Below are 144,179 nucleotides of genomic sequence, written 5' to 3' on the forward strand. Positions count from 1 at the left end.
TTTGATTAGAGCAGGCTTCCTTATGATTGCTGCAAAGTCTGGAGCTGAGACCTTATCTCCTGTATCTACTGGACAACAAGGGGGACTTGGTTCTGCTCACAAGGAGAGCTGTTGCCTGTTGATTGTGGCTGCATTGTGCTACCATTTTCTGTCTAGTCCTGTGATGCTGAAGTAATTAGATGAGCCTTATTCTAATTAAATGCATGTGGTTCTTTGTATCTATTAAGCAATGCAGTATATTTACTTGTCCTCAGTTGTCTTTTGTCGAATTTTCATCCAGATAATTAATTCAGATGTTGAGAATCCTGGATTACATCTCACTACTTAGATTTCTAGGGCATTTCCAGCCTCGTGCATTGAATTCTTGCTTGCTTTCTGCAATTTACAACAACCACTTCAGCAGTTAATAACCCTACCGGGGTTATTCCTGTTTCCTTATAGTCAACGCGGGAAGTTTTGTAATGAAGATAAAGCACTGGCTTCACGTGCGAACTGTTTTTTAATCAGAATCGCACAAAACAAATGAAAAATGGGAGGTGCCCTTTTTCTATGACTTGAGAGTTTTGTGGAAGGGATAAGCAGCTCTTCAACTTTCCAGCTATAAGAGCAACAAGGTTCAGATTTCTGTAGGGCTGTTCAGAGATTTCCTGACTTTGGAAGGCAGAAAGCAAGAATTATATCGAAGTCTATCAATTCGATACTAGAATAGTTTTAATTCTCAGTATGATGCTGAGAATTGCTTGAAGAGACCCTCCTGAAAGCCTGCATGTTGTTGTATTTCAAGCTCACCCATCAGTGTGTGTTCTTTGCATTGAACCTGTGTTTTGTTAGGAAAGACAGAGTGCCTTCACGTGTTGTGCCCCCAACAAAAGAGGTTCAAGCATGTTTTCGTTTCGAATGTTTTCTTCGAAGCAGAGGTGCATGTTATCGTTTAAACTGATTTATTAGGAGGTCACTACTTCGACAAGCTCTTAACAAGAACTCTTGGTGCTTAGCATCTTTGGAAAGCTGTAGTAATTCCTTCTTAGGTGCTTAAATATAGATTTGGGAGTTAATACAGGGCAACAGGATTTGAATAATCAGATCTAGCTACACATATGTATATATACTTCCTGGGGCTGCTCAATGTACATTAACAGCCTAAGTGGCAGGGATTTCATGTGTTTAGTTTGGGTGGGTCTTTTTTGCTGTTTTTGTTTTTTGAGGTGAGGGCATGTATTGGAGGGGGGTGCACACTTCTTATTCATCCCAGAAGAGTGGTCTTGGAGGAATTTAAAGTTTTGCTAATAGATTAGTCGCTTAGAAGCAAGCATGAACATTCTATTGTGGCCCAAAGGGCGAAAGCTGGCGGTTGATGGGTTCAGGATGGAGCTAGCACTGGAGCTATGGGTTCCTTCACTGGTCATTTGGGGGTTTCTTATGATGACACTTTTAACTGGCTGGGTGTTATGTGTAGCGTAATACATTCAGCATTGGGAGCTGTTCAAGGTGAAATTGTATCTCTTATATACTTAGGCTTAGATTTCCTTCTTTATGCCTGAAGCTGAGGACTTACTAATGTACCGCTAATGCCATTCTCCTGTGATATGCTATACATAGCTATAGCTGCAATGGTTGTGCAGTGGAACAAAAGCATCTCGTTGAATGGAGATGGCTGAGCTTTATCCAGACGTACAATAGTGTGGTTGGACTTTCTGGTAGGGTTTCAGAAAGGTTCTGGCCACCTCAGAGGAAATCAAGACTGGCTGTTATGGTTTGGTGTCACAAGAACTGAGACAGAGACAGGATGAGGTGCTCTGAGATGTGGTGCCTGGCTGAGCAGAGCAGATCAGTTAGTGCTGAGAACAGGACAGCTCGTTCCCCTCTGTGCCTGTTCCCAGCCCTGAACCAAACCCATGCCGAGGCTGGTGAACTGGCCTTTGGCCAGAAAACAAGGTGTGGTGTCAGAGTGGTGCAAGCGTTTTGGGTTGTGTGGTAGTTCCCTTCTGTATTTTGAGGTGGATACCACAAAGACAAAACAAACAAACAAAAAATACCCCCCAAACAAAACAAAAACAAACCCAAACGCCCCCTACCCTCCTCCAGAAACCACGGATTCAAGTTGGAATGAAAAGGTTGAATGCGTACATTTTCTTAACGCTCCCTTTCTGCCCTCGTAATTTCTTTATCTCTGCTTTCCAAATGCTGATCTTGCCCTGCCCCCCCCCCTCAGCGGTCTTATTGATTATCATAATGAGCTTAAATGCAAAGCACATGTTTGCAACTTAGGGTTAGCTGGGGTTTTTTTATTTCAAGTTGTACTTAGCTGAGTTTGCTGCTTTGGTTTTGGGGTAGCGTACCAAATGGATACTCTGTGGTGGTTTGTTTGCTTCATTTTTCCAGAAATATCAGTCAGTCCTTCTCCTGACAAGCCTTGCTTTGTTCAGAGCCTCAGACTGCCCGGGTTGCAGTGGCGCGGTGCTGACTTCATTGTACAGACTTGTGTTCCCTCTCATCAGGCATCTCTTCATCTGAGCACTTCTGGGTCTGACGGGCGGCCGGGCTCCCGGTGACATCCATCTGCTTACAGTACTTGGGAGCCTGCTGCTGGGTCTCTCCAACTTCACCTGATGTGTCAGAGGTTTGGCTGGGGGAAAGCAAAATCCTCAGGGATGGTTCCATGCCTGAAGGGAGGGGATGGAAGACCCATGACAGGCCAAATGACTGCGTTAACGCGGAAGGTGGCAGTAGGATGTTGATGCCACCTACTTTGTGCACCAACCCAATCCTGTCTTTGACATTTGATGGCATACTCTGCCTTTTTAAACCTATTTTATATGAATGATTTGCTATAAATTGGATTTCTATTATTTATTTTTTTATTTTTACCACCTACTAAACACTTTCTCCCCGGTGTGGTATTAAGAGGAAGCTGAAGGATTGATGCTTTGGTTGCCAGACTTCATCTGTGATGGAGTTTCAGCTCCTACTCTCCCAACCAGTCATACTGTGGCATTGGTGTGGTGTGCCTGATGGGAATTTGTACTCCTTGACTACAAACATTTCCCTGAGTATTTAAACCATATATTTTTAAGATGTAGAGGAGCATTAAAGGAGTCCTGGAGCGCTACTCAGGTCCATTTTCTTCCAGTGCTTACAGAGATAATAAAATTCCAGCATGAAAATAGCTCCTCCTCAGGAGCTTGTGCTTTGATGAGGAGCCTGAAGCATCGCGGCTCTTGTGAAAGAGGAGCCACACCATTGCTTTCAGTAACGATTTGAAAGTAAATAGTCTCATTGTAGCTGGAATTGTAAGGATCTCTTGGCTAAAGTCTTTTTCCTGATTGTTTACGGACAGAGAATAGTGACTGAGGTTGAGGGGACTGGTTTTCCCTGCAGACAGTCTGGAGGCCCTCGAGGCAGCCCATAAGGTGAGGTCTGAGTGCCCAAGGTGGCGGCCTGACAGACACGGGTTCCTCTTGGCCTCAGCTGCTGTGTCAGTCAATCTCTCTACTCTTGGTGGCTACACCCGTCCTGGTCTCGTGATCTCCACAAGATGTCAGTGTAGATTTATGAGATTAGACAGCAAATCCTTGTGCTGTTCACTCGACAGATTAAAGCCCAAACTTGTTTTAGAGCAACACAATCGGTTTGATTGTGCTTGGGAATGCATCGCCTGTGGAGGAGCGAGGCGGCACTGGGCTGCAGGGAGAGGTGTGAGTGGTACCCCAAAATGGGAGAAGGACTCCACAAAATGGATGATACATTGGTTAAATTAAGGTGCCGGTACCGCATTGGGCTAATGCTGAATGGGGATGAAGGATGTGTTTGAAGAAAAGCCATAAGAGGGAGCAAAAAAGCAGCAGGGCAGCCTGGGGGAAAGGAAGGCTCCAAGGGCGGTTGGATCAGGGCTCTTGGTGCAGGAATGTAGCTGCTTGTGCGTGGTTACCAGAGCTCATTGGGTTTGTTCCACACAGAAAGTGGCCTCACAGTGTGAGTGATGAGCGGAAACTCTGCCGGGAAACGTACCATCCCATGTATCCCTTGCAGTTTTAGAGCTGTCTTCTCAACCAGCCCCTGCCCCGTGTTGCTGCCTGGCTGTGGGTGGTGATGATTCATTTATGGCCCCGGTGCTGCACCCCATCACCCGCCAGGGAGAGAAGCAGTGAAAGGGGACAGTATTTGTCAGCAGGGTCAGAAATTAGCTGCCTTTTAGATTCCAGTGGGCAAGCGGAGAGGCAGGAGGAGGGAGAGCAGTGCTGTTCCCCAACGTCTCAGCAAGGTTGAAGAACCCACTGTAAAAGCAGCGCCCCGCTGTCCTTCCAGGGCCCAGCTCTAATGGCCAGCTAAGGGTTTGTCCATCAAAACCTACCTGTTGCTGTTGGTATGGTGCTGCTCAGCTAGAGACAGAGTGGAAGATGCCTGTACCCTCCATGCACGATGTATAAGTTCTCCTTGTGGGCTGCTGGGACTTTTTGGGGATCCAATGAGATGTGCTCCTGGGATAAAGAATGCTCTGCACATCAAAATACAAAACTGTAGAGATCTGACCATGCACACTTCCCACAAACCATCATACAAGAAGGAAACTAAAAGGCATGAGTGCTTCTAGTTTAGCTCAGTTTTAAGGTGTAAACTAATGTCGTGGCAGTGTTGCTTCCAACGCAATTTCTGGATGTTTCTCATGAGATAAAGCACTGATGAAATTATTGGAAGTTTTGCTTTTTCTTTTCCTGCTCCTGAAAGGAATTTGGTATTGCAACTTCTTCTTTGGGGTTGTTTTAGGACAGTCACAAGATACTCAGGCCAGAGTGTGGCAGTGCTAAATCAGATTGGCAATGATGCCGAGCAGCACTATCCAGATCCAGACTGTGCCAATATCTGCCTTGTTAGGGTGTAAATTAGGGTTTCAGATTGCCAGAGTGGTTGCCAGGCATGTGAAAGGTTGATTGTCTGAATCAACCATAGCTGCGATGGAGTTGTCTCTGCTGTTGTTACAAACTGTACGACTTAATAACCAGAGGGATGTGATTTGCAAACTTTAGATGCTGCTTTGGAGGCTGAACAGCTCGTGTCCTCACCCTATAGTGATTTTTAAAGACTTGGTATTGCAAGAATACCCAGGTGCTTGGTGTGCCTTTTCTGTTGTTACAAAGTCCAGCCCTATAGGTTGGAGAAGTCTTGGAGGTGGCATCTGAGGCCCAGCTCTGTGGGTTACTTCTAACAGGATCTTTGCCACTGATGATGTTGGTCCCAGCATCAGTCCCAAGATTAGAAATGACCAGCGTTGGTCATTTCAGGCTTGGGTATCCCAGCTATTGTGATCCTGCTGGAAGACGCTTCTCTTGAGTCTCACGTAGCATGAAGCTCACCGGGGCTGCAGGAAGTGTATGTGAGACTTGTGGCGTTTGTGGTGATCAGCTTGCCTGGGACAGCTCGTGGTTGTACATCCGACAAGAAGAAATGGAGGGGATGAGCCTCCTCCAGACAGGCATTGATTCTCTGCTATGTGTGTACCATATAATACAGAGGTTTGGTTTTAGGATAACTGCCACTTGAGGCAGTTTTTCTGCAGTGCGATGATAATAGGACTGACTAAAACTGTAGCTAAAATACCCAGCCCTGACATTTTGCTGTTACCAAATGAAGGGCTGCAGATGGCGGGCTTGCTGAAGCTGCCCAACTGTTCACTTTCTGCATGGAAAGCCGAGGAGAGGGGGGAAAACATGAGCTGAAGTCCCGAGCAGGCAGCAAGCCCTGAGCGCTGAACCAGGCTTCAATAAGAAGTGTGTAACCTGTTGAAGGAACACGTTTGAGCCTGGCACTGGGTGCAAGTGAGGTGGGTTTGGGTGAGCAGATGAAGCTCCTTGAGTCTCAGCCCTGGCTTTTCACAAGATTTTGAAAGGAAATTGGGTTTCTCTCTTGGCAGTAGCATCACTTGGAGTTTGAAGCGGGCTGTGTGAGGCTTGCTTTGATTCACCCCAGCTGTTGGCAATAACTTGTTCTTTTTCTCCTTCTGCAAGGCTTTCCCCAAATGGGCATTTAATTGGATGCACATGTAGCAAGCAGACAGCTTTCACCAGTGCTATCCTCTGCCCTGAAATATTTAAACCGTGCTAGGGTTTTAAAAGGGGTTCTGCATCCTTCCATGGCCCACCTCTGGGGATCATTCAGGTGCTCCTTTGGTGATGCGAGCAGGCTTGGGAATGGCCACATCTCTCTGTCCCTGGGATACTTTGGTTTACAATCCCTCCATGTTGAATGTTTCCATTCCCAAAGCTTGACCCCACAGCATTCTGCTCCTTCCAGCAGGCTGTGTTGGCAAATGTCATGACAGTGGAGGAGTCTGACATGAGGGAAATAATAGATGAGGAAGGGACAGCCAACTTGGAGATGGACTGGTAGCCACCCGGAGTCTCTTACAGCCCTGTTTTGTGTCCTTAAAATGCAGTTGCTGTGGCTGCAATTTAGGGTGTTTTGTCCTAAAGGTACATCATTTTGGGGGTGAGCATGGTGGGACGTGCTCTGTAGGTACCAGTGTTGGAGTAACGTTTGGTTAGAGGGTGATGAGGGTGTCCGTGGTCCTCACCAGGATCCAGTTGCATACCTGTAAGTGTGTGCCTTTGCTTTCCCTTTCACTCTGCCCTGGGAAAGTCCTATTCATCAGGTCTCACCACCACATGGAAGTGGAGAGGGGAAAGCCTGCTTCACTCCTCATGTATCTATGATGGGAAAGAGAAGCAGCATTTACTTTCCATTGCCATGTAACCAGGAGGAGGAGGAGAAAGGAGGATGTGGAAAGGGAGAAAGGAGAAGTTTAGGGTATGGGTGGTTCCCACTGATTAACACACTGGGGTCCACTGAAACCTGAAATTGGCATGCAAGGTTCAGCAATCTGCAGCACGGCACCTGTGCTTGTAGAAAACTTGGGTATTCAGTTGTGGGCTGGATGCCACTCTGGGGCTGGTGGTGGAGGAGGCAACCTGTGGCTTGTGGTGTTACTTGGCTCTGTTTTTTCCCTTTTTGTGCCAGTATCATATATACCCAGGAGGAATTGTTGCTGCTGGAAGAGGAGGCAAAACCAAGCATCAAATGTGAAACATGAGAAGAAATTCAAATCCAAAGGCAAATTTTCCCTCTTTCTTTTGCCCTTTTTATACTAAGAGAAGCTCAGAGGTCTGGGAGCTTTCAGCAAGGCTTTAGGTTGGTCTTTTGGCTGCAGACCTATCCTGTTATCAGCAAAACCTCCATAATTTGCTGGGGTCTGGTGTAATAGTGCGGTGTGGGATGGGTTGCACGAAGCCTGCTTCAGAATGGTGACACTGCCCAGGATGAAATGGCTCTGATAAAAAATTAAATCAGGCTCTTAACACGCCTCTCCTCACTCAGATTCTCGTAATTAGCCCATATAGAGCAGCTGCTAATTTGAATAGTTTCTGTGGCTTCCTTTATACCGTCTTTGCAGCAGTTATGTATTTTAATTGGGCTGCGGAAAGACATTACACCCTTCTGAACCATTTGAGAGACCTACTCACCCCCACAAATGGTGACATGATTTTTACTGCACAGAAGCCAAACATAACATATCAACAAATAACCCGTGGTATCTGATAATTCAGGTGACGCATGTGTATAATTGCTTAGAAACTTGCAGGAAGGCACTCAAATGTTGTTGGTTTTCTTTTTGGTTGGTTTGTTGGTTTTTTTTTTTTTTTGATGGTGACAAATGAACTGTGAGTATCGGGCTGCGTGCTTTGGCTTTCAGCAGAAGCGGAGATGAGGTGCTGAGTCCAGGCCGTCTCAGACCAATTCAGCTTAGTCCAAAGGTCCTTGCCAAGGGCTTTTCTACGAGAGGGATCTCCTTCACTGTATGTTAATATTGCTCTGAATGGACCTAGTGGTGCTATGAGATGGTGCCTTTGCTGAGGGGAAGGCTTTCACACCATGCTTTGCCACCATGAAGCTCCTGTACCGAGACCTTTCTTTTGTGGCTTGTGAAGTCAGAGTGTGGCAACACAGACCACTCATTTGATATCACGTACAACACAAGCCAGTTGGCTTATTAGTTCCAACTAAATCAATGTTTTTTAGCTTTTATTCTATTTTTTTTTCTCTAGAAAAACAAACAAGCAAGCCAGACATTTGGGACTTAATAATTTCCAGTGATGGAGAGTCCGTGGCATCTCTGGATAAGTTGTTCCAGTGGTTAATTATGCTGATGAAGTCAATGGAGTTACTGTAAACTGAATTTATACCACCAGTGTGACTGAATACAGAATTTGGCCTACTTACCAGAAGGGAGTAGCACTTTGAAGTCTCTGCATGTCTTCAAATAAAATCATTCTCCTGCAGAAGGCATGGAAATGCAAGACTCTTCTTCTAAAGCAGCTGTCAGTTGGCCTCCAGTATTCTACTGAAACATTACTACCAAATACAAATTGGGCACGTATTTAAGGCAGTTAATTGGGCTTCGTTCATACACAAGTCTGTGCCGTCGTTAGGGCTATGTTACTGCTGGCTGTGATAGCATTTTTATCTGTTAACTTCCAAGCTGCTACGACTGACACCAGCTACTTACGGAATGAGTCAGCTAACTTTCCTTTTAACCGTTTGCTCTGCTCCCCGGAGGTGTTATGAATGTTGTGTTACGACAAGCCGGTCGCCACTCATTCCTTTAGAGCCTCTGCAGCAATTCTTTTGACCCAGCAGCCTGTTTAAAAATGGGGCCAGAGTTTCTTAGCAGCTGGGCTGTAAGTTACCTTTTCAGTGCAAGGATCTGCGTGCAAACAATTGGTTTTGATTTGTTTAAAATCACCTTACAATGGAAATTAGCGTTATAGTATCCAGTTTGTTGCTCCCACAGGAACAATTCTTACAGGATGTCTGCTTTATCCAGAAACTGTCAAGGCAGATTTGTACTTGAACTGAATTATAAGGAAACATGCCACAAACCACTGCAACAGATCGTTACTAATCATGATCGACCTGCGTGATTAAAGGCCTGAAATCTATCTTGAAGTTGCATTAATGGATTAGGGATTGTATTAAAATTACGTTGTGGTTCTCAGTTCCAGCCCCTCACCCAGTGTGTTTGGAGGCTTTACCTCAAGCTGATGTCCCAAGAAATGACTTTTCCTTCCCAGGGGAAGTCTCCTCAGAAGGACTGGAGATGCTTATATGGGGAAAGAACGGACAGAGAAGCCTGTTGTTAAGCACTGGAATAGGCTCCCCAAGGAGGTGGTTAAGTCACCATACCTGGATGTGTTTAAGAGCCATATTGATGTGGTGCTCAGGGATATGATTTAGCAGAGGGTTGTTAGAGTTAGGGTACTATGGTTAGGTCATGGTTGGACTTGGTCATCTTTAAGGTCTTTTCCAACTTGAGCAATTTGATGATTCTAGGAGCTGTCCCTTGTATACTGGTCACACTCTGACTCAGGTAAAATGCTTTCAGAGCAGCTAACTTATCTCTTCACATGTACTATGTCTGTGGTATTCTTCTTAACTTCCTGTATCTAACTGCTGGTGTTGTTATTGCCGTGCACAGACAAGGAGCTATTCCTTCCCACCCGAGTTGTGAATAAAGTGATCCAGTGTATACTTAACTTTTCTTGAGTACTGCACTGAAGTATTTCAAGGCTCTTAAAGACCCTCTGAAGGCATCTGTTTGGTATTTCAGTAACCTCCTGTAATCCTTTGCAAGCAAAGGATTGTTCTTCTTTCCTGTCTGTGATGATTTACTTGTTCCTCCACCTCAGTGTTTATTTCATATGGAGTACAGGAGCCATAAACCATGGCTCTCCCATACATCATTTCCTGAGGCGTCTTTCTTGTTGCTGGAAGAAGGTGAGAACCAAACTCCAGAGGAAGTTTCCGGGGAAGTTTACCTCTGAGCTGCCTGTTGCCCAGTGCCCTTCTGAGACCATCCCTTCCAGCTGCTGTGTCATGGTAAACTGTATGGAGAGCAGCAAGCAGCAGCAGCAGCTCACAGGGGTTTCAAGGCTGCACAGCCAGGAAGATCTACCAATGCCTTTGTTAAGGTGCACCCATATCCCAGTACAGCACAAGCATCTATCTGAGTCTAAGAACTCGTTGAGGACCTCAGCCTTCTCCATGTCTGTTGTTGTCGACTCTCCCTTCTCATTTATCAGAGGGGATATACTCTCCTTGGACTTTGTTTTCTGACTAATATACCTATGGAATCCCTTCCTGTTGTTTTTCATGTTCTCTGCCAGTTTCAGTTCCATCTGTCACCAGAAGCCCTCCTGCTGGTGATGCTGCTGGTGGTGCTGCTGCTGGTGTAGAAGTTGATAAGCTGAACTGATAATTACATCTATATATATATAAAACAATAAATGAGCAAACACTTGAGGAGGAAGAAACTAGTGAGGGGAGAACTACCTGTATTTGTCGCTGTGTCGATGCCGGACTAGCGGGATTATGTGTGCTGGAGCTGTTTCAAGCCACAGTGTCTCAATGTGGCAAAAGACTTTCTGCAAATGTGGAATAGCCATACAGGTTTCCTCAGATTTAATATGCACCTGAATGGAATCACCTCCACCCGCACCTGATGCTTTTGTGAGTCCACGGCACATCCCTACAAGCATGCACACTGCACATGCCACAGTTTCAGTTCATGTGTTGTCACCAAACAGTTTTTGCTTCATTTTTCATCGTGTTTGTAGGACTTCCATGTTTTTACAGTCAGGAGGTATTTGTTACCCAGCTGGAGGGATGGGCTCACAGAAGTTATTCATCTCTTCATGCCAGAGATATTCATCCTGACTTCATGACAGAGACTTACTGACTTGCTTGTTCCTACCACTGTGAGCCCTTGTCCCATGGCATAGGTTCTCTATGGGAATCATGATGTCTGACCCTCACATCACTCCTCCATTCCCTCAGACAGTATAACTGCATATTTGGGGCCGTGTTCTCCCTTTGTATTTAAGCTTATGAATATTCTCTACCAGAATGATCCTCTCTGAGCTGATCATGAGATGCTGTGTTCAGCAAAACTGAGGTTGCACTTCAAAATATTTCCTGCTGCCTCTTGGTGAATCAGCTTCTAAAGAAGAAGCAGCTCTAGTCAAGGTGGTGCTTCAGGCACTAAGCATAGTCATCTTCTGAATAGTCTCCCTTTCTCCTATTGAATCTTTCCCCTTTTGACTGTGCAACTTCTGCGTGCTCTAGTTCTCAGTTTGAAGATTCTTGCAAAAAGGCTTAGCTTCTTTCAAGTTAAATAGCTCTTTGAAGAGGCAGACTCCGCTAGCGTGTTTGCTTCTTTCCATCCTTCTGCTCATCTCTCACAGTTTCCTTAAGTTCATTTTCAATACTTCTTGCAGGTGTCTCCCCAAATCCTCAGTCTGCTTCCCCTTTCTGTGCACAGTACTTCAAAGCAGATCTTCCTGTCTTCATGAGAGGACAAAAGCAATCCTCTCACAGCCATCAGTACCTCCCTGGGATAGTTTGGCTCTGTTTGCTGCTGGGTGACATTCCCTCTCAGCCTGTTACCCTCACTCCTCACCACTGGCTTCATGGCCTTTTTTCCCCCTGTATCTGGAAGAAATCACCCTTCTCAACTGGTAGCTATGGGGAACCCTGTGACAGAGCTTAATCATCGTTATAACAACAGGTTAAAGGAGCAATCTGAAAGGGAGAGAAACCTGCTTTACTCTGTATAGGTGGTGGCACCAATTGGCTGCATCCTTAGCTCTTCCAGGCAAGAGCAGTCCAGTCTCCTAAGGCCACTAGTGGCTCAAACTATAACCTATGTAGGAAGATCACACTTTAAAGTCAATCTGTCTTCTCTCCCTTTCCACTGACACCAATCCACTTTCAGGTCAGCTCCTTTATTTTTAGGTTGCTGTTAGGCTTACCACACCGACACGGCATTTCAAAGTAAATTTAGTAGCAGGGGTTGAACGAATAATAATTTATTACTGATGACTAAATTACTACAATCTTCTCACTCTTTCCAGGAACACCAGACGAATCAAGGTTCGTGCTTCTGTTTTTAAGTCACTATTAAGGCTGTTACAGTGGTAGGTATTTTGAAGTAGATTTAATAGCAGAGGTTGAACAATATTCACAGGTTTCTAATTAGCATAGCTTTTGCCACAACAACATGCACAGGTGCTTTTAAGTAATAGTGTCTTTTATTAATACCATCTATGCTACTATTACATAGTACTACCAAACGTACAATTTTAAGTTTAGCTGTGAATTTATTTTACAGAAAAGAAGATAATTTGTAGTTGAAGCTAAAGATCTACTTGGTTAAGGAATGGTGTTGTATTTGGCCTGGTTTTGATTTCACAGAACTGTAGAATGGCTTGGGTTGGAAGGGGCCTTAAAGACCATCCAGTTCCAAGTCCCCTACAATTGGCTGAGACACTTCCCACTGTACCTGGTTGCTCATGGCCCCATCTATTCTGGCCTTTAATTCCTGTGGGAATGAGGCACCCATAGCTTCTCTGGGCAGCCTGTGCTAGCGCTTCATTACCCTCATGGTGAAGAATTTCTTCCCATTACCCTCATGGTGAAGAATTTCTTCCCAATGTCCGAATCTATCCTCTTTTAGTTTAAAGACTTGTCCTATCAGTGCATTCCCTATTAAAGAGTCTCTCCACAGCATTCTTGTAGGCCCCCTTTAGTTACTGAAAGGGCCATCTCTTCTCTTGAATCACGTGATTCACCTCCGTACAAAGCAAATGCCCTCTCTGTCTTCCTTGCCTACTGGGTGTCAGCAAATCATCTGAAACTTAGCAATACGTGAAGGCTTTCCATCTGGAACAGAGGCAATGGCACTACCCAACATGTTACCTTCAAGCACAGCAGTTGCCTCAAAACTATCGATTGATATTTGACTTAGACCAGATTCAGCATTCAGCAGGCCTTCAAGGAAATGCCAGTTGACTGATAACTGTGAAGGCAGTTAATTTTTATTAATAATGCTTTGAGGAAGAGCTTTCTTGGTCACTGACCTGATGGTTGCATGGCTGTCAAGTCTGAACCAGAGCCAAGTCTTACCAGCACACTCCTTGGCATGCTACTCTGTCTGATTTTACAAAGGCGGAGAGAACTGGAATTACCCTTGGAGGACAATCATTGGCTATTAAAGCAGTTGCACATATTTCTAGTCACGTAATATTTTGGTTATTTTTGCACCCAGCAGTGGAGGTTTGAAGGCAATTCATGTCCAGGTCAGAGCCAGCTTTTCTTTGTGTTCCCTTAAAATCAAAACAGAGAGAGGCACCATCAGGGTATCCCTTGGGTCACCTGGATTTGGATAAGTTAATTTTCTCCACTGGCTTTTCTTCCTTAAGTACAAATGGAGTTGAAGGTGATTGGTAGAAACCTAAACACTAAGTTTCAGATCACAGCTGGTGAACCTTGCTAACACTGAACAGCTGAATGGAGCAGCTTGCAGGGTCCTCAGTGCCCATCTCCCCTGAAGACTCAACCAGCACAAAAATGACTTGAAAGCCACTATACCACTTCATGACCATGAAGATTGCAAGTACTTTCCTCTCTGCCAGGAGATGTTGTTAGAAGGCAGCAAAGGCCCATTTTACTGCCATGGAGAGTTAATTAACTCAATTTTCCCTCAGTGAATGTGAGCAAAGATTCTGTGTGAACCACATGTGTTATGTTGAGAAATAGGGTTTTTCTCCCATGTTCTTGCTGTGCCTACAGTGATAGGGCTAAGAAAAGCAGTTGTCTTCTCAGAAGGGAAATTGTACTCCTGAATTGTTTCCAATGGCCTGGATTGCTCTTTTGGTTTCTAACTAAACTTGCTGCATTAGAAGAAGTTCCTGTTGTGAATCGCCTGTTTCCCTCACCAAGCCTTCGTGAATCATCTACGAGGCAGCAATACGGTGCCGCTACCGTGCTGAGCGCTGCAGCTGCCAGGCTGCTCGTGGCGCCTGCTAGGAGACGATACCCAATGTGAGCATTCTGCAGCTTTCTTTGGTCATTTCTGTCCCTTCAGTGAGTCTGCCTTCTATCTTCCCTGCCCCCGGATTGATTCAGAGAGACGACACTCAAGTCCTGCAAGTTTTCCATGTACTTTTTCATAGCAGGGTCGCCTGTGACAAGATGTGTAAAAGCTTCTGCAAATGAGGAAGCTGTCGTTCTGTGATGCAGTCTGCAGAGGAAGAAGTTCACTCACTACTTTTGGTGCTTGGCTCTGCCAACTGAGGATTCAACATCTCGCAGCTTCGATTCCTGTGAAGCACTCTCAAAATATTTGTCACAGACTGCCATTGCTTGAAATCTACAGGAGCGTCACAAGCTGTGTGAGACAGCGTGCCAGCATGCTTGTGAAAAACCCCTTCTGGATGCTTGTCACTTCTCTGCTTAACATTTACCTTTGGCACGTCCTTGACCTTGCATTTGCCCCCATGGCACTTACCACTTCCTTGCTCAGCTGCAGACCTTGTTGGCTGGCTCCGAGGCTGCTGCACAAGACGCAATCTGGCAGCAAGACAGTAACCCCACTGAGGAAGAGATGTGCTGATTTCATCTGACATTGGCACATGAATTCACTTAAAATATCAAAGACAGAATCCATTGACGTAGATGTTTTTGAAGACCCGTTTGCACGACTTCAGAGAAGTTTGCCAGATAGATGTTTTTCTCTGACCACTGTAGGAAAATTCTATTTGATCATGAAGGAGTCACTGCTACCCATGCTGCAACATCGGGGTTTGGGATTAAGGGTTGTGAAATCAGTGTGCCAGTGCTCCACAGCCAATGTTTTGCAAGCCACCCATCTGGCTGCTGAGCTGCTCTGGCCACTGCTTTAACAGCACCAGTGACTGCTGAGTCTCCTTTCTTACCTGCAGCCAGCTCATGCTGAAAGCCAAAGTGAGGATGAGGTGATGTGGGCAGCTCATCCTGAAGAGACTTTTGGGACCTTCCTTCCTCTAGGCTGTGTCAGGCTGCAGAGTACTTTCCTGTACCTGGAGAAACAAGGTTCGAGAGGATAGATTCTAATGCAAATCCCTTGGTGCCGCCAAACTGGAATAGGATGGAGGTACATTCCTGAAGATCCGTCAGAAGAATGAATGAACAAAAATAAGAAGTGTTTCAGTTGGCAGTCACTGGAAACTACAATCTGTGATGATCGGTCAGCTGCTACAAAATTCAGTGTGCTCCTGGTAAGTTGCATGATCTCTTCTTGCAGACCTCAGTCATTTTTTGAGGTATGGGATGGTGTATTTTTGGTCTTCTTTGTCCTTCTCCTTTTCTTATTTCAGCAGTTATCCCCACAGCCACCTTTCCATCCTTCACAGAGACCTCCATAGGATGACCGAACATCACCTTCGCTCTTTCTTCAGCTTCCAAGTGATCAGCCCTGGTTAAAATCAGTGCATTGGAGGGATCTGATTGAAGTAGGAGCCAACAGTGTAAGATAACATGGGCGACATTTGAGGAACATGGTTTAATAGATGTGAGTGGTGGACTGATGACTGGAATAAATTATCTCAGTGGTCTTAACCCAACCTGAATGATTCTATGATAAGAAGTATAAAGAGGTATATTGCCCATCGTTCAGTCTCCAAGGAGATAAACCCAGACGAACTCAGTCATCTCTCAGCCTGGGGCTGCTGCCTCTGGAGAGGATGAGCCCCTTCCTTGCTTTTTGGTGGGCTGAGGCACGAAAACATGCCTGGTATGGGGAACATATACTGAGAGAGTTGCCTGCTGCTGTGCTGTGCTGTGCTGTGTTTCAGGTCTCAAGGAGGCTTCATACCATGGGTGCTCCACTGCTTATGGGGACATTGAAGAGGAAGGGTCTATGTAAGGTCAGACTGTTGTCTGTTTTTGCACTCCTGATTTAGTCTGAATATGAAGAAACCCAAACTCATTAGATTCACATGATGGAGCAGCAAAGAAAGTGCCTATTTATGGAGGTTAAGGAGAATCCAGAGATATGTAGATTGCTGTTATCTGTCTGAATAGTGCCTCCTGATATCACGAGGGGCTGAAAAGACTTGTTCAGGAGCAGTGGTGACGGCAGCTCCTACTGGCTTCACACAGCATTTCCAGCACCCAGAGTTGCCTTTCTTGTCTTCTGTTACAGGAGTCTGCTATCTTAATTTGCAGTAAGTTTCATGCACAGGAAGAAGACTGCTGCTGGGTTTTGTGAGAAAAGTGTGTTTCTTGCTAGTTTTCAGAGTGGATTTTCATCATATAGTGGAAGTTTTACGAAGAGTCAGATTATGAGTGTAAACAAGAGAGAAACACAGAGTTGTGAGAAAGGTTTCACTGGAAAAAAAATATATAGGAAGATATCGACTGAAAGGAAAAAGCATTTGGCAGATGTAGAAAAACAACAATCTGTCCTGCTTTTCTGCACCAGATTTCAGATGTATGTTGCCATTTTGCAACCAAACTGTACAAGGCTCAAGTTGTTAACAAACCCACGTACGTTAAGGAATTATGTATAATTTGTTTTTCTTTTGACTCCAAAGTCCATGTTTGAATGTGTATCTAAGCCCTTGGTAGTCATCGTCTCTCCCGAGTGCTCCTAGGTAAAGTACTAGCAATGGGTGCTATGGGGCCTTGGCATTTCATTCTGTGGGCCATGGAAAAGCAGCTGTCTGCCAAACCCCTCACCTTGCCCGGAGTCCCTGCCTTCCTTCTTGTATCTCCTTCTTCTCTCAGAAGGAGAGAGGCTGATCGTTGGCTTTTGTGAGAGCACGGTGGGTAAGCTCAGATGCTATGGAAATGCAGTTACTTCCATCTGATCCTAGAGGAGGTTCAGTCTTCAGGGTCTGGCAAATGCAAAATTGAAGCTGCTGGTGGCTCTTCTTACCTGCTTCCGTGCTTCTACAAAGCATGCTTCTGTGCTTAGGAACATCCTAGGCTGGCACCTAGCTGGTTTGAAACCAGCTTCTTCACAGAGCAAGGCTGAGCAAGGTTTGCATGTTCAGCACCAGATCTCAAAGTGCTCGAACCTGTTAATGAACACAGTCCCAGCAGACAGCCATTATTTATACCCATTTTACAGAGAGGTAAACAGAAGCACAAAGCTACCAGGTTTGCCAGCAGGAAAGTACAGCTGAGTTGTCTTCCTTCTGGTGCAGACCCTTGGCCTCGCTGCATTTCTGATATGGCCCTACCATAAGCATATCCATGTGTGGGATGTTCCTTACCTACTGAGCATCCTGTCCCAACACCGCCTTCTTTAATGCCTTACTTACCAGCAGTGTAGGAATATATACATATATGTCAAAACACCGCCTTACTATTATTGCCTAACCACGTCTCCATCTATATAAATCTAGAGTAGAATGTATATAACGATACCATGCATATGTGTAGCGTATGCATAATGCGCTCATTTGTATGCAAATGCATTTTTATGCAGATATAAATACGCTTTTCGAGCACGAATTCAAACAACAGAAAAATATGTTTGTTTTTGAAAGTGAGCCTTTCTTGTGCCACCTCCTCTGTGCCCATTTTGGGTGTTCATGGTTCTGCTCGGTGATGACAGGTAGCTATCACTGTTCTGGGGGAAATAAAAGGGAAGGAGATGAAGCAGTTCTATGATTCTGGTTGTCAGGCACTGCGTTGTGCTGCGCCATGAATTTTCCCTCACTCAAGTTCAAGAGAAACCACTGAATTACACCGTAACTGTCAAACATCCTGTTTTTAGTTTGTTGCTCAAACACAATCCAAATTATTTAATATACAAAAGCTATCAGACGGAGCCAGTCAGTTTTTCCTCAAGCGATACAGAAAGGAAAACAAGCACCGAGAAAAGGCACCTGAAAGCGCTGAGCCGCTGACTGGAGGATGTGGGAGAATATTGTAATGGATCGTATTTACGACAAAACAGAAACCCAACACCCTGGAAAACATACGTGCTGCTCGAACTGTGTTTACTTCCAGGCACATTGGCCTTTGCATAGGGGTGGGTCGGGTGATTCAGCTGAATCTGAAACCCGATAAACTCTTGCCTTCTGTTTTTACATCACGCTCGGTGCTTGCACATGACACAGTGGGAGCAGATAGAGCTGCTCAGGAGCTACCTTTGGTATTTATTGTATTGATCCCAGTGAGGATCACTTCTTGGGCACACTGCACTTCAGTCTTTCACCTCGGTGTGTGTGCATGTGGGTGTGAGCTGGGGCATGGTGAAATGCTGGGGCTCAGCCTGGGCAGATTACTTAAGATAAGGGGCTGTGCTGTGGATTTCCTTTGGCTCACCTTCCTCTTCTGCTTGGGGAGTGTGGTGGCAGCTTGTGGGTCCCAATGATTATCCCTCTCTACTATGCCTTTGTGAGTCCCCATCTGGAGTACTGAGTCAAAGGTGGGGTCTCCAGTACAAGAAAGACAGAGACCCTGTTGGAGAGGGTCAGGAGGACCACAAAGATCAAAGGGCTGGAGCATCTCCCCTATAAAGATAGGTTGAGGGAGCTGGGCTTGTTCAGCCTGGAGAAAAGAAGGCTTGTTACAGCCTTCCACTATCCAAAGGGAAACTACAAACACGAGGGGAGTCAGCTCTTTAAAAGGTAGATAACAGCAGGACAAGGGAAAATGGTTTTAAGTTGAAGAATGAAAGATTTAAGTTGGATATCAGGGGAAGATCTTTACTATGAGAGTGGTGAGGTGCTGGCACAGGTTGCCCAGAGAGGCTGCGGATGCCCCATCCCTGGAGGTGTTCAAGGCCAGGTTGGATGGGCAACCTGGTTTAGTACTAAATGGGGAGGTTGGTGGCCCTGCCTGTGGTGAGGGGGTTGGAGCTTGATGGTCCTTGAGGTCCCTTCCAACCCAAAGCATTCTGTGGTTCTATAATTCTATGTATGTCTCTCTGGGAATATGATTTTGTCCAACTCCTATTAACCATGCCTGGTGCGAATCTGAGCCACATTAAACACACCAGCCAGTAACGGCATATTATAATATCTCATCAGGAAAAACATCCAAGTATATGTATATATAAAATTCCAATTCTTTCAAATAGCACAGTTCAGAAGTATAGGTAACTAGTGATAGGATGAGAGGTAATGGCCTCAGTTTGTGCCAAGGGTGGTTCACACTGGATGTTAGGAAATATTTCTTCTCAGAAGGAGCAGTGAGGCAGTGGCACAGGCTGCCCAGGGAGGTGGTGGAGTCACCATCCCTGGAGGTGTTCAAGAACCATGTGGATGTGGGTATGTGGTGAGGGGCATGGTAGGGATGGGCTGGTGGTTGGACAAGATGATCTTAGAGGTCTTTTCCAACCTTAATGATTCTATGATTCTATTGTTTTCATGAAATTTTGCTCTCAAATGGTAGTTGTTTACATCTTTACAGAAAATGGGGCTATGAACCTGCCACCAAGAGTGGTACCACAACGGGATGATGGGGCAGGAGGGTGGAGGGTGGCCATGGGCAGCTCCTGCTGAACAGCTCTTCCAGCTGCAAGAGGTGAGCAGAGACCAGGTAGCTTCAAGCCCCAGCCAGCAGGTACTCTGGAAGCTCTGTAGGTTGTTCTGAAAGTAATGCCTCTTATTTATTTCCATGGAAACCACAACAGATACAAAGAGCACAATAACACAGTTTAATAGAGCAAATTCTCATCTACAAAACTGTTTTTTTTTGTGTTTTTTTGGTTTTTTTTTTGGTTTTTTTTTTTTTTTTTTTCAACATAGTCACCACTGTTAGCTATGCATTTTTACCAGTGATGAATAAAAGCTTCTGAGGCACCTCTGTTGTTGAGTTGAGGAGTGCTGCAGCCCTTCTGTGCCATATAGGGCAGAGCTGTCTTGTCCCACACATTGCCCATAGAGATCAGTATGCTCCTGCTTGTTGTTTCTGACTGGCACTGGGCTACCAGACACTGATGGAGCACTGAAGATCCTGGGGATGGCATGGCAGGGGAGTTGGTGGCTAAACATGCTGACAAATGTGCTTTAAAGTCAGACCCCGCTGAGAGAGGAGGGAAGAAAACGGGGATGCTGAGCTCCCCCAGCCTTCCTCCGCAGTCACCTTCCTCCCAGCACAACAGCTCCTGTCACACCTGGCACAAAACTGATCCTTCATCACGGCTTACTGCTGTGTTACACGTGTGCTCACTCACCGTGCACACACACAGCCAAAGGAGCCCTGCACAGAATGGGGTTGCCTGCAACTTGTAATGTAATGTAATCCCCTGCTGAATGTGATCAAAAACCTCCGAAAGTGATTTAGACATACAGTAGTAAAAATGCAGCACGGAACCTTTATTTTGGCTGTCTCAAACCCAGCATATGAATAAGAGGCTCTGCTTTTTTTCCACCGATGATAAAAGACAATCTCCAAGTCTTTCATTTGGCAAAACACACGTGGATGCAAACGATGAGGGGAGAAACTGCATTGTAGAGGAGTAGAAAATGGGAGCAGGAGTAGGAGGAGAGAAATGGAAAGGTGGAGTGTGGGAGGAGGGCTGTGGGAGTAGAGAATGAATTGCGGAGCATCCATCAGCATTTAGGCATTGTGGGAGATGAGATAAACTTAACGCTGTCATTCGTAGATGGGGTAACATGTCTTGCACGGAGCCAGCAGCGTGCTGAGCTGATTGGGAAGGAGTAACTCTGCTCCAGCAGCTGAATGGAGCGTTTTGTTTGCGGCAGCATCTCCTGAGGGTTCTAGGTGGTGTTTGGGCACACGGAACTCCAGAGATGCCCACCTGCAAAATGTGGCCGTGAGCTGCACAACCACACGGGCTGGGCTGGGGATGTGCTGGTGCTGACCGGGGAGTCCTCTGCAGCCTTCGTTCTGGTTGGCACAGCTCGTACGGAAGGAAAGATGTGTGTAACAACAGAGGTCTGGTGAGAACAGAAATGTTATGGAAAAAACTAAAAGCAGCAAAAGCTGGAAATAAATGCATTTCCTCCAGCACGATGGGTGCCGGCCTGGCTCTTTGGCTTTTATTTCAGACACCGGGAAAGTAAAAGGAAAGGGTTAGTTTATCCCCTTTTGCTTTAGCTCCCTCCAATGCACCCATTCGCATCCCACCCCGCGCAGCCCCGCTGTCCTGAGCTGCGCTGGGGAGCGCGGGCACACATCGCTCCCCGGGGCTGGGACGTGGCACAGAGAGTGTGAGCAGCTACTATTCCGCTTTTCTTCTCCATTAAACAGACATAAAAATATATGAACTTTTAAAAGACCTGTGGGCGAAACGGTACCGAGCTTCTGGCTGAGTCCTCAGCAGGCTTTGGAAAACGCAGAAGGGACTTAAAGCAAAAGGGATTCCGAAGTGCGACAGGCTGCAGCCAACAGCGGTCGCCTTTAGAGTGCTGGAGAACGTTCAGTGCCAGCAGGTCCTGCCCGCTTACACGCACGTAGAGGTACAATCTGTGGGCCTAAATCCAGTCTCCTACTGTACTCTTCTCCTTAATATTGTAGAGTATGTTTTTCGAGGAGCGACGAGCTATATTTAAGTAACCCCGACACTCTCAGGGGAGCGGGGACAGCCCACGGCCCGACGGGACGGGACAACCGCGGGACGGGCAGCGCCCGGCTCTGGGCTCGCTGAGGGTTTCGAGGCTGAGGCTGCAGTGGGTTGTTTAAAGCGTTACGGAAAATGAGGCAGATCTCGTTAAAAAATCGGCTGTGTTGTAAGGGATCTCATCCCTGCGATCGCCTCTCCCGGCAAAGCCGACGGCATCCGCTCGGTTTCAAACACGGGCAAAACTTTGCGGCTGCCTCCGCCACACGCGGGGGGCCGCTCCGCTCCGCTGCCGTCGGGGCCGGGGGCAGCTCCCATACGGGGACGTTCCCGCACAGTCCCGGCCCCGCTCGGCGACAGAGTTCGTTCCCAACGGGACTCGGCGGCTTCGCGCTGGAAAAAAAAAAACACAACAACAAACCCCCCCCTTAAAAAACAGAACACTACACCCAAACCCCAAACACACACAAACCGCCCACTAACAGCACGGGGGCACCGGCACCCTCCCGCAGCAGTGGCCCCGCGGCGGGAGGCGGGCGGGCGGTGCGGCGCTGCCATTGGCGAGGCTCGGGCCGGCCCTCCCCGCCGGGAGGAGGAGGAGGAGGAGGAGGAAGGCTGGAGGCGGGGCGGGCTCTGCAGTCGGTGCGCGCCGGGCGGCCGGGTCGCTGCTGCCGCCGCCGCCGAGGGCGAGGAGCCGGGCAGGGCGGCGGGGCCGGAGCCCGCGAGGTCGAGAACCGCGAGTGGAGTCGTCGGCCGCGCCGCGCCGTCGGGGTCGCGCAGATCCGCGCTCGGAGCTCGCATGGGGCGGCGGTGCTGAGCCCGCTCCGCTGCCCCCCCGCCGTCCCGCTGCCCCCCGCCGACGCCGCCGCAGCCATGGCCGAGGCCCCGCAGCTGGTGGACATCGACCCCGACTTCGAGCCGCTGCCGCGGCCCCGCTCGTGCACCTGGCCCCTGCCGCGGCCGGAGTTCAACCCTCCCAGCTCGGCCACCTCCAGCCCCGCGCCGTCCTGCGGAGGGCAGCCCGACGGGGCGGCCGCGGCCGGAGCGGCCGTCGCCGTCGCCGCCTCCGGAGCGCTGAGCGCCGACTTCATCAGCAACCTCTGCTTGGTGGAGGAGAACGAGGACTATGCGCTGCCCCCCGCCGCCGCCGCCCCCCCGGAGCCGGCCGCCTGCCGCTGCGGGGACTTCCCGGCGCCCGAGGCCGGCTGCCGCCTGCACCCGCCGGGACCGCCGCCGGTACCGCCGGTACCTCCGGCCGTGGCCGCTCTGTCTCCGGGCCCCGTGGCCGGGCAGCCCCGCAAGAGCAGCTCGTCGCGCCGCAACGCGTGGGGCAACCTCTCGTACGCGGACCTCATCACCAAGGCCATCGAGAGCTCCCCCGAGAAGCGGCTCACCCTGTCCCAGATCTACGAGTGGATGGTGCGGTGCGTGCCCTACTTCAAGGATAAGGGCGACAGTAACAGTTCAGCCGGTTGGAAGGTGAGGGCCGGACGGGACTCCTTTCGCATTTTCTTTTTTTTTTTTTTTTTTCCTCCCTAAAAGCAAAGAAAAAAAAGACAAAAACTACAGAAAAAAAAGACGCGGTTCTGCCCTCCCCCCGCAAGGCTCGGCTCTCTCTGGGAGGAGGGCCCCCCCCTCGCCCTGCCCCGCCGAAAGCAAAAGTTCACGCCGTGTCACGGCGCCGGCCCCGGGCGAGGAGGAGGGATCGCGGCTCCTCCCGGCCCCCCCCGCCGCTGCGGGCGCTGAGCGGCTCCGGGAGATCCGGGGGGAGCCGTCGGGAGACGGGGATGGGGCAGAGGCAAACAGCGATGGGGAAAGAGCAGGGGCAGGACAAGGGTTGCAGAAGTACCGTGTGTTTAATGAGTAAGCGCTCTGTTTGTCCCGGTGGCTGCGCTCAGCCCGCTTTGCAGGAGCGTGCGTCCTTTTAAACGTTGGTACTGAGCTTCCTGCGATCTCGGTGCGGGCCAGCAGCGGGGCTACCGGTGTAGAACCTGTTGATTTGGGGTCTTTCTGTTCAGCCCCTCCGCTTCCCGGCTTCACCCACGCGTGCGGTGCGCACCGCGGTGCCGACGAACGGGGTTTGCGGCAGCGCTGCGTGTGAGCGGCCAGAACCTCGCACCAAATCTTCCTCCTCCTCTTCCCTGCAGGGATGGCACAGGGCTGCCCTACTCCTGGCTCCGCACCGGTTCTGCCCGTTCTCGAGTTTTGCTCCCTTTACCTCCCAGTATCTCTTAATATTTACTTTATTTATTTATTTGTAAGCTCAAATCCGATATTTATATATTGTAACGTATTAACTGCACACCTCGAAATGGTTATTCCATCTGATTTTTGTAGACGTCATTATTTTGTGCAGGTAAGAGGTGCCCTACTAAAGAATCGTAGGTGAGGACCTCAAACTCCTTTTTGGTTTTAAGGCTCTTAAAGCTCTTAGAAGTAATGTGTTAGTTCCTATCGACATGTTTGGCTATAAAAGGTAAAGAATAATTGTCTCAAGGCGTCCCTAGGAGAGGAGTGATTGATGGGTGACAACTTTGAGACAAGGGAACTCAGCACTCACAGAATCACAGAAGATTCTCAAAGACGCTGGGTTCTTTTTCAGTTGTATTTTGGTCGGCTGGAAATAAAGCAAACTGCATTTGCACCATGAGCAGAAGAGACTTAAAACAGAGCAAATTTAATCAAAGAGCTCCCAAATTCAAGCAAGCAAATGTGAGCTCTTCTTGCTGCCCGATGGATGATGTGCTTCTTCTTGTGTTGCTTCAACAACTAATAGGGCTCACACACCTCTTCCTATGCCCACACACCTATGCTGTGCCGTACTGTACAGAAGTGAGCTGCTGGGTGATGTACTCTGTGGCAGGGCACAGAAGATACGCTGACAGTAGATATGTCCTGCATGTGCCTTGCTGTGTATGCTCTCCTTTTGACAGGCTGATTGGCACGATGCGGGATTGCACTGGTGCTATGTTTCGCTGAGTACCTTTTGGGGAGGGATTAGGGGCAGCCCCCATTCCCAGCCCCTGAGGAGTGCAGCCCAGCAGCACTGGGAGTGTGGCTCAGCCCAGAGCTGGGCTTGGTGGGGTCAGGAGCTGCAGGTGCCAGCAGAGCAGAGCATCACCCTCAGCATGGAGCCAGCAGGAGGGGTGCGGGTCTGACCTAAGAAGTGGTGTGCTGCTGTTTGGCAGCCTGAGAAAGAAAGCGTTATCTTGTTTCCTCCTCCTAAATAAGGCTTCGTCGTGTTGCAGCCTGCTGATTTGTGAGGGTAAACAAGTCACCTTTGAAATCATACACAAACCCTATGAAATACACAGCAGAACGAGCACCTTGTGCCCAGTGGCACGGTTGTGTTTGTCACCCGGAAGAGGAGAGCAGTGCTGCTTGTGAATGCGTGTGGCCCCTGCTTAATGTTCACAACTCAATTGCTTTTATTTTTCCACTGTGTGAAGAAGTTCAGAGGTGTTGATATAATCTACTGGGAGCTCAAAATAGCATTGAATTTCTGCTGAGCGAAAATGTCATTTTTAATAAGGGTAGAAGCCAAACACGGTAACATGAATTTATCACTATTAGCACAAAAAGTAGGTAAAATTATTCTGAGCCCTAAGAAGAAAGCGGCTCATTTCAGATTATCTTAGCACAAACTACTCTAAAAACCCAAATCCCCATTGAGTACTGAGGGAACAAAATGGGGAACCCATGGCTGGAGTGCCCACATTGTACCCTGCCTGTCCCACTGCAGTGCAGGACATGGGCATAGTCTGAGTGCACGCAGCCCTGCTCAGAGAAGGCTGAAGCAAGAACAAGATCTGCTTCTGAAATAGCTGAGAGATCATTGTGAAAGTTGCGTGGAAGAGTGAAACTTTGATCGCAGCAGTCAAGTGAAAGCGTTGTTTTCTTCTATCTGTGCTGGTGGGAGACTGCGTGTGGGACTTAAGGCACTTTGTAGGCCTCGAGGAGCTTCATCACAGCCATGGACTGGTTTCTTTTTACTCAAATCTGTGATAACTTCCTGGCTAATCACCATTTGCAAAGAGTGAAACTCCTTTGTGATGGCGTATTTCATAATGTTCTTGCTCTGTGTCAGAATCATTGTGATCTATTGTAAGGGGAGCTATCAGAGCTAAGTTTCGTTAGATGGTCTCAGTCTCTTAGCCAGGTACTGAAAACAGGTCCAGATCACAATGTCATGACGTGTGGTATTACTGTGGTTTTATTTGGTGATTGTTTGGATAGAGATTATTAGGTTATAAGGCAGAAAACACCGATTTTTGGCATACCCATCTCAAGGTGGCCATGGTGGTTGTTTTTCCCTATGGGACGTGTTAAGGTGGCACATGTATTTATACCTTCTTGACTTCTAGACCTAAGGAAACTTGATCACCACAATTTATTTGTAGCTGTTGCTGAAGGAGTGAGGCTAGATGGTATCCAGCTGCAGAAAGATGAATGGACATCAGCCTGAAGGCCTGAGAACTGATCCGGACTGTGGGGGGGCTTTGGGTGACCTCCTCATAGACATGCTTGGTGGTCACAACTCTTTTGCAGTGAATTGGTCCCCGTACAAAATCAGTGCTGGGGTGTGGTATGTTTGAGTTGAAAGCTACACGTGTGTTATCGAGTGCTGGAAAGCTCTAGGAAATCAAGAACCATCTTCATGGTCATCAAAAGCTTTTGATTCTAGATCAGGGAATAATTCTGCAGAGCTCAAGTGTTTAAAGTGGAACAGGGAGATCTTGGTGAGGTTTTTATTGTGCATTTCTGTTTCGATGAGGAAATGTCACTTTAACTGAAGACTGTCTGGAGGAATTGCTCTGTGTTCTCTCAGTGCTGGTTGTGTACCTGCAAGTGTTTGACTGTCCCTTTGTGGTAAGGCTACTCAGGTAAATGCTTACCTGGGAGACTTGCAGACCCCCTGGCATCATGCACTGCATTATGCATATGTGCAACACACACGTGCATGTACATTTGCATATGTCTATTTATGTATCTCCTGAGATAAGTCTTATCACGGCCGTGCTTTTGTACATGTGACGCTAGCAATAGCCTCAGCATTGGGATGTTGCCTTCACTGCCTGAGTCACCAGCTCCAACGCTGCTTACTAAGGGAGAAGCTCCATTTTTGCAGGTGCAGGGTGCCTGTGCATTGGTAACTAATGGTGAATCTCCTCAAAAGCTTGTTCTTTTCAAGCTTTGTTCTCCTCACCATCTATATTTACCTTTCAGACTTAGGATGTGCAGAAAGGATAAGCCCTGTTCAGGGCTTAGGCCTACCTGCTCCTGCCCTGTGTTCCAGGCTGGTTCGGCCAGCTGCTCCTGGGCCTTGCTGGCCTCCCAGCTTCAATTCTGTGCTGGCAATATTTTAGCTTTGTATTTTATTTTTATTCTAACAAGACTGCAGAAATGACGTACTCCTGAGATAGATGTCTGTTCAGATTCTCTCCAATCTCCACGACGTACCGCTGCCTAAATATATGCAGCTCTGTCGACACGACTGGTGAATACTTTGCAAAATGAGCTCTTTCCTTTTGGAACAAATATGCTGATATAGTTTGCAGCCACAGATTTGTGAAATACGGAATGCTGTGGCCACGGCCTACAGGGGGTCGATCTTTAGCTTTTACTGCTTTGGGAGAAAGTTAGTATTTGAAGCAGGGATTTCACCTGGAAACGGTTTTTGTAACCTTGAGTGATGAACAGTGAAAAAAGACGTACCAAAGATACCTCATAAGTAACTTCTTTTCCTCTTTCAGAATTATGCAAAATGTGGATAAATTTACTTTATCGTTAAGTCCTATGAAGAAGGAACTTAAAATTCACCGATCCTGACAGCAGCTAACTATAGTTAAGCATATGGCAGTGCATACTAATATTGCGGTGAATTTTGTAGCATTCTGTGTGTAAGTTTGGTGTGCCAATGTGAGTTTTAAATGGGGGGAAACACTGCTTTTTGTGATGACAGTCTGCACGTCAGAAATGGATGAAGTTTGCTGGGAAGAGTCGTGTTTAGAACAGCGTCTGCTGCTGCGCAGAGAGCTTCGGCATGAACTGCATTCATCTCCGAGGGCAAGTGCTGTTCACATTCAAACATTGCTTCTAAATATATTTGGTGAATGTTATTCACGTGTGTTCATCAAACAAAGCTGCTTCGTTCCTGCGCTTTAGTTTGTAATATGCAAACATCTTCAGTTGCTGTAGCAGCTGCAGGTCTCCATTCCTAGTGTAGGAGGTGGAGGAGTAACGAGAATGAAGTCAACTGCTTTACTGTATTGATGATTATCTCAAACGAAGCACTTCATTAGACCTTGTGCTAGATTTTTGTAGTGGCTAATGATCTCTACAAAATAATATCTAAGGAGGCAAATGTATTCGGAAACATTTCTGTAGTAGCTGGTAAAGGTTTGGGAGCGCTTTCCCATGTGATACGTGGGGTGGGAGGTGGCTGGGTTTGAAAACACAGTCACTGAAAGTCTGCTGTGACTCCAGCAGCTGCTGCATCAAGCAGAAAGTTGCTGGAGAAAAGAAGGGCAGCACTCAGTTTGCTCAGCTTGCTCACGGCATCGTGCATCACTGCGTGATATCAATGATTTTACAGTTCTGCTTGCAAGCACTTTTTATTCTAGAGTTAATTCAACCTCAAGCTACAAGTCTTCTCTTGTTCTAGCCTTAGAAACTTAATTTTTGGGAATGCTTGGAATCCGCACAGCTGGAAATGTGCTTGGTCCTGTTGCTGCTCCAAGTCAGTGGCCTGGGGATGGCTATGGCAGCGTTAGAACAGCCCGCCTGTCCCTGGCACATTAACTGCATGCTGGTGTGAGTCTGTCAGGGCTGTTTCTGTGGTTCCTACCAGTGCTTTGCAAGATGTAAGAGCTCTTATTAATTAGCATCTTTAGCATCTGAGAATCTGTTGTTCAGAGCTCATTTCATGCTGGGAGTTCCAGCGAATGGGCAGCGGAGAGCCTTTGCTTTTTCTTTCCCTTTAGGAAGGAGAACTCTGGAGCATTGGAGCACAGACAGACGTTCATTTTCTAGGGAAAAAAAGTCAAAGCGCAGGCTTTTATATTTTTAATCTTCCCAAATATGGACTATCTGCGTAGTCCAGAGTATGGACTTTAATTATCCAAATACCGTTTGCAGTCTTGCTTGCAAAGAAGTAGCAACTTCTTCAGTTTTCTTATGCTCAGCTCCAGAAACTGTGACGTGGGTGGAGTTTCAATTACCCATCACTGACTTTTCAAACTACACAGTTAGATAAGGCTGAAGCAACTCGCTATAAATGCGGTGACTTGTTAGACCACATTCATTGTGCAAAGGAGCTTACATCCTGCAAGGTCAGCAGAAATGCTTAATGTTTGCCTGGCTGGAAATTAATTAAATTTGGCGACTGAAATTAAAGGAATGGATTTGTTGCCCGTTGTGTGTTATACTGTGCTGCCTTTCAGTTCCCAGACTGTGAATTAGCACGGTTGCAAATGGTTTTTTGGCATGCGTGAATTTTGGGTCCAAGTTGGTGCTGTCTTTTGGCATCTGTAGTGTTTTTAGATGCAGACAACTCGTTTCACTTTGGCTGCTGTCCTTTAATGTGTGTTTGAATGTATCTGAAGCAGCTAATGGGGTTAAGGATATCAGCAATCCAAAAATATGATCTTGAGGTGCTGGGGGGTGCTGATTTGCCTATATTTGCTTAAAACTGATTCTACTTAATCTACTAATTGGAATGTAATTGTTGGAATAAAAAGAAAACAAAAACCAGCTACCTGAGCTGTACATATATCCAGATTTCAATTTTGATTGCCAAAAATCTACTTACAGAGTGAGAGATCTTTAGTGTTTGCCAACTAAATTATATCTTATAGTGGGGCTTTGCAATATGTAGAAACTCTTAATTAGGTATTCATAAAATGAAGACGTTGTTATTCAGAGATGCTTCATAGCAGGCCTCCGCACTTCTCTGCTGTCAGGATGTGAAAGGATTATCTGCTGCGTGCTCCCATTTGTCGTTAATGTGTTGATTTCTCTTTCCAAAAATACTCTGATTAAATGCGAACTTTCAAATTAAACAAAATTGTTTGCAGCCCCCACAACCCTTTCTTCCCAGAAAACCCAGCTCCGCAGGCATCCTGGTGGTGGGCCAAAGGAAGAGGGATAGCTCTTGTCAGATGGCGTGAGGAGGTGTGGGGGCTCAAGATGGGGTATCCTTGGGGAGGTCTAAGGCCTGGCTGCTGCCCTGGTGCTGGCTGTGTGCCTGGTTAAAAGGTTAAAACATTTCAAACAGGTAAGGTTTTCATCCCTTGGCCTCTTGGGAGGTTGTCTGGAAGCTGCGTCTGTTTTTCAGGAAGATGCTTCAGCTCTTGAGCTTCAGGATGAGAAGAGTAGCTGTGCTGAATGGAATAATCCATGCAAGTGTCATTACTGCTTTAAACTATAAGAAGGTAGATTTAGAGTAGACATTAGAAGGAAGAAATTCTTCACCATGAGGGTGAAGAACTGGCACAGACAGCACAGAGAAGCTGTGGGTGCCCCATCTCTGGAGGTGTTCAAGGCCAGGTTGGATGGGGCCCTGGGCAGCTCAGTCTAGTGGCAGGTTGTCCCAGAGGGACTGGAACTGGATGACCTTTTAGGACTCTTCCATCCCAAACCATTCTATGAGTCTATTCTGTTTTTATTCTTTATTATTATTTTATAATAATAATCAGCTTTGTGATGATGTTAATGAAGGTTAAGATGCAGGAGCCAGATCCAGCTCAGCCATTTGCAGATAGTGGCAAGATAAATTTAGGTCTTGATTAATATCTAGGAGCTTATAGAGAAAGAAGTAACACCAAAACCCTCACATAACACACACACACACAATAGCATGTACATATACATACGCACATATGCATTCAGATGTGAAAACCTGGAACATCGTGCCGTGCTCAAATCAGAGCAACTTCCTTCTTTCCATAGTTACGATATGCCCTGCTCTCCTTGGGGCAGCACTGAGGTGAAAGGCACTTCTGCATTTAAATGCATGTGGCATAACACTTGAAAAACTCGGAGAGTGCCAGAGAAGGCTGAGCTCTCTTTCATTTCAAACTGGATGTGAGTAAGTTTTTTTCCCATCTTGTTTTCTCTTCTTCCTTGGTGACTATGCTGTCACTTTAACTGGATCTTTCCTCAGGTGAAACAAGTGCATATTCTAGCAAGCAGAATAGTAATGCAGGGCTAAGCTCTGCTGTTGCTCGTGTGTTGTACCCCTATTCACAGATGCAGTAAATCCAGTTCATACGCCCTTGAAATAAAAGTGAGGACAAGAGGTTCAAGCAGTGTTTTAAAATGCAGCCTGTTGCAATTGATTTTTCGGGAAATAAGTAGATGCTGTCTTAATGCAGGTTGTTCCATGCTTGTTAGGAAACTTGAGTCGCTCTTGAATAATCCAGTTCGTTTAGTCTATGAAAACCTGATACTGCACTCTTGCCTACTTCTTCTTTACAGTTCTATGGCAATTACATAGCAATAAGTATTAAAAGGAGAAAGCATAATCTCCTCTGCTTGCAGTCTGAGCCGGCACCAGTCATCTCCTGATGCTATGAAGTCATCCTTTGCTTTGAGGTTGCTAACTAAAGCCTTGCTCCAGACATCTGCTCCAGGTGAGCAGTCACGTTTCACTCTCACTGTGTCCAGGCTCACTGCAGAGCATCCTCAAGGGGCTGACCCACAGTGTAGGAGAGGAATAATGCGGAGTTCATCCTGTCATTCAATGGTCTTCGTCGTTTCCCCATTTTGGAGCACTGGAACAAAAATGAAGATGTAAATGAATCTGCAATTATTGCACAACCTGGTTATGCAACTAGGCTGACGTGGTAGGGTATATACATGTAGAAAACACCTCTTTGAAGAGGTGGCATTAAGGACAGTTTCAATGCTTTCTCCCCAAAGATGAGGGCAACTGTGTTACTGATTTCACCCCCTCCTTGGTTAACATGGGCATTAAAGCACACAAAATATTCTGCTTCTGTTGACCAAGGCTTATTGCTGATAAAACAAAAAGTAAATTAGTTCTTGTGGACTGTTTATTTTGGAAGGAGATTTTTTAGCTTAGGGCCCAGAGTTCAGGCAATTAATGTTGCAGTCAGTATAGGGACGTGTCTTGCACTGTAGTGAATTCTTGTACTGTCAGCACAGTCTAGAGCATCTTTTAAGTGTGTTTAGATTTTTTTTCTTTTAAGTGAGGGATGGAGTTTCAGTTGAAGTCATTGAATCCAACAGGTCTGTGGGTGAGCTCTCAGCCTTCTTTGCAGCTGGGATCTAGATTTGTTATTTCATATGTTTTAGTATTTTTTCTGGAAGAAAATGCCTTGCATGGCTGGCTCCAGCCCTTTGTGTGAAGTGGGGGACTGATGACAGAGTGCTGTAACTGCATTTCTTTTTGGAAGGCTGGTTGGTAAGGCTTTCTTGACACCAAATGTGATGTGTGTGTCCCATCCCTGGCAAAGGCAGCGTGGTACCACAAAGCTTTATTGCATGTCTTCAGCTGAGCAGATTCACGTTCAGCCCCTGGGTTGGTGGGAAATTCTTCTCCCAGCTAAGCTGTACAGAGTCTAAAAATGGAAGTATCCTGTCCTGCCATACACACTGTTATTAGTGTGATGTGTGGCCTGAGTTTTGTTGGACATCTTTACTGATCTTCTTTGCCGTAGGAAAATACTTCCACATCCAGCCCAGTTGCTTCCCTTCTTGCTTCCGTCTGTATTAACTCCTGGTAGGCGCAACAAATAAATGGCATCTCTGTGCATAATGTGAACTGCTGATTGAAAGAAAAATTCTGCAGAATAAGCAAGTAGACTGACCTGAGAGCTTCTCATGACAACTGCCTGGTTGAAGTTAACATGCAGGGTGTTTTTGTCCTAGTTTACTCCTTAGAGGCTAATAGAGGGAATGCTGCTAGAGTAATTTTAAGATGAATCATGCCATCTGCCATGTATGGTTTGCTGTTTCAGCAGTAGAGTAGAAGAGAGAATACATGCATACAGTGGTCTGAAACAGTGTGTTTGTATTCACTCTGACACTAATTTAAGTTTCAGAGCTTTCATTTTTTCCTTGCTGGCATTTTATATCCCTTGCTTCAGCTTGGGGTTCCAGCACTGATACTGCTCTGTTGGATAGGCACTGTCAAACCCTGCAGCCTCTTCATTCTGCTAGGATTTGGAAGGTACAGGACATACCCAATCTGGCTTGCCAGAGTATTGAAGTGAACCACTGCAAAGTCCTTTTTGGAAAATGCAGTCCTAATGTTGACCTATAGCCCTAAGAAACTGAGCCAGATGTAATTTAAATGGCATGGAAAAATATTAATAGTAGTAGTAATAAAGTTGTAGGCATATGGTAGCCTGGAAGCGTAGTGTTGAAGATCACTCATGGATTGAGTTATGTACGTCTGATGCTAAAGGCTTGTTTCTCCAGGAGCCTTCTTGATCCAGAGGAGGAGCATCCCCATCACGTGGCTGTTTTCCCTGTGGGAAAAAGCAAGCTGGCATTTGAAACTGAAAAGTCGTAACCACAGCGTAGCATCAAACGTGTCGTGTCTCATCTCGTGTTTTGTCCAGGAGCAATTATTTTGGACACTGGCCAGTCCGTTAGTAAGGTTCATGGGTTTGGACTTAGGAATCGAAAGGGGTGGAATTGTAGTCTCACAGGGTTTGTACTTCAGCTCTATCACATCTTTGAGTACTGGCTGCGATTTTAGATAATGATTTAATTATTACCAGCCTGAGTAAATTCTTCTGTTCCAATATATTAAAAGCCGTCCCTTGCTGTCAGTCCTAAAGATCTAATTTTCTCATAAACTGGTTTGGCTGGTGAACTGTTGCACTGAACAATACTGATAGATTTTGTGCTTTGTTCGTGTCTTAAGCTTTTTATGAGAACTTTATCTCATGCCCCTGTTTCGAGTGCCTTGACAAGCCGTATTTAAAGAAACCGAGAGTGGAATATTGAAGCGTGTAGCAATTAAACTATTTTCCTCTCTTTCATGCATTTCACCCCTGCCCCTCGAGGGAATTATATATCTGGTAAACTCCAGAATTAATTATGTGAGGTCAGTTGAAGGCCTGAACAATAGCATGCTCTCTTTTTCAGGCAAGGCAGACAGCTTTTAAATACCAGGAATTAAGAGCAAAGATTGCTCGCCTATGGAGAGGAGTTGTTGCACCAGATACGGAGCTGACATGCAGGCAGATCTCTGCTACCCTTAGATGAGGATTAATTTATGCCCTGAGGCAAATGGGTTATTAACTCTTGTAATTTTATTTTAGCATGTTTAACAACAGATACTGTTGTTTATAAAATCCATTTAATCCTTTTTTAATCACTGCAAGTTATTTTCCAGTAGCTATCCTGCAGCCACGGGTTCCAATAGTTAGTTATTTACTGAGCAAAACATAGCATTTCTCTGTGTGTTTTTAAGTTGCTCTTTAATTCCTTGAATTAGAGTTCATTGATGTGTTTGTCTAAGTAAGTTGGGCCTCTGATTCTCTTGCCTTCTCCCTCTTCACTACACATTGAGTACCTGTAACAGCACCTTCCTTTTGTTTTGCGGTCTCTCTCTGCAGCATCCTTGTTTCACTTTTCCCTGGCTGTTGCTGCTAGTGGTGTGAAACACCAGCAGATAATCCAAGCAGATTTTATTTGCTTGGGCTTTGCTCTGCACCTTCAGGCATTTATTGATAAATAGCGGCCTTGTATTATGGGATGTGTGAACCAGAGCTTGTGACTGCACTCTTGTGTTGAGCATGAGAATGTGTGAAATGGCCGCAGTGGAGGTGTTGTCATTGTACTCTTCAGTGCTGTTGAGAGCCCATGGTATGGTGTGAAGGAGGTTGCATGTGTATGAAATCAAAGCAGTCATCTTCAAAACGACCTGTAGCTGAGAAGAAATATTTTCGATTTAGATGGACCAGATGGTCTTAGAAGTCCTTTTCAAGGTCAATGATTCTATGGCTTTCAAATGAAAGTAGGCAAGAGAATAGCAGGGAGAAGGGACATGAGGTGAGGAGGAGAGCTGTGCAGCAATTCCAGGGGAGCTGCTGTAGCTTGTAGAGAAGGAAGAGAACAACCGTTGTAGTTATTGGTATCACTGCTTGATGTTTTCCTCATTTTTCCCCATGCACTCCTGAGGTGAGAGCTGGTTTTTGCTCAGATACCTGGCAGCCCAGCAGGTGCTGCAGCCTGTCCTTGGAACCTGGGCTGAAGTTCATGCACACCAATTATCTTGATGATGAAGGTAGAGCTGGTGCCGTGTGCTCACGCAGTGACTGAAGATAAAGAACTGCAGCTTTTGGAGTAAGTGATGTGATTCCTATCTCCGTTCTTCATTGGAGGTCAAGGAAATGGGAAGGGAGAATTTTGCTATTCTGTGTTTGGCCACCTACTCTGAAAAGAAGGATATCATACATGATTGGGGAGTCTCAAGCCTTCTCGAGTTTTTCACAAAGTCCTGGTTACCATGGGATAGTGTAGGACTATTAGCACACAGCAAGAATTTGCCCTTTCTGTGCCAGTCACTGGGATGCAACACAGCAACGCTGCCTTGCACCTAGAGTAAGTTTTCTGGTCTCTGTCAAACGTATGAGCTGAAATGCGCCTTTTCACCCTCCGAGCTACTTTCCAATGCAGTGTGAAAGATTATGAACGAGGAGACAGGGATAACATTTATGTCTTTCTGGCTGTGGGAGCTTTGCCTCCTGGCTGTGATTATGCTCGTGTTTAGTCCATGAATATTTTTTTCCTGAATGTTAGGAGATCTGCTATTATGAGAGATTTTACCACTGGGGCTGGCTGGCATAAAGCAAATGCCTGACTGACTTGAAATGATTTGATTAGTCTGTCTTGCGCTGGGAGAATCACTTGCTCAGGTCTATCCTAAGGATAAATGAATCATGCCAGAGGAGAAGTCAAAACTGCCAATGAAGACTTCACGTTTGTTGCTATTAAGTGGCAGCAAAAAGAGCTTTGCTGTGGGAAACGTGCCTTTTTTTTTTTCCAGAAGTGTATTTATCTTGGTCTGAGCTATGCTGAAATGTGAAAACTCCTTCCAAATTTAAGAGAAAAAAAAATCAGGAGACAAAATGTGTTTTTATTATCAGAGACTTCTAACCAGGTTTATTGCTTGTACTGTTGATCTGCTGAAGTACCTCTTGGTAGCAGAAAAAAGAAAGAGAAGACAACTGGAAAAGAAGAGGGTTATGTAGTCTCCTTTTAGCTTGGGAATCTTGTCTGTTTGGAGTTCTTCCATAGTCCGTGAAGGATGATAGGTTCCTGTTCTGTTAACAAGGAGAAAATTCATCAAGTGCAGTGAATGATATGGCACTGAAAGACTGGGAAGAAGGTTCTCTAGGAAGGATTAAAACAGCAAAAGCCTCCTGGTCTGAAGTGAAGTCATAATGTTATGTGCTGCAGCAACAGCCTGCTCCTCCAAGAAGGTAGAAGAGTGACAGGTTTTACATGGGTTCAACCAGTGACTGGCTCCAGCCAGCTCAAGTCTCTTATGAGACAAACTGCAGCCATGGCATCTATACATATAATAGGCATGTTTTTCAGATAAACAGCGTAACTTCTGTGTCTGTACACTCTTCAAGGGTTCTCCCCCTTCTCCATCTGGAGGGAAGATATGGGATACTTAGCAGCATGCTGTGCATCCTTATTACACGTGATGAAGCGTGCTCTGTGAGCCAGAGATGGCTGTGATGTCTGTCAGTCAGAGTGCTGCATGCCTCCAGGACAGACATGAGAAATATCTGAGCTGCACATTGTTCCGTGCTTTCTAGAAAGTCTGCAGACTGAATAGTTTCAGTACGTGAAAAGGCTATAAGCGTACCCGTAACCTCAGTGGGTTGCAGGGAAATTTCCTCATGTTTGGAAGCAGTGGGGTTTTGCGAATCAAAGCAAACAAATATGTTTTGGTTGTGGTATTCATAAGAAAAGGCGACAGAGGAAATGAGAAAACTTTGAGAAGTGAGTGAAGTAGTGATTGGCATGAGATGTGTTTTTTTTTTTTTTCTCATTTCTTTTTGCTTTGTAAATTCCTGCTTTCTCTTGCCGAGGCTTAGCAAGGAAAGTTTTACTTTCTAAAGAGAAGACAACATGTGTCATAAGGAAAAAGAACATCTTAAAGATATGCAGTCTGTTATGTAATGGAAGGTTTTGTTATGGAGAATGTTTGCAACAGTAAGACTGTATAGGATTTCCTATTCAGAAAAAAATACAAGCTACCTGTAAACATGAACTCTTCAAGAGTGTTGTCAATGCTCTTTACAGCACAGAAAGAAATAGAAGGAAAAGATCTAGAACTAAATGAAGATTGCAGACAAACTGAAAGCAAAGGGGAATGTAACGTGCTATGAAGTGTAATTAAGAAAATGGCTATTCCAATGCTGATAAGTCATATAACAGTCAGTGAGGAGCTTGTGAATGTGGCAAGATGGGAGTTGTTGGCCTCTTCTTCCACTTAACTCGTGATAGGATGAAAGACAATGGCCCCAAGTTGTGTCAGGAGAGGTTCAGGTTTGATATTGGGAAAAGTTTCTTCTCCAAGGGAGTGATCAGGTGCTGGAATGGGCTGCTTGGGGGGGGGGGGGGGTTACTGACCCTGGAGGTGTTCAAGGAACTTTTAGATGCTGTTTGTCCTGAGGGACATAGTTTGGTGGGGAAATATGGATGGTAGGTGGGTGGTTGGACTGGATGATCTTGGAGGTCTTTTCCAACCTTGGTGGTTCTATTATTCTGTGATTTTATGTATTTCAGAGCTAGTTGCCCAATGCAAGGTCTGCCTGCGAATCTTGTCTTTAGACATACGTAGTTTTTTCCATTATATTTAGGTGAGAAGGAAGAGGCTTTTTGCTCTTGTTGGTATACAGTACAAAAGAGCAGAACTGTGCCTTCCTAAGTAGTGCTGTGTAATGTCATTGAATGATCTGCTCATACCACTAACCAAAATTGAAAAAAGGTAAGTAAATTCCAGAGCTTAAAACGAATCAGTCTTCTGTATTTCTAAGGACTTATATCCAAAGTGCAAAAGGGATTAGAAAATTGTTTGGTGGCCCTGCCAGGCAGGGGGGTTGGAGCTTCATGATCCTTGAGGTCCCTTCCAACCCGGGTCATTCTGTGAATTGTGAGAGGAGGTTAACTGTTATATATTTGTGGACTGTTTGTAAATCCTCATTTCTTACCCTTCCAAATGCCAAGTGCTTGTGTATCCTTGTGTTGTTAATGAAACAGTTTTTATTTGTAGCACTGTGTGAAGCACAGCTCTGGTGTGAAAGGTGGCCTTCAAATTGTGGAAACTTCACCTGGGTTAGATATAATCTTTAACAAGTCACATGGCAATAACTAATTCAGCTTTTGTGCTCATCACTTTAAAATCATTATGATGGCTGTCCTAAACTACAGACACACACAAACAAAAAGGTTCAGTTCAAGAGTGAAGTGGCCTTGCCTGGACTGTCTTTTGGCCAGCGTGAGCTCTGCTGGGGCTCTTTGTCCTCACTGAAAGCTGCTGGGAAGGAGGGCTGAAGGATGTTGGGTGCTTGCAGTGTTTGTGAGCTGCAAAAGGTGAGAGAGAGGAAGTAAGTGTTGTGGTGAAAGAATGCAGAGCCTGGGCTTGAGGTCATGTACCTGGGAAGCTGTGTTGGGCACAGGTGTAAATCTGTAGGAAGCCATGGCTTGTGTAGCTCAACCTTCCACATGCTAATGTTTCCACTCATTATGACCTGTGTTTTGAGTGAGGACAGCTGAGAGGAGCCATTTGCAAGCAAAGGCAGCTCTGAACATGTAAGAAGGCACTGAACACCTTATAAAAAGCCAGCGTGAAGCCTAGGGAGACCCAAGAGGAGTGAGTTATTGGTGTTCTATATGCAGTGATGGAGCAGCTGAGAGGGACTGAGAGGAGTAGAGCTGAGCCCACTCTGGGCCCTGCAGTAGAACGCAGTGCTGGTGCTGGGGCTGTGAGTCAAAGCCCCATGACTCAATCGCAAGACCATTAGTCCTTTTAAGTAGCTGCCTTAAGGGCTGCCAAGAATTAGGGCTGATGGGCAGCACCAGAACAGGACATGAATTATTAGGTGTTCCTTTCCAGCTGGAAAGCAGCAGGGGGTAGAAAGGACTGCTGCAGTGTGTCTCGCAGGCAGACTGGCACAGTGATAGGTGCGTGGGGAGAACTTGCCTGCTGCAGCTCTGAGCCCTGACAGTGGCTACCCAAAGGATCCTGTGGTTTTAAAGGTCATGATAGATTTGAGTTACTGAAGCATGAGTAAGAAGCTGCAGAAAACATGGGCAAGGCACAGAAATTGTTCAGTTGTACATTTGAACTGGATGCTTAAAAATCTTGCAGCCCAGAAATAACACTTTAAAAGCAAGTTTGTACTTTTATCTGCCCTTTTCTAGCCCAGTGTTAGATGTTTGGTCTTAGTAGCTACTGATCAGCAGTTTATTAGCAGTACTGCTCTGGGGATTAGCATATGCTTTTCCTACTGTGCTCTAAAGCATCAGTTTACAGTTATTCTGTATGTAATGCAGAACAGTAAGTCCCTTTTTTTCTGCTTTAATGAAATATTGGAGAAATGATATATTCTTAAGACACATTATTTTCATAAAAATAATTCTGCATTTTTAAATGTCTAATTCTACTTACTGTGGATTTCAAATATGCAGTAATAGAGCTTGCAGTTCTTTGAGACTATTTCCAGGGGAAATATACATTAGGGTTGTCTTTGTGATATGCAGATTTTTTTCCTTTTATAGGTAGAATGGCTTCTACTTTTTCTTCCCTCCCTTCCCGTCCCCTCTCTTCATAGAATCATACAATGACCTGGGTTGGAAGGGACCTCAAGGATCATGTAGTTCCAACCCCCCTGCCTGGCAGGGCCACCAAACATACACATTTACTAGATCAGGTTGCCCAGGGCCCCGTCCAACCTGGCCTAGAACACCTCCAAGGACGGGGCATCCACAACCTCCCTGGGCAGCCTGTTCCAGGACCTAACCACTCACCTAGTAAAGAACTTCCCCCTAACATCCAACCTAAATCTTCCCTCTTTCAACTTAAATCCATTCCCCCTTGCCCTGCTATTATCAGCCTCTTATTCATGCTACTTAAGGTATTTATAAATACATTTCTAATTTATTTTTTTATATTGTTTTCATTTTTTCCCCCTATATTATTCTCTTGTTTTAAAGTTTATATATATCTGTGTGTGTGCATAAAATACACACTCTGAATTTGAACTTGAAATAGCCATCATAATTTGTCTGTGCCTTTGGCCCATGTAGAAGCATGATGCTTATTATCTCCTGCTAGTTACAGTTTTTTAGTTTGTGAGTGGTGTGAAGACTGATGGCACCTTGCTTGCAGTACTCCTGCTGTCACATATGTTAGGCAAGGAATGAGTGTTTTGAGGGATGCTGGTGTTTCATCTCTTCATACTCTTCAGTGGGCTTGTATGTAGTGTGTGGGCAGACCTACTAGATGCGAGGCACTGTTTGCTTGCTAGCAATGCACAAAACAAGAGGTGGCACCTTCCCTTAGAGTTTACAACCAGAGGACCCAGCTCTGTGGAAGTGCAGCTGCATGGGAGCATGATGAAAGACAACCTCTTGGGAGCAAAAGTGCAGGCAAGGTTAGAGCCTTGATCCTTACCTCCACTGTTTACAGGAGCAAAGTGGTGGAATTGCTTTGGCAAAGTGGCTGTTTGTCCCAGATTCCATATTATTTGGCTGTTTGTGCTGTATTTTTTTCTTCTGTATTTTTTCCTAAGGTATTGTTTTTGCAGACCATATTGAAAACATACTTCTTTTTCTTTCCTAATTTGATTGTAATGAGGGCTTTGTTAATCAAAAATAAGTGCAATAAGGCAGAATGACTTGGTTATTTTTACATTTTCCTGTTTAAAAGAGAGAGAGAGAGAAAAAAAAAAAAAGCTCAGTAAGTGAGCCACAATGAGCCGTGATGTATTTCCTCCATCAGGATGGAAAATAAGCCATTTATTATTTCAGCTCTGACTCACAGTGAACCTGCTGACACTGAGACATTTTATAATCATAAGGAACAGGTTAGGGCAGTAACTTGGACGCCAGGATGGGGATTACCTACTTATTACAGTGTTTTACAACCTGGATGCTTTAGGTTTTCTGGCAGAAAGTCCTAAACCTCACACTAAACACCACGCTGTTATTGTACAATTACTGCTTGCAGGTCTTGCTGTAGGTGGTGCCAGCTAGACAGATGCTTTCATTATAATTATCCTTTTTACTATATATAAAGATTTCATCCCTTTAATCCATGTAAATTTTACTGCTCTTGAAAGTGACACTAATAGTTATACTTTGAGCCTTTCCTCCTTGTCCTGTGTTTCCAAACTGACTTGGGGATGGGCTTGGTCAGTGCAGAAATGGGAGATGTCCAAGGAGAGCTCCTGCAGGAAGCGGTGCTGATGACTCAGTAGACAGCTCTGGTGGTCATTACACGGTCCCCTGACACTGGCTGCAAGAATAGCAGCACTAACTCCAGCATTGTGGCCAAGCTCCAGCTGAATAATTACTTTCTGCCTGCCTCAAATTCTTCCACAGCTTCAGCTGGAGATGCTGAGCTTCGTTTCCCTTCTTATAAACAGTCTCAGTGCTTGTGCAGAGAAGCTGCCTCTTTGCACCTTGGAATTAACAGTATTTCAATGCTGGTTGAGTGACTTTATTCTTGTAGTTGTGTATAGCTTGGGAAATACCAGCTCCTAACATGCTCCTGTTACTGAGATATATGTGACAAATCATCTTGTACTCTGCTTTTCTTTCTCTTTTTTTTTTTTTTTTTCTTTTTCCCTTCAGTAATAGCCTCTGAATACCATTGCATTTGCTGATAAATTAGGGCATCTGTGAAATTCATGATCACTTGACAGCTAGATGTTGAAAAATGACTGGGAAAGGGATAGTGAAGTCCTCATTACAGTGCAGTGAACCAGGAAAACTCTTCCCACATAATCAATTAAGACCACCTACTTGGTGTGGTCTCTTGCTCTTTGACTGGAAACCTGTAACTGAACGTTTCTGATCTACTGGAACCTACAGCTCCAGATGGGCAAATATATGGTGAACCAGAGAAATAGAGCTACATCAGGAAGTGATACTTCCTTTGAGAACGTCTTCACAAATATGGGCACAGCCAGTTCTCTGCTCTGATCACTGGTGTTCAGAGGCCCATCACACCATGCTGGCAGGAAAGCTGTTACTCACTGGGAAGGACCAGCCCTGCCTGGAGGTAGATGTTGTGGCCCTTCCGTGTATGGTGGCTCTGCCAATATTTCATTGCTCTTCCTGTAACAGCAGTGACCTGAGGCAATCCAGTAGATTGGCTTTTACTGTTCGGTTGTGTAGTCTGGTACCCACCTAATATGCTCCTCCAAGTTGCAAGGCTGACAGACCCTTATGTATCTTGGTTTTGTCAGCAAGTGGCAAATGGAGGGTGCTTTAGATGTTCCTTTACACATATGAGCAAAAGTTATTTGTGAGAAACAAACTGCAGGTAGAACAACTGGTTGACTGAAGGCTTTGGGCCCCTGACTTTATAGTGGAACTCATGTACAAGAGCCTGATTTGTTTTCCTGTGAGGGAGGTGGAACAGCTGACCTCGGAGAGACCCTCAAACTGAGACTTTGTGTGGAGCTCATCTGCTGGAGGTTGGATGATCTTCCATTTGTCAGGTATTGAGTATGTTTGAGTACAAGGACTGGGTCAAGACCCTGTGAAACTTCCACATCATGTAAGAGCTACCTTTCTGCCATTTATTCTTCTGAAGAAGTTATGCTTTACATGATCCACTCTTAACTGCCTTTTGATTGCTCCATCCTGTCTCCTCTTGACCAGGAGACTACATGACTTCTTGAAGCCTGCTACTTAATAGCATTCTGCAGTTAAGCACCAGATCATCTACTCTTCATGCAACAGTATTTTCTGTCTCTATCCCCAAGAGCTCAGAGAACACCTCAGAGTTACAGCATTTGTATCTTGCAATATTGAAAATATGCAACATCAGGTGTTTGATCAGAGTCAATATAACTGGTTGCTTAATCAATGAAAGTTACCTACTTCTCTGTGCAGGGTAATTTGAACAAGCTATCAGGAAGACTACTTAGTAGTCTGCGTAGATCTTCTGAGGTGAAGGGGCATCACTGGAGTCTAGTGACTCTAAAATACACACTGGTGAATCTATTCTGACAAACCTGAGGATGGGAAGAGCCTATACAAAGTAAAGGAGGTGAAGAAAGTATGGGACTGAAGGGGGAATTTTTATTATAATGTTTTATTTACCATAGGAAGCATGCAGGTAATCTGTTAGTGACTTTAATGAGCAGTTATTATTATTATTATTACTTATTTATTTGGCCTGGAGCTCATATTGAAAGGAGAACTGGAATACAGAAGTTATGGGAATGGAAGCATAAGCAGAGCACTTCCCCCAATGGGAGATTACCATCTGAGTGCCACCGGTATTCCCATGGGATGGAAAGGTGGCAGTCTGGAAACCAGGCTGTAGCCATTAGGTGCTTCCTTTGGAGTCACGTGCATGTGTGAGCAGGAGATCTAAAAGGAGATATTTAGAGTAAGAAATTATGTTTGTATGTGTATCAACAGAGAATGTATTAGTAGGTATTTGGGAGTTACAGGGTGGGTTGTATTTTTTTTTTCCTCCTGAAACTGAGATTGCTGTGTTTGTTGTCAAAATACTTTGTATTTTCTCTCCTGTTGTTACTTAGTGTGGCTGTAGCACTAACTTGCGTATTTGTTACCACACCTCCTTTTCTTCTCTGGGGAGGAGAGGAGAGGTAATGACTTAAGTGTTCTCCAAAGAGTGTGGGTTATAGACTGTAATATGTACAGGTCTTTGGCTCTGATGCTGTTAGAAATTAATCTATTAATGTAGTTAAAGGTCTTTTTTTTGCTTGATAATTTCCTTTAAGCTTTAGAAGAGATGCAAATAATTGTGTTCTATGAAATGAAAAAGGAAGGATTGCACAAGTTTTGCATGGAAAAGTATTGAGATTAAAATAGAGACAACTCTGAGTTGCAAAGACTAAATAAACTCTAGGTACTTCAATGCAGGTTAGTAAAGGAAAAGTCAAGGGTAACATCTTCCCTTAGCATCACAGTGCCGGGGAATGAGTAGCTTGAGTAGCATCATAAAGCAAGAATGTAATGATGATTAATGCCGCTTAGTATGTGCCAAGTATCTTTCTAATACAGTTATTTGACATGATTAGCTTCATGCTTACTAAGAAAGACTGATTTAAGGCTGAGAATGAATGAAATTCCACAACCTCATCTTCTCATCAACTTCAAATCTGGATTTGTATTAAGCTTGAGCATGTGGACCTCTCTGAAGACTTTATGGTACGGATTTTTGTTGAGAAACTGTAGCTGAATATATACATATACATTTTGCCCTGTATTTCTGGAGAAACTTGAGAGTGTGAAAATTTGATTTTACTTCTAAGAGCAAATGTTTATAACTTGACCTATTCTGAGTTTGCCCTATGCAAAGAGACTGAAAAAAGCCTTCTCTGAGCTGTATTTTGCCATATCCTATTTGTGGCAGTAATCCTAAATATTTAATAGGAAGTATATTTCTAGGAAAAATATTATTTCTTGAGAAAGACTACAATGAGAGCACTGAGCTCCCAGTCAAACTCTGACTTTGTCTGAAGCCAAGGCGTGATCCTTGTCTCCAGTCACCTTCCTTCTTTGAAGCATTGTTTGCACATGGTTCATAGTTTGACCATGAAGTCCTTGCCCCCATGAGGTGATATCCAAGGAAAATCGAAGAAGACAGAATAAAGTTGAGCAGTTGCAGTGTAGAAAATAATTTGTTTTGGACTTAAGTCTTCTTTCTTCGTATGAAATGGAAATGATCCTTTTCTGACTGTAGGGCCTGCTCATTGGGAAGGAGAACTCCACTGCTTTGTGCAGTGCTGCTCAAAGCAAAGATGCTAGTCAAAGCATCTATCAACCTCATGTTTCCATCCCTACTGCTGTGGCCCCAAAAGCTCCTGGCTGTGATTAGGGCCTGCATCAGGACGAGGAGGATGATGATCTGCTGAAGGCATGAGGCTCTGGCAGATGTGGTTAGTTGAGTCTGGGTTTGAGAAGATGAGATGGGCACACTATGGTGGGAGTATGATTAAGGTGGATGGAAGTTGTCGTGCTGCAGGGAGTGGAAAGCACCTTTGGGGGCTGCCCTCAGCCTCTTGTTTGCCAGTCTGCTGTTGCCACCAGATTCAGTTTTGCCTACAATGTTGGGAAACACTGAGCTGGTCCTAGGCAAGTATCAGTCATCTGTATTTTGTCTGGGTCAGGATCTGGTGCCAGAATTGCTAATCGGATCAGGAAGTCTGGGTATGCTTTTTTCTGTAGAATGTGTGGGCAGAATGCCGTGCCTTCTGTTCCCTCGGGTGATTGAACTTGCCGGGTTTTACAGCTTTGAGACTTTGGCCTCTATCACATGTATCAGCATGAAAGTGGTGCCAGGCTAGAGCTTCTGAAAGAGGCGTTTATGTGGGGAGGCAGAGATCAAAACCACCCTTGCAGTCACTGGCTGGGACTGCACGCTAGAGGGGCTGTAAAGTGCAAGGGAAGCTGTTACTGAAGTATTAGAATATGCCCAGCTAAATCCCAGTGTTTCTGCTGTCTGGTCTTGGCAAATGGGAGTTTTGACTGAAATGAGGTAGAGAAACATAAGTTGTAGCTGTCATTTTTTATTCCGGAGTACATGGACAAACAGATCAGAGACTCTTCTATTGTCAGGATGGGCAGCTCACAGTGGATTTTAAACTCATGTTTATACTGGAATTTCAAAAAACTATAAATAAATGCATGGAGTTAGAAGTGTGGAAAACAGGATAGACACATGACTGAGTGTTTATGACCATCTTTACCAAGCCAGACCTGCAGTGTAGCATGTGATGTTGTTATTTCTCCTCCAGCAGAAGGTAAAGGGACAACATGGTCACTGGAGCAGTGCTTTGGTGTGGCCTCAAATCCTTGCACAAGGACTGTGTTAACTTAAATCACACAGCATCTCAAATCATCTAAAATAAGTTTATATTTCTCAGATACCCTTTATAGAACATCCCTTGTTGCATGCTCTGTTGTGTTGTGCCCAATGTTTAACAGGGTTGGGGACTGCAGCCACACACAGCTGCATCCCTTAGAAGCCAGAAGCCTGTGTTTTGGCTTGATGGATGCTTTTCTGCAAAGGACTGACTTGTGGCTACTGCTGGAAGACTGTGGAGGAATCAGAGAAGTCCTTCCTCTGTGGAAAGCTGTGCTGAAATATTTCCCAGCTGGAGTGGGAGAGATGCTCAAATTCTTGGTGTGGTGCTAAAACACTGAAAAGCTGAGCCTGGGCTGAGCTCTGCCGCAGAACAGAACTAGGCAAAGTTGACTTCACAACCACAAAGTGCAAAATACGTTTCCTCCTCCTCTCTCCTCTCTGCCCCCTGAAACCTGTAGCTGTGGAGAGGCCCCACGCTGGCCAGGGCAGCGTCCTGGTCCTGCTATCATTTCCTGTATGAACCTCTGCCCTCCTGTCCCCGGGCATAGTAAATCCAGGGCCAGGCTGTCACAAGCCTTCTTCCTGTGATTGTTATCCCCACATCAGCCCTGGCGTTTGTTTAAGAGCACAATGATAGCTAGTAAAGGAGGAAGGAGTGGGGAGGAGCTCTGGCCCCAATTGGGTGTCCTTCCCCCGCTTCTGCTGTCTGTCCAGGCAGTGCTGTGCCTGGTTACCTCCCAGGCTGCCAGAAGGAGTGATGGACAGGAGGGAGCAGCTTGCACTCGTGGAATCAGGAGATGCTTGATCCACTGTGCTTAATATCTGGATCAAAACCAGTCCATCTGAGTGCACTGAACACTGTCTTGGTTTGCAGGATCATAGAATGGCTTGGATTGGAAAGGATCTCAAAGCCCATCCATGGGCAGTGCCATGCAGCAGCTCAGGCTGCCCAGGGCCCCATTTAACCTGGCCTTGAGTGCCTCCAGGGATGGGGCACCCACAGCTTCTCTTTGCAGCTGTGCCAGGGCCTCACCATTTTCAGAATAAGGAACTTCCTCCTGATATCTGACTGAAATTTCCCTTCTTTTAGTTTAAAACCTTTCCCCCTTGTCCTGTCACTGCCAGATTTGGTTCCTGGCAGTAGCCAAATGCTGTTTTAAAGTGCATTTCAGAACAGACATATGGCTTTTACTGAGTTAGGCCTGAACTCCCTCTACCCCAGTATTTCCTCTGGGACCTGCTGCACTTACAAGTTCAGTGTCAAGGCATGCCTGTGTCTAGGGGTCAGCCCTTACATTCAAGAAACAATTTGAATTTATTTTGTGGAAAGAAACAATTACAACTTCCAGTAGATGGTTAGCTGGAATGCTTTGCATTTTCAAGTTACCTGTGCATACTCCTAAACAGTGTATTTAGGGTTTCATTTGTCATGTTAGTATATGTGAGTACCAAATAATGTTAATGGTGTCACGTTGGGTTTCTTAATTGTGATATAGCCTTACTGTCATTTGTGTGCATAACATGCTTGTTAAATTTTACAAGCTGAGAATCTTCATTGAGAAGGTTCTGCTGTTGATGAAGCTTTCTGTCACATTTCTTGTGAAGAGGAAGAATCATGATGGTATTAAATAATAATTAAAGGAAAAGTAAATTCTCATGGCTATTTTGGAAAAAAACACACCAAACTCTATAGGAATCTATGGTGCTCTAGAATAACTTTCAATAAAACTATTGCTGCCTTCCTAGGGAAGGTGTGTGCAATTAGCTCCAGTCCTAGAAGCAAAAAGGCAGGACAAGGAAGACCTGCGTGTGTAGACATGCTGCAAATAGCATTGAGGACAGAGCGTGCTTGTCAGCTGCTAATGCGACTTGTGAAGGCAAACTAAAATACTATGGGTTACTTAATTTAAACCCTTGGTTAAATATGAAGTCAGAGCAAATGTGGAACATAAAAAGCAATTGAAAACACGTGACAGGCAAAAAATGTTCCAGAATTTGTGTTGGTATGAGATATAAATGAAAGTCAGTGATCTGAGCTTATCTCTGCTGATCCCTTTTGGGGTGCAAGGGAGAAAAGGAGGTGTTCCCAGCTGTTGTGTGCTGGGTGGCTGCAGGCTGCCTCACTGGAACATCTGAAGAGATATATAGATTTAAAATCTAACATTAGCATCTGTGTGCTAAAATCCTGTTTCTGCAGCAGTTATTCTCACGTTGTGGATGTAGAATTGAAGCCAGAGCACTGTGTTGTTATCTAATGATTAAGGTGAATCAGGCTTGAGACATTTCTTCTGGTGATGAAGTCTTTTGTTTTTGTAGCCTCACTGCTAAGTTTCCATGCAGATACTTTCTTTTTGAATAGAATTTTTGCTTGCTCTCAACTTGTATCTGTACTGTGGGCTGTAGTTATTTTCAGTCAGCTTGCACATTGTTTAATAACGTGCATTTTCATAGGAAATGAGTGAGTAGAAAGTACTGTTTGAAGGATGGTGCTTAAGCAGCCCTTACATAGAGGGTTGTTTTCTGTTCTTATGGGTTTGCCACTAGACTTAATGCACAGCTGAGGAGAGCTATTTTCAGTAATGTCTACATAAATAACTTGGCTTTAGCGGCATGAATGGAACGAAGGTATCCCAAGACCCAATTTCATGCTTAATCCATTTCCTCTATTCACTTTTCACTTGGTCATTATGGATAAGAGATATTCTGGAAACAGAAAGTCATAATCATGGAACTGGTGGGAGGAAGAGGGTTTTTCACAGGATCATGTGCCATAAATAAGAGTAACCTATAAATTTTGCTGGCAGGATGAATTGCTATGCCAGAGCAGTGTTCTAATGCAGCCTTTTAAAGGAATCTTTGCAGACAACAGAGCTTCAGTGCATGGTGCTCCTAATGAAGCTATCGGCTGATACATCCGGAAGACAAATACACACTTGGATTTTGTTCATGAAGTATAGTTTTCTGATGCATAAAGAACCAAATGTCTTGGAAGAGAAACAGTTTTCTCAGTCATACTGTCTTGGTCTTGCAGGATGGTGCATTAAGGGATGCTTTCAGTTTCTGTCTGCAGATCAGTTTTGACTTGTAGAAGTCTTAGTGGGTAGGTGTAGATGAATCTGGGAGGAAGGTTTAGTGGGTTGGTGTAGATGTATCTGGGAGGAAGGCTTGTTTCCAGCTTAGTATGTGTCGTATATACCATCCTCAAGCTCTTTTTGTAGTAGCCTTTTGGGTGACTGACTCCATAAACCTCCGTGCCTGGCACAATGAAGCCTCTTTCTGAGTGAGGTCTCTGGGTGCTACTGCAGTACAAATATTTAATGATAAAACATGCTTATCTCCCGCCAAAAATCTGGCAACATCCTTATCAAGATATTATTAAATTGTCAGTTCAACCATATGCCGAGCGTTTTAGGCGAACAAATGTTCATGCTGGCTCTTGCATGATACGTGAAGCTCTAAGGGAGACAGGTGGCTGTGTTTGCACCATCAAATACTGCCCAGTTCCTTACAGACAGAAAGTTGCATTAAGGGACTCTTGGTTTATAGAAGCTTAAAGGTTTATGGACTTGATATGCTTGAGACGATGGTAATTTGATTACAGTGAAAACATTAAGCATGGATTGGTGGAATCTTTTTGGTTTGCATATTAAAGGTATCTTGGCATTGCCTGTGAAAAATAAATGGGAAAAGGAAATTCATCAGACACTCCTCATAACAAAACATTGACAAGGAAAGCGTGTTTTAAAGTTCATTGGTGTCATAGTAATTAATAGAAATATGCTGTCATCCATAAACTTAATTCCATCTAGTATTTGCCATTGATAAATGTTAAGGAAGATCCCGGTGCCTTTTTAGGCCTTGCATTCCACCTTTTCATCTGCTTTCTCTAGATAACATCACTGTTTCACATAGGTCCTTGGAATACATGAGTATACACAAAATAATTGTCAGCTCTTTCGTTTTATCTTCAATTTGTCTCTTTTTTAGGAGTGAGAAGTGGAAATGTTGTTCTGCCACTGCACCAGCATTTTTTCCCACACTTTTATTCTTGGAAGGTAGCCTGTCTGGCAAAATATCAAAATAGTCTGATTTTCTGAACATGCCTGGAATTTTCTTTCAGACATCTGTAGTAATACTGCACAGTCTTAGCTCTGGTTAATCAAAATGATATTTTGATTCATTTCACTGCTGAATAATTTTTTTTTACCCTTCTCCTATGGCCATGTTTTAGAAATAAATTAATAAATTAGCTCATTGTGACAATTATGTGCTATGAGAGCTGTTTGCATTTATTTCGTTCAGAGCTGTATTCTGTCCTCGGGGTTCACTACAGACTGTGACATTTACTTCCTCTTCCTTTTTTCCTTCATAATCACCTCTTTTATTTACTTCTTATTTTAAGGATAGAATTTGTCCCAAACTTCTGTAATGACAAACTGGAAAAGAGAGGTGTATTAATTCTTCTTTCTAGTCTTCATCTGATGATGGCATTTTAATGCGACATGAAGTAATGAGCTGAAAAATGAATTGGAATTTATTCCAATCATTTTCTTCAGGAAAATGAATACTTTTAGAAGGTGTAATTCAAAGGAATTTCAATGAAGTTGCTAATCTGTCTTTATTGATGGACATCACTTCATAAGAATTCTGCTTTTTCTGCCTGTAGTTTAGGAAAAAGGAGGTCCTATAATAAAAAGGGATTATAATAGTGAACATCAAGAATGTAAATACTTGAAATCTTTGACACAGTTTTGGGGGAGCTTCCCTAACCCAAAGCGCCAGTTACTTCATTATTTTTCTGACCTGTGTATTACTTTCTCTGCAGACCATTTTGCTTGGATGACAGCAAAAACTGTCATGACTGTAAAGCTGTTTAACAGCTTGAATGTAACAGGAATAATGTCATGAATAATATCACCTAGCAAACAGTGGCCTTCTTTCCAGTTGAAAGCAAGACCTTCCCATTGAAATTATACCCTGGATACCCTCAGAAAAGCCTGGCTGCTACTGTACATCCTTAGGGCACAGAGGGAGCAAGGATGGGCTCTCTGCAGTTTTGAGCAGACCTGCTTTAATGCACGCTCATAGCTGTCTAGGCTTGTAGGGTGATTGCATCTATATCCACATGTTACCTGAAACACAGCTTGCAGCATCTGGACCCTGGTTTCCTAAGTGGAGCAATGGTAACACAGCCCATCTGTTCTTCAGTCCATCCTGTGCTCTATGGAGTTGTTGCTCTGTGACTATTATATTGTGCAGAGAAAATCCCTTGTCTCACTGTAATGTGCTCAGAGCAGTGTAAATCAAAGCTGTGCTAGGCCAGCTCTGTTTAAAGGGGTAGATAAAATTTGGTGGAGCTGTAGTGACACCGCTTTAGAGAGCTTGGACAGTGCTGAGTTGGTGTCCAAAATGAAATGGGAAAGAGCACAGATCACAGGGTAGTTGGTGCAGAAAGGTGACTCTGGTCTCTCTGCTGCTATTTTCCCTTCCACTTTTACTCACTTTTGTGCCATTTACACCCACCTCTGGTTCACCTGTGGCATTGGTCTTCTTCACTTACTTCTGTACAAAACCTCTTTTCACGATCTCTCTCCAGCAGCTGATGTTCAGCAAAACTGTTTCAGTATCTTCGTTCAGAAAACCATTACACACTTCAGTAATGTTTCAGAGATCTTGATTGCAGGTTGCTGGGGAGCTCCTACTATTCCCTTACAGATGTGTTCTCTTGTTGATTCCTCCTGCTGCTGCTCCCATGTCCCTGAGATACCACCAATTTTCTCCTTCCGCAAAAAGTCTATAGGAGTGGGATGCAATGCCTGTGTTCACAAGGTAACCAATATGAGAGGAAATAATGGTAGATATGTGACCTAGAGTCCTCATTTTTTTTGCCTAGGTGAATTTGGACAACTGGCTCCCTTATGTAGAAGGCCTTGTGGTCCAAAGGGTACAGTCAGGCTTAAGGATTTAATGAAAACTTGTAAAGTGGAACAAAAGAAAAACTGTGATTGATTTTGTATGGTGACCTCTCTCAGATGAAAAAGCCAGAGCTCTTAAAAACGCAGCCGCAACCCTGGGTTTGGTTTGGCTTGGGTTGGAGGGGAACAGTTGCGATGTGATTTGATCTCCACAAAGCTGTTGTGAGTCAGTTTGGGTAGAGTTACTGGGGAAGATCGTTCAGATGAAACCCACAGAAAATAAAACAGAACAAGGTTGTTTATTGGAGATTTTGGCATAACTCCATGTGTCCCCCCCATCCATGCCTTTTGGGCAGCATTGCCCGCATCACCCTTGTGCTTGTGGCTGTACGAAGCTAGCTGCTTGTGGTTGGGTTGGAGGCAGAGGAAAGCAATGGTGCTGCTGATCAGTTGATCTGTTGCCCTTGGTGTCATGAGCGGCTGGATTTGGGGATTGTTGGTGTAACCCCATCTTGTCTGTGGTCACGTTTGTAAAGTGCTTGCCAGTTGGCTGGGTTAGTTGGCTGAAAGCCCAGCGATGACTTTGCAAAAGATTCTAGGAGGTGGTTTTTTCCCCCTCTTTTAAGAGAAATAATATAGGTAACATCACTATGTATAGAACTTGAGTGGTCTTGTGGCAGTAACATAGAAACTGAATGTTTCTTTTTTTCTTCTTAATATGTATCATCTCTGTATCTGTGGCCTAAAGGAGAAGTATGCTCTTGCCACAACTGAGATACAACAGAAGTAAACAATAGAGAAGTGTGTGAATGAGTCCATTGAAGAGCAAAGTCACCTCTTCGCTTGGAAGCAGAAAGGTGTCTTATCACAGCTGTGCTCAGGGGTTTTTCTAGCAGTAAATCAGACTCTGGGATACATTTGTAGTCACACACATCAACAGTCTGTATCTGAGTTATTTGTAAGAGTTCTCCATTACGAAATGACTTCTGACTGCAGTGGTTTATCATTATGATTGCTGTTACACTGATGGCTCAAAAATGCTACTTTTAATATACTCAGTATTTTTAAAGGCTGAAATTTCCAAGAAATATGTTCATGATTTTTGATCTTACTGCAATGTATGGAGTCAAAATTAAAGGTTTTAAAAGGTGGTTCTGCTGTTAAGTGCAGAGCAGATCACTTGCTTGCCTTCAGTATCTGCTCTCTGGGTGGTTTTCAAGATGAGTGTAGAGCTGCCGTGTGCTCTGACAGCTGTCTGCATGCACGTGTGTGCTTCAGGAGCCTGTCTTCTGCTTTTCCTGGAACCAAAGGAAGTTGTCTTCAGCTCAGCAGTTTTTCAGCCCATCTAGTTTTGCTGAACTTTGTCCCCAGGTCAGATAGGAAGGGAGAAGTATGTCATGAGATCTTACTTCATCACATTCCCATCTCTCCTATTTATCAGAGAACCTTCTTCTCACTTCCCTTGAAATCCAGAGCTTCTGAAGCAGAATTTGCCCTTCTGTGGGGTTTAGAAGGACTGCAGACGTGGCATTTTATTCTGCTTTGTCACTAAATCACTCTTTCCTTACTTCTTTTTGTAAGGGCATGTACTGGCTGGACAAGGGGAAATGGCTTTAAACTGGAAGAGGATAGATTTAGACTAGGTATTAAGAAGAAGTTCTTTACTGTGAGGGTGGTGAGACACTGGCACAGGTTGCCCAGAGAGGCTGTGGATGTCCCCTCTCTGGAAGCATTCAAGGCCAGGCTGGATGGGGCTTTGAGCAACATGATCTGTAGGGAGGTGTCCCTGCCTATAGCAGAGAGTTGGAACTAGGTGATCTTAAAGCTCCCTTCCACCCAAACCAGTCTATGATTCTATTCCACAAAGAAAAAAAAAAAAATCAAGTGGATTTTGGGATGCTTACTTATCAGTGGCTTTTGAGTCCCTGCAGTTTTGCTAAGCTGCATATCTTGTAGCATGATTTTTGGATTTCTGTTGCATGGCTGTGTAGCAATCTGAGATGGAAGTGCTCATATACTTTGGCTGAACTACTGCTCTGCAGCTGGCTGTATTCCTCTTCCCTTTCTGTGGATTACCAAATGGGTGAGCATGAAGGGAAATAAATAAATATTCTTTGTGCTTTGAGAACTCAGATTTGTATTTCATAGATTATAAGAGCGGCGTAAAGCATCTATTTTCAGTTTTCTGTTGACTTGTTACATTTATTGAGGGTTTTTTGTTTTTGTTTTTTTTTAATATATATTTAGCCTATTTTTTCCACACAAAAAAGGGAAAATCTTTAAAGAAAATATATTTTTTATTGTGTTTGAAAATTATGACTGTTTTTGTTTGTCTAAACTCTGAAATTGTATATAATACTTCTTGTACCAAGCAGGCAAGTTGCTTAACAGAACCAATAAACACATATTTAGAACACTGTCATAGTGAATATTTGTGGCAGAGAGGTTTGCCTGTGAATTCAGGCATGTATCTTGGCAGGAGAAGGCAGTGCAGATATCTGGACAGAAGTTCAGTGATCTGACCTGCTCACAGTTATATCGGATGGGCCCTTTCATGTGTGTGTATGTGTTTTTTCAAGAGGAGTTTACAGTGCAGTGTGAATAGGCCTTAAGTGTGTTGGAACAACAAAAAGTGTATGTGAGTATCCAGGGTGAACAAATGTATTTGGTCAACATGCACTGAATACGATGGAGAAGCACTAAAATGGTGGAAAGAGTTTTTTTTCTTGTTTCTTTTCTGTCATTATTGCTACTGTCGTTGTGCTATTGTTGACTTTTTAGGGGACAGAAGTTTTGGTCTAGTTGTGATTGGATCTAATTGAATGTTGAGAATAGCATACACAGCGGGGTTTTTGTGATGATACTAATAGTGGTTATTTTTCTTGATAATGCAAGACTGTAAATTGAAAGCTTACAGTGAGTAAAATAGTGAGTAAATCTCTATGCATTACTTTGAAATTATAACCAGAACTATAGTTGTGTACTATTTCTTCTGTGGCTATTGGGTATTGAGTTGGTTTTCTGTTGTCTTATCATTTCTCTTTTGGCTCCATTGCGTATGACCAAGCTTTTAGTTTAAGACTGGATTTTTATGACATCTCCTAAGCTTAAAGAAGACATTTTATTAACTTCCTAAGTAGAAGAAAACCTGAAAGGGAAGAAAGGAAAGGACACTGTCTGCTTTTATGCACCGGGCTGTAATCCTCTCTTTTATCATGAAATCTCATTAGCCCATTCTTGTTTCACTTCTCCTTCCCCCAGATCCATGCCACATTTTTAAGCCTTTTATGCAAAATATGATGAGCCAGTTATTTAATCATCTAACGGAAAAGTTTGGTCTTGGTTGAGTGCCAGATTTAAAAAATGTTATGCTAATGTTTTCTTCTTAGGCTAGAACTGTGTTAATATACATCTGTCTCCTACCGAACATCACTAGCTTTGCATAGCCTTTTTGAACAGTACGTGATGTTGGCCATGGCTAAGGAAGATGAGCCAATGGTGAAAAACCTAATGAAGGCTACAGAGACCGATGATGTGAGTTATACTGACTGTGTCCTTTAAAACAAGCATACATTTTTTAATATTTGTTTCAAAATACCTTGGAATCCTCTATCAGGTCAGTAGCTGTTGACAGTGAAACTTAGTTGCCTGGTTAAGTAAGATTTTTCAGAACCAAGGAGAGGCATGAAAACGATGTATCTCAAAGCCCAGGAGTAGAGGGAAGAAAAGTTGGTACATCCAATGGAGAAAGAGAGAAAGAACACTAATTTTTGAAACCTCCCCATCTTTGTTTATAATAGCAGTCTCAGACATCTATTTCTGCCACAGGGTAGTCATGCTTCAGTGCCCTCAGCCCAAAGCATAACATCTCTCAGTGTCTCGGTTCACAAGGTACCTGCCCCAGTGTTTTGGGGAGTGCAAGCGTTTTGGGGTGGTGGCCCCAGCTGCACCCTGACAAGCTGCAGGGCAACCCGGGTCCCCATGTTCCCTGAGGGCAGGTTCAGTGAGCTGCTGTCTTTTCAGCTGCAGCTCTGAGCTGCTGTAGACCTTCCCCAAGCAATTTTGGAGCTGCCCCAGTGCTCAGGCTCAAATCTGTTGACAGCAAAATAGCTGGCCCACGTAGCGTGCCGTTTTCTGGGTTATGCAGCCAGGATGTTGGACTTGGTTGTGTTCCCCCAGTCCCATGTATTTAGCTATAATTCAGACTTCAGAGGCTTGTGGTTAGCAAGTACCTCCTGTGTGTGTCGAGGGTGGGACCCTGGGGAAGAACTGCAGTGCTCTGCTAAATGAACATCTAGTTTTTGTTTGAATTGAACTTGTATTTTTGGAACCACGGGTGACTTATTCTTGGAACCCCATTTTTCAGAAACCCATCTGCACGCAACGCTGCCAGAATTTCTGGTACAAATATTTTGTCATTTGCTCTTGAGACAATCTGTTGTTTCAGTCCTGGATGAAGTTTTGTAATATGCTGCTTGAGATCTCATGGAAAAATATCTAAGTGATGGTGTAATCTTGTAGGTGAAAACACAGTTACACGGTTCTAGTAGATAATTGATTATTTGCTTTTATCAATAAATAAAACCTGTTAAATTTCAGTACTCATATTCTTTCCATATCTAATCACAGCAGCGAGGTTAGAGAAATGTGAGCCACCTTTTCTTTTCCAACTAATGTTTGAAGTTCTCATGTTTGGTGCTCTTTTTGTTCCATCTTTTCTCACTAATTTCACTTGCTCAGAGTGTTGTGCCTGGAAACTCAATTTTTTAATAGGATTTATTTCCTCTATTGACAGAACTTGTTCCCATCGCCATTAGCTCATTTAGTGTGTATACAAACACAATCAACATATGTATAAAGTTCTACTTTTGCTCAACACTGACACAGTAGAAGATTTGATGAGAAATTTTAGAAGGTGGAGGTTAAATATGAGGCAAAATCTTTACTTTTGAATGGCAATTTTTATTCTTTATTGTGCTTGTGTGATACAAGACTGATTTCTTTGTTTCCCTCTTATATATTCAGAGATGATAGATTGTGCTGTTTTAATGAAGTTACACTATACTACAAATAACTGTCATAGGGAACGTGGTCTGAGTACTCTGAGACAACCAGCATTGTTAGGTTATCATTCACCCTCCTGTTGCTGGCAATGATGTGATCTCCCCATGAATGACTGTGTAGGGAACACAGCAGGGTACTGTAGGCTGGTTGCTCATGGTAACCCCATCACTGCTACATTAAGTGGCAACCAGTGAAATTCTGCTTTTGGAGATTACTGAGTTTTTACTATTCAATCTTCAGGTGTTTGTTTATTGTCCTTTTTTTTTTTTGTTGTTTTGTTTTCCAACCCAAAAGAATGAAATAAAAAGGCCCTCCAGTAAGTGAGATGTCAAAAGAACTGTGTTTTTTCATGGCATGGTTAAGAAATGGAAATCAGTGCACTTGCCATGGTTGATTCTGGAGCCCTCGTGTTTCTCCTGTTTAACTGCCAGGTGCTGAGAAGTTAAATCCCCAACCTCACAGGTGGCTCAAGATTTCAATCGAATGGAAAAAAGACTCTTAGTCATCCAATGTAAGCTTCTGGAGATGAATCTCATTGAACCTGCAGGCAGGCAGCTTCAGTACCTCTGGAAGCAGATCCAAGAAGTTAAGGGTGAAAACTCTTAATAGGGAGTTTGATCAGCTTCATACATCTGGGAAAGCTGCGGCCGATTGTGTTGTTAACCATAAGAAGAAAATACTCTCTTCCTGCTCCAAGGCTGGAGCGTGAGTAGAATGTTTGCTTGCTTGCCAGGTTTACTTTGGCATAAGAAGTGCTGGTGGTGGTGGCTGCTGCTAAAGGTATGCTAAGGAAAGCTCCTTTCTGCTGCGGCAGCTTTGACAAAACTTCATATACTCTCAAAATCTGTGCACAGCACTTGCAAATACCATCCCTTTAGGTTTTCAACCCCTCTTCCCGTTCCCATAGCTGGGCCTGGGAGCCTGCAAGCAGTACTTCTTGTTTGGCCATCACCAGGCAATTCTTTCTGCTGGTGCTTTGCTTGCTGTTGTTTTGCTCTCTGGAGATACCACATGCCTGGCAAACTTTCAAGCTTGAGTGAGTCCGTGCTGGAGAGGTAGGCAGGGCTGACAGCACGTAGCTGTGCTGCTGTCCTTAACTTTCACTTGTCTCTTGTGTGGAAAATAAATAAATAAATGATGTGTGAAGGGGAAAAGCGTGGGAGGAAAAATGTCAGGAAATTCAAAGGTGAAGCTATTTCCTTTCGAAGTAATATATATTTTTTTTCTTTCCGCGTGTTATTTCTTCCCTTCAAACAATGGGGTGAGTTTGAATCCATTCTTAACTATCAGCCTTGCCATTGTTTATTCATAAATCCTTTCATGTGTGTGATGGACGTTAAGAAAAACACAGACCTGACTTGGGAGTTCTCTGGGCAGGCTCTGAGTGATACGGAGCCCATCCCTATTTGGGATCCCTGGGTGCCATTGCATTCATACAACCATTTATGTGGTTTAAAGGTGTACACTGTGAAATTGCACAAGAGTGTCAAAGCTTCATTCTCTAAAAAAGCAAATAAATAGCCCAGATACTTGGAATGGGGCTTCCTGATGTTCATTGCTTAAGTGTAATGGTGTTTGCTAACTTGGTGTGTGTGTGTGTGTACTTGCATTTGGGGGAAGGGGTGTTTTGCTGAAACAGGTGAAAGTTAGCTCTGTAGTATAAAACAGGAAGCAGATGGGTACTAATTAAAGCGCTGTTGATGATAAAAGGGTGACTGAGCTTTTGAAGCAGCTGCTTTCCTAATTTTATACATAGTCGGTACGTACTTTATATAAGAGCCGGCCTCCCCACACTTCATTGTTTTCTTGAAGCCAGAGGAAATGCGTGTGCATGTACGTGTGTTGGGCTGTGGCCGAGGGATGGGGCTTATAGAGCTTGTTTGCTTCCTCCTCTGCGCTGGAGAGAATAGTGTTTTCTGAATGTCTGACAAAGGGGCCAAGCACAGTTTCATCTCCCTTCTCTTCTGCCTTTACACAGGCAAGTAGGACTGCCTGCTAGCAGTGGCGTTGTAGGTAGGGCAGGACACCTCATATTGCAGTGTCTCAACTCACCTGGGAGAGATGTACGTTGGAGTGAAAGTTATTTTTCCTTGCTGTTTGTTACTGGGCTGCTAGGCTTGTTCAGAGTTGGTTAGAAGGTCAACAGCCAAAACACAAGCGAAGGTTTCAGCCTCCTGCGTGCACAACCCACAATCCTCGTTACTGCTTTCAGTCTTAATGACTTTTTATACCCCTTTTGCTGCTTTTTACTGTGGGGTTTCTAGGATGAATAACAAACTTACCTTCAAATAAATAAAGATTCAAGGATGTCGTACTGAAATTTAGATGATAGAAAAAACACACCAAAGCAGTGCAGGTCTTCGTAGATCATAATTACAGTATCTGTCCTTAGCAGAAAAATGAGTATCGGAATGAGAGAAATTAACGATAAAGTTTGCTTTGAATAGTTGAAATTTTGTCCATGATGGATGTGGTAAATCACTGAAACCTGCTTGCTGGCAGCTATTGCTACTGGGAATCAGTGTAGGAGAATTAGTTTCTTTGTTGGACAAAATGCCTGTGTTCAGTCTGGGTGTTGGAGATGTCGTCATCCCAGCGGAAATAAAGTAAACTTGAGGTGGGACAGCAGGAGGAAGAGGAAAATTTTGACCAGACACATGTTTGAGTCTGGAATTTGGCAGATTCAGTGGACGGCAGCTGAGGTGTGGAGGAGTACCTCCCGCACAGGGTATCTGCTGTCACACTGGCCATGTTTCTTCACAGGCAATGCTTGGGAATGGAGATTCTGTCCAGGTGGAGCACTCACAGTGATGCTATCTGATTCCCCATTTGAAGGAGCCACTTTTCTGTTTTGAAGCTGCTGAAGTTCAGCCCACAGGTTCCTGATTTAATGTGAATTAGCAAAAGCTTATCTTCTGAGTAGCTCCTACCAGTCCATAAGCTGGAGTACTCCTGCCTGTTGTGTTACTAACCTGGAGGAAACCAAGTGTTCTGGGAAGCGTGTCCTGGTTCAGCAGCTGATGCTTGTCCCTCAGCATCACTGTTTGAATGTCAGGCAGAGGTGGTCTTCTGGTGTCATGAGACAAGCCTTCAGAGCTGCAAAACTTGTTCAAGATCAGAGATGTTGACTCCAGTACTACAGTTGAGTTTCCAGTTTAAGCTTTTGTAACTCAGTTTACCTGGGATTTTCCTCACAGGCTTCTTGGATAATCTTTGCCTCCTGCCCTAGCCTGCTTGTTACAGCTTTGTGCAATCAAACCCTGCAGTGATGTCATGCTGAATGCTGCAAAGTGCTGCTGTCTGCTGTGTCTCGTAGAGCAGCTGTGATGAAACTGTTGTACAACATGAGTCACGTTCTTTAAATCCTTTTCTGCTAGTGCTGCTAGTGTGAGTTATTCCTCCAATGCCTTTTCACTCCTGTTTAATTACTTCCTTGCTGCTGTCTTGTTTTAAATTGAGGAGGGCAAGAGCAGTTGTGTTCCCTGCCTTCCTCTGCTTCTCTTTCCTGCTGCCAATCTCCTCTGCCATGGTGGCATTCAGGACAGTGGGTTTGGTGTTCAGGCCAACATACGGACATAAAACGTGCCCAATTTTGATTGCACCCCAGGCAACTACTGCCGTAACTGCCATTAGTTACCTGCCAGAGTGCTTTTATAGTGGAGTGGAGTATGGAAAGTCTCCTCAAGATGTGTTGGTGGTGGTATATTTGTGAAATGGTGAATGCATCGGTGGTGCTTGGGGAATGGTAGGCAAAGGTGGCATAAGGTTATGTTTGTCAGTGGCTGTCATATGCAATGTTTATATAAACAACAGAGCATGTGGAGTGGGGAGGATGACCACAAGCCAGCAGAGCTTTCTAACCAGGGGCTCGCTCTTGTTTGTCCCTTGCATATGAAGACCTGGGAATCCTTCCATAGGATCAATTCCAGAAGCTTCTTGCTCTCTGTGGCAGAAATGAAAGGAGGCAGCTGATGCTGTTTGTTCCTGTTCCTTGAAGAATGGAAGAATGATAATGCTGCCTTCATCCTTGGACAATGCGGCTCTCTTCTCAGCGGGTCAGCTTATCCTGACGTTAGCTGGGTTGGCCACCATTCTGGCTTGGAGCTCAGTGAGGTGAACTTACCAGGTGCCAGAATGTGGTCTGGGAGGGCTTTCCTTCAAGCACATGCTGCACAATTAGGAGTTGTTCTCTGCGGAGCTGGTTTCTTACATGTCCTGTTTTTTTATTGCCCTTCACTGTTTGTCAAGAAGCGGTTGCTGTTTGAGTGTACTTTGACATTTTACTCGTGTTAATCTGCTTTGGGCTTATCCTCTAAATCAGCCTTTTTGACAAAGTCTGGGGGCTGGATTTAATCTGGGGTGGTTCTTGTTCTGTTTCTAGGACCAGCAGCTTAAAATTGTCTCATTTTCTTCTGGTGATACTGGATTACAGGAACGCCAGTGTATTCGTAGAGAGGACATACTTTTCACATTTCAGTATTTAACAGGAAAAAAACCAACAACACTGGAATAGGTGAGACTTGCTAAAGGTTTAAAATAGCACTTAATTATCGTTTTAAAGATACAGAGTAAGGAGATTAATATTTTTGTTGCCAAAATTATTCAGCTGCTCCTCTCTTTGGAAAAATCAATCAGATGTGTTGAATGTATGTGCAGGAAAAGGGGTGGGGATTGGCTGTTGTTTTTTAAGCAAATTTTAGGCAAGATAGCTCTAAGCTTCCTTATCAGATGCCCCAAAGATGCCTCTCTTTGAAGGAAGTAGGCAGCAGTGGAGGAGCGAAGGAAGGGTCCTTGCATAATTGATGGAGGAGGAAAAAAGAGGATTGAACCCACATCCCTTTTGCCAGTTTCCATTATTTGAGTCTGACACTTACTTTGAATTTTTAGGAAATAGCTCCTGAAATCTGCTGATCCCTTGACAATTCCATTAAAAGAGTATATAAGGGGGTACTAATCTGTCTTAGCATAGTAATTGGTGCATAGATATCTTCAAGGTCGAGATCCTTCACTCGCTGCTCTAAAGCTCAGTTTTGGAAGTACCTTTTTTTTTTTACAGAGCTCATCTTGGAAGTGATGTTCTTTCCTTCAGCTCTTTCCCCTGACTGGATAAATGAGGAACGCTGAGTTAAATCAAAACAGTTGTTAACTGTAGTCATTTTAAGGCATACAAACTTGAGCTTGCAGCAAACAATGACTAGCTTGTAAATGCTGAGGTCAGGACTCTTCTTCAGTTGTTATCTTCACCAATTTTATTTTTATTTCAATGGGGGAGTAGTGAATGGGGGAAGAGGAAAGGAAGGAGAAGGAGCAGCATAGATAAGCATTCCTATTGTTACTTGAAGCCTGGCGGTTATACCTTCAGTATTGCTCAAGTGTAAAAGCAGATAAACTGCAATTATTTATTCTTACTCTCAGCTTCTACCACTACCATTTTAATGCTTCAGACACCAACTTTGTCAGGCAGAGACTCACTTACAGTATTGCTTTATTGGTGTGGCTCCTTTGATGAAGCTTTGTCAAGCTAGCCCAATTAAATTTAATTTAACACAAAAGAGGAGGATGGTGATGGCTGATGTCAAGCCTGGTGTATGCACAGCTGATGGCAGGAGATGAGAAAAAGAACAATTAGTGGTTTGATGCTCATGGTCCCATTTTTAAGGAAGCCATATTAGCCTTAATTATTTTTGTCCAGGTGGTAATGATTTGGCTCAGCCCAATCTCCAGTCACTGCGCTTCAAGGGCTGACATAGCAACTTCTTTGGTTTACAGCTAGGAAACGTCCGCAAACTTTGGATTTACAGACATGTACGTGTACTCTTTCTTGCAGATGTATTTGCACTTTCACTTACTTTTCTGCCCATTGAGAACAGAAAGCGCTAGTTATCTGAGCCTGTATTTTTGGAGGACTTCAAGCATTAAAATGTTATATCAAGACTCAAGCTCTTACATTTTGAAGATACATGTTTCCAAGATGGCCAAAGGGAATACATAGTGAAATAGTCACATTTCTTTCTAGGGGGACAGACAGAAATCCTGCTTCATGGGAACTCAAAGCTTGAAAAATAGCATCCAACTTAACCCTATTAAAAATTCCTGAGAAATACCTGAAAAGCAGTTCTGAAGATTCTGCTTTGCAGCTGAGATAGTTTGTTCCTGGATTGATGTGACTTCTAGAATGTTCCTCATTTTGGGAATCCTGAGGGATGCGCCTAGGAGTTGCAATGGGGTAGCAGCAAGGATGAGAACAGCGGAGATGGCATGGAGTCCAAAATCTCTTTTCTAACTTTCTGCCTCTGTGTTAGGATGAACATGGGCAAACAGTGCTGTGCCTGGTCTCTGCTTCTTCCAGCTCCCTGTGCTACTGGCACTGCCTGTATTTAGGAGCTGCCTCTAGAAAAGTTTTGTTGATTTTTTTTTTTTTTTTCCCCCCCCTTTAATTTTATAAATCAACCTCCAGCAAATACAGTTAGTTTAGATTCTTCTCCATTTATACATCCTGTTTCTTAACTCATTTTTCTTTGTGTTGTCTTCTGGCCAGGTTCGCGAGCCAATCCATAGCTGTGTTTACAGGTTGAGAAGCTGCGTAAAATCATGGATTATCTTCATGCTGTTGTAGGTTAGCTATGAACAGGAAGAAAACTGGAAATACTGAACAGGCTGTGTATTGCTGCATCGGCATTTAACGCTGATAGAACGTGATATAAGTAAGAATACTGCTTATTTCCTCTTCACTGTTCAAAACAACCTAAAGCATGTTATGACCGACGTCTAAACAATAACTGCAAAAGTAAAAACAAACTTTTTAACAGAGAAGAGAGTGACCTGCCAAATGCTGTGCGTAATTTATGCCTATCTGAATAATCAACAAACAAAATACTTGAAAGTGCCTGATCTTCCACGGGGATGAAGTTAATTTCTTTTTAAAACAAAATGAAAATGTGGAAGCATTCCCTGTAAAATCTTAAAACTGAAAGTAATCCAAAAATAAAAGAGCAGTAAGGGCTGCAGTGCCTGCTGGAATTTGTCAGTGGTTTGATGAATCTGGACATAAATCCATAGATGTATCAATGACAAATTACTATAAAACTTCATGAACAAACTTGGCTTGAAACATAATATTGGAAAACAAGCTTCGATAAACATGCATGAGTTTCTTTTTTCTTTCCTGTTTCATCCTTGTTTTTAAAGAGACCCTTCTGTGATCCACAGAATAACTTAACTTCCTGTGTCTTGGTAGGTATTGCAAATGACAGCTCTGACTGCTGACATTCCTGCTATTTTTAATCTGATTTAAGTTCGTGTCTCGTGAGGTTTTTTCTCTCTTTTATTTGGGATGAGTGCCCCATTCTCACTTATCAAGCAAATGCTCTCAGAAAAATGATTGTGCATCTCTGGAGTCTATATTGCCTCTATCTCTGGGCGTCTCCAAGAGGGAAAACTAAACATAAAAAACTAGGACACTTCTGGTCGCTTGTTGCCATTGTATTCTTACCACAGTGCTGGGGAAATCCAGAGGACTGCTCCTCCACCCTGTCTTGAGGCAAGGCATGGAAGGGATGGGTAGCCCAAGGCAGCCTTATGCGATTAAGAAGCTGGATGTTGCAGTCCTTAAATACGAATATGGAGCCAGGCAGGCTCTATCTGCACAGCTGCCCACATTGTGGAAGGATGGAAGCAGTGGTGGTGAAATTTGCACCAAGCCAAGACTGTGACCTCTAGGAGGAGGGAGCCTAATCAGAAAACTGATAGAGGTTTTAGAGAGTTGGAGAATTAGCGAAGGGGAATGGGAGTGGGTTGTATAGTTGGTTTTTTTTTTTTTTTCTTTTTTTTTTTTTCCTAGACTGAGTGTGCTTGTGGATGTCCTACCTTCACAGCTCAAACCTTCAATTGACTTCCTAGCATTTCCTTGGGACCAGAAGGACTGAACAGTCTTTCTTTTTTAATTCTTTTTAAATGAAATGAGGGCTGTGTTGTGCAGAAAGCACCATCAGGCTTTTGCAGAAACTCTCATACACTCAGTCTTTGTTTTGCGTGCCGTCCTGAAGAATCACTGGTTTCTCCCTGATTTGGCCTGGCATGAACACGATGGTAGTGTCCTTCCCAGGACTCCTTGTTTTGCCCCTGGGTGTCCCCAGTGTGCCCAGAGCCTCCTTGTACTAGGTTTTGTTCTGTTGGGAGCAATGGAAGAATGAGTGAAATCTTCTCTGAGCAGTCATGATAAGGCCGGTCTCCTTTCATATATCAAATGGGATAGGAGAGGGGGATTGGCTAAGAGTTGTTACTAGGAAAAAAAAAATAGGAATAACAGCACCCAAAACACTTAAGAAAGCTCATTTCTGTGTAACAGTGTCCCATTCTGCTGTCTTAGTTGATGTTCAGTGTGATTCTGCATCTCTCTCATAGGCGTGTAGTTAAAAGAAATCTAAGCTTTCTTGTGTCTTATCTTCCTATTTATTGCCCTCGTTGTAATATATCTGGGTAGTATGATGAATGCTAATATACTCCTGAACTTACTCTATTAGTTCCATTCTTGTCTATAAAGACTTGCTATTCTCTTGTCCATTTTATTCTTCTGAGAGCTGGGGAGAGAGGGAAGCAAGTAAATACAGAGCTGATGGTTTAAGTCACTGCTGCCAGATGACATTCTATGGGAATGTGGACTTGCCAGTATGTAGATTGTAAATAGTCCTTTGATTTAATAAGGGTCTGTTAAGTACAGAGCACAGCCTACAGTAGTGAGGGAATAGGAACGCTTCCAAAACTGGTGTGAGGAAAGAAATTCTCCTTTAGATTTCCTTCCCCTGTGCCCAGCTTGCTCTGAGAACCAGAGCTCTGCTTCCCACAGCCTGCTGAAATGTGGGTTGTGAGCGCATCCATGGGTAACTTTGTTCATTGTTGGTCCTGCTCATTTTGCAAAATTGGGCGATCATGGCTTTATAACACTGAGCAGATGTCGTGAAAGCCAATGATAAGCGCCAGTGCTTCTTGAAGCTGCAGTCTGGAGAACATCACAGAGCGCGGTATTCAAGAAGAGGATGTTGGCATGAACATTACAACCACCCGCCATGAGTCTGCTGTGCTCTGAGACCCCCGTGAGAGAATACAAACTGAAAAGCCTTTAAGTTTAGACCACACCTTATTTGAAAAAGGGGTGGCTGCAACTGGCTAGACAGTGGAGAGGGGCAACGTACACATGGAATATAGCTCAAGGCTACAATGAAATTGGGTTAATGCTTTCTGTGGGCACTGCAGTAGTAAATCATGTTATATAAAATCTGCTGTGCTGGGACCAGGCTTGAACTGGAAACAGCTCTCCAGAAGAGACTGTGCTGGTGGTCTGGCATGCTTCTCTAGTGAGGAAAAACTGTACCAAGGCAAACTCTGTTCAAAGAAGCTGTGTAGAAACGTAATATGTAGTGTATACCTTGTGTTGGTGCAGCCTTTTGGGGATGCATGGAAAGGAGTAATTGTGAATCAGTGTTTGCTTCTTGTCACTTTGGAAAAAAGAACAAGTATTAAAAATAGAACACAAAGAGAAATGAATGAGTATTGATGGCATAAAGCAATATCTACGTATTTGGAGACGATGCAGTAGGTCAAAGAGAACTTCAATTTAATGCTGTTTCAGCTGTTTTAAGAAAAACTTACAAATACATTTTTTTTCTATTAGTATTTTGTTAACAAGAAAATAATGCTTTATTTATTTATTTATTTTATGAGCAAGATGGATACAGGGAGAATTGACGAGAGGAAAAATAAATAGACAAAATGATGACTTCATTCACTGGACTGCGCTCATGTACAAAAGAAACCAAAGGGAAGAGAAATGTCCCTGTCTTCTTCCCTCCATTTCTCCTGGTTGCTACAGCAACATCAGCAACACGAGGTGAAATCCAAAGGGTTGTTTTCTTAAGTTGACACTGTCCCCTTCAAATGTAAAACATTCAGCACTTTTTCCACTAGGTGAGGTAAAGAATCTCTGAAGATGCACTGAAAACAAAAAAAAAAACACAAACAACTGACTCCATTTTATTTTCCTTTTAGCAGTTTTGGGGGCTACACTTGAATTTTGATGGCCAATCATTGCAATTCATTTAGCCAAAATAAAGAACAAATGCAAAGTGAGATGCAGTGTAAGATATTATTCAGCCTGTAAATGGAAGGCTTTGCCCTTCTTTTTACAAGACTTGCAGTTTCCTTCAGCCAGGGATTTCCTGTGGGGCACAGCTAACCCTGCTGCAAAGGAAGCTTGCTGCTTTCATTGATTCTTTGTTTCTCAAAAACTAGTATTCAGTGACACCCATGTCCGGAGAATTTTGCTCCTTTGCTTGCTTGATGAAGAGAAGAAAACACTCTCTCTGCTAAACTGGTGTGAGTATGTAAAGTATGTATCTCTTTTATCCATCTTTACGAAGTCAATCCAGATTTTACCTTATTGCAACTGTACATCCCCTTTGGTGTTTTGCTTCTGAAGGTAAGAAATACATACAGGCTTGGTGGCTTTATTGGAAAAAACAAACAAACAAACAAACCCCAAACCAAAAACCAGACACTTTTCTGTTGCCCTTGCCAGATGAGTTTGTGCTCTGTGGGTGTCGTGGGTGCAGAGCTGCAGGTGCACAGGGCTCCATCCATGCATCCACAGCTAGAAACTGGTGGCTGCCCCTTCTCTGTCTCCTTAAGGAGAGATCTGTGATCAGGCAGCGGAAGTGTTGCATGTTAAGTGAGTCCTCAAGCCTTTCCATTCCTTGTAAATCCATCAGTTAATGGCAGTCATTCAAGCACTCTAGGTTACAAATGATTTTGTGAAAGCAAAATGTCTTAATCCACAAAGATGAAGAGAAGAGGATGTGTGGTTCCAAGATAAAGCATCCTATTGAAACCAAACCTTTGGGTTAGATCTGCTTGTGCCTTTACATAGGCAAGTGACAAATGACCCCATTTGGTCATTATCCAGGACTTCCAGCACTTAACGTTGATGCTAACTTTCAGACAGAGGCTTGGATATTTCCAGTTTTTTAACTTAGCCTCTTATAGCTTTTTAAGCAATAATATCCCTTTTTGTTGTTGTTTCCTGGACTTCTCTCAATATCTACAAAGGGCAGTGCAAAATTTGAGCCCTATTTTCAGACCGTGTTGTTTCTCACCTCAGTGGCTTCACCAAGACTTTGACTTATTTCTCTCCTCAGTGCTACTTCTTTATGACTGCATTTCTGTAGTGCTCCTCTTAAGATTATCTGCTGGCCTAATATACTGATAATATTGATATATTTAGCACGTATGCACCTCATCATTAGAGCTAGCAAATGTCAATAAAAGGCAGCTTGGATTTAAAAAGGAGAAAGGGGCAAGCCTTCTATAAACAGTGCAGTAGTCTTTGTGATGAATTGGGTGTAACCGTGGAGAGTGGCAGAGGTGAAGCAGGCTGTCTGTTAAACAGGAAATGAGAGATTAACATTTTTTTGTCCTACTGATCATAATTATTCCCACTGGCTGAAAAAAATAAACACCTCTCAGTCTCTCTTTACTGCAGTTGCAGAATAAAAATTTAAGCTATTAGTCATTATGGCATTGTATAGATGAACTGCTACTTCATTACTCCAAATGGTTTTATTTATTTTAATAAACTCTGCTTATAATTGGGATTCTTGTTTACCTTGTAATAATCTCTTTGTGCACTTCACTCAGCAACAGCTTTGCCTCAGACTGTTATCCCTACTGTAGTGCTTGCATCCCGGGGTTGCTGCATTAGAGCCTGCAGTGACTAACTGTAACGGGGAGACCATCTGCCACGGATCACAATGGCTTTCCTCATGGCTCATTGCACTGCAGATAATGCTAATCACTGTAATCCCTTTGGGTGTGCATTAGAGGTGCTGAGTAGCGTTAATCTTGGCCGTGATGTCACTCAACAGGTTATCTGCAGGTCTTCTCTGTCTTACCTTTCTTGATCAAATTAGTGAACTCCTCAAAATGTACTTTGTTTTTTGGAAGGAACTGACCATATTCCTGACATCAGCATGTTGACCGATTGAATCCTTTATCTGTTTTTCTCTTTTATCACCTGGACTTGATGTCAAGGCACACAGGTTGTGCATACAATCCTGACTTGCTACTTCACATTACAGATGTGATTGCAGCAGAGGCTGGTTCTGAGGGGAGAGGTATGAGAAGGCTATAAGACAGGGGCAAGGAGCCCAGCTATTGTGGCATGCTTACTTCAAAATGTTCCTCTCCACTGAGGCTTCAGTCTTGGCCTCCCTCATCACTAATGAAGTAAGGAATCGTAGAGCCATAAAATGACTTGGGTTGGAAGGGACCTTAAAGCCCATCCAGTCCCAACCCCCTGCCATGGGCAGGGTTGCCACCCACTTCATCAGGCTGTCCAGGGCTCCATCCAACCTGGCCTTGGCTGCTTCTTCATCAGAAGCATATATGCACATACATACATTTACATTCTGTATTTGTGGAAAACTTGTATTATCTATCTACAAACTGTAATCTTTTCATTTGTCAAGCATTTGTCTTTTTCTGCCTGTTGTAACAGCAGTCTTTGTTTGGATCGTTCTTGGGTTTGATGCTCACGTTTTCTAAATGACCCTGTAGAGAAAGTAGGAAGGTATTAACATTTTGTTACGAATGTCCAAATTGCTAGCATGGAAAACTGCTTTAAAGGAGTCTTCAGTTTTGCAGTGGCAATGCTAAGATTTGTCCAGATCATCAAATACACAGTGACCCCTGCTAACTTTGTGTATACATTTTTTTCCATCTGATATTTATCTTTCCTTATTTTCCTTACTTTGCAACTTTTGTTTTTATCCTGATACTGATCTGCCTTCATACTATTGCCTTTCTTTCACAACTTTCACCCCTGAAATGGACAACCTTTAGACAAACCTGTTGTCTCTCTTGGCTTCCTACAGGATATTGCGATAGACAGAAGTTCCACTTGACAAATTGCTTTTAAATATCTCACAGTTTTCCCTTGCATCTTCGTCTGTTGTTTTTCCTAATCAATGTCACTTAGTTTCCTTGGCTTTGAAATGCTAACAAATGTTTACATATTTGGTGTGTGCTGTGTTGCTACTGCATCATGCCTGCATTTGTGGTTATAGATTGAAAGTAGTTATAGAACAGAGGGTACAGGATAGAGAAAAGTGGTCATGAGAGGCTCTGATTGAGTGTCATCGCATGTGGAACAGTCTTAAAATGTGTGCTTGCCTTGTATATATATTGCTTATTTTATGTCCTATATTGTTCTTGAGTTTTATGCTCATCTTTTCTAAATGCCCCTGGATAGAAAGTAGGAAGGTGTTAAGGTTTTATTAGAAATGTCCCAATTGCTAGCATGGAAAAGTACTTTAAAGGAGTCTGCCTAGAATGAAGATTAATTGCGAATCTTTTTTATAGTGGTTGGGAATTCTTCAAATACATGTCAGCAGAGTTGTGTCCTGACATGTGAGTATGCCAAGTCCTTAAACACCAAAGTCTAGTGCTGTGTGTGTATTTTACTGTTTCAGAGGAGAAAGCTCCAGTGGTTGTGAAATCCCCTCCAGTCCAGGGTGCATTATGGGACAAGAGGATGCAACTTGGAGGGTGGCCAACCCTTTGACAGCTGTGGAGAGGAAGTGCAGTAGGGTATAATTCTCTGGACTTAACTGCAGAAGGAGCAGGACTTAGATTACTGCCAGTGAACTGTGGGCACAATGGACTTCTTGTGTCCAGGAGAGGCATGTGTATTGGTTGGATAGTGACAACATACAGTCTGCCACATTCTTGTACATTCACTCTGGGAACAAAGGATTGCTTAAATCTCATCAAATGGAACAATCTGAGAAGGTATCTCCATGTTTGGAGATGATGTTTTGTGGGTGGTATTCTCACTATGCTACCATCTGTGATGAAAAACACAGAGATGCAGTACAAGGTCCCTTGCAGTGTTTCTGTGCTTTTTCCAGCTGAAACTTCTTAGCCGTGTAACAGTGTAGGACAAAAATGGAGCCAAACAAAAGCACCCTCTGAAGAACAAAGGACCCAAAAAAGCATGACCTGTTTGGGAGGAAATCCTGCCTTTCCACCTTCATGCAGCTGCAGGTGGCAAATTGCCAGCCTCTTCTAAATACAACTCTTTGACCTGAGGCTAAGTGACATGCTTTCTGTCCCTGCTCTTATCAGACAGTGGAGAGGGCTACTGAGCTGTAATGTAAGAGTGCTGCAATTGGGTGGCAAAGATAGCTGTTTCATTAGCAGCTGAAGCCTGTTACACTGCAGTCAGCTGTGTGGTTCTGATGGTGAACTTTGTGGAGTGAGGAGCCCTGCTGAGTGAGAAATATGGTTTAAGGCTGTTTTATGAACAAGTGGGGAAGTTGGGAAGGAGTCCCAGCGGGGGACCCATGTAGGCTTTTACAACATTTGCGTCTTGCAGCTCTCAGAATACTCTCAGTTCCACGGTCTGATCCTGGAGAAGGCTGCAATGAGCCTGGACTGTTGGAGAGGTCTGCAGTAAGGTTGTACGGGAGCTCTACTTTCCTCTCCCATACCTGCTCCAAAGAATGGGATGGAAGAAAGATGGCCAGTGTACCTGTATGGCCTCTCTTCAACTACAGGCTTACACTGTTGTTAAGTTCAATAAAGCAACAATGTTTTCAGGTGTTTTTCTTTAGTAAAACACTAAAACTATTCACTAGGAAAAGAAATATAATTAAGTAACTCTACTTCAATGGTAAGACTTCTTTTTTTTTAGTAGTTATTCGGATTAACCTTCAGTTGCGTGTTTAAAGAGTATTTGATGGTCTTAAATACAGTATTAAAGATCAGCAGGCATCCAGGAATTAAATGTCTCACACTTATTGTTAGTAAATGTAAATCAGTTTGAATTTATTTGTTGTTTTAAAGAAGAGCGAGCTGGGTGTTCTTGTTGCAATGTGGTTCAGTTTCAAGAAATGTCAGAAAAGTAGATGAATAATGTAAGTGTGTAGATTCAAATGAATCATTTTCTTGGCTTCATTAGTTTTATTAGCTGGTAGTTGCTCATTACGTAGCATTCAGCAAATATTGGTATTGCATATTTTGGCCCTTCATCAGCAAGGACCACCAATATGTATATCCATAGCACCTGGTCTTTTTGCTCAAGTATGGCTGAAATGTGAAGTACATGCTGAAGTTTGACCAAATCAGAGCAGGCTCCCTGAGCTCCATCGCAAACATGCAGACTCAGTCCCAGGAAACACCCCACAGGTGGCAGCAGTCTGGATGGAGTTGCAATGTGGGCTTGATAAAATTCCAATGTAGATGCTTTCAGGCTGACCTGGCACTCATTGCTGTGCTTGGGAGTTCAGCTGGAGATTCAGCCAATTGCTTTGTGTATCCTTCAGGTGGGCTTTGGGAGGCTTTGCTTCAATGTCCTGCCAAAAGTCACCATTCGAAGCATCTTACAGCACACTGAGGTGGCGGGGCTGTGGCTCGCGGTGCCACTCCTATGGCTGCCAAGTTCCACTGCTGAAACTATACTTTTTTATCAGGTCATGTTTGTGTCTGGCAAAGATCTGTAGACACAACATCATTAACAGCAGTGCATATTTTCACAAGATTTACCTCTTCAACACTTTTTCCAAGTTAGTAAATCATAGCTTCTTTAATGTCCTGCTGGCTGAGTGAAAAACAGGAATTTATGTAACAAGCTCTGGGCCGCAAACCTTTTCCTGTTAGGAAAATTTTTTTTTTCATTGTTGGCAGTGTTAGGAGACAGCTCTGTTACTCAAAGAGTGACCTCAGATGTCCTCAGTGCAATAATACCAGATTATAATATTTTTGATGACTAAGGAATAGCAGTAATTTCTTAAATATTTAACGCTTCTCTTGCAGAGCAAGAGCACGGGCAGAAGGTTTTCACTGCCTGATGTTTTACATGCCTTATATGCTTATTTTCATAGTAAACACTCAGCCTAAGCCAACTGGGTATGTTTACAAAATACAGTAAAAAAAAAAAAAATGAACTGGCGCAGGAGGTTTTTTAATCAACAGACGTGCAGAACAACTTTCTTGCGACATTGCTAACTCTGGAATTGTGTCAGCCTTTAATTCCGCTTTGGCCCTACAGTGAAAACAAAGGGCTGGCGGGGCCAGCTCCCAGCACTCCTTGGCCCTTTCAACCACAGCCACGGGCAGGTCCAGAGGCAGATCTTTGGGCTTACCCTCCTGACGGCGATGCTAGCACTGCATTACTATGATGTCAGGTCATGGGGAAGGCAGATGCTTGCCTTGAGCCCCACAAGGCACTGAGCACCACAGGCTTAAAGCTATACAGAGGGGAACTCCAGGTGATGATATTTTTATGGGGCTGCATGTGGTGAAAATAATATTTCAAGGCTCTGTCACTGGATAGGAGATGAGATTTTGATTGCAAAGTTACTGCAGTGAAGAGATATAGCCCTGTTGTAATTAAGTAATATCAGAAAAATTGGCTTCCTTTCAAAATTGAATAAGGACATGCTGATTTTTTTGCTGGTGTTGATCTAACTGGGATAATTTGTTAAATATGGTTCTCTGGAGTGGAAGGAGAGGTTGGAAAGGCTTCTGAAGTTAGTCAGACGTTATGACTTGCTGTTGGGCTGGCTGAACCACGAGCTACCAAGATGATGTCTTCTGCTGTCCGGGAGCACTTAGTGACCCACCTGGTGTGAGGCTCTGCTCCTGTAAGGACATCTTCAGGTGCTGCAGTCTTTAAGGTGCTAACAGTGTTGTCCAGGACTGCTTGCTGCCTTCATCTGCTGAAGTTCTCATTAGCCCCAAGTAACCATTCCTGCTGGGCTCTGCAGGTGGCCAGGCCTGCTTTGGTTGATTGGCCTTCCACAATCCACACTGTGCCATGGCTGTGGCAGAAAATTTGAGCCTTTGATCTCTGATTTCAGGCAGGCCCCACGAGAGGACTTTTTTCACCCTGACATGGCTCCTTATGACTGCTGGTGATTTTCTTCTATCAGCTGGATATATTGGAAATGAGGCAAGACGTGCATATTGGCTTTGAGAAACTAGATGAGTGTGGGAGGACATTTAGGATAGCAGAGGTGAAGGAAGATCAACTTGGTATTACGAAGGATAGTCACTTGTTAAGAAGTCAAACTGTAGGATTAGATTCTTCTTATCTATTTATTTATTTATTTATTTATTTATTTTTTCTGATGAAGCATAGCTGGTGACTGAGGAGATAATGAAAAGCTTCAGTATCCCCTGGTTGGTCTTGGCACAAGATGTCTTGTGCTCTCAGGTATTGCATGAGTCAATGCTGCATATTAACATGTTGATATGGAAAGAGAAAGATGGTTTTAAGACTAAATGCAAGGTTGTGCTATTTGCATTCTTTTCTCCCTTGTGATTTCTTAAGCATTTAGTTATGTTTATATAGAAAAACTTAATCCTTGATTATTTATTTATTTATTTATTTATTTATTTATTTATTTTCATTTGATGTGAGTCATTTAAACTTCACCAATGATCAATGACAGTATACACGTGCTGGCATGTTTAGGGTTTAGAGAAATGCGTGATGATATCCCATTACAAGGACCATAAAGCAGGATCTAATATTTCTGAACTTTGCATAAAAGAAATCCCAAAAAGCTGTCAGGTTCAACTCATTAGAGTGAAGCTGATAATGAGATCTTCAGTGGGCTTTTTGGTCTTCTGATATATTTTGCCTCCTAAATCTTTAACATGCTGAGCCACTCTTTTTATGTAGCTGAATGTTATGCTGGGAACCACAGGTATGAATATAGCATTTGGAAACTAAGCTGTATGTAAGGATTCTGATTTTTATTCATTTTTTTCCTGAAAAGACTTTTGCAAATGTAGCATCAGAAGAAGTCTCTCTTTCAGTGCCATCAGAAATTCATTCTGTGTTCTTACACCTTATTTTGTTTTTCAGAATTCAATCCGTCACAACTTGTCCCTGCACAGCAAATTCATCAGAGTGCAGAATGAGGGCACAGGGAAGAGTTCCTGGTGGATGCTCAATCCTGAAGGAGGAAAGAGTGGCAAGTCTCCTAGGAGGCGAGCAGCATCCATGGATAACAACAGCAAGTTTGCAAAAAGCAGAGGCAGAGCAGCCAAGAAAAAAGCATCTCTTCAATCTGGCCAGGAGGGAAATGGTGACAGCCCTGGATCTCAGTTCTCGAAGTGGCCTGCAAGCCCCAGCTCTCACAGTAATGATGACTTTGATAACTGGAGTACATTTCGGCCTAGAACTAGCTCTAACGCTAGTACAATTAGTGGAAGACTTTCTCCTATTTTACCAGAGCAAGATGATCTTGGAGATGGGGATGTGCACTCCATGGTATACCCATCATCAGCCACCAAAATGACTTCTACTCTTCCCAGCCTTTCAGAGATGAGTAGTTCAGAGAACATGGAAAATCTTTTGGATAACCTTAATCTTTTGTCACCTAATACGTCAATGACTGTATCAACCCAGTCATCATCTGCTACTCTGATGCAGCAAACACCAGGTTACTCATTTGCATCTTCGACCACAAGCATATGTTCACCAAATCCAGACTACAGGAAATTTACATATGCTCAAGCTAGCATGAACTCTTTGCCCCAAATTCCTATGCAGACTCTTCAAGACAGTAAATCAAGCTATGGATCGATGAGCCAATTTAACTGTCCTGCAGGACTTCTGAAGGAGTTACTGACTTCTGATTCTCCCCCGCACAATGATATCTTGGCATCAGTAGACACTGGTGTTTCCCAGGCTGGTGGCAGGGCGCTGGGCCAAGGTGTACTGATGGTCACAAATTCAGTGATGCCAACTTATGGCAATCAGCCACCTCACAACAAAATGATGAACCCTAATGCCCGCCCTCACCAAGGACATAACCAGCCAACACCTGCAGTTAATGGCCGTGCCTTGTCACACACAGTGAACCCCATGTCACATACTTCAGGTCTAAATCGCTTGTCAACAGTGAAGACTTCGTTACAAGTGCCTATGAGTCACCAGATGCAGATGAATGCTATGAACCCGTATGCCCCTGTTAACAGTTGCAACGGCTATGGAAGGGTGGGAATAGTTTCCCTCCACCAGGAGAAGCTTCCCAGTGACTTAGATGACATGTTAATTGAACGGTTGGACTGTGACATGGAGTCGATTATTCGTAATGACCTTATGGATGGAGAAACATTAGATTTTAACTTTGACAGTGTATTGCCTAACCAAAGTTTTCAGCACAGCGTAAAGACAACCACACACAGTTGGGTGTCAGGCTAGGATGTAGTAGGAGGTAAGCTGTGATTTTATAATAAATCTGAAAAACAGCTTAAGGGGAAGAGAGATGTCAAATGCTTAAAAACTGGGTGATCGCCTTTGTTGGCATGTGAAGTGCCTCTGCTCCAGTCAGTGAGTTTCCCAGTCCTTTAGTTTATAAATCAGGTTTGCACTGAGACCGCCATGTACCGCCTTCTCCTACTTCATTTGGAGCGCTAATATTTTGCCATTAATATTTTAAACAAAAAACTTTCTGGTAACTAATAATTAATGAAAACATTTTCCCTGTTTAATTTATCTTAAAGCTAGCTTGAATGTATTTTAATAGACTTCATCTTTTGGTGTGAATGTTAATTTGTTGTTATTGTTGTTGTTTTTTTTCCTAGGCTACGGTTAAATTCTCCAGACTTGTCTGTCAGCAGGAACTGAGAAAAGCAGTACAAAGATGTCCTTCACCTTCCTTTTTAATTTTCTTGACAAAGCTGTGCGCATACACTAGCTTTTTTGGGGGTCTTCTTTTTTTTTTTTTTTTTTTTTTCCCTTTTTTTTCTTCCTTTCGTCAGAGTTGGCAGCAGACTGATTATTTTCCTGTACAGGATGTTTGCCCTAGGTTTGCAGGTTATGTGCTGCTGTAGATAAGAACTGTGCCATTGGAAATTTCATTACTCTGAAGTGCCAAATTCACTACACCGTATAATCGCAGCAAAGACTCTTACTTACATCATGTTGTGCTTTCGGTTTTGTACAGTATGATCTGTAGAAGAATTGTTTTTTAAGACTATCTGTTTTGGTCCAAGAAAAGTTTATAAACTTTTGTAAGAATACTGTGATGATCTCATGCCCTACGTAAGTTTAACCTTCACTGATGTTACCTGTGTTCTGATGATTTGAAATAACTGTGGACTTGCCTTGCAGCAGTACGAACTGCTTCATTCTACTTAAAATTGTCACACATTTCATATGGGAACAGAGTAGCCGGTTAATATGACCCTACTAAAACCTCTCACTATTCGAAGCCAACAGTAGGTTAAATGCCATTTGATAAGTTACCTGTATTCATGTAAATTTATGCAAGAATATATCTGGATTTCATTGTCAGACTAATGACTTTGTTGTTGGACTTAAGATAATTTTTGGAATACTTTCCAAGCTATTTTTCTTATAATTAAAATCTACTTTTGTTACATAGGCAACTGAAAAAATAATTCTGAGATCTGGCAGCATTCATAACCTCTTCATTTTGTACAGTATTTTAACTGGATTAAGTACTTGTTTTTATAAATTTCCGTAGCACTTGGGAGTGCTAATAAAGGAAAAGCTTAATAAGTATATTGAATACAAAACATTTCTGTCCCTTTTTTGTTGTGTGATGTATAAAAATAGACTTTATGTTTAGGAAATATTTAATCAGTTTTATATATGCATTTTTAGAAACGTCATCTGCTTCTGCTATCATTTTAACTCTGACTACCACAAAGTGTTAAGTATTCATTGTTAGATGCTTGTACAATGCTTCTTCACACTTATATTTATTTCGTGGAGGTCTCATAATGTTTGTACACCTGAGAGCAGGACCATTTGGAGAAAAAATCATGATTTTGATAAAATTAAGGACAAATTTGGTCTTCTTCTTACTTGGCACTGGTTTTAGAGTCTGCCCATGTTTCTGTCAGCGTGCAGTATAACTGAGGTGGCAAAAGCGCTACAGTTTAATGGCAGGCTAAAACCTGTGTGACAGGGGAAAAAAAATTACTTTTTTTTTAGTAAGAAAGAAAAAGTAAGTGGGAAAGTTATACAAACACAAGAACCTTGGGGTAAGGGTGAGTATTAGTGATAGAGGCATTGTTCCTGTGAAAACACTTGGTCTTGTTTGAGAGGCACATCGACAGCTTCCTGAGGATTTTTAGGGTTGGGTCATCAGTAAGAGATTTCTAATCATATTTTGCAATTAACAAGGCAGTTTTCATGGGTGTGTGGAGCCTGGGCCTCACCTGTCTTTCCATTGGTCTACACACCATTTGTGTTACAGAAATCTTTGTAGCTGATGGGACAAACAGTTTTTGTGCAAGCAGAAGAAAGAGGGAAAAACATATTTTCACTGATTATTGTTTTGTCTATGATGCTCACAACTGGCAAATGTTCTAATTGAAATTCTGCTTCCCAGTAATGATGCTGTATGGTGGAGAAAGAAATGGGATGTGCCAAGAAAACAAAATTCAGTAACAAGCTGTATATTTAATGATCCTGTCAGGACTTTCCTAAGACTCTGCAATGCATCCACTGATGTGCTAGCATTTAACACCCTGTTGGGCTTAAATCACTACTAACTGCAGCTGCTTTTTAGATATCTAATTACAGTTGTCAGCAGTTCCAGGGGTTGATATTAAGCTGTCCTGTGATACGGGATGTCCCCCAGTGTGACAGTGGTCTTTGAACTGTTGAGCAATGAATGTTTGTGATGCCAGAGCCTCAGCGAAGCAGCCTGCTTTTACAGCCAAAAACTTCAACTAGCATCATCATCATCAACTTCACACTCTCTGAGTCTTTATGGTAAATCCTGGCAATGGGCTCACACGTGAGTTTCTGAGGATCTGTCTTTCCACTGCGTGCGCAAAAACATTTGTTCCCAAATGTGGATTGATAGCACAGTCCAAGCTAGGCACAAAATCCACCTCTGAGTGCAAAGAAAGCATTACTTGACTGTAAACTCCATGGGGTTGCAGCTAAACATGCTACATTTAACAATATACCTCCTGTTTAATATTTACTGCGTCTGTACAAATTCCTAGATACAGGTATTTTCTTCCTTTCCTTTTATATCTCTGAATGTCATGAATGTAGCTGTCCCTGAGTTACAGCCCTCTGTAGGAAGCCCCTTTTAATTACTAAGACAAAACAGTTGTAGATAATCAGAGGTTTCGGGTCATGCGGTCAAATTTACTTTCTTTTGCATGGTGCCATTCAAATATTTTATGACTGTAATTGTGGAATACTGTGAAGTCTGATGAAGGGCGTGTTGTCTGCCTTGAGAGCAAACATTATGTGACCTCTGGTTATAAATCCTTCTTCAGTAAAAAGTACAGAGTTTCTGGAGTAACTTAGTTTGTCGGAATTGTTGTAAATGATTGGTTTGTGAATTGTGCGGATGATCTTACCTATGCAGCCTTGTTTTTGACTTTTCTCTGGTTTGTACTGTTATTAAAAGTTTATTGTATTATAGAGCTGTTCAGATATTTTAAATATAAAGATGTATTGTTTCCATAATATAGCTATACGATATATGTTTAGGTAGTAGATGCATTAATTGGAAAGCTCTGCTTTGATAAACCAACCATTTGCCTACACTTATAAGCAAAAGTCACATTGCTTATTATTGGCTTAAGTCAACAGAGCGTCCCTAAGAAGAGAAGGTAAAATTGGACCAATTATAAAACAGTATAAAATTTGCACTTGTTAAACCACTGGATGTATGTTAGTACTTTTTTTTTATTTTTTTACTGATTTGAAATTCCTATTTTCATGATGAAATTGCTAGGATCCTTAATTTATGACTGATTTTAAATAAGGTATTCTCATTATTATTATTATTATTATTATTATTATTATTTTGGTAATCATAACGTAAGATGCAGCATGGTTTATGCAAACAGAAAGCAAAATACTTGGCATTAAAACTGGCCTCCTTTTCGAGGGTGTTCCACAAACCAGCAATATCTGGAGAGATTGGCATGTACAAAACGCTAGCTCTACTCGCGAGTGGCGTGACAGCTCTTCAACGCTTCACTGCTCTGACTTAGTCACACTGCATTACTAAAATTCATACGTGGATATTTTCAGAAAAGTGCCTGATGTACTTTTACAGACACATGAGAACAATCCCTGGCAGTTTGTTGTATAAAGCCATAAATGTATATAAATTATGTTCAAAAGGTTTTGTGTCCTTTCTTGTATACGGAGAATGGGATTTGTACCAGGATTCTACTTGTGATTTAGTAATCCTTCTGCTCAGACGTTGTAATCACTTTCCGTACCGCGTAATCTTTTTAATGATGATGATCCCATTCAGACAATCTCGACGGCATTAGCAATTTCATATGGAAAAATACCTCATGGTATACCCAGTCTTGTCTGACAAGATGATACCATATTAGCAAGCAAACACTAACTGCAGAATAGTTAGACAAAATTTCCATTGCTTGGTGTAAAGGAATTTGTCTCAGAATTGCTCCTGGAATTGGAAGTGTGGCAGGTACAGGAACCTACTAGGGCTGTGTTACAAGTGTTTTATCTCATAGTGTGCTAAACAAAACTTGTTTGCAAGTCTTTGAGACTAAACGCAAGAAGAATCCATGCCTGTCTCTTAGAGCTTGTGAGAGATTTTGTGCAGAGGCACTTTGTTACTAGAAGCTGAGTTGTGCAGCACAGACCTGGTTGCCAGTGCTTCGGCAAGCATAGTTCAGAGAAAATGGCAAACAAGTCCTGAAATCCTTTTGGAATGGGTATTTGTAAGTATAAGCTCTTAATAAAATTGCTATGATATGAGATGGTAATTAGTGTATCAGAATGTTATGTAAAGCATTGTTAAAGAAGAAAAAAACTGGGGATACGAGCATCCATCAAACTGCAGGAAAAAATTACTCTTTTAGTCCAAATTACCTTACATCCTTATGCAAATAAAGTGGGAGGGAGCCGGCTCTGGAGTCCCATTTTTCTCTTTTCTCTGCCCCTTCCATTAAAGCAAGACACTTCCAAAAGGCCTCTTGGCCCATCTCCTTTCATTTTTGTCTCTGTCTTCCCCTTCCTTCCCAAAGTTCCTGCTTTCCCTAGAAGTAAGAGTTTCTTTGCCGAAAGTTTATACCATGTAGGCCAGCCTGCACGCTGCTTAACGCTGTGGGAGCGCTGACGTGAGTGGAGAGTGCAGGAATATCCAATTTTTAATTAATTTATTTTTTTTGTTGTTTTTAAATTTAGATTGTGTTTCAAAACAGAGCTGGAAGAAAGGAGGAGAGGCTGCCAAAACAGGCAGCCAACAACACCCACGCCACCATAGTCTTGTGAGGCCCAGATCCTGGCTTGCCTGCAGGTGGGGAGGGAGAGGGCTCTGTGGAGAGCTGCTTCCAATGAATTGCTGGCAAAAAATGCCAGTTTGATCTTAAAGTGAGCAGAGGTAGGCCTAAGGAGGGTGAAAGAGCACCAGAGTGCCACTGCAAATAAAACCAGATGACCTGAAGATATTTTAAAACGAATTTTCCCTTGTACTTTACAATGTTATTTTAGCTTTCCATCTTCATATTTTGTGTACGGCAGGGGAAAGGCATGGAGTGGAAGGTGTTTTCACTGGCGTTTCCAAAAGCCTCACTTCAGGAATGAGAAGACAGTTAAGATCCAAAGATACACTGTCTGAGTGTTTGCAAAGCCGCTGTTGGAAAGGATGTGCATCCAATTGGTACATGAGTAGTTACTGCTGTCGGGAGAGATAGTCAAAGCTTGTCTCTTGGGAAGGGACTGGCTAGCAATTTGTGCCAAGCTGGCAACAAGGGATTTGAATCTGCTGATCAAGCATACAAACCTCAAAGCATCCTTGTGCTCTGAGTCAGTTCTTCATCAATGTAATAAACATGTTTTTGTGCAGAAACATTGACCTTTCTGTCATGTCAATTGATAATCCAATTAAAAGTACAAATAGCCTTAGATGTTGCAGCTGGCTGTTGTGCAGCTGGTGTGCAAAGAAGGGTTTTATGAAGACCCTGAGAAGGAGAAACTTGCACGGAGCAGTGCCTGTGGTCATGACCACGACTGGAATTGCATGCAAATCCCTGTTCGTTACCTGCTTATGTTTTGCCCGGGGCAACGTTCTGGCATATGCCAAAATGATAGTTAAAATGAGGAGGCAGGAACAGCGCCCCATCTTATTTTATGTTTTTCTACTTGCTGTTGGACCCCGAGGCATTCAGAAATTTTTGCATGTGTTTTATTCTTGCAAGTAAACTTCTTGCGGGAGTGTTTATCACTGTGATGGTGGGAAAACGGATGAGGGCTTTGAGTACATCAAGAGGAGTTCTGCAGGAAACAACTTCTGATGGGTACAGGGCTATGGAGTGAAGAAAGAGGCAAAGAGCTGGTTCGTAAATTGGAGCCTCAACATTTTACCTCCTTATGTAAAACTACTTTTGCCATCCATCAACACAGAGGTCTTTCCAAACAGTTGTAGTTCCTTCTCAGTGCCCTAGAGTGACATTACCTGCAACTGCACAGAGCATGCACAACAGCTTTGCTGCATTTCCAGGGAAATGTGGAGTTTGGCATTGATTTGTAAATTGCCTATGAAATATTCAGTCCCTTCAGTTTTGTTGAAGCCAGGGCATTGTATCTCAGCGTGACCATGAGAGAAGTGCATGTATGTGAACTGCACAGGAGGGGGGGGAATAAGAATTTTGGCAGGTATTCTAAGCACTTTCCTGGCTGATGGAGCAGGGTAAGGGAGTGTTTCAGAGGGCAGAGGATTGCTCTAGGGTGAAGGGCTCAGCTTAGCAGGAAAAGAGCTTCCTTTTGGTTGGAGTTTGAAGTTGTGTTCAGTAGCAGCCACAGTCTGCACAATCTCCTGGGTCGATTTGTTGCTTGGGTGTTTCTCACCAATTGAAAACAAAAGAAGTTCTGTGAAACCAAGTGCTGGAGTCTCATTTCAGGAGTCTAAATAAGTTACCACTTCCTGCTCCTCCCTTTCTTCCCCCTTTACTCCATCAAGTTAGAACAGCTGACAGAAGTGTTTCTTTCTTTCTTTTCTTTTATATTTTTCTTTTTTCTTTTTCCCTCCTGCCCCTTCTCAGAGCAGTTGGGCTTCATAAGGCCTTGTGTCCCTTCAACCCCAACCGTGATGGCTGATCTGCAATAAAGATATTCTCTGCCTCCTCCTTCAGCCCCCTCAACAGATCAGATTAATAGCCAAATGAACCCCCAAGCCAAAGTCAGTTCATTCCATGGCTGACTCCAGGAGCCTTTTGAGGTGGAACATCTCCTCTGTCTATACTTCTTTTGCTAAAGGGTTCCTAAATTGGCAACAGGTAGTGAGGGTAGTGCTGGGGAAGGATCTGGTATTGGGGTTGGGTGGCCACTTCACTATGGTCCTCTCCCACACTACTTCAGTGTTCAGACCTTGCACTGGGCCTTGGTGAGCATGCAGGGCTCCCACTGGATTACTTCCTGAGCAGGGTTTCTGCAGCCACGATGTTTTGTTCAGCCACAGGTAGGCTGCTCATGTAGATCCATGTGTCTGGAAATAGTGTAAAGCAAGTGTGACCCTCCTGACTATGAATTTCTTGAGTGGTTGTCTTCATCACGCTAGTCCCGGTGTGGTAGGTACAGCAAGCTGAGTGCCTGCTGGTGACCAAGCACAATGACATGTGAATGGGGCTTATGTTCACTGCAAAAATAATACTGAGTGATGATATTGAATATAATAATATTAAATATGTTGGACTCTAGTATAGCTGCGGTGAATGTCATTCCTTAGATAGGAATGACAGCCAGATAAACAGAATCATAGAATGGCATAGGTTGGGTGGGACTTTAAAGATCATCCAGTTCCAAAACCCCTGCAATGGTCAGGGCTGCCAACCAGGTTGTAAATTAATAAAAATGAGGATTCTTGCCCTAGCATAATCAGAGGAGCTGGGTTTGACTTCCTCTCAGAGTTACTTCACAGAGCACGTGACAGTCAGCAACGTTTTGAAGTGATGGTGCGAAGAGCAGCCATGTCTCATCTGGAGGGAGCTTTGCTTCACAAATGTGGCTGTCGGCAAGCATGAAGACAAGGGTGGTCTGTGTAACCTGAATAGTTTTCCCGTGGGTTTGGAAATTTTCCTCAGTCAAGTTCCTGTGATAAATGGGATGTAATGGAGGTCCTCTCAGTGCCTACAACTGCTTTGCAGAGTTGGCCATCTGAGTACAAATAATACTTGGCTTTTACACAATGGGGAAACTATAGCTGCCTTCCCTCAAGGACCTGAAGGAGCTGTGCTGTTCAACGAGTTTGAAAAGTGATCAGCTGGCATGTTTGATGACCTCAATTACTGAGTACACCACTATCCAGGACGGTGAAATGTGAGGCTGTGCCAAGAATTGTAGGAGGATATTCTATGACTAGGTGAGAACAGCAGATATGATTGAGTGTCAGTAAATGTAAAATAATGCTCAAGGGAAAAGGAGAAAGGGAGCCTGATACATTAAGATGCTTAATGAACACTGAATGAGCTGCTACTACTATGAGAAAAACCTTGGTGTCATTGGAAGGATTTCTTGAAAGTCTTGGCTCATTGTTAAGCTGTGGACAAAAAGAAACAGTAGAAATGAGCAGGGGAAAGCATTGAAAACCTGTGCTGTGCTACTCCACATGTAAATTGCACCTGCATCATAAATACTGCATGCTGTTTGACTTTCAAAGAGCATACTGTGGGGCTACTCAGAAGCGGAGACTAAATAGAAAAAAAGATGAGTGAAGGCGGGTATAGGTGCATGAGATGGCAGAGATGTGTACAATTATGGAGGTTATGGAGATGAAAATAATTCGTCAGTATTTCTCAGGACAGGGGTACCCAATGAAATGATCGGGCAACTGGTTTGGAATAAAGGGAAGTACTTTTTCACCCAGTACATAATTATGTTTTGTAACTCATTGCCATGGGATGTTGCAGAGGCCAAAAGTTTAAATGGATTCAGAAAAGGATTATATGAATTAATAGAACCTAGGTCCATCAGTGGCTATTAAACACAATGCTCCGGATACGGCCTCTAGCTCAGGAAGTCTCTAAATGACCAGTTGCTGGAAGCATGTATCACGGAAAGGATTACTCAGTCCATGGATGGCTGCTGTGCTCCTTTCGCCTACACATCCACTGTTGGCTACTATCAGGGACAGGGTATTGGTGTATGTGGACCTCTGATCTGACCTGGCAAGGCTGTCTTCACCTTTTTAATTGTGGAGGGAATAGCTACAGCCAGAAACAGCTACCCAACATCTTTCTGTAAGGGGGTTTCAAGCATCCACAAAGACTTTCTCAGGTATCTGGCAGTGGACATGGACTGCCTCTCTCTCTGTTGGAAGACTTATCTGATACCTTTCAGGGCAAGGCATCAACTGAGAGTATGTTCTCACTCTTACAAGCTGTGATGTAACAAATGCAAATTACCTGAATAGATTTATAAGACTTTAGGGGAGGAAAAAAGCACAAGGAAGAGAGAGGATCAGGAATAAAACAAAAATTGCATTCTTTGCATTCAGCTCTATAGAGGTTACTCTCAGGACAAGGGTAATAGAATCATTAAGAATGGATAATGCCACTGAGATCAGCTAGTTCAATCATCAACCTATCCCCACCGTGCCCACTAATCAATGGATAAAATGGATAAAATGGATAAAATGGTATGTTGCACGTCTCAGCCTCTCTCCCACGCTGATGACTAAAGCTCTAGTTTTTTGCTTTTATAGGCAGCCAAGCGGTTAAAGTCACTCATTCATACACCTGAAAATCTTTCAGAGATAGTAAATGGAAGCACTGGACAGTAAGCCCAGAAGAACAGGTCTAGAAGTAATGGTGAGTCAGTGGTAGCAACTTCTCCAGTGATTAAGTCAGCCAGGAGAGAAATAATGTAGAATAGAGTTCTCTTGAACAACAACAAAAAGAAACACCCAACATTTTCTTGCTGGATTCATTGTCTGAGCTCTTTCCTTTGCATGCTAACAGAATGACACCAAGGTTGTTAACTCACTGCAACTAATTCAGAAATGCTGACCTAAAGATGCAAGGAGAGAATAAGGCTTGTTATTTTGCTTGTAGCTCAGACAGCCCATTATAAGACTTACTTAATGTGAAGAGATCCTGAGTAGACGTTGTGAGTCTTGAATGCCAGCAGCTATAAATACTAGTGAGAGTGAATTTATGCTTTAGCTCATCAGCCAATATGCGGGAAATCACAGACTTCACTCAAGTGTTGAAAATATAATGCTAATGGACTGCCATATGCATTGCAAACTTCACTTTCTTTCCTTAGATCTGTGTCCAAAGCTCCTTCCTCTGTGAAGCTTTGAAATGTGAAGTCTGATCAATGCCGACTTTTCTCAAAACATTCAAAAAGAATTTTTAAGAAGCCTGTCACCTCTACATGTTCCCCTTCAAAAGCAAGTGGTTATTTTCTCTAAATTTCCACCATTAAAAGAAAATGTTGATATTTTAAACTCCATAATTACAACCTGTAGGTTGCTTAAATTGGCTTAATGTTTGGCACCTCAACTGACTGGAACTTGGCCTTTTTGATTTATTTCAAGTGGAATTACAGAGAACCATGCAATTTATAAAGCGTTAGACTGTGTTATCAAGCAGATCTCCTCCCTCTTCCATCTTTTTTTTTCAACCACATTCTTGGTGCTGGGCTTAGCAATGCGTTTGTGACTCCCATAACGTGTAATGTTACAAGCCGCATCCAGACATACCTCCCATTTATACCGCTATCTATCTACTATCAATTGTTACTCACTTTTATTAACAGCATCCAAACATAATAACAATATTCCTATTCTCACAAAGCTTGTAACTGGCAGTTTCTGGAAAGTAATGGGATTTATATGGCTGTTTTGGAAGCTTACTCCTCAATTTTTCCTGGTTGTCCTGTTTCAGCTACATTAGCCATTTGAAACTAGATGTGTTGAGGTCACTGTGAGGGCTCCAGGAAGCTCCTTGCCACCCACTCAAGAAGCTGTGAAGATATTCTGAGGCTACCACAAATGCAAGATAAAAGGTTTAAGCCTAATCCATCCAAATAAACTTAATTTGGAGATGGTTTATATCAATTCATAGGGTTGTAGAATCATTAAGGTTAGAGAGACGACTAAGATCATCTAGTCCAACCATATGACCATTTCCACCATGCCCACTATCCATGTCTCTCAGTGCCACATCTACACATTTCTTGAACACCTCCAGGCATAGTGACTCCCACCTCCCTGGACAGCATGTTCCAATGCTTGACTGCTCTTTCTGAGAAGAAATTTTTCCTAACATCCCACCTGACAAAACAGCATAGAAATTGAGCAGCAACCTCACCAGGGCTGAGTACAGAGGGACAATCACTTCCCTCATACATATCTACATATCTATATATATTTTCCCATAGAAAATGGTGTAGTGGTATTCTGATAGACAATTGCAGTGGCTCTGAGGAGAAATGGTAACTTCTATCAGGCAGAATTATGACTTCTTGCAAGTACCTCTGGCCTTGTAAAGGGAACTGGTAACATTAGGTGGCCATGACCACCAAGTTCCCTTGTTCATTTCCGTGCATCCTCACAATCTGACTGAGGAAGGCCTTATAATTCTCCAGTTTAAGAGACATTCACATATCGACCTTACAGTTGCTTTTTGTGCATTTATTAACCGAGTGACAATGCAAAGCTGTTTCTGTCTGCCAAGGGGATGGAATCCAGCTGGCAGATCTGCTGCTGTGGGGTCTCAGTTGGGCAGCTCCGATGCTACCATGCTAATTGCTGGAATGTGACTCCTATCCACACCATGAGGAGAGAGAATGAGCTCTGGCAAATGAAGACTCATGCAGCCCACTGTCAAAGCCTTGGCTGCCCTGAGCTCCAAGGGCTGTTCTGCTGCAGTAAGCTGCTTCTCAGCTGCAAGCACTCTGGAGCTGCCCTGTGAGAGTCCCAGTCTCTCCTGCTGCACAAAGGGAGCACTCTGTACAGGGCATGATGGTTTTCAATTTCTTTTCTTTTTAGCTTACCCAGTTGGAAAGCACACATCGAAGGCTCCATCTCCAGTTCCCTGTGTTTGGTTTCTGGTGGTGAGGATAGAATAAATCATGCTGTGAGAGCAGCCTGTAACTTCAGCTTCCAGTGCCCCCGAAGTCACAGGCTGCTCTGACAGTTGTGGGAATATAGCAGCTGTATTTACCTGGGGTGCTGTCTGTCTGTTGGAAGAATGTCTCCCTTCTCCAGGGGAGTTGTAAAGCTGTTGTCCTTAAGCTCAAGGTGCATTATCATGAGTTAGAATATCTGCCGATTGCTCAGATGATTATGGATTCTGCTGTATTGAACATGAGTAACTTTAATGAGAAGGCAGGAGATTTTGGAGTTATTTTTTCTCAAGATGAGACCAAAGTATGGATATCTGATCAGTAAATTTAAACAAACAAACAAAAATATCTATCGTTCATCTTGCTGTTTTGAGTTACTGTCAATTCAGAAATACACTTTTACTATGTATTTCAACAAGTTACATCTTAGATATATGGAGAAAAATAGTCAACTTGCTTTTAGTATGACGCAGTCAGAAAGAAATTCATCAATAATACAGACTGCAGATACGAACACAGTCCTTGACAGGTGATGGAAGTCATGAGGTGCTAGGCTTCTGGACACCTGGTTTCATCCAGGTTCCAAAAGGTCCTTCCCTTTTTGGAGTGTTTTCTGCCATCAGTTTTAAATTTGTAGATGGCAGAATGGGGCCCTGCTGGGGTGGGTGTTGGAAAAAGCCACTCCAGGAAATCATCTCTGATTTGCAGCCTTTATGGTCTTTGTTGTAAAAAGGGAAACAGGGTGGGAAAAGGGAAAACAAATGCACTGAGTAGCATGCTGGCAAGCAGCATTATGGCCCACCTCTTTTTAATTGTATTTCATATGTGTAGAAACAGAGAAGCCAAGGGGAAGCTTCAGCTTTTCAGCTGAAGCCAGGAGCTTCAGCTATTAAGTGGCTGCAGAGAATAAGCGACTCCAGTGACCGGTCTTGGTCCTTGTGTTGACTGCGGAGAGCAGCTGCTTGGGAACAAACATTGGGAACTGATTCAGCCAAAAAAGAATGCATCAGAGAAAAAGTCCCGGGCATTACAACATTAGAGAAGAGTATCTATGACTCTGAGGTGGAACTGTGCTAAGTCAGCACTTCCTCCAAAACAAGGCACAGGGGAACCCAGGAATTACTACTGGGCCCAAAAGGCGGGTGCTGAAACATAAACTAGTGACTGTGCTTTTGCACATAAGTGATGAAGAGCACTGGCTAAACAAGGAAGCTTTCACTCTTCTGCAAGCCCCTAAGTACCATGGTTTAAACATTACTTTACTCATACCCTCCACTTGTTCCCCTCTGCAAAGTCAGATTCATCTGAGTATGAACACTCCAACCAGCGCTTCTGGTGTAGAACCTCTGGGATCGTTTATCTTCTTTTTTCCTTTTAATTTCCCATTTAGCTGAGAGCGAGCTGGTTAGAAGCTTAACAAATGTTGATTCTGAGCCCTTGAAACTGCAATACGTTTGTGGATTTAGTGGCTTAAATTTTCCAAGAAATTTCATTCTGTCTTGGGGTCAAAACTTACTCTTGGCATGGGAACTCTCCAGTGCTTGTTATTCCAATGCTGGTTTGAAAAGTTCAGCCCCATTTATGGTGCTGGCTATTACATTCCCTTTTGTCTGAGAGAATTTGTGACAATTGACATGCCCTCACCACCCACACACCCACCCTATGAGGCCTTTGGTCCATAGTTTAACCCCCCAGAGAAATTAATAGGAACAAAGACATGCATACTTTGCAGTGTAGAAAAATTTCTAGGAGGCACTTTACTTTCAGACATGGATGGATCTGTGCAAAATAAAACTGGCTATAAGTGGTCTGATGCCCAGATCTACCCCCAGCTCCTTGTAATTCTTTTAGAGAGTTTGTGTGGAAGAGAAGACCAAGGCTTTTTCCTCTTCCTATTTCTTCTCCAGCTCATCTTTAGACTGTGAAGTGTTGTTACCTTTTAGAGCCTGTGGTCAGTGTGCTATGGATTTCACTTTTAGAGTGTCCAGCTTCTCAGCACTCCACAACCAGGTGTAGCAAGCTGCTGTTTCCAGTCTAATGACCTGTTCAAACATGACTTTGTGATAAGGCATGAAGCATGCCCATAACACATGATACTCAGAATAGGTCACCGCTGGGATATTTTGCTGTGCTTTTATTAAACTGGCTGATGGCCTCAGCTTGAACTGTCTGGTTCTAGCAATAAAACTCAGCAGCTGTGAAGTCTATCAGGTGCAGAGGGACCTTTGGGCATAGGTTAAGCCCAGTGTCTTTAGGTCTGAGATGTTCAGCTTTGGAGACTTTAGGCTATAAAACTGCATTTGTTGGAAAATTTAAGCTGCTAAATCCACAAATGTGTTCCAGTTGTAGGGGCTCAGATTCAGCATCTATTTAGCTTTTAGCCAGCTCATGCTCAACTAAAATGGGAAGTTAAAAGGAAAAAAGAATAAATTGCTCCAGAGGTTCTACACTCTGTCCCCAGAACTATTCCTGTTTCACAGCAGTTTTTAGGAGCTCAGTTAAGAAGAGTCTACTTTTTATTTCCTAAGGTGAAAGAACACATCTAAGCTCCTATGAAAGCTGCTTCCTTAGTCTAGAGCTTCCCGCTCTTCTCTGTGCACAGCAGAGAGGAGGCTGGTATCATACAAGAGCCTTGCAAAGGAGGACCGAAGACCTTTGGCCAGTTTCTGCTATTTCACAGAATCATAGAATCATTAAGGTTGGAAAAGACCTCCAAGATCATGTGAGTGCAACTGTCAACCCATCCCCACCATGCCCACCAACCGCGTTCCTCAGTGCTGCGTCCATACAGTTCTTGAAATGCTTGCTGTCCATAAGCAGCTTCAGTTGTAGATTTCTGATGAATCTTGAAACAGAAGAGGATTTTGAATAGCTGGAATAGTTGGACATTCTATATCAATGCTGCAAATGAGCGATAATTAGTGATGAGAATAAAAGATCTACTACAAAACCAATTATTTGTCCCTATAGAGGGTAAGAGCAAGTGAAGAGATAGTCTGGATCTCTTATTTCTTTAACAGAAATTCTTCCATGATGATAAGAAAGAATAAAAGAGTTTTTTTCCTCTTCCACTCCTCAGATGAAGGTGAGAAGGAACTGAGCTGATAAATGCAACAGGTGTCTGAGCTGATTTGTAACAATTTTGAGCCAACATGGGAAAAAAGGGCCTGAAAACTCCTCGGCTTGCAGTAAAATAAATTTGTCACCTGGCAATGTAGACCAGACGTCCACTGTTCTGAGCAACTTTTCTTAGTAACACTATCCCTCCCTGAGGTGCTTCAGCCATTTGTTAGCGGATTTGAGTTTTGGTAAGCAGCTGTTCTTCTTTGGTGACCCAATGAATCTGTGTGACGTGCTGCTGTGAAGAACAGATCTCAATTGGGAGTTTAAAAAGGTCACATCACTTGCTGATTTTTTTTCTTTCTTTTTCTTTTTTTTTTCTTTCTTTCTTTTCTTTTGCTTTCTTCCTGTTGCTGCTGAGACAGTGAGAGGCCCAGGCGCAAGCTCACTCGGACAGGTTGCACTGACTGCTTGCCAATTAGGTCACATATAGAGCTGTAACAACCCTTGGCTGGGTTTCAGGAAGCAAAGGTGTGCAATTCTGTGGCAACTCCACCCCAGCCAAAGATGAGGGAATTATTCTCCCTAATTTACAGCAACAAGAGCCAGCGTCCCCTCCCACAAAGCTGCAATGCAGGAACTTAACTGGCCCAACTGACTCCTGCTTTCCATTGGCCTTTGCCTCATGCCTAGGTGGAAACTGGAGAGCAGAAACACAAGCTACAACTGTGAATGTTGTTGTAGATGCTGGTCTGATCTTTGTAGGTATCTTCTTCAAAGACCTCAGTTCTTACTGGGAATGTGCTAAGAAGAAATGGTGGAAAGACCTTAAGTCTAGTTGCTAAGCCTAAATTGACAGTGCTTGCAAAACGACTGAGATAGCTTTTTGTTTTTTCATGTGTTTCTGTGTTACTCCTTCCTCCCTGGGTTGAAGGAAATGATTGCCGTTTCACAGGGTAGGCCGATAAACACTGTTCACAAACTTCACCTTTTTTCTTGTACTGTATCTTAGAACATAGGTGACTCCTCAACACTGGAAGTGGTAGAAAAATGGGTGTAGATGAACAGTGTCCTGTATGACTCTGCTTTGTCCATTGACCACAAAGGAATTTTGAAGTGACCGACCCTGATGGAGTTGCTAGACAAATTCCCTAACCTCTGCCTTCAGCCTTTGATTCTTGTCCGAAAAATGTTCTGATAGAGTGGATAAATTTTCATTCTCTGGCAAAATACTGTGGTTTTCTCATCTCACCTTCTGTGAGAAACGATTTGGAGTGATTGGCAGGGTTCTTAATCAGGCACTTTTAAAAAACTCTTCAGTCATCCTATGAGTTCCTGACATCAGAGCTGAGTACACTGAATCAGCGGGAGTCACATGGTTGCCAGCATGGATGTCATACAGGTCTATTTTACATCCAAATCGTGCATTTATTTTTTGGCCAAAATGTAGTGCTGCAAGCTAGCTGTGAGTTGATTGTCAGTCGTGAATGCCTGAAGGGTTTCCTTGCCTACCGGACCATCACTTAAGACATTCCCTTGATGGTTATTGCCTTTGCCATTTTGACATTAACAGTTTTAATTAAACTTATCAAGCATTTTATTGATTTATTTATCTTCTGCTACCATGGCCCAAGTGTTGGTGCCCAGCAAAATGCTTCATATTATTGAAACAGACCTGCAACACTGATAGCTTTTATGAAAAATTGTGTGCTTGGCTATTTTGCTGGAGTCAGTATCAGACCTCCAGGATCACCCAGTCCAACTGAATCAGACTGATAGAATGGTGCTGAATTTTTTATTTACCTTTTAGACTAGAGAGCCTTAGCTCTTTGCAGCCCATGGACTTCTGCAAAACAGGTCTAATTATAGCAAAACAGTCACTGAAAGGCATTGTTGTTTGCTGTAAAAAAGGGTGTGGGCAAAGATAAATTGATAGATTTTTTCAAAGGTATAATTAGGAGGACATCTGCAATGTAAAAAGTACCAACAAGGTAGGCAGAGCCAATGCCAGATGCTAAACAGTGAAAGCCAGCTTAGCCTGTGTTAACCCACTGACTACACTAGCATGTTGTCTTGAAGTTAAATCCTTTGCAAAGGTTTTAATAATGCTTTGGATTTTTAGTTGTGCCTTTGGGTTGTTGGGATTTATCAAGCTAAACTCATCTTAGAAACAAAGGATGCAACCTGTAGACCTGTCTGACTGGTTGGCCTTGGAGGCAGCACAACTATATAAATGAAAAATATCCTTCTAAGGATATTTTATGATGGGAATGGAGTTGTTTAGTAGGAGGAAATGGATATTATCCGGTGGCAGTTACTGCCAAGGTCCTTCCATTATTCAGAGAATCACCATATTTCTAGCTCTAGGGAGAGGTACTCCACCAAGGGGGTTATAATCCAGGATTTATTTGGGGATAATAGAAAATTCAAGAAACCTGAAGAGGGAATAGAATACTTGCTCTCCAGAATAGCTGTTTGTGAACAACTCAGATGGTCTCCATGGGAAGCTCCAGGTGTGTCTCTGCTAGCAGGATGCCAGACTCAGGTCATCCAGCATACCTACCCAGCAGGGTGCTCTTACTGGCTGGACACCCCAAATCTATAAGAAACTTCTTGTATTGAACCCATGTGATGTGCATGGATCAGGCATGCTACTCCCACAGTCTGGCAGAAGGAATTTACCTGTATTTCTTCTGGCTCTTGATGTGCAGTGCCAATTGCCACACTGGAATCCCACAGCAGCAGACTTTTACCTCTGGTAGAAAGATGATGGCAAAAAGCAAACCAGTTAATGCAAAGGGGCATTCCAGGGCTCCAGCAGCATATCTATGTCTGTCAATGAGTGCTTTGAAAGCATTCCTTCACTTGACAAGGGTTTAAAGCTACTTTGGTGCTCTTTTTCAGACCAGCTAGAGGTAATGGTGCATAGTAGGAAAGAAAAAATGGGAAAAAAGAACACCTTTAAAACACATAAACCCAATAGAAACTGAAGGCTTGCTGGTGCAATTGTGTCTCTGCTGTGAATTTGATGTCTGTCTGCAGATCAGAACAGGAAGCAAGGCTTTGAGAGTTTTGTCAGAAAACCTCAAAGCTTTTGATGGCATTATAAAAGTCAAGTATATTTTAAACTGGAGGAAAGTACCGGACTGTGTTCTGTACAAGCCAATCGGGACTTTATAATAATACAGGAAGCTGCAAGTGAGAAGTGCAGAGAAGTTAAAGTCTGTGTTATCGATGCACAGTAATAACTGAGCTCTCAATACATTCAGTTTATTCCTCTTTTGGTATATTTCCAGGCACACGCAGTATCACACTGGCTGAAATGTGGAGTATAGACTCATCATTTAAAAGGCACTCAAAGAGAATCTTCCCCCAGGTTAATGTCCTCTTCACTGAAAAGGTAAAAATAAGACAATCAAAACCCACGCTCTTATGCTTGATTGTACATCAGATAAGTTGGTCAGTAAAGAGCATTGTCTTTCCATGTTGATCAAGAAAAAATGGGAGAAATGGAGATGTTGGGAGGTCTGAAAGTGAGAAGGTGGGTTTCTGAACCCAATAAGAGGAGCAAGATGGTAATTGCTCATATCTCAGAGACACTGAAAGAAGCATGGAAGTAAAAATTTTTGTCTCAGATAGACCTGGATATGTGCTGAACATAAAAAGCTCAGATTACAATATGTTTGGGCATACTGTAGGAAACTCAGAAAAAGAAGCGACCCAGAAAATACTTCTGCAATCTTCCACCCCTTTGCGGCTGGCCTTGTATATCTACGAGTCTGTCTTGGCTAAACTGAAGCAGAACCTATTATAATCCACTTAAGACTAAATTGTCTGTAGATAATTGGACAGTGGAGAAACTGAATTATAAAGTACAACTCTATCTATGGGAGAATTAAAAAAAACACAAGAAGGAGTCCTGAACAAGTGTCCTATTTGACTGCTGGCTTTCTGTCTGGCAACATCTGTCTCTGGAAAAGAGACACAGGTGGAGGGATTCAGTTGCCACCTCTGTGCTGTTCTGGGGGTGCCTGTCTGTCCCTGTGGCTTAGCATAGAACCACAGAATTGTTTGAATTGAAAGGGATGCCCAAAAGCCATCTAGTCCATTTCTCCTGCAATGAACAGGGGCACCTACAACTATGAGGTGCTGAGAGCCCCATCCAGCCTGGGTGTCTGCAGGGATGGGGCATCCATCACCTCTCTGGGCAACCCGTGCCGCTGCCACACCACCCTTAGTGCAAAAACTTCTTCCTTATGTCCAATCTAAGTATATCTTGTTCTAGTTTGAAATCATTTCCACTTGTCCTATCCTAACAGACCCTAGTAAGGAGTCTGTCCCCTTCCTTCTTACAGCCCCTGTTTAAATACTGAAAGGCCACCCTTGGGTCTCCTGGAGCTTTCTTTTCTCCAGGCTGAACAGCCTTAGCTCTCTCAGCCTGTCCTCATAGGAGGGGTGTTCCATTCCATGGATCATTTTTGTAGCCCTTCTATGGATGCACTACCAACAGGTCCATGTTACTCCTGTGCCGAGGACTCCTTATCTGGACCAGCACAGAGCAGAGGGGCAGGATCACCTCCCTTACCCTGCTGGCCACCCTTCTTTTGATGTAGCCTGGGATACAATAGGCTTTCTGGATGACAAGGGCACATTTCTGGCTCATGCCCAGCTTGCCATCCTTTAGTGATTGCCTGGAAAGAATTCACTAACCCTTTCTGACAGTTCTCAGAACTTTGCTCATCTCTGCCTGCATCTGTAGTAATCTGCAGCAGTAATCTTCCCTGCTCCCACCAGAAGCCTACTGTAGTCAATGGCAAACCTTGCAAGCAGGTAGGTCTGATCCTGCTGCTAAACTGAACCACATACAAGAAGTCAGTGCTCAGGGTTCAGATGGGGACATATCAGAGGAGTTGATCACAGGCTGCTATGGAAGCTGCTAAAGGGGCAGTTTGGGTTGGTGCAAATTCACGCTGTTTTCCCAGCTGATAGCAGTGGGATTCCACTGCATGCTCCTGTGCAAATGTACATATAAGTGCTTCCCTAATGATGTCTTCTGCTGGTAGAGGAGGAAGAGGAGAGAGTAGGAAGAAAAAAAGAAGAATTTTCAGGAACTATTTTGAAGCTTTGTAAAATCCTTGTAAGTCCAGGAAGTTCAGCTTCACAGAGATATTCTGATAACTTATGTTTGCGTATTGAGATTTATCATGTCAGAGACTTGCATTGCTTTGTGAAGCATTACTTTCATAATTGTGCTGAATCTCACCATCTTTATGTTTGATTTGTGAGAGACCAAATTCCTGGAGCCTGGAGTAGGGTTTGTGTAGACAAAGAATGAGGAGGATTGAAGTCTTGGTAATCATTATTATTTCAGCTTGGCTTTCATGCCTTTGAGAGGTCATAAAATCATCCCTTGCTGCAGATATTATTTTTCACACACTAAAAGGAAAGATTAGAATAGGTGTGTTTTTTTTTTCTTTTCTTTTTTTTCTTTCTTTTTTTTCTTTTTTCTGTCCCGCCTGAGTGGAGGACTTTCAGGAAGTGTATTTCTTGAAACAAAAACACAGGGCGATTAAAATGCAGCAAATCATTTTCATGCCATTCATTTCCCACCACAGCTCAAGCAGATCACACTGCGGTGCTCCACAGATCATAGAGGTTTTGATAATGCTTAAGATATGCTCAAGATCCAGTCATTCTTGAGTTAAAAGGATGCAAACAGTCTCTCGCAAACATGGCATTTCCATAGGAGATTTGAATTGGTTTGCTTTTGTAGTGCTGTTGCAAAACAGGCACACAGAACCACCTCACAAGCAAAACAGAGGCATCAAAAAGACAATATACCTTCCTTCCTGAGGCAGATATTTCAGGAGTTGGGGAAACACAGTTTCCTGTGTTCTCACACGGATTTAGATAATGAAACTTTTGGCTGATTCAGAAAGAATGAAGCACGACGCGGTTGCTTGTAAATAGTGCTGTGTTGTTGTACGATGCACCATGGCATTAAACTGCCAGCTGCACTGAAATCTGTGTACGTGTCCTAGAAACAATCCTAACCCCTGAGCTGTGACTGGCACATCTACAGTATGCTCAGGCTGGGATGGGAGGTGCTGGAGAAGAGTGGCAGACACGAAATAAAAAGGAAATTAATGTACAAATAAGAGCAATGAAGATGTTAGAAATGGCTGCTTCATTTTTACTCACTTAAATATGTGATTATAGGTGGGGCTGGTAGCTTTAATTATCATTAATGCCATGTGATACTCGGCAGTTCAAGGCTGTTTTTAATTATTACTCACGTTCTCAAAGCTCAACAGTGTGGGCTGAAATTTTCAATGCAGTGTGCCTGCTGCCATAAGGTAAATATAATAAGAAAATGAGACTATGATGGCTCTTTTTTACCCTCCCAAAGACAATTCAAGATAAATTCAAGGATTTTAAAAAGCTTTATTAACATTTTTGTGATTTTTGAATGCTCTCTTCCCTATGCTTTGTAGCAGGATTTCATAGGCTTTCTCTATGAAAAATCTCTCCAGGTCTGACCAAGTAATGCACCACTTGTGCAAATTTGATGAAGAAACTTGTAGGTCCTTTTAGAGCTCAGATCTCCTGAGAAAGGGGGGTTGGAACTGGATGATTCTGAGGTTCCTTCTAATCTATATAATAATTATATATATAATTTTATATATAATTATATATATAATTTTTTTAATATATATTATAAAATATATATATATATATATATATATATATATGATATATATATATATATATATATATATGATATATGATATATACTCTTCACTGGCTCCAGCCACCTTCCAGTTGTGGCAACACCCTTATCATATACATGCTCCATCCTTGCAGAGCATGTGAGTGTGTAGTGTGCTGGAAAGCACCTCCCACAGCTATGGGAACTGCTGTGGGCTGTGCTGGGAGCAAGTACTGGAAGTGAGAATGGAAAGGAGAACTGCTCTACTCTCTGTGGTCTTTTCCTGGCACCCCAGTATGGATGAGAAAACTGTCTGATGCAAATGTGGAGGGGTAAAGTAAGAATGTCACCAGGTAAAAGTAATAAGAGGAGAGAGAAGGAAGTAGTGTTGGGAGGCTGCATTTGGTATAGATGCATGAGGAATTTAGCAAAGAGGTAGGTGGGAAGGAAGGCAGCAGGGATTAGATGTGTGGCTGAAGAGAAGGAGGCACAAGTACTAACTGAACAAGGAGGAGGAAGGCAGATGTTCTGGATCACTGGAATACAGAGGTATGAACTGGGTAGAGGAGCATGATGCAGCTTGAGACAAGGGCACAGAAGACAGTCTGAGACAGAGGGGTTTTGGAGGGGCTTGGAGGAAATTAGCTAAGGCATTCCCACACCCATTAAAATCCAGAATCAATTTTGGATATGTGCTTCTCAACATGAATGAGAAGAACTACAACGGCATTTCATCTTCATAGAATCATAGAGTCATGGAAGCTGCAAAGACCACTAAGATTATCTAGTCCAAGCACCAACCTATCCCCACCATGCCCACCAACCATGTCCTTCAGTGCCACATCCACTCAGTGCTTCAACATCTCCAGGGACAGTGATTCTACCACCTCTCTGGGCAGCCTGTGTAGATCAAGCCTGACCTGGAAATATTAGTTTGATATGAAAGAGTTGCTATATAAATAATCATTCCTTTTCCCTAAAATGTGTGAAGGTGGAGAACTGTAATGACTTGTGCTAATGTAGGTTTGGCAGGAAGACCTCAAACTCCTGAGAGCTTCTCAGTGCAAGAAGGCAATAGTGCAGTACTTCGGGAAAGTTAGCTCTGACTGGAAATGAACTCCTAGGCCTCTTGAAATATTTCCATTGCTGCTGAAACATCTCTGTAAGAGAGATGGGTATTTTTATCCTCCACTTGATTCATGTCAGAGCTTTGCTGGAAAGCAGAACACAGCACAGCTGTTGTGAAGAGGCTTGAGTTCATATTGATTTGAAACATTTGGTGTTCATGGAGGTGAGCAGTGCTGAGCAAGCACAGCCTCAATGGTACCGTCTGCTGGGGCTGCCCTCCACCTCTCAGCAGCAGACTCAAGGCAGCTTTTGGGTAAACAATGTGTCCTATCTTTGAGAGCATTACCATGTCATGCTTCTACCTGCGTAGAAACAAGATCTTGCTGAAAAACATTTACTGAACTTGTGTCAATGGCAGAACTGTGGAACTTTAAGGCAGTTAAAATGAAATGATTGCCTCTGAACAAGCCAGGTAAAGTGGAGCCAAGTAATGTAAGACTGCACCAGTGATTTGGTAGTGGGAACATATGCCTATAGAGATTTGGGTACCTCTGATGTTAGTGGGGCCTTCTGTGAGCTAACTCTGCTGTAGAATGATGGTCCCTGTTTCAATTTTGTTCTCCCATTTCCTTTTTCTCTGTTCAACAGAATTAGAACTGATGTGTAAAGTGCTTATATTACTAGGAACAACAGTAGGAAACCCTTTGTTAACCTTAATTTCCCATCTAATATTTCTCTGCAGCGTCAGCTGGTCTCCAAGGAGATAGGGTTGTTTACAATAACTCCAAATTGCTATGTAACTGTCAGATTGTGCAGCTTCTAAAGAGCAATTTGTTAATTTTACCTTTGCTCATAAGTTGTTTTTTTTTTCCCTTTTCCTAGAGATCATACAATATCCAGAAGACACCTGTTTCCTTCTGAAGAAAAAATATATTTCTAATTCTATCAAAGATTAAATCCAGCAGGTTGCCAAGATCCTACTGTAAAGCACCTTGAGTCCTGCACAAGGAAGTCAAGAAGGGGTGAGAGCACCTAGTATTGTAGGAGTCACACGGCCTTGTGCACGATTTGGAATTTGTCTTTTAAGATAGGTGTTTGCACTTCAGATGAAATCCTGAGATATACTGAAATCTTGCTTACCAGCCTGAAAACCTGAAAGTGTGTAGGGTCTGGGTGACTGAAGGTTCATTAGGGGAGCTTGAGGTTGGGTATTAAGAAAAACTAATCAGAAAGTGCAGTAAGGCAGTGGCACAGCTGCCCAGGGAGGTGGTGGAGTCACCATATCTGGAGGTGTTCAAGAGTCATGGAGATGCGATGCTGAAGGACACAGTGAGTGGGCATGATAGGGACGAGGTGGTGGTTGGATTGGATGATCTTCGTGGTCTTTCCCAACCTTAATGGTTCTATGATTCTATGATTTCTGAACTGCATGGAGGTGGATTTGTGAGTCCAAGTTGCTCTATGGAAGGTACCCAGAAGAAATATAGGTGTGCTCTGTTTGTGAGACTCTTAATAGCTACAACACCCCAAAGTGTTAACTCTTTTGCAGTTTTACACAGTCTCATTGATCAAAGAATCTTGGCATTTCCTGAAGGGTCACTTTCATATTCTCAGAATGCGTTCAACTCAGTATAACTGAGTTTTCTAAATGTATTTAATTTGACAACAACTCAAATCTTCCAACAAAGCCTGTATGGTCTCCCCTCACTGCCCTTCCTTCTTACCTGTGGTGCCTGCCCTCCAGGGCTACTGGCGTGACTCTCATTCTCCTGGAAGGAGGGAATGTTAAGACTCTGAAATTCCCATGTGCAATTTTTGTTTGGGGTGATAAGAAGGTGGTCTGCCCAGGTCACTTTACCTATTGCTGAGGCATGAAAGCAAAGCACAGACCCAAAGCAGGAATGTTTTTTTGGCAAAGTGAAGAGCTCTTGCAACCACCAGAAATGTGGTAGGTGAAAGAGAAGAAAAAACATCTCTATACTGTCATTCACACTCCATCCAGCTCCTTGAGAACACAATCAGGTTTAGCATTTTGATATTTTAGCCACTTTTAGCCATTAAGTAGATTTATGAAGGTTGGAACACTCAAACATAGATTTGGAACATCAATATACTCGCAGAAAGGATAAATAAAATACCTAAGAATGTGAAAAGAGAAAGATGCAAAGAAAAGAACAAGCCAAGGCCGATTTTTTCTTCCTCTTTGCTTCACTCTTGAAGAAAAACAAACACACAGAAAAAGTGAGGCAATTCATAGAAGCAGTGACTCAGAGCAGTAATGATTAGTGAAAGAAATAATTAGTTTATGATTAGCCTTTTTTTCCTGTGTGTTCTTGTGTTTGGGTAAAGCATATTGTTCTTACAAATGTTGAGCGGACATTTATCACATCCTCTGTCATAATTATTAGTGACAAGTCAAGTCTGAATGAAAACAAATGGCAGAAGTGAATGTTTATCTCACTGTGAATTCTTTCTGATAAAGTCTTGTGAAATTCTTTCCATCTTGCACTTTCGGGAACTAGAAGAGCTTTTTGGCCCTCAGACATACTGGGTGTATTGCCATCTTTAATGGAAAAGGGCATCCCCTTCAATTCTTCCAAATGGAAAAGGCCAGTCTTATCCCTGTACCTTTATTGTTTTGATACATTTTTATTTATTTATTCATTTATTTTTTAATTATACTTAGTTGAATGGTACCAGGTATCCATTCAGTGCCTATGCTGCTCGTAAACCTCCCAAAAGTGTTTTCAGGTTTTGCACTGTGAGAGTTAAAGCTGGCTGAATTTCCTTCCTGTGTGAACTTCTTTTCCAAAAGAGGGAAACTAAGAGAGGATCTCGGATTCCCTCTGATGGCGTGGAATCAGCATTTTGAGGAATACTCCAGTGTCCCTAAAGGAGAGGACATATGAAGCCTCTGTCACTACTGCTCATTCATAACCTTTTTTATGAGTGGTTCATTGGTGCTGGGAGTTGCACAGTGTATCAGCAGAGGAAGGAAGTAAACCAGTTCAACGGAGAACTGGATTAATGCTATTACCATGTGTTTGCTCCAGAGACTAGACAGAGATAGGACAAAGAGGGTTTAAAGGTTGGGGGACCTTCAGAAGTGCCCTGGAATGGTCACTCCTTTTGACCCCTGTAGTATAAAGCCTGTGGATTTCAGAGACATATCTTTATTGTCATAAAGATAATTCTAATTCTTCAGGAAAACAATCCTGAGAAATATTAAACAGCCTGAAGTCAGCTGGCCCTGGGGCAAACAGGATTTGAAAGGAAACGGCTCTAAAATTGCCTGAAAGAAAATTGATTGTTTTACTTAATGTTTTTATAATGTGCTTGAGGATTTTAACGTGTCCTTCTCTCCTTTTCCCTCTTCCCTATGCCCCTTCCCTCTTCCCCTGCCTCTTTCCCTTCCTCTTCCCCTTCCCTTCTTTCCCTTCCTTTTCTTCATCCTCTCTCTATTTCTCTATATTTTTTTCCCCTCTCTTTTTGGATGTTCTAAGGCATTTCACTTGAGGTATAGGCTGAACCAACACTTTCCAAGGGTTTAAGGAATGCATTACCTGAGCATTAGGTAGTGTGTCTGATAAAGAGGAATGAACTTGGCTGCTTTTCATGCAAGAGACCTGCTGGAGACCATTATCAGGAGCCAGGGACACTGAATATTTGAGTGCAGGATGATTATGTGAGTTCAAAGTCTCTGTAGTTTTATGTCTCAGGAGATTGGTTTGTGCTCCTAGAAGTTGAGTGTAGCAACAGTAAATGCTTTTTAAAGCAATGCTTCTGTTCTTGGTGTGTTAAGGAATGTTGTCAGTGTGCTTTTAGGCACAGTGCTGACTTCTAGATGAATTAGGGTGGCTGGAATGTAGGGATGAGAGAGAATGGAGCCTGAGAGTAAAGCCTGAAACTTCAGGGAAACAGGGCCTATGCTTCATGCCTGTGAATTTGATGCTGATTTGAGTAGGTTAGGAGAAAGCATGCCCAGCATACAAACATGAAATCCAAGTCCTGCTCAGCGCAGCAGGCTATTGCATTGGAGTGGAATCAGATGGATGAGGTCTCTATGCATAATCTTGGTAGGGCCCCATAATATGAGGTCTAAGGGACTTAGCTGCTTGTCTTGCTGCTTTGGAATCTCGGTATAATCCTGTCCCTCACAATGACCTCTGGTTTGGTTTGCAGAGATTTGATGCCAGTGGTATGCAGAAACAGTGGAAACTTAATTGGATCTGCCTCCAGAATCTGTTCTTGTATGTATGTATGTATGTTTCCTGGCACTAGTTTTTGTGACCTTGCTGAAGAGCAGCTCTGAGATTCCTGTCCACTGCATCATTTGCTCCCACGCTCAGTGCCTTGCAGGTGTTTTCAGGTGACAGGATTTGGTCATCCTGCTCTCCTACATCAAGAACAGGACCTAGCTTTGACCCATATAGAAATATGGAGTGGAGCACTGGATGGACGCACCTGGGAGCTGATGCTGTAAGGGTGTGTGCTCAGGGCAGATTAATGGAACCAAGAAAATAAAGTGGTTTTAGGTCACAGCTGCTCTGGAAAAAAACAGTGGAGAGAGAACTATTTCATGGTGAACTGTTGGAGGCAGAAATCAAAAGTGTTTCAGAAGCAATAAATTTGACTGTAACAGAGGGTTATTCTTGATGAGTCTGTGGCACTGCACCATTTGAAATAGATCTGTACTCCTGATAAAGTATTACATAAGTCTTTAATCAGACAACTTTCCTGGGGTGAATGAACTGGGATTCCTTTTAGGTCACAGTGCTTTCTTGTTAATTTTTCAGTCCTCACCAGGCTGAAAATACAGTAAAAATATTTTTTTCACCTAACATTTCACTATTTCCCTCCTTGTCTGAAGAGAGGAAGCGGAGAAGAATGGGAAAATAAATAAAATCAAGTAAGTTTTTTCTGGAAGATCAAAGAGTTTTATTTGAATTTTTTTGGGCAGGAGTTTGAATCGCTTTTTATTTTGTGAGTTTATTTTCCTTCCACTCTGGCTCTGTACACCGTGTACTTTCAAGATAACATTGTTAAAAATCTTATGAAATTTACACATAAACTGTCATGAATGAAAGGGAATATTTAAGTTTGGAGATAGTTATAGGGTGTCATGATCTAATTACAATAGCATTTTTGAAGGATAACAAGTGTCAAAAGAAAGAAACTGGATGTTATGGAAAATAAAATGAGGGCCAAGAATGTAAGGCTAGCCAGAGAAATTAAACATTGAGGCTTTTCCTTTGGAAGGTTTTAAATCAATTTAGTGTTGGTGAGACTGAGAGCAGAGGAAAATGATGCCTTGTATTTATTTACAGGCACGATTGGCATGAGCCAGTGGCAGCATCTCTTCTTCAGGCTAGCAGTGTGCTTTGACACTCAGCTGAGCTGACCACCAGGAAAAGCGGCTGAAAAGTCTGAAAAGTCCTTCTGTCTTTCTTCCCTTCTGTCCCCTGAGCTTGCCAACAGCCTGACTACACGTTGCTTATGAAAGCGATTTCGGTCATGTGGATCTATCCATCAAGAAATGCACCAAGACAAATGACTCCTCACGCTCCAGTCCAGGAACAGCTGTCGGATGGTTAAAAAATATCACAACTTTTTTTTATTTGCGTGCAGATTTGAATGGCTGTGGATCAAGTGATGGGCTGGGGTCGGAATTGATCTTTTTAGCACGCATATTTCATACCTTTATTTATTCTCAGTATGTTTCCAGCATACACTGGGAACAGTGGGCAAGGAGATCCTCTACAACATGGCAATGTGGAGGGGCAGCTAGGGAAAGAAAGTGGTGTTTTTCAGACTGCTTTTTGTAGTACAGATTTTGATGGTAATAAAGGCGTCTTTTCTTAGTTCTTCAGAGCAGTTTTCTTACAGGGCTGAGCTTTCAGAATTGGCGAATGCAGGAGTGTCTGCAGACTTTGTACAGTCCCCGTGGGAATGCTTGTGGGAGTCCTCATGTGGCGAGTTAAGTTGGAAGATGAGGAACTGTTCCATAAAATCTAATTTTCCTTTTTTTTTTTCTTTTTTTTTTTTTTTCATGAGGTTTTACCTCCTACTGAATGTAGAATTGGGGCTGAACGAAGGAATTCATTTTTGTTGGATGTTCAGTGAGTAGCTGAAAAAAGAGGCCTTTCATAGGGCCCTGCTTTCAGCAGTGGGGGCTGGATTTCAGCAGGAAGGTGCATGGCTGCCTCCTTGATAGGATGAGAGGGAAGGACCTCAGTTAGCACCAGGGGAGGTGGAGGTTGGATTTTAGTAAAAATGTATTTTCTGAAATAGTGGTTGGGCACTGGCACAGGCTGCCCAGGGAGGTGGGTGAGTCGTCATCTTTGGAGGTGTTCAAGAAATGCGAGGATGTGGCACTGAATGACGTGGTTAGTGGGCATGGTAGGGATGGGCTGGGGTCGGACGTGGTGATCTTAGAGGTGTTTTCCAACCTTAATGATTCTACCTAATCTATGATTCTAGGATTGAAGCCCACCTCCTCTCCAAAATACAAGATTCGAAGCATATTATGGCTCATGCAGAGGGTGTGAAGGTATCAATTGCATCTCATTTTCGGGTAGATTAATCTACTCTGTGGGCTCAGGCTCCATTTTGCTGGCTTAACATCTTCATACTGCTTGTAGAATTGCATGCAACCAAGGGCAAGCAAGGCATTGCCTGTCTGCAGCTGCAGATGACACGGCTTTGAGTCATCAGTGCTAATGGGACCCACTGACTAATTGAGTGTTTATAGTAGGCAGACACTTGCCAAGGAGGTGAGAGAAGGGAAGGTCTATCAGGAACTTGTCTCTCTCTGGCAGGTGGTACCACAGATGCTGTGAGATTTGGCTTGGGATAAGTCAGGGCAGTTGCACAGGGCCTGCCTTGCATCTGGGGTTCTGGAGCTTGGGTATTACAACAAAGACTGAAAAGGAAATGGTGATCTGGTTTGAAAATAAAACACAATAAAGCATAGCAAGGAAAGACTGGAGGGGAAACTAGAGCTCAGAGGGATGTTCCCAGCTGAAATAAAATTCCTAGGAATAAGGCAAGAATAAAGAGAAGGATGAGGGAGACCTGAGACCTGTTGTGGTCCGAGCATGAGTGAAGGAAGGGCCAGCCTTAGGATTTGTGCTCCTGACTGTGGCTGATGGTGGGGTGATGCCCACTGCCCAGCCAAGCTGCTCCCCTGGGCCACTGACCCTTCCCTTAGAGTTTCTGTGCTGCTGCAACTGTGGCAAACTCCCTGTGACTTGCAGCTTTGCTGTACAGATGAGAAACATCTGGCTCCCAGCTCCGCCCCAGGGGGTTAGTTAGGGATGATGCTGGGAGCTGGCTGCCTCTTAGAGCGGACAGGTTTTCACACCAAAGTGTCACTTCTGTGTCTGGAGAGACAGATGTATCCCTGCAGAATTCAAGAGGAAAATACAGAAGTATTCCCTCCTGCCTCTGATAATAAACTTGACATAGCCAAAGGAAGAAGTACTTAGTGGTCACAAAAATGCTTGGCTCATGGAAAAGCCCTGGAGACTGCAGTTCTCCACTGGTTTGTATAAAATCTCTGCCGTTGTACAAGGGCTTGCCAGCATTTATGCACTGCCCCACTGATCTAAATTAATTTGAGATCTTTGGGACTGACTCCAAAGGTGATAAAGTCGGTCAGCTTTCATTTCCTTTCATTCTTTGATCTCTCTCCTGAGGCTGCCTTCAATGGAACATAATGAATTGATTTTATTGTTATTCCTGATGATGAGATGACACGGCCCCAGTGGGAATAGAACAGAAATCATGATGAGGTTTGTTTGTTTTTTTGTTGTTTTTTTTTTTCCCTCCAGATACAAGATTTCAAGAATTTTCATTTATTAGTACTGTGCTGTAGGGAGGGTGCATTACTCTCTTCTGGATCTCTTTTCCTTTACGTGGAAGTTGGGGTTTCTTTGTGGGGTGTCTACAGCTAGGTGCTATAAAGACCTCTGAGACTCCTTTTTCATCCACACCTCCTCTGTTCTTGAATGAGAAGCACAGAGACTGCTTATCAAACCAGCATCTGGGTGTTTCTCTGACTGCCAAAAATGATTTTTTTTCTTTCTTTTTTTTTTTTTTTTTTTTTTGAGAAAACAAGCATTTTTGTCACTGCACATAAACACAGAGAATTCAAAGAAATAATTTTATTCAATCCTTAAATGCATTTTTGTGGCTTGCGTCTAATAGAAAACTTGCATTAGCTCTTCAAATTCCATATTTTCAAATTTAAAGGTTATTTAGCAAAATCTATCTAAATTTAGTTAGTTCTAACTCTTTGCTCTTCTGTTCAGCGATTGGCAGCTTTTGGCAGCCGAGGTAAAGAGAATTTTACAGGAGTGGTTCTTAGTCTTTTGAATCAGGATTGCCATCTCTACTGACACTTTAGAAAGGAAGACTTTTACAGTTCCTCCGGTGTGCAGTATCTCTATGAATACACAGAAATATGTCTTCCCACTTTTCTGACTTCCCAAGAAGAAATAAATGCCTTACATTTGCCTTACAACTCTATGTGAGGTGCTTTTGTTACGCTGGTATATACAATGGTACTTATATAATCCTCCAACACGTATCCTCTTCTGTTTTGGTCATATATCAGATGAAAAGGAAAACAGTGAGCCTGAATATTTGTGTGTTCTTTTTTAATGTTTAATTTTTCTTCAGTGTGGCAGTAGTCTGAAGTTTCATAGATGCTGAAGCTGAGGAATAAACTCAACCAAAAATACTCTGTCCCAACTCAGAAAGCTTTGATTATCCACAGGGAGCTTAGTTCTACTCTCCTGTTACCTGACCTGCTCTAAGCTTTGGTCTTTGTGGTAATGGTTACTCCAGGTCTGTCTACACAAGGGGCATGAGGAGATTAGCCAGTCCACAAATAATTGCTTAAATGATTTAAGTATTTAAAAAGTATTGAAGAATTAAAACTGTTAGGGATTATGTAACCTGTTCCTCCCACTGCTTCCTCTCTCTGAGGCAGGATTAACACAGACTTCCTACTGCTATGTGCCTGCCCAACATTATTCTTCATCTAGTAAGGGCTGGTTCAGGCAGGGAAACCTCCTGACTAGCAAGCTTTCTAGGCCTGTCTTGATTCCTCTGCCATCATGTCTTTGTGTATGTTTCTTAGTAGTTTTCTGCAAAGAAATTTGCTCCATCCTATATGGAAGAAAACATTGTTCTTGGGATGTCTAAATAGAAGCACAGAGGGAGATGATGTGATGCACCTCACACGTTATTTATTAAAATGCATACTTAGATGAGGCCTTCCTGGCCTGTGTTCACAAACAGGCTGTATCCCATCTTAAAACTAATTTCATTTTTAACTCCCTTCTATTGAAAGTATGCTCCAGAATGTCCCAATCCCCAGCTTTCTTTTAATCACTGGTCTGAATTTATCCAAGTCTAATTTACACCCAGACCCAACTTACATCTTTGTCCTAATGCTGTCTTTCATCCTCAATAGCTACTCCTTGCCTGGTGATTTCAGTGATGTGCACAGACAGAAATGATGCTTTCTCTTTAACTTGAACTCCTATGATAGAAACTCAGTTTCTCTGATTATCTTAGCCTGATTCCTTACTTCAGTATCCCTTCAAGCTAATGTTTCTTGGGCATGGATGACTGAATTAGACATGAAAATATTACCTTCATATTTATAAGCAGACAGAAAATCCCCATTATTAGAAAAGAACCACAGCACTAATCCAAATCAAACATAGGAGCTATTAGGAATGAAATAAAGAACAAAACAACTTTGTGCCACTGTTTAAACCTACAGGTTGACCGTACCTTGAATGCTTTGTGTGGTCCTGCTCTTCTTGACTTAGAAGGGTGTACTGAAGATGGTTAAGGTTCAGTGAAGGGCAGTAGAGATATTGACGGATACGGAGTGACTGAATGCATTGGACCTCTTCAGCCTTGAAGAGCAGCTACTTGGGAAGATAGGCTAGAGATCGATAAAATTTGGGAAAACTAGTTATGTATTTACTGTATCCTGTTTTACACAGTGCAAAATGTAAAGGCCACATGCTGAAATGAATGGGAACTAAATTTAAAACAAAAAAAAAGGAGGTATTTTTTCTTGTGATAAGCAGTAAGTGTGAGGAAGTCTTCACCAAAGGACTTGCTGGATGCAAGGGATTTGCAGTGGCTCAAGGGTAGATCAAGAATCATGTGGAAGAAAAATCCATTGTGGATTGCTTAATAGACAAACCACAGCTAGCTAAGAAGGAAATCCCCTGAGCTGAAAATGTTTTGAGGCTGTGAGAGTACCAGAGGGAAGTCTTACATACGTTTGTCCTATACTTATTCTTCCTGTTCTTACTCTGGCCACTGTTGAAGAAGGGCTAATGGGCTACACAGACCTCTGGTCTGCACTAGTGGGGCTGTCTGTACGTAGTTGCCATTCTGTGTTGCTGTACTGCTTTATGCCCTGACAAGTATCACCTGCCTCTCCTGGAAATGCCTTGACTGACATATCCTAAGATCGCATTTGCTTTTTCTCACAGTTGCATCACTCGGTAGCTTCAGTCATCCTATAATTAACTAATACTCCCTGCTTCTTCTCCTTCTCAGTCATCTCCAGTTAATGAGTTCTCAGCTTATGGTAGCAGTTCTCACTATTACTCCATGAATATATGATCTTGTGTTGAGTAGCTCTGAATTTCACTCCATTTTCATGTCTTTGGTCACTTTACTCCTCCAGTTCAAGGAGGAGCCTTTGCAAAGCTTTGCGAGGAAAATAAGGCTTTTCTCCTCTATGCTACGAGTAAATATCTTCAGTACACTCACTTTGTATTTCAAGCTCTCTTATAAAAACTTTAAACAAGACAGGCTCCCTGAATTATTCTATTCGTAGCTTCTCTACAGATTGATACTTCCCCTTTCATCAAAACTCACTGCTGTCTTTTCTTCACCTACTTCCTTCCCACTTTGCAGTTCTGCTATTTGGACCCTGATTTTGCACAACCTGTGCACGTGGAGCTCAAGGGCAGGGCCTTTGGGCTGGGTCTACAACAGCAGGTAGCACTGCCCTAACTCTGTTCTGTAAAATTCAACACCAGTGCTGGTGCTGATTGCCAGCATTAATATTACACAAAAACCACCACCTGGGTCTTATTTCAAAGAGCAGATCTGCTCTCGTAGCCAAATATTTTGTTTCTTTCACATAAAAATTCAGGCAATTACATTAGATTCAAATTAGCATGTTTGCTTCTCTCCCATTCAAAAAAATTTGCACTGATAACCCTTGGTTAAAACTTACTTCATTCCCTTCTGAACTATGTTTACCCATGCAACATTAATTGGTGGGCTGTGGTTAAATCCAGAAGGCTTTGCTGTATCATTGCTATGATTGCATGGAATGTGAAGCAAATTATAGGGATGTTGCTATATTCCTTCAAGTTAAGAAACATTTTTGAGGAGAACACACACCCCTTGAAAAGGGGTCAATATCTAGCTAAATTGCAACTCATCTTTAAGAATGTTAATCTGCAGAATGTGACCTAGTAGCATTTTCAACATAAAGAAGATAGTGCCTCTCTTCATCTTGGCAGCCTGTTCCGTGTTCCTTGGGAAGTGGGACTTTAAGAGAAGAGAGTTTGGTAAGCCTGAGGCCTACACCAGCTGCCCACTCCCCAAATCCTTATTTGCATAAACCAGACAAAAAAGAAAAAGGATTTTTGATGCAGTTGCTGAGAGAAGTGATGAATCCAGGACCAGTGATGCAGTGAGGCAAATAGAACCCCTTAAAATTTCAACATGTGTCAGCTGCTTTTCTGGCAGGAGTGTGTAACTTAATTGTAACCTTAAAGAGTGAGCTCAGCGGATGTGTGGTTAAGGAGGTGGATGTTCCCAAAATGCCGTTTGCATGCGTGAGCATGGCTACGGAGGGACTCAGTGTCTTGCTGGTGCTGATCACAGTATGGACTCAACAGCGTAGCTCCAGGGGAAATTAAATTACTTGGAACTTATCAAAAGGTTGCTCGGCTACTTAATTGTAATGGCTCACTTGCAATTTTCTCCAACCTGTAGTATGTGTGTTTGCATATTACAAAGGCTCAAACAATGATATTCACATTGATTATAATTGGATATTTCATTAGCATACACAGATAGGACACTGCAAGTTTTAGGACGTGTGCCTTCAAGGAGCAGTGCAGAGTCTATAGTTTAAACCATCCTCCTGTGGAGGAAGGGAATATTTCTACCATGTCTGCTCAGTAATTAATTGCCCTGTAGCCCTTCATTGATTGAATACAAACTCATCCATTTGAGAGTGCTTGCATTCATTTTCAGGACTCCTATTTGTAATAGGAGCTGTTTCGTTGCATTACCTGCCATTGCTGATGTGCACAACAAGGACTGTGATTTTACCACCCCCAGTTTAAAAATAATTGTTTGGAGCATTTAGTGCTTATGGCACTGATTTCTAAACAGATTTAGGAACAGCGTCTCTTCCTCTCATGGCATCTCGTCAAGGGTGATTTACAATTACACTTTCAGCAACTGAATAAGAAGGAATTGATGTTTTCCTCTTCTCATAGTGACGTCTTTTCCTCACTGCTGACGGAAGTTCTGTCATGGTGCTCATGTCTCTTCAAAGTTTTATGATCCCTCAGCTGATACTTAGAGCTTACCTCATGCTTTTGTGTTTGTAGATCTCCAAACTGAGTAAATATTTTCACCCCTATAACTGAGGCTGACAGAGACTTAGTCAAGTGCAGTGGCTTGTGCTGGAAAGAAATCAAGAAATCACACTCATCTTGATGTTTATGCACTTAACAACACTTCTAGCTTATTGGGAATCCCAGCTCAACTTTTGTGAAGTGAACCGAAATGGATGGACCTCAGCATGTTACCTTCTGTGGTCCTTTATTGATAGCTATTGTGAAGCAACACTGAATGGAAACAAGCTTTTGTGATTCTATCAGGCAAAGCTAAATCTTACCTGTAAGGCAATGTGTAAGGTTTACACATTGGGGCAACTGTGAAATAAATGCAGAACTTCAGGAACAGATGTAATATGTCAACATACTTGAACTGTAGTCAGAAGCAATGGCCATACCCATACTGCTCTGGTAAGGTGTTCCAAAGGGCTGCCCTGTGCCCCCTCCCTAATTCCTCTCCGTCATGGAATGTGTGGCTCTAAAAAGGACTAAATGAGTCCCCATGGCATCTACTCAGGTGATGTCTGCAGAGCTTCTGGAGGGCCTGTGTGGATTTGAGATTCCCTCTGTACCCTGGGCAATGGTACATCGCAAAGTGGATGCGATGGGCCTTTGAAAACTCTGATCTTGTGTATAACTGTTCCAGATGAAGAAAAGCGAAAGGGAAATTTTTCAGGGCTTTGTGACTCCCATAGGCAATGGGCTGCCTTAGCACTCTCTGTACAGCTTGCCATGGGTCAGACAATGCATAGAGAGTTGTACATCATGAGAAATACCTTGTGAGCATGTAGGGTAAGACCAATGGCAGGCAGGCAATTGTCCTCAGTTGGTTCATGGTGGGGACCTAAGTATGAATTGCAAGTATGCAATAGCACTTTCATGGAAAAAATTTCCCACCTTCCTACTCTCTCCTAGATCCTTCCTCACCTGGGAGAGAAGGGAATAGCCTTGCATTTAATAGGTGTCAGTAGGTTATATTTTTGTTCCCCAAATTTCTGTGTTTTCACAAGTTTTGTGTGCATGATTGGCTGCTTTGTAAACTCATGTAAATGTTTAGCATCTACCATGACCAGTTGTGAGGAACTCAGCTCTCCGTGGGTGCATGTGTGTGAAGTATTTCCTTTTGTTTGTTTTGAAACTGCCATGTGCTAGTTTCATAAAGTGCCCCCTGGTCTTTTGTGTGTGAGGGGAAAATGAAGAAAAGTTCCCTGTTTTGTCCATAACACTAAGGATGCGATATGTGTGTCATTATATTTTATGTCATATTCCCCCTCAGTCCCTGTTATTTCAGGCTGATGTGTTCTTGTCTCCTTGGTCATTACTTATACAGAATCTTCTTTTTTATTTCCCTTTAAAATAATCCTTCATGCCACCCTTTCCAATTCTACTATATGTCTTTAGAGATGGGAGGGTGGTGGAAATACGCCACAGAATTCAAGATGTAGCTACATCATGAACATGTATTATCTGCCTAAAGAAGTTTTTCAAATGCATGGAAGCATGGGGATTCTGGGCTACAAGGTATGTGCACCGCAGTGAACCTCATTCTGTACAGCTCTGTAGGGAGTCTCTGTTGGCTCTACCTCTGTGACAGAGATACTGTTATGAGAGTAGATATGACCACAGATCATCAAGTAGGAAACTGCTGTTTGCAAGCTTTCCAACTTAATGTAGCAAGGGTCATGGTCACTCAGGAGTCTGAGGGGGCTCTGTAGCCTGGGTGGCTGGATGATGGTTGGGGAACAAGCCCAAGTGTGCCACTGTGGGTATCATAACAGAAGAACGCAGCACAGTCAGGAGCACCTTCTCACTGTGGGCAATTGTATTTGGTATCATCAGCAGTCTGTGAATCACTGTGGGTGCTGCTCCTTTCCTTCCAATTTTATCTGTTGGCTAAGATAGCTGAAAACCATTCTTAGAAGTAGATAAATTAAATTAGAACAATTTAATCCTCTCTGCTGATCATGATGTAATGAAGCCAGGTTTCTTGCTGTCCTTGGCTGAAACATAATGCCATTTGATGTTTCCCTCTTCCTTACTCTTTCAGCTACCTAGGAGAGCATGCTGGGTTTGCTTTTCTTTTGGGGAAAAAAACCAAAACAAAACAGGATAAGAGGAGAAAAACCTGTCATGCTCATGTACAATGATATCAATTCATTTCAAAAATCTACTTTGCTGAGTAAAGCAGATACTATTATGCTCTGAAGCCCTGGTCTTGGAGATGGGAGTCTGACCCACTGTGCCTAAATGTGTTTCAAACTCATTTAAGCATCAGTTTTACAAATATTCATAACAAATTAGGCACACAACCTATTTTAAAGCATACTATTAAATGGAGAAAGACCGAACTCTGTGGTGAATCAGATGAAACTATTCAAGGCTATTGTAAATCTTCTTCCAAATTTTGTCAACAGTAGGTAATTTTCAACATTAAAATCATTAATGCCGGAAGGACTGACTTATACAGAAAGTGGCCTATGTGCACAAAAGATAACATGGCCTTCTCATTTTTCTATTATTATTTTTTGCTACACAAAGGAAATATTTTATGAAAAGCTGAATTTAAACATGGCTTTATCTGATCAAGTCTTTCAGATTGTTTAGCAGGGCCCATTCACAGAAATTCTGCATAGTTTCAGGTACTGAGAAATGTATGTCTGTGTTCCGGGAGAGAATAGCTCCTTTCTCCCAGCTGACACTATTAAAGCTGATTATGCAGGTGCTTTCCCTTGAAGAGAAAGTCTTGGGCTGTGGGAGTGGGTAGTTTAAGCTCTTGGTTGATTCAGATGAATGCCAGGCCTGATCCTGGTCAGGTGAATCACAGCCCTTTTCTATCTACATCTTTGCTTCTTAATCTGTGAAATGGGACAGAACAAAAAAATTCTGTGCAGGAAAGAGTTGGTGCTGTTTCTTATATCAGCAGGAAATGACTTTTTTTCTTGACAGTTAAATCCACCCAGCTGAGTCCGTTCCGGGGTGATTCTCACAAGAGCTATGGTGAGCAGCTGGCTAACATGTTTCTCACTGAAACACAAGGGTCCTTCTTTCTGCTCATCTGGGGCATGTAGAGGGTCTCTGGATGGCAGGGCACTGCGGTGTGGCACCAAGGAGATGCTTCATGACAAAAGAGTGAATGGTAGGAAAGGGCTGTGTATACTTGGAAGGCAAGGGCTCATTACAGGTACCTGCATACAGGGCACACAAGTTATGGGGTTAGCCGCAGGCAGAGGCTGTTATAAAGCCACTGAACCAGACCCTGCAGATGAGTCTTTAGGGGCTGTTTCTAGCTATGCTGGGTTCGTTCCCTTTTGTTGTAAGGAGTGGGGTTTGGTGGGTACGTGTAGCTTCAATTACCATCTGCCTGCCTCAAATAATAATAGCTTATTTTTCCTACAATTACATGTGTTCCATAAATGTATTGCCATATAAACACACTGTGGCTGAAGGGCTTCTCTCGTTAACACAAAACTTGAAAGTCAAAGTGGTAACCAGGAACGAGTCACTGGGAGTTGGTCTTTATTTTTCACCCCGTATGACACCTGCAGACCATGCCCTTCCTGGGTAGAAGGCAGGAAATCTTCATAACCAAGCACACCAGCTACACGCTCATCCGTTCTGCACACTATTAGTGTGCCTTTCCTAAAAACACTCTGTGCAGTTGTTTTGTGCTGAGGTGGTGGGGAGGGGATGAGCGTGTGGGACCGGCTGTGGCCTGCACACAGCAGCACGGAGATGGGTATGGCTGCAGCTCTGAGGTTTGCACCGGTAAGCTTAGCAGTCTTGCAACCTCACCTCCATGTTACGAAAGGTTTTGTACAGTAACTTGTCATATGAGTTTGCATCTAAGCTGATATTCACACAGATAGTGCACCACACGTAGAAGCAGGTCCTTCAGCAGGCACGCTTCTTTTGTAACAGCCTCATCTCTGCATTTTCCCAAGCACGGGACTGGCCTCTCAAAGCACTTTTGTTTCAGCATCCCGCTTCTCTCTGAGCAGACCTTTTAATTTGGCAGGATCAAACAGCTGCGGCCTTGATGGGGCCGTTTCTGAAGTTTCTCTTATTGCTGAATCTCTGCTCCTGACAGCAGCAAAGGTGCTCGCCTGTTTCCCTTGATAGAATTGGCTTATTTGTATGCTCAAGAGATACAGACCCTCAACAACTCATGCAAATTTATCTTTTAAAGTGGTCCACGTGACAGTTCTCACAACGCCGTATGCAGAAATTTCTGTTTCTACCAGTCGATGAGGGTAGAAAACATTGCAACCTGGGGCTGCTGTTGTTTCCCCACTACCCAAAGCCCAGGGGCAGCTGTTAGCAATTTGATGGGCAACTGGGATCCATGCTGGGCTTCCTCTCATTATTTCACAGTGGTAGCAAGAATTATTTCTCAAGAGGGCAAGCCCTGTGCTGCCAGTGCTGCAAGAGCACAGACCGCCCTGGCACAACCTTTGTGGCTAGCAACACCTTTCTCAGGATGCTCTAGCATCAGGTGCAGATGCTCTGGACCACTGTTGTGAAGAGGTTGCTCCCACGGCCCCTCCCAGCCATGCGGTTTGTGGTTTGTCAGGTCTGCTGGCAGCAGATCTGCTCGTCCTCAGATATGAAAAGCACGTGTGTGCTCCAGACCACGTTACAGGCTGAGTCCCTCAGACCTTGCAAGGGAAACCCCCAGCTCCTCTGTGGCTGCTCCTGCTCATGCAAGGGCTGTACTTCAGATCCCTTTGGCTCACTATTAGCAATCTGGATGTTTCCTGGACATATGAGAGTTCACAGTAGCAAGGAGGGAGCTGCACTTTGTGAGATCAGGCTGTTGCTTCTGCCATATGGAGAGAGCTGGACAGTGTGGCACAGCCCGTCTGGGCAGCTGATGGCTTTTGCACATGAAGTCCTTGAATGCAATATCAGGAGAGGCAAAGGCATGATCCTAACATGAGGATAATTGCTTTGTCCAGTGCCCAGGTACTGGAGAATCTGTACTTAGGGTGCATTTATCCTCTGCCTTGCCCACTCTCTGAAATTACCAGGACAGGTTACTGCAGCTGGAGAGCTTTTCTGCAGGGCTGCTGCAGGCTGGGGAGCAGCAGTAGCTGAAGGACCCCAACCATCACAACAACGGAGGGCTGTGTCTTGAGTACTTCCAGGACACAGGGATGCTCCAAGGCTGGGCTTTACTTCATGTAGCTATGGCCTTCCTCCCTAGCATTATGAGCCCTTCTGTGCAGGGTATATATATTTCAGTAGATGGGGTATGGTACTGGTATGACTTCACCTTTTGGATACCAAGAAGATGTGTTAGTCTACATTTTAATTTCTATGTGATGTAAATGTTCAGCATCAGACTATTAAGATCAGGGGACTGCCTGTCCCAGTCATGCTGAGGAAATCTGTCCCTTCTGTAACAAGTTGTGCCTTTAATCAACCATGGCAGAAGAATCTGGTCATTAACTTTATCTCCTTCACATGGAAACAACGTGAGCATTTGGAGTCTGGGACAAAACAGGTCTCCAGACAAGCCAGCTGCACCATTCTATCTCTGTTCTGACCGAGCTGCAGCTGACAGCAGTGACAGTTCCACCTGGAAGAAAGCACAAAGCAAAGCAAACACTGAAGCAGGGAGAGCTCTGGCACTCAGAATACATGTGTCTGTGGTGGTGAAGAGGGAAAGTGTCACAAATGAGAGGCAATAGAGGATGCTTTCCTTGAAAACTGCTGACATGAGGAGATGGTCTGAGATCTCTGTGAGCTGGGAAAGCACACCTGCAGCTGATGGGATGGAGAAAAGGAGGAAGTAGATCATTTGACTAACATAGTATTTTGCACTAAGCAGATTATGGGGATACTATTTGCCATGATCACTAACCTATGCCATTTTCTTGCTGTAGGAATGAATGGGTATGTTTATGCTAAGATGCTTAGCATATTCTAGCAGCTCTTTATAAAGATCATTATCTATAATTAGGTAAGTGTGCACAACTGTTATTGCTCTTGTGCTAAAAATTGCTGCAAATGGAGCTGAGGAGGGAGAGGATTTTAATTTAGACATCAGATAATTGGGCTTAATTTGCTTAAGAGAACTACTGGTTGTGGCCACTTGAAACAGTAGGTCTTAAGCACAGGAATAAAATGCTTTTCTAAAAGTATTTAGCGTTGCTGTTCGTATCTGTGTCAATATTTCCATTAGAGATAAGTGGTTTTGTGACTGAAACTCAGCGCATGAAAACGTCAGTCAGCTCTGCTGAACAGAAAAGTCCTGATTTAGCCTTTTCTCACAGAAGTCTGAAATTAGAAACAGGCTGCTGTTCCCTAAACTGAGCTGCTTCTGTTGATCTATTGTGAAGTTCACTGGCCCCTTTTATCCTAATCAGATTTCCAGGAAGGTTTTAGAGGTGCATTTACTGCTCCTGTGGTCACGAGAGTGGTAACAGTGGATTCAGATGTGGCTAACAAAGGTGCTATGAACACGATGCATGTTCCCTAAAGGCTGAACTTCACCTTTCTGCACAAACCTCACCCTAAGTCTAGATTTCACCACCTGTTTTGCGAAAGGTTGTGCTGCCTTTTCTTGCTTTCAGAAAGGAATCGCTAAGTGAATGTAACTTCCCACAGTGTCATCTGCTCTGCAGCGTTGATACCCAACTGGCCTTAACTTTAAGAATCTGATGTGGGACTGGCACTGCTCCTGCACTGAGTGGCTCAGATAAGTGATTCTGTGAATTCTGTGTGATCACAATTCTGTGATTCTGTGTGATTCTGTGAAGTGCAGTGTTAAAGTTACAAAGTGTGTGATGCAGAGCGCTCAGGACTGCATGCACTGCAGGCTTCAGTGCAGCCCAAACTTGCTGTAGATGTCTGCACAAGGATGATTTTCGCTCTTATTCTCTGCCCTCCAGGTCTGTAGCTTGTTCAAATACCTTTTTCAGGATCCGGATATACTTCTCATTTCCAGAAGGAGCATTTAGCTGGTCCTTTACTGTCTTGCTCTGGAGCTGGAAATTAACTGTTTGTCTAGCTGATAAGTGAAATGAATAAATAAATAAATAAATAAATAAGCTGTGCTGCTTAAACAGAGTTGACATATCTGGGGCTCAGTATTATCCTCTGGATGAGAGCCAGTTCTAACTGAAATGCTGATCAGTTTCTTTAGTTTCTGTGCTGGAACCCAGCTTCTGGAGCATGTGGGCAGTACGGGCTGCTGAGCTTCATGGAAGTGCCAGTGGTGGGCACCCAGTGATCCCATGGGATGCTGGCCAGCTACAGCCTGAATCCTCTGCAAGCCTTGTAGCAAAGACACACTCCAAAATCCAGCATAAATGTGAAATCCTGTGGATGTGAGTTGATACTTTCCATGGAACATTGTTGCAAGGAAGGAGACCAGATAGACCAAGGCTCTTTCATTGGATAAGCAGCCATAGCATGAAAGCCTTAGAGGATGCTCAACAGTACTAGTCATAGTGCTTTTCTCACCATTACTACCATTATACGTAAGGCCTTGAATCTGAAGGAACTTCAGCAAAGTTTTGTTGGTGTCTTCAAAACCATGGTTAGAGACCCCCAGAAAATCAAACCCTAAACATGCATATGGGGGGTGGGGGGGGGAAGAGGGTCTCTGTTGATCAACAGGTCTCTGCTGATGGATGTGAAGCCATCTCACAACGTGATGCTGATGGACTTTGGTCAAGTAAGTGCTCACAGTGTCTTGGTGAAGGCTACACATCCATCAGGCAAGAGGAAAAGAAGCCTGGTAGTGAGAAACATCAGGTTAAAATCCTTCTCTTTGCTGAACCTTTTTTTTTAATGGAGAATTATGGCATGAGACTTTCTTAATCTTACCTGTCAGACACTGTGCAAATAGCTTATGAGGAGGATCTGAACCATGATCTCTTGTATCTCAGATGAAAGTTATATTGCACAGGTTAGGGAGCAATCACTAACAGACATGAAATAAAGGAAAAACAACTGAAACAACTAGCTCAAAGCCCATCCAAGTGTCTGAAAGCTTAAGTGGAGTTGCATTTAGTCTCTTCAAGCTCAGGTAGAAGTATCTCCTACAGAACACCAGGTAAGTAACCAAGGAGATTTCTGTGCAAAGAATTTTTATTAAATAACATCTTCTGATAAAATTATATAAAAGCCTTCTGAGGACGTGCAATTGTATTTCTGGATGGATGTGCTTGCTAGCTCTCCTCCTCCACTCCCCATTAAGTTTTAAATTCATCATCTAATTTAAATCAAATTCAGTAAATAGAAAGAAGTCTCAAAGATAAGATATTTCTCCAAACTTTCTCCACAGAACCTTTGCACTGTACAGCCTGGAGGCCACTTGTGGCTTCCAGAGCCATTTGTTTGCTCCACAGGAACAGGTGAATGGGCTCAGGTGGGAGCTGAGAAAGCAACTGGACAGCTAGTGTGTATTTGAATGCTGACTGGCCACACTGTTGATCCACTCAGCCTCTCGGGAGATGTTTGTACTGCTACCACAGTGCTTGTATTTTGTCTTGGTGGATTCAAAAATAAAGGTGCTGGGTGTGAAGTAATATACTTGCAGCATGAGTGGCAAAGGGGACCAAGATGCAGGAGTAAGCATGGGGGCGGAGCTATTAGATGATGAAGACAACCATTGTATACTTTGAGTGTGACCTCTTTCCTCTATGTCTTTGATAGCTTAAGTGAATCCCAACCTGGCTGGTTTCCAGGAGCCCTTTCTTTAGACAGTCCATTCTCCCTGAGCATTAAATGTACTTGGAACAAGGATTCCACCAGAGAGAGGGGTTCTCTAGGGCCAGCCATTACAAATCTAAGCATTCAGTACAATTGAAGGCAAAGTCTGAAGTGCATGATGAGATGAAGGATGTGAACATAAAATTTAATCTAGAAAAGAAGCTGCATAATCTGTTCTTTGCAGCAGTGATTTCATAATGAGTCTTAACACTCTGATTAGGTGTGGCTGTGGCAAAGAATGCTTCATCAGCCAGCCTGAGATACTGCAGCTCAGCAGAGAAATGACTGCTAAGATAACTGTCTGCTTCAGAACCAGTGTGTGGTACCATCACCATGGGAGAAGGGAGAGGCAACCCAGTATATCCATCTGCAGCAGTTACTGTTGGCCTATTGGCATGATTATTCTCCTTGGATATGTATTCACTCGGCAGATCACAGCAACCCCAAAGAGGTTAATTACGTGTATTTTTAAATTCCCTAAGTGCATATTTGCATAACTAGCATTTTTAAATATTCATAAATACATATTTGCTTGATAGATTGTAGCGGCATCATTTGCAGCTTCAAAAGAGACCTTCACTTAATCAAACCAGAAATGGTAATCATTTCTTGGGGCTCAGACATACAATCAGCATATTGTGGCACAATAAATATATTGAGCATCAGCTGGGGCAAAGTAACTGAGTGGATGTTCCTAGCCTATGGCACATGGGAGGAAATCTGACCCAGCTTAACCTCCTACCACTGTGGTTTAGCTGGGCCCTCTTTGCATTTACTGCAGACAGAAGGCAGACTCGTAAATTACTGCCATGGATTAGCTCATTTGGGTTAAGTGGATTGTACATCCTTGCTCGTACTTGCTAGTTCTGCTTTCCCAGTGAAAAAGCTTGGCAAGGGCCACCACTGTGGACATTCCCGGAGGGGGTGTGTGCCCATGCTGTACTCTGAACCTCATAGGGTATGTCCATAACATTAAAAAAGGCAGGAAACAAGCCTGAGCACTCAAGCCATGATTGACTTCACTGTTTAACTCGTTCTCTGTCTCTCTTCTGAAACACTTTGCCTGAATCCAAGACACAGCCCCAGCAGAGCCATGGGAACAGCTCAAAGTGCCACTAGGAGTACAGTGGGTGTGGGCGCCTTCACCCTACAAAGTCATCCACCGCTACTTCAGAGGACTTTGTGTCCTCACATGTGCCCATACACCTTCATGCCATACCAGGGTTATGCAACATGGACTCTCAGTACTGTAACAACAGTGCCTCTGGGTTGGAGCAAAGTCCTCATTATTTCAGACATTTTGGGTTAAGAAAAGCACGAGGAATAATAATACTGCTATGGAGGACCACAATGAGAGACATCTAAGGTCTTGCGCTGTATAGCATAGACACTGTTGGCCACAGAGCTCCTGGTCCCTGAACACAATGGGTGCAGGCTGTCCTGTGCCATTCAGTCTCCATTCACTGCTGCAGTACAGCCAGAGCTGCTAAAGCCATAGCAGCTGTGGGTACTTGTATCTCACATTGACACATCTGCAGTTCCCTGGTCCCCACTCAGCCTGGCTGTGTGCTTATTTATTTCTGATTGCAGGGAAGTAGCCCTGATTGTCTTCAACTCAAGAGAAAATTTTTTGTTCACGCTGGTGGATTGTGGCCATGTGCTGGGGCCATAAGGGCTTCCCCCCATTATTCTTTGCACTGCAATATAAAGAGTCTCTGCAGTATTGAAGCAGGAAACCTCAAAGCAGGGTGACAAGGAAGTTAACTCCTTGTGAGCCTGCCTGTGAGATGGTGAGTCAGACTTGAAGGGTGGTCCCTTCGCGAGCTACTGAAAAGAAAAAAGGCGACAGCTGTCCCCACCAGCTGAGTTTTGAGCTCAAGTTCAGGAAGAGAGGAGCGTGAATTCATAACACAAGAAATGCCAAAGCTTAAGCTTGCTTGTAACAGCCAGTACCCGCAACTGGGAGGTGCAGGAAGCAGGGCCCCAAGAAAGGATTAAGGAGTACTGCTCACTACGTGGTTCCAGTAGCAGCGGTGGGCATGGGGAAGGCAAGACAGTGGTGTTGGAGGAATGAAAGTGTAACCCAGAAAGAGGGAAGGAGCACAATTCACGTGCATCAGCATCCCTGAGCTCACAGAGAGGGGGTCCTATATCTGGGCTCTTGATCCTGTACTTAGGGGTGCATTTTGGGGCAGTAATGGCTGGGTTCCCATGCATCTGCTGTCCTGCCTTGGGTGTAAGCAGTGTGGCTTCCTGAGGAGCAGCCCACCTGCAGGGTGTTGGCCTGGGAAGAGGAAGACCACAAAGGGGGAACCACTGTCCTGAGCTGGAGTGTGATCCCCCTTCACCAGACCACATCCTTGTAACCTTGTTCTGCTGAGTCAGTGTGGGACATGTGCGTTTGAGTTTTTCCGCTGGATGATATTGCATAAACTGTGACATCTACACCAAATAAGATTCTCCCTGCATTGCCGGGTGGGGAGAGAAGCACTGAAAGCCATGCCTGCTTGGCAGGTTGCCCCCAAATCAGCCTTATGTCCCAGTGCTTGCATTTGGAAACACTTTCTAGAGCACATCGTAGCAGAACTGATCTGACTTTCATCATTAAGGAGAAATTCATTTTGGGGTCCAAGATTATTTGAGCTCAATAGTTAACAGTTGAATTTATTTTTGAGAAATTATTGTGGTTTTGTTCACTGCAAATAAAAGCCAAAATGCAATTACAAGTGCATAATTCCATGGCTTTTTGGCTGGATACCAGCCTCCGCCCATCAGAGCATCCCCTGTAGCCAGTCATTTAGTTTGGAAGCACGCAAACTCCAGCTAATCTGAACAACTGTTTGATCACTAAGAAATAAACAAACTTTGTATAGTAGCTGAAGGCTAATCTTAGCAGGTATCTGCATTTGAATACATTTTTGTTGGGAACCAGCTGGCCTTATAAACCTCGTAGCAGAGAATGATGGAAGATCCCAAGGCATCAGTTTCTGTCATTTGTATTTCACTGCCGACAGTTCCTTTTCAAAAGGATAAAGCCACCTCTATTTTTAATTGGAGCTGTAATGAAAACTTACCCCTGCAGTTTTGGATGAGTCAAGATCGTGGTGGCAACAAATGATTAATATTAATTTCTGCTTGAGTGGGACTGAAATAAGCACCCTACATCAAAGAGGGAAAGCAGCTTGCAGGGAACAAATTTATCCACCCAACCCTCGGTGAAGAGCAGTGAGAGAAGGGAATCACAAACTGCATTTTCTCTCTGCACAGGTGAGGTACCTCTGGATGTGTGAGCAGGAGAGGAATCTGATGGTGGTCACAAGGAGACTGCACGTTACCAAACCCATTATCTAACCTCGGAGTTCTCACCTGACAGGCTTCCCTTTGGAGGGACCTGACCAACTGTGTAGCTGGTTTTCACCAAGGATGTAGGAAAATAATTAAGTTGTTCAGCATAAAATTTAGGGAAATTGTGAATATTGTCTACTCTAAATCCTCCTTATTTTCTGCCTAAATAGATTTGTTTTTTTATCAAAAGTGAGTAACAGAGTGCAAGATGAAAGTGTGAACAATTATTATTCCTAAAATAAGTAATAATAACTAGCCTTTTTTGAGATAACAAACTGGCTCTGGATTACTTTGTGATGAAAAATATTATTATTCCATTAGATCCTATTTCTAGGATCCAAGTAATCCAGAGCCAGATCCTATTTCTAAGATCTAATGGAAGCATACAGGTTGGTGATACAAAGCTTCTCTTAATCACTGCTCATGCTCGACCAGAGATTAGATAATTCTTCTTTCTATTTTTTCCTTCTTGAGGTCTCAATGGTTTGGGCAAAGACAGCAGCTCTCCCAGCACCTGGGGTTGTGCTTCTCCTCAGGCTTCACAGCCTGGGGATATGCAGTCAGCCACACTCTACTGCTGCTGCTGCAGCCTGAAATATCAGCCTCAGGCTGGAGATGGGGAAAAAGAGGTAGTATGACATGCAACTGAAAAACCACAGGCTGAACCGTACTGATCCTGTGATTGCTTGTCCTTGGCAGCCCAGAAAGTTTGAGTTTAAAAGATTAGGGGATGTTGCCACAGCCTCTCCAGGCCACAGTGTCAGTGCTGCAAAAATGAAGCGAGTCTTGGTTGCAGCCAAATGTAAGACTTCTTTAATGACCATGTCTGCAATGGCTGAGCACTGCTAAAATGCTGACTAGATTCCTGCTGCCAGAAAATAAGAGGTCCAGTCAAAAACATGGAACAGTATTGAATTCATTTCTTTAGGTCCTTGGTGAGGAATCCAGAGGGAAGATCACATGTAGATGTGCATAAAGCAGATGATATTAGATCAGTCTTGCTCTAGAACCTAAGTTATAGACATATGCTCACCAGAGCTACAGAAATTAACCGAACGCTTTGCTTGCCAAAATGAGGACTTCATGGCCAAAACCTGACAGATAACCTCTGAACACCTCATACCTTTGTGGTGACATCTGTCTTGTAGGAGTCTGAATCACCCTCAAACATGATTTTCCCAAGGGTTCTTTAGTCCACCAGAGTACTTTGGTCAGGGGGCTCTTGCACTGCCTTTCTCTAGCTGAGTCTTAAGGACTGCCTTGTTGACCAAGTTCTGAAGAATCTCAGAGAGATAAAAAGTCTTTTCTGCACTCTACATTTAAGATTTATTTCAAGTTATTTCAAGTTCTTAAAATAGTTTATAAGTCTTCTCACTCTTACATAGGTTTCTGTGTCTCCCAGTTACCAATATACTTTGCACAGGGTGTTAAGGTGCCTAGTGAAGAAGCCCTATTTGCATCCCGCTGTGCAGTAAGCCTTGATTGCATCCTGTCTAATTTTGGACACTCAAAGGAAGTATCTAATTTAGGAGCCTGATCACTCCAAACTTCCCCCGTCAAGAGCAGTTCTTCCAGGGAGTTCTGCAACACTTCAGTTATGTGCCTGAGTTAGAGGGTGTGAATCCAGGCACAGGCCCCCTATGAGCCTGTTGTGGGACCACCAAAAACCACTGCACTATCTAGCTACTCTCACATGTAGTTTGCTTCCTGTGCCACCTGTTCTTTCTGTAAGGTTTTCCTGTATACTGTAGCCCCTGCACACATTTGAGCCTTCACACAAGTGCAGGGCTTGCTGATTTTCCCGCTAGATAATGGGATAAAAAAAAGTAGGTGGCTCTGTGCACTCTCTAAGCCATCATTTAGATGAGGACCTAGTGAGTGCTAGGATCTGAACAGAATAAAATTTTAATGGAGAACTTGTGACTGTGGAGTTTCTGTGTCTTTTTTTTTTTTCTTTCTTTTTTTAATGCTCATTATCTGGTTTCCATGGAAAGCTTTTTCAATAGAGTAGAAGAACTGCTTCAATATTTTTTTTCACAAAAGTTAATGAAGAAATAAGAAGCATCTCTCTCTGTTTTTAATGACAGGAATCTCAGGAATGGAAAAATGCATTAGCTACAATGAATTGAGTGATCAGATTCTTCTGGCCTCCATTTCCCTCATGAAATGCGTGCACCCATAAGAGCTCCTGGTCAGAAAACCACTGGAAATGGTTTTCCTCTTGCACTGTTAAACAACCATTCTTTTTTTTTCTTGCGTTTGAACAGCCATGCACAAAAGATGCGTGCATCCTCTGGGCTGTTTGTCACTGAAGTGATGTGATTATGTTGCAGGGAGTGCCAGTTTAAATTACAAACTCAGTAGGCCTTCTTGGAAACTTCTTGCTCATTGGCAGTAAGAACTTGGAATATATATTTGGCCTAATCCAGTCTAATCTGATTTGTTTCACAATGCCATCTGGATTTCATCAGGGGCTGGTATTTGATACAGACACTTTCTTTTTTTTTTTTTTTTTTTTTTTTTTTTTTTTTTTTCTTCTTTTTCTTTATTATTTTTATTTTTTATTTTTTTTCCTTAATGGCTATTCTTTAAGAATTAAGTATTTTGGAGATGTGCTGGAACCAGTTCATTCCTATTCACTGTGTGGAAGATATTCAGGAGAAGCCACTGAGATATTTATTGCCTCTCAGGAACCAATTGCTAACTGAATCTGAATCAGCTGCTATCAGTTACTGCTTTGGGAGTGTCTCAAAAACATTTCTGTATCTTTCAAGGATGGTGTATTCCAGACCAAATGTTAAGCATAAGTAAGCACCTGGCAGATTTGGATGACAATGCAGCATTATCTCAAGGCATTTTTCAGCAGCTGATCTGTCTTCCAGTAGATTCTACATACAGGAAAGAAAAACCTTCTAATGATAAGGACAGTTCTGCCCTGGCACTGGTTGCCTAGGGAAGTGATGAAATCTCCATCACTGGAGATTTTTAAGAACAGGTTAGACAAGCAGCTGCCAAGAGTCCATGTCGTATAGTTGGTTCTGCCTTTGGGCAGCAGGAGATGACCTGAAAGCCCTTTGATTTTTCTCATGTCTGAGCTTAGAGCTGAGCAGCAAACTCACAACCAAGGAACTGGAACAAGATTTTTTTTTGGTGTAAGAGTTAAAAAATACAAATAGAATAAAAAACATACTTAGTGTGTGACATCTTATTTTACTTACTGAACTGCCAGAGAAGGAGGCAGCTACAAAGGTATACACTAGGAACTTAGGTGTGGGAGTGGGGAACCTTCCTCCTCCAAACACAAATTTGAGAATATGTAATTCCTATCTAGAGATGAATTTTTAGGGCATAAGAGAGAGGTATGCAGTCAGAGAACGTGCTTTGAGACAGCTTATTAAGTGTTTCTAAGTTGCATGGGAATACCTGCACTTCGTTTCATAACCGTACTTTTCAGGTATTGTGAGCTAAACATTCCAACTTTTAGAACCCTTGTTTAAGACAGAGAATGATGGAGATAAAAATTGTTTTCACATTTTTCTATGCAAGACCCACTTGTTTAAAATATATGAATGAAATAAAACATTATACTGCATCCGAAGAGACTCTACTAACTTAAAGTCAATAATGTGTGATATTAAAGAATAGAGCTGAGGCTGATTATATGGAGGTAAAATCACTTTTTGTGCAGATAACTAGTGGGTTTCTTCCTTCACAATATGTTCTTCTCCAGGTCCCAGTGTGTTGGATGGACTCTGACCTTCATCCAGGGGCAGCAGAGCTTGAGTGCAGGATAACCATGTGTGTCCCATGAGCACGTTTGTATTTGTCAGTGGGCCTGAAGGCTCAGTCAGGAATGACAAGCGTATTTCCAGGAAGCTATTCATGAATTGTTCTCAATAATGAATGTTGATCACTGGATTAATCCTACAGCCAGAATTGATGTAATTTGTTTAAACCGAAGATCTTAATAGATAACTGCATTTATACTATTAAACAAGGAATGTGCCTTGGTTTTCCATTTGCATTTTTCTCTTGAATGAAGATAACACATTTCAAACCATAGAATCATGGAATCATTAAGGTTGGAAATACTCTAGGATCATCTAGTCCATCCATCAACCCATCCCCACCATGCCCACCAACCACGTTCCTCAGTGCCACTTCTACGGTTCTTGAAAACTTCCAGGAACGGTACCTCTGCCCTGGGCAATCTATTCCATGTATCATGACAAACCACAATCATGACAACTTTAAGAGTGAACTAAATGTCTCCTTGTATCTGAGAAGTAGACCTCCAAGTGAGCAATGTGCCTCAGCCACCCCAGCTGCTTCCAGGCACTCCCTATGCTACTGAAGCATACTCAGGAACAGCAGCTAGGGGCACTTAGCATTTTTGCCAGTTTTTCCTTTTATTTTCCTTGCCCCTCTGCTTTTTCTTCTGCTTTTATTTATGTTTTATTTATTTATTTTTAAATTCTCCTTGATTCTCTTTGCCTATTCCTTTTTTCTGTTTTCTGGCAAGTCTGGGCCCAGCAGCCGATATGGTGGTGCCTCTGGGAAAACTTACTTGCTTAAGAAAGGGCAAAAGCTGCTAGATAAGCAGAGTGGGGAGAAGCAGTAAGAAACAGCAGCACGGACATTAGGGTCAGGGAGGGAGGAGATGCTCCAGGCAGTGGAGCAGAGATACCTCTGCAGCCTGTAGATGACTCTTGCTGGAGCAAGTTTATCCTGAAGGACTGCAGCCAGGGGAGGACCCATGCTGGATCAGGGAAATGTGTGTAGAGGAGAGTGGCAGAGGGGAGCTGTTATGGGCTGACTGTGGGCCTCATCCCTCTGTATCAATTTCTGTCAAAAAAGACTAAGCTGCTCACCTAGCTAAAGTTGATAGTTGTGACCACAGTGCTTCTTCCTGCATCTCCTCATTCATCTCTCCTTGTTCCTAACTGACCTGAGTGAGAGCTCCTCCCCATGCAATTCACATATCCACGCATCATCACAATGTAAGAATTGCCCTTTCAGGGCAGCTTCCCCTTTCTTAAGTAAGGGTTCCTTCATGTCATTTGGTTTTCTCACTTGCATATGAGACATGTAGATTGTAAATAATGCAAAAGAAAGACAAATTGAAGGTTATCCAGGTGTTAAATTCCACACTTTAAAAGTTGCGTGTATAATACACGTCCTCATAGTTCAGGAGCTTTTGTTCACATTTATTTTAGGTACCTGTGTGTGAAGGCCAAAGCAATAAGAAACTGAAGAGAGGTTTGTGTGGCAGTGTGGCTGCCCAGCAGCAAACCAGAATAGGTGTGAAATTTATTGGTTAAGGCTGAGGATGTAAGGCAAAACTTCATGAGGAAAGAAAGGCAAAATCTTATTGCTTTCAGGCCTCTTCATGTGTTTATCTGTTTTTTGAAGAGTTTCCTCTCTTGCACAGGTTTCAGTTCATTAACAATTCAATTTAATAAGATTTTTCATTTCAATAATTTGCCATTGTTCCTCTAATTCTCTCTCCAGTCCTCATCTACCCAGATACTTAACATCTGTTCTACATGCTAACCTCTGCTCCAAACTTTCTTTTTCACAGTGCTTTCTCTTTGTGCAGCAACCCTTGAATTTCTGTTCTGTTTCCTATAGGAAGGTGGGTGATACAGTTGGTCCATGGGTTGACTGCAGCATCCATGCCAAGAGGTGGCCTTTGGGCCCACTTACCTCTCTATGGCTCAGTTAATCCTTATGATCTTCAGAGGTCTGTCAAGGAGAGGAAAAAAGGAAGTAAAGTCTGGATAAGGGGCTTCTTCCTTCCCCTTCTTCTCCATTATGAGGACCACCAAGCTAGACAACCCCTCACTGTGCTGATTGTTTTGCTTTGACATCTAATATCCCTGGCTTTCTGTAAAAAAGGTATTAAGTTTGGCAGAATGCATAATATTATTATTTTTTATTTGTTACTTCTGTTTAAGACAGAGGCACTTCAACTACTCCTTCCAACATGTCAGTGACCCTTCTTTTATTGGAGAAGGATTTCTACAGGCTGACGATGTGACCTTATTATGAGGTTCTTCCCTCGACTCTAACTCAGTTATACATACCTCCTTTTGCCTCGCTGAAATCAATGTGATCCAGTGCTCTGTTCTGTTTATCTTTTCCTTTCTTATACTTTTATACCTCTGAGGACTGATTGTTTTAATGAAACCTCTCTGACTAGGCCTGACTACATAAATCTCAGAACAATGCAGCAGCAGGCCCAATGGGAACTGAGCTAATTAGTGGCTAAAAAGATGCCTGAGTTTAGCATGAAGTGGATAACTGTCTTAATAAATGGAAATGAAGTGTAACGTGGAAGTATTGTTGCAACAATGAAAAAATATTTTAGGTGTGTAAGTCTTGAGCAGTGTCAAGACACAAGGGATAATGCCACAGGGATCCACTGGCTCATGAGATGGGTGTCCTGATCCTGGCATCACATTTAGACCAGTGGCCGCTAATCATAGGCTGCATTTTGTCTCTTGAACATTTATAATCTATTTATTTGTGTACTGGATTTTCTAAGTGATTCATCTGGTACACATATAGTTCTTAATATTACAAGCTTTAGATCTGAAGTATTTTGGAGAATAAATAAGAAACAGATCTTCTTTTTATATGATTGAAATGTGAAGTGCAGCTTTATTTAGAAGTTGGATATGTTTTGACTCAGTTTTATATCCCGCACAACCTGTTGGGATAATGGAGGGTAAGAGGTGACAGATTTGTTTTACAATCTCTTGCTGTTGCAAACAGCTGATCAGGGACTTCAACTTGTGAAGGCCATTGAAATGAATCCATATGCTTTTATAGGTTGTGAATAATTATTGCTTTTAATTAGCATGCAGAACTGGGCCATGTTTAAGGTTTAGATCAGCTAAATTACTTACTCCAGCTCTTCTTCCAAACTAAGTCCCGTGCCTTAAGAATCAGTTCTGGCTTAAATCCACTTTATAGTTTGAAATAAATATATCAGCGTCTATCGGGTTTCTTGCTGCCTTTCCTATATTTTGAATGTGTGGCTTTTCTGCAATATGTGAGTCTTTGACACAAAGAAAATCGACTGAATCTTTTTAAGAAGATGTTTTGGGGGGTCACAAATAAAGGTATATGGGAGCGTGTACCGTAGCAATAGGTCAACAGTGAAATAAGAACATAAGAAGCAGAGGAATTATGAAATGGAAGATTTGAACAAGAGGTAATGAAAGAATGTTGACTATAAGGAAAGAATAGTAAAGAAGAAACTAGTTATGCAAAGATTATGTGCGAATGAATGGATGGAGACAAGAGAGATGGTTTTATAGTTGGGTCTGTGCTCTGCCATACAGTTCCTACAGCTGGTTAGGTACCAAGTCTTCTGTCCTCCTGTTTTCTATCTGTAAAACATGGATGCTAAAAAGCTTGCTAATTCACCAGGATATTTTGCATCTTGTTTGCATTACTTAAGAAACAGGGTGAGGAAGAAGGGTCACCAGTGTGACAGGAAGAAAGGAAGAAATAATAAAGACTAAACAGAGAGAAGAAGAGGATGAAACTTCTGAATAAGACAGACCAGGAGACTAGCACCCTTATCATGGGTTTTTCTCCCCGAGTTATTCCACGTGCTCCATGTGGCTGCCTTTCAATGACAGCTGCTCTTGGGGGGAGAGGGAGGAAGGGTGGGAAAGTAAGGGCACTCAGTAATTCAGCTTTAGCTTTACAATGAACCACTCCTGTCGAAAGCAGGGAAACTTGAGAGAGTCTCAAGGCTGTGGCTTTCCCTCAAGGATCTTATGGATTTCACTATTTGGAGCGCTAAATCCTTGTTTCTTTTCAGTGAGAGCAACCAATGCAAGTTACAGCTGTTGTTCCCCTCTTTGAGCCTTCCTGGCTTCCCTTTCAGCTGACATAGAAGATTAACTTCAAGCTCTAAGCTCATAAAGTCTTTGAGGAAAAGCCTTAATGAGGATCTGATCCTTTTAAACTCTGATCTAATTATTGTTAATGTTTCTATTTTGGATGCTGCAAACAGATCAAGTTTGCATGTTTGAAGGTGGGACCATTTGGTGGACAAGAAGTAAACCCCACCCTGTATGTTAAATAAGTTGCTGAGGGAACTAGCTGGGCATTATTTCAGGGGGTGGTGAGCAATTACTTGTCTATCACTTGTTAAATACATTTTCATATATAAATAAAAACATGAATAGCACCTATGTAAAGTAGCTGGCAATATTTCAGAGAATGTTAGAGAGGAGAGCCTGGGGGACTACTGGAAGATAGAAAGATATTTTCCCCCCTGCTCTATGTTTACTACTCGAACAGTGGCAGAGGATATTTGAGGCCACAGTGGTGTAATCTATTAAGTGTATCAGTAGGGAAGAAGGGCAAAGAAGAATGTACAGACTGAGGCATAAGGAATACTCTGGAGCTGCGCAGATGTATTTCCCTGGACATTGCTGAAACCTCATCAGCTCCAGTTCAGTTGCAGTAAAGAAAAGCAAGGCTGAGTCCTACACGCCAACACTTTCACCTGATCTGCTGTTGTAGTCTGAGTGATTGTGTTCTTAGGTAATGAATTTTTATCACCTCAGAGACAGCTGCTACTGTGATTTGAACCCATGTGCTGAGCTCCAGCCATTCTTTGAGCACACACAAGCATGTACCTGCACCTGTATATCCAGGACTGGCAGAGAAGATCTGTCTGAGATCTGTCTGCTGATCTGGACACAGTTTGTTTACAATCTTTGCTTGAATCCCTCCATACTTTATGAAATGGAAGAGTGTTGCCTGCTTTCCCAGCTGTAAAAGTGTCAGTCATCGTGTGGATCCCTGTGCTGGTGTTTGGCTTGGCTGGCAGCCTTCTGAGTGTGAAAGGCTACCACTGGCAAGTCAGGTGTGAAGTGAATTTGCCATGTTCTTTTTAATGGGGTGTTACTGTAACTTCAAACCCTCATGGTGACCACTTCTAGGTTAACACCCTTCAGTAACTAACCAAAACACAAACATTAAGCTGGAGGAATGTTAAAATGTGATTATGAGCCATGGTTTTGTCCAATTAGCCGACTGCGCTTCAGGCTTGACTGAAATGACTTGTCTATATAAAGATGCATTAGTCATTTTCCTTTTTTTTTGTTTTCATCATAAAAAACAACAGATGTGATGTTCTGTGGTCAGCATAGATGGGAATGATTCACAGTTAGGCTTGTTTAAACCCCCACTAGAAAACTACCCATCTGAGACCCTCTTCACCTCTTCCCCCTCATTCCAGACAACCAGAGCCAGAAGCACCTGTCACATGATGCATCTCAAAATTCATCAGTGTTTCTCTCCATATGTCTCAGTTTTGAGGTGGCCAGGAGACATCATCTGCTCCTGCCTACTCTCTTGGGACTGCATGAACTTCAGCAACACAAATATAGCAACAGAGAAGAAACTCCCTTTAGCAACACTTAGGTAACAATAAAGAAGAAACTCCTGTATAGTGATGTGGGTGGCCATAGGAACTGTTATGGCAGAGCAAGGATCAGCTCACACGTGGTAGCTTGGTCTCATGTAAGTGGCAGGTTTGGCTCCCATATCTGCTGTCTCTGGAGCACTTAGGAGAGGAATTCAGCTAATGCTGGGGTAAATGCTTTTGGCTCAGGGATATAGGAGTGGGATGGGCTTGGAAAGTAACAAAAAGATGCTGTGTATATTGAGTGTGGAAGAGTATGCTGACGGTCAGTGTTCCTTCTGGGAAGTAATTGCAAGAGGAACTGGGAAGTAGGAATCAAGGGACTGGAGCTATATGTGTGTAGCAGTAAGAGTTTGGGGAATGGGAGAATCAGAAATCCTGTTATGTATGGCTTGGGGATCTTGGCTTGTGGAGCTGGGTTTTGAGATGGAGTAGGAAGGCAGAAGAGAGGGAAAGGCTGCTATCCCTTGGCCACTTTGAGCAATGTTGAGGCTGCTTGGATACCCTTAATCCATGGCCAGATCTGTGTGGAATGGCCTGGAGACCCACAGACGATGTTCTCTCCAGGCTGGGATGTGTATGCACAAAAACCATCTCCTGTATAAAGAGCTTGGTCTTGATTCTGAAATAGGTTTGGAAAGCTGGAGCTATAGGTACTGTTGCCCTTATTACTGCTGTCAGATCTTTCCTCTTTCCGTCGTTTTGGTAGTCCCTAGCTGTCTGGTTGCTGCTGAGACATGCAGACCCAAGAAGATGCTTGCTAAGAGCTCTGCTGAATGATGGCTTGCCATTCAGATGAAACCATCTGGAGTGAGTCTGAGTCCCAGTGAGGACAAAGAACCAATAAGCAAGAGACACATCAGTGTTTAAAATGCTTGGAAAACATAGTGCAATGAAGTTCAGCATAGGTAAAAATAAACCAGCCCACTAAAGGTGATGTAAGGACTCCTCCCACAGAAAGGATAAACTGGTGGAGCAGTAGGCTTGAAAGACTAGGATGGGGGACAGGAAATGGAGATGAGAAAGTCTTGATTAGCCTTGTCTGACAACTGATTAGATGTGAGATTAGGTACCATAATATGGATCACAAACAAGACAGGCCAACAAACTTTCAGCTGAAGATTCAGCAACACAGGACAGTCATGGTTTTGTACTCTTGGCTTCTGGCACAAGGGACCTTACAAGAGATCCAGGCTATAAAATTTAGTTCTTCCAAATCAATTCAGGAATAAAGACTCCTTCTGGATTTCTAACTAAATCATGATTTACTGTTCTCTCCTTTGTCTACCTTGTGGCACAGTCCTGTTTTGGGCTCAGAAGCACTGCTTGCTTGAGTGTATGGGGTTTTGCTGTGGGGTTTTGTTTGGACAGGAAGCTTATGGCGATTTCTGAACTGTGCAATGAAGACAGGTGCTTCTGAAGTTATCAAGTTGCTGTTAACTTAACTGCAGAGAAACCCACATAGATGATACAAACAGTAAATCCTAAACTGGACATTGTTCTAACACACGAGCTTATACAAGATGGAAAAAAGTCATCCGTTCCCCTGTGAGTGCTTGTAGAAGGAAAGCCAGAAAGAAAGAAAATATTCCCAACCCAGAAAAAGCTGTCTGGTAAATTTCACGTAGGTTTCATGACTGTTTATAGGTTGAGGGGAAACTTAAAATGATGCTTTACTGAAAGAAGTTTCTCTTGTTCTTTTGCAGACACACAAAAGAACAGCATCTCTGCTACAGCAGATCTTTTCATGTGATTTGACTAATTGTAAATAAAACTATTTTGGACTCTGATACCTGGCATGGTAAGTTAGTTAGAACACCTAGAGACACTTTGCTGACCTTAGATGAAATGCAGTTTTGTCTTTAGTCTCCATTGCTGTACAGGGATTTCCTTCAGACACACTCTGACATTGTGTTTCTTCTGGGAAGCTGTCACATCCCCAGCACTGGAAGCTTTGGCACGTATTCTTTCCAGTGGTCACTAAAATAATTTGGTGTATAAAACAATCTCTTCTTTAAGATTTATACTGCAATTGCTGTTCTTGTTTATAACACTTCCAAAAGCAATTTCATTAAATATTGGTGGGAGGGTGAAGAATCATGTTTTTGTCTTTGTTGATTGCAAAAGCTGAAAACTGGACTCAGAGGCACATTTATTTTTAGTTTTACAGGACATAGTTTAATTGATCAGAAATGGCCACAATCACGTGAAAGCTGTTTACCTTCTGAATCTGTGCCAATAACAAAGTAAGATGGCACTCAGAACCCTTAATAATCTCTCTGAACTGCTCTGAAAAGACTTTGTAAGTGCCTGTCAGTCTTTATTGATTCTAGATGCAAAATGAGATGAAATTCCACTTTATCTGAATGTGGCCCTTCAGGCAGTATCATGCCTGCCTCTCAGAGAGTTTCACAAAGCTAAGCTGACATGCTAGTTACAAAACAGTGTGCTCAGGAGAGCTCAAACAAGCTGCTTGCTATCCAGGGCTTCAGATTTGGCTTTTTATTCAGCTAAAAGAGATGTAGGGGCTGTGTTTTCCACCCAGTACTTATAAATTGCCTAACGTGGACACTGGGGCTATTTATCTCCTAAGGCTCTGGGAGCAGCCAACTCAGGAATGGCTCCTGTTCCCTGGAGCTTTGATTCCAAAGCTGGAGTGTGAGGTGCTATTTTAGGTAGTCTGAATATAGTCCTAAGCAAGTGTTTGTTATAATAGCAGGCAGCAAATGTTTGGAATTAATAATGGCACTAAGTATGAGCTGCAGTTTTTGTAAGCTTTCAGAAGTCCATAATTAACCTAGTAATGTCAGAGCGTAAAAACAAATAAATATATATATATCATTATGACCATACCTTTCAATCAGATCTCTGTAGAGAGTAGGCAAAGAGAGACAAGCACTGGGTGTTTGAGATAGCATAGCCCAAGAGATAAACAGCGGGACAGATGTATCAGATATTACCTGCTTGACAACCAGAATGTTTGCCAGGTATCAAGAGTGATGAATATACAGCAATCAGTTAGGTTAATCATTTTTATTTATCAGTGAAAAAAGGCTTACTGTGCTGTTCCATGTCAATAGGCTACTGGTGTAACATCAAGCGAGGACTGTTTTCATACACTGGTGATGACATCTCCTATGCTCCTCCAAAGAAGCAACAACAACAACAAAAGGAGGCACCCCAGAGGCTGAAGTGAGCATGGGTGCTGCAAGCAACAGGAAACTCTGAGCAGATATTCACATCATGGAGCTTGTTTGTGCAGTGGCAGCTACTTATCCTCATGAGCGTCACCTTAAAAAGCAGCCTGCCCAACCAGGCTGAAAAAGAGACAACATTAACTCCCTAACTATACTGGTTTGTTTAATGCCCTTGTTGGTGAGGCCCAGAGAGAACAGGCAGTGCTGACCCCATAGTATCCAGCAGAAGACATATCTATGGACAGGTAGGTCAGCAGTCCTTGCTGGGTGGCCCCTTCTCATGCTGTGAAATGGGCCATACTGGGATATGCACAGCAGGTGGGGGTACCTGCAGACTAACACTCTCCTTCTTGGGGACCCCCACAACATCTTGGGAGCTGGTGGCCATGAACAAAGAGCACACGGGAACCATCCTTGGGGTCTAGTCATTGAGTTTCCATTCCTGGGAAAGTTCCCTGTTTTGTCATTGTAACCTGGGTGTCACTGATTGCAGGGCTGCAGAAGTCCTCAAAAGAGAGGAAGCTCTTCTATGAAACATCTCTATGAACCAGACTTTGAACTTCCCTAATACTGGAGTTATTCCTGTCTGAGGATTTACTCTGGGCCCCTCTCAATATTGACTTTTTCTTGCTTCTGGACTGTCTAGGGCAATATAGATTTTTCAACTTAAAAGCACCTATTTTTAGATACCAAAGGAGACCATTATGATCTACTTTTAGGAAAACAGGTAGTATGAGGAGAAATTTAAAGCTGACTATCCAGATACTTTCCTTTGGCATTATTACAAATAAATTAATGCTCAGTGTGCTGATGATTGTCAACCTTTCTGATGACCTGCTAACAGGTGAACAGTTCCTTTACAGACAACCATTGATTTGTTCAGCAAATAGAGATGAAAGCTCTAGAGATGGACTGTTTTCTGTATTTCTGCTCAACATGTAAGAGGTTCCAGGGATGTCCATTTTGAAAAGCTTGTTATAGTTACGCTACACCCATTACTACTTTACTCTTATTGCCATGAATAATCAGTAGGTGTGTTAATAGCAGTGTAATTAGTAACATTGTTAGCTTCATTGAAATAAACAAGTATTTTAAGCAATAGAATTTATTTTGTGAGCATCTGGAGGTCCTACTTGCAGTTGGGATCCCACTGCATGTGGTATTTATTATTTAAACAAAATGTAAATTCTGATTTCTGCTACAAAAATCTGGTGATCTTTGCTTAGGTTTTCTTTTGCAAAAGCCATAAGCTTATCCCTAGCTCTGATTATTATGTTTTTTCAACCTGGGCAACATATTTGTCTTAAAAACCCATCCTACTGCATCCTATGCAGGATATGTGCCAAGTAGAGAACATAACTGCCAGCTATTCCTTTGCAAAATACTGCTGGCAAGGATGGGTATTTCAGACAGCCTTTAGGAGAGTCCTGGCACTCCAATATTCTGTAAATTTGACTCAAATTAGTGGGACAGATGTGATGGAAAAGCTTTGTTTGGGAGATACATGAAATGGTGGTAGAAACAGTGTGCCTTCATCCACTAGCTGCGGTTGTTGCTTCCTCTGCTTTCTTATGGGTCTTGAGTGCTCCTCCATTTACCAGGTTATTGAGTATTTTGGGACAGCTTCTTTCCAATGTCTCATCTTCCACTTTGCATGGAGTAATTAACTTTGCTAATATTGTTAACTTGCCGACACTCTGCCAGGGAATTTTGGCAGTTTAAAAACAATCTAGAAGTCTCAAATTATTTACGAGTGATTGCCAAATGCTCAGCCTTGTTTGCTGCTTGGTGTATCCTCTGTTTTTGCCATGCACCAAGTAGTAGCTATACTTAAGAGACAGTTGATGTAATAAAAGCATTTTCTATCTCTGCCTAAGCAGAGAATAAATAGAGATGTTTCTATCTCTTCCTTAAGTAGACATTATCCCATTTATATAGTCTATTGTAGTAACACTGGATTCCCCATTAAACAAAGGAAATCTGAGATAATGTCTGAGTGTTTTACTGACAGTCTGACAGTGACTGTGTTCTTTCCTGCAGGCCAGTTGTTGTACCAGCCTTGACTGTGTCCTGGCCACCCAAGTCTCTCTGATTGCTACCTTCTCTGAACTGCCTGCACTGCTGCCTGGCACACTGAGAAATAAAATGACTTGATTTCTTGAATTTGAATTTTATGGAGTAGACTCAGCTGCTACTCCTAAAAGTAGCTTTTGCTCAGATAAATTGTGGAAAATGATAGCATCACAGTGTCAAATTTAGAAGACAGTGGGTGGAAGTCTGAATTTTGTCACTTCAACTTACTGCTTCAGCTAGCAGTAAATTGGAGACTCCACCTCTCCATTTCGTCCCCCATCTCCTTCATATCAGGAGAGTGTGACTGTGCCTAAATCCAATGCTGTGAAAGGGACACGGTGAGCTCCTCTTCCCGAGGCCCGGGTGGAACACAGTGTACAGAAGCACTATTGCACAAACATGAGCTCTTCACACTTGCAAATGTTACACTCAGCTACGGTTACAGGGGAAGGGTTTCCATGATGCATTCCTGGTCTTCTGACATAGTTGCAATGATTTATATGTATGCTGAGGTGAGGCAGGGGAGTTTGGGTGAGCAGCAGGTGTTTTGGGAAGAGCTGTTTCCGCTGGTGTGCCTTGCTAACCCCACATGCAGGACACAACCTCTTGCTGTGCAGTTTGGCAGATGTGGGCTGACCTGCAGCCTCAGACCCTGCTCTAGTTACCCATTCTTTGAGATTGCTTTGCTCTAAGGGAAAGCTTTTGTATGTGATTCAGGTAGAATGTGAAAGGTAATTTTCTAAAGCAGAAGCAGAGATATGCCAGACCTTGTGGTTTGAGAGGATGATGTAGGAGAGACTTGAAGCTTTCTGCAAACTGGTAAGTGTAGCCACACCAAGGATGTGAATCCCCTAGCAGAACCACCTTGCAAATTTCACTATTCGTGACTTATGATCCCAATCATAGAGTGTGACTGGTCCCATTGGGTGGGGATTATCTGTGCCCAGGAGAGATCTGATAGGTATCCTCTATGCAGTGCACTCATTCTACATAGCATTCTCTGGTTGCCCAGAGTTGTGATGGATGTCCTGTCCTTGGAGACATTTAAGGTCTGGCTGGACCAGACTCTGAGCAATTTGATCCATCTGTAGTTGGTCCTGTTCACTGCAGGGGAGTTGGACTAAGATGACTGTTAAGGGTTCCTTTCAACTCAAATGATTCTATGATTCTATAAAATGAAGCAAAAATGGATGTCCTTCAACCATTTAATGACAAATCTCACCTTGGGGCCACTTAGCACTATGATGTTAGTGATCCAGTGTACTCTGCCTGCCCTTCTTCATTCCCTCCCTCCTGAACAGCATGTCTTGTTTCTCTTGTCAACTAGGGTGGCTATAATATCCTTGGTTGTGCTTGATTTCTACCACTCAGCCTTGAATGACAAGTAAGAGTCAACCAGACCATTTTGAGGTAACTGCAGTTATGAACCTGACATGGTGACATGATGTGACAGACACAGAGAAGTCTGACAAGCTCCATCTGTCATCCACCCTGTGCAGCCAAGAGGAGCCCTCAACTATAAGATATGTCTGGTTTTGGAGACTGGGCTTTGCAACAGTTAAAGACCATTCAGAGGGAATCCAGGAGACAAACCAATAATTGAAAAAAAAAGGCTGAATATCAGCATGATTTAATAACAGTAAAAGAGTACTGGGAAGTGGAGGGGATGATAACAGCCTTTAGTTAACTGTAAGTTTGATGGAAAGAAGCTGTCTATTTTCCACATTTATGGTGGGAAAGTTAGGATGGGTTTTAATAGAAACAAGGAATGTTGAGATTAGATAAATAATGGGAATAGTGAAATACTGAAGGATATTGTGAGGGGAAGCTGTGAATCCTCATCTTTTGGTGTCTTTAGGTATAGACTGTACAAGAAGAGGTATAGAGATGCTTCATGACTAGCTCTATGATGCTGTTTAAGAAAATGGCCAATGTCACACAGAGTGTAATTTGAACAGAAATTGAACAAGGATGGTGCACCAGAATACAGGAAACAGCTTCACAGGCTCGCATACAACAAATGCTCTTTAAAAATATATTAAGATATCCCCATAGCTTTTACATGTCTTTCCTTCATGCCATACTTACACTCTTAACAGTTTTTAGGGATTTTACAATGAATTCTATGGGTAAGACGTTGCACGCACCTGAGTTCATGTACTTATGCCGTATACAAAGAATGGGTGGTGTGGACTCAGCATTTCAGCTCACTCATACCTGCTCACATCACTCATATCTACTGAATCAGACCCAACCATAAATCAGGTAATGACCCAATATGGGCAACTTTTTGACCTTGTTTGTTTAGAGTTTGGCATAGCTGACTGTAAAGTCCGTCCTCTGTGAGAGCATAATTTTTTTGTTGGGAAGGAGGGGTAGCAAGTATTCTGAGCTTTGGAGCTGAACGAAATTTGTGGGTAAATTATGCTATGCACTGCTTTATTAGCTGTGAATAGCAGTGTGAATATTCTGACTATTACAGAAATTACTGGAGATAGTCTTGTTAAGCATGTCAGAATCTCCTCAGCTGCCTCTGGAATTTTACCTTGATGTGCAGGGACACTGAGAAGGAAAAAATAACATTGACAGACTCATCCATTTCCAAGAACACTGTAAAGATGAGTATTTTCATCTACATTAAGAAGCTCTGGTGGCTTTTCCCCTAAAAAATTTACCTCCCAGACAGTGTGACACAGATACAAATTTTGTCAGGTCTTGCATTAGGGATGTACCTTTTTTGTCTGTGGGACATCTGCCTGTGATTGCAAAACTCTCATCCCTTTATAAGTAGCTGGCTCAGCAATGCATTGTGACTTAAATCTAGAAGGGTTTTGCTCTTTTCCATGTGGTTGTGCTGAGGAAAGTAACTCAGTCAACAGGGATTCCCACACAGTCAGAGTTCCTCCCCTGCCACATTCACATCCAAACACAGTCATTGGAAGTAGCAATTATATTTCTTTTGTTTTCTCAGTGCTATGCCAACAGGGGAGCAGGAGCAAGCTTTGGGAGGGCTGGTTGGGGGAATTTGGACTAGCTAAATTGGATAGCCAGTGGGAAGGGATAAAAGAGGAAAAAGGGAGATCGAGGTTGAATGAGCAGAAAGAAGCACAGGAGCAGGAAGGGCAGTCCAATAGGAGCTGTGAGTCTCATTGGTTGAGCAGAGTTCTCTCTCTTTCTCTTCTTTAGACCCGTAGATAGATAGATAGATAGATAGATAGATAGATAGATAGATAGATAGATAGATAGATAGATAACTCCCTGAAAACGTGTACAGTATATTTAAGAGCTAAAATAAATGTAGCTAAAACAAAACAAACAATAAGACCTGTGAAGTGAGAGAGTATTTATATGCTATTTTTTAAAGGACAAAAATATTGATAATCAAAACTCAGTTTTTACCTAACATTGTTCTTGGAAAAGTTGTATCAAAATAAGACAGGTATCATTATAGCTGGCCTGTAGGTGAAACTAAAGCAGCAAGAGACCTGCCAAGGGTCAACAGGGATGGTATTAATCTCATATAACTACACTTCTGCGTTTAACTAGATACCTACAGTCCCTTAGAAGGCAATGGAGAACAACTGGTACTTCTCAGACTGACTCACTTGACCTATTTCAGACACCTACTTGAACAAGAGGTGAATGCCACCTTAGAGAGGATCACTTCTCTGCAGTGCTTACCAGTGCCAGCCCTTGGGCAACTATGTTAGCTGGAAATGTCTCCTTTGTAGAGGTGGGGCAAATCCCATCCCTATGTCAGGATTGGTGCCAAAGCCATGACAAAGTTGCGCCCTAGTCTCAGGTGCTACAAGTGCCTTGGGCAAGGTGATTCCGACAGATGAGCTTTGCAGCAGGTGTAAGAAAGGCTGGTGTTAGCAAAGCAGGAGGGAACTATTCCCTTTAGCAGGGCCTGAGTCTCGTAACTTTCTGTAAGATCCCTTTCTTGCTGAGGAATCACCTCTGCTATAGGACTGAGTACACGGCTAAGTTCAATTCAGTACAAAGATTCAGAATGGGGTCCAAATACAGTCACATTGGCCTTATGCCCAGCTCAGCAGAATGACTCCATTAAGTCAAGACCCCTCACAAGAGTATAATGTAGCTGCCTTCTTCATTCAAATGGCTTACAAGTAATTTTCTAATCTACCAGCTCCAGAAACACAGCTATCTGGGAATGGTGCTTACTTTCCCTCTCTTTCTCTGTATACACAAGAGGGAAAAGGGAAGTGGAGACCTGTGTGCAGTCTTGCACTCCTTGTTTTTCTTACATTTGTTTGATATTTTCCATGAATTCCTGTGTTTTGTATTACAGAGCCTTTGTTTTCCTTTTCCTCTCTTTTGGGGAGGCTGATGGTGAGGGCTGTTATTATTAGGTTTGGCAATACTTGATTAATTTTTTTCTTCTCTGCATTTCTGTGATTGGGATTTAGTTTTTTCCTGCTCCAGCATTGTAATGTTGTATTTGTTTTTACAGTCAGCACCTTGCTGTGCAGTTGCTTGAAGGAGAAAGAGAGCAGGCACGTTCCTTGGCTCTTGTTTTGCAGGACATTTTTAGTTCTCTTCCATGTGTTTGTAACTTGGCCTGCTTCTGCCTCTTGGCCTCTTCCTCCTCCTCCTCTATCCCCATTTTGACAGAAGTGAAAAAATCTCTTCCCTGGGACCCTGATATTGTTGGAGTCTTCAAGCTCCATTGAGCTGAGACAAACTAATGGTTGCTGAGAGACTTGTTCATCTGTGGAGTGCCACCACCAGCACCCCACAGCAGCTTGTCAGTACTGGAAATAGCTTTGATGCTTGGGAAGCAAAAACCTATGACGTTTTGTCATTATTCACTCCAGTGATGAGCAAGCACAGCCAGACAGAAGCTGCATTTTAGGGGTTAAACAAAAATTTATCCATCATCTCTGTTCCCCCAGTTGCAGCTTTGGTCTTGCAGGGCTGGAGGGGAGAGCCACAGCCCGTGTCTCCCACATGTGCCGAGAAGCATGACTACCCAGCTCCTCCTGACACTAGCTTTTTTGGCTCCAAATCCATTTCACACTGAAGAACAACATGTTCCCTCTGCCAAGCCCAGCCCTTGGGTCTTTGTACAACCCAGCCTTCCACTGACGGCAGTACGAGTCTCTTTGCATAGAGAGTGGGTGATGGAGCCTCCCACTCCCAAACCTCTTCATGGATGGCTGCCAGCCTCCTCCATAAATCTTGGCTCTTCTCCTCCCCGCCCCTGGAAAGCAACCTCCCTACAGACCGCCTGAGTGCTGCCGGGGGCTGAACCTGCCTTCAGCATCCCAACAAGTTGCATCAGCACTGGTGCAACCCCGCTTCCCATTAGCAGCAGAGGGGCTGCCAAGGTCGGCTGCCTCTCAGTGCTCGGAGCAATGCACTGTCTAGACCAGTTCTTAACGGAGACAGGACAGAGGGGGAAGAAGTTATTGCCACTGGAGCAACACTTCCTCTATGTGCAAATTCATCTACCTACTCGGGTGACCCTAATCACCATAACATCTGTGTAATTAAATCCTCTTTCTAACTTATCTTTTTCTCAGCCCACCTGAAACTCCTTGCCCTGCTTGATTTCTCTTCTTTGCCTATCAGCCATCGCTTGGCTGAATAAAGAATCAGGGAATTCAGTTTTCAGAAGTTGAGGTGTATGTTGTCCCCTGAGGGAGGGAGCTCTGGGAGGCAGGATGGCAGCCAGCTCTTTCCTGGCAGTCATGGGAATGCCGGCTAGGAGCTGCCAGTCGGTGGGTGGGCGTAGCACAGCTGCCTCCTTAGGCTGGGTCCAGCCCGTTTGCAAGCGTGTGTGAGGGGAGGAGGCTCAGGGTGACCAATTCTCCCCTCCATGCCACACATAATCCCCATCTCCCACTTTGGCTCTGTTCTGATGACAAGCCAGTGTCTGCATTTTGGTGTATCAGAGACATATAAAGTCAAAACAACTTGAGATTTTCAGAAAAAAAACACTCTTTGCATGGTAAGCGTGAATGGCACAGATTTCTTTCCCATTTGTCCCAAGCCGTACATGTCAGATGTAGTTTCCATATGGCATCTATATCTCTCGGTACACCCACGCTGGATGTATGCTTTGGTATACCAGTGGCTGCGCTGAGCCGCAGATAAATGTTTAACATTCCTTAGTCAACTGGAAGCTGTGTGTGTGTGTGTGTGCATGGGGTGTGCGTGGGGGTGAAGCCCAAGGAACATAAAAACAGGCATATGGCATTTTTTAACTCATCACACAGATAAAAAGGAGAAATAAATATAAGGCAACCTACTAAAATAGCATCA

At 43.1% G+C, this 144,179-nt stretch overlaps 1 protein-coding gene across 1 annotated transcript; it reads left to right on the forward strand.

Moving 5' to 3' along the window:
- The first annotated feature begins 22,066 nt into the window (after positions 1-22,066).
- Positions 22,067-80,275, forward strand: FOXO1 (forkhead box O1). The gene is made up of 3 exons (XM_015851898.1): positions 22,067-22,888; positions 74,385-75,741; positions 76,112-80,275. Exons 1-2 carry the CDS (start codon positions 22,283-22,285, stop codon positions 75,726-75,728), a joined length of 1,950 nt encoding a protein of 649 aa, XP_015707384.1. The 5' UTR covers positions 22,067-22,282; the 3' UTR covers positions 75,729-75,741; positions 76,112-80,275.
- Positions 80,276-144,179: the final 63,904 nt, after the last annotated feature.

The sequence above is a fragment of the Coturnix japonica genome, chromosome 1, assembly GCF_001577835.2.
Source record: "Coturnix japonica isolate 7356 chromosome 1, Coturnix japonica 2.1, whole genome shotgun sequence".
In the NCBI taxonomy this organism is placed as follows: domain Eukaryota; kingdom Metazoa; phylum Chordata; class Aves; order Galliformes; family Phasianidae; genus Coturnix; species Coturnix japonica.

What these genes read in the sequence shown, in the direction of transcription:
- FOXO1 (XM_015851898.1), top strand. Translation starts at nt 22,283, where the DNA reads ATGGCCGAGGCCCCGCAGCTGGTGGACATCGACCCCGACTTCGAGCCG. An exon ending in ACAGTTCAGCCGGTTGGAAG is followed by an intron (nt 22,889 to 74,384) that starts GTGAGGGCCGGA and finishes TTTGTTTTTCAG; the next exon opens with AATTCAATCCGTCACAACTT.